General features: G+C 37.3%; 5 protein-coding genes and 1 long non-coding RNA gene across 16 annotated transcripts in view; 5 read left to right on the plus strand and 1 right to left on the minus strand.

The window, feature by feature from the left end:
- The first annotated feature begins 3,163 nt into the window (after positions 1–3,163).
- ttc21b (tetratricopeptide repeat domain 21B) lies at positions 3,164–22,469 on the plus strand. The gene is made up of 29 exons (XM_046844953.1): positions 3,164–3,341; positions 3,683–3,812; positions 5,282–5,392; positions 5,558–5,724; positions 7,258–7,380; positions 7,554–7,711; positions 8,493–8,577; positions 8,687–8,785; positions 10,024–10,216; positions 13,321–13,418; positions 14,146–14,346; positions 15,372–15,501; positions 15,634–15,791; positions 16,202–16,426; positions 16,584–16,822; positions 17,079–17,151; positions 17,419–17,529; positions 18,423–18,561; positions 18,679–18,785; positions 18,883–19,071; positions 19,349–19,459; positions 19,547–19,628; positions 19,759–19,909; positions 20,191–20,352; positions 20,640–20,835; positions 21,166–21,390; positions 21,767–21,887; positions 21,966–22,033; positions 22,113–22,469. The coding sequence occupies exons 1-29, from the start codon at positions 3,309–3,311 to the stop codon at positions 22,188–22,190; spliced, it is 3,963 nt and encodes a 1,320-aa protein (XP_046700909.1). The 5' UTR covers positions 3,164–3,308; the 3' UTR covers positions 22,191–22,469.
- Positions 22,470–22,726: 257 nt separating this feature from the next.
- On the plus strand, positions 22,727–33,699 carry galnt3 (UDP-N-acetyl-alpha-D-galactosamine:polypeptide N-acetylgalactosaminyltransferase 3 (GalNAc-T3)). 5 transcript variants are annotated; one of them, XM_046844955.1, is made up of 12 exons: positions 22,727–23,180; positions 23,299–23,376; positions 24,969–25,572; positions 26,171–26,343; positions 27,706–27,855; positions 28,226–28,460; positions 28,588–28,705; positions 29,555–29,755; positions 31,131–31,262; positions 31,772–31,873; positions 32,091–32,243; positions 32,656–33,699. In XM_046844955.1, exons 3-12 carry the CDS (start codon positions 25,019–25,021, stop codon positions 32,767–32,769), a joined length of 1,932 nt encoding a protein of 643 aa, XP_046700911.1. In that variant the 5' UTR covers positions 22,727–23,180; positions 23,299–23,376; positions 24,969–25,018; the 3' UTR covers positions 32,770–33,699. The 5 variants fall into 5 exon arrangements, with proteins under 5 accessions (XP_046700911.1, XP_046700912.1, XP_046700913.1 ...); XM_046844957.1 differs by lacking the exons at positions 22,727–23,180; positions 23,299–23,376 and adding exons at positions 23,951–24,348; positions 24,527–24,620; XM_046844956.1 differs by having other exon boundaries at positions 22,727–23,376.
- A 4,728-nt stretch (positions 33,700–38,427) lies between these two features.
- On the minus strand, positions 38,428–68,015 carry csrnp3 (cysteine-serine-rich nuclear protein 3). 3 transcript variants are annotated; one of them, XM_046845924.1, is made up of 6 exons: positions 67,796–68,015; positions 66,630–66,661; positions 47,450–47,620; positions 42,516–42,775; positions 42,102–42,398; positions 38,428–41,630 (listed from the first exon to the last, which is right to left on the minus strand). In XM_046845924.1, exons 3-6 carry the CDS (start codon positions 47,595–47,597, stop codon positions 40,470–40,472), a joined length of 1,866 nt encoding a protein of 621 aa, XP_046701880.1. In that variant the 5' UTR covers positions 47,598–47,620; positions 66,630–66,661; positions 67,796–68,015; the 3' UTR covers positions 38,428–40,469. The 3 variants fall into 3 exon arrangements, with proteins under 3 accessions (XP_046701880.1, XP_046701882.1, XP_046701881.1); XM_046845926.1 differs by lacking the exons at positions 66,630–66,661; positions 67,796–68,015 and adding an exon at positions 51,285–51,522; XM_046845925.1 differs by lacking the exons at positions 66,630–66,661; positions 67,796–68,015 and adding an exon at positions 51,190–51,522.
- Positions 68,016–95,920: 27,905 nt separating this feature from the next.
- xirp2b (xin actin binding repeat containing 2b) lies at positions 95,921–117,252 on the plus strand (the record flags this gene model as incomplete). Its single annotated transcript, XM_046844925.1, has 7 exons — positions 95,921–95,984; positions 102,573–102,727; positions 104,077–104,205; positions 106,591–106,654; positions 107,841–107,935; positions 108,199–109,668; positions 109,777–117,252. Coding segments are annotated over exons 1-7 (9,453 nt in total), but the record flags the coding sequence as incomplete, so codon positions are not given.
- Position 117,253: 1 nt separating this feature from the next.
- Positions 117,254–121,571, plus strand: LOC124380484. Its single transcript, XR_006924682.1, has 3 exons — positions 117,254–117,586; positions 119,935–120,065; positions 120,229–121,571. It is a non-coding gene; the product is annotated as an uncharacterized LOC124380484 (long non-coding RNA).
- Positions 121,572–124,095: 2,524 nt separating this feature from the next.
- The window catches only part of b3galt1b (UDP-Gal:betaGlcNAc beta 1,3-galactosyltransferase, polypeptide 1b), a 122,837-nt gene continuing 102,753 nt past the window's right edge, over positions 124,096–144,179 (plus strand). For 4 of the 5 annotated variants that reach the window (XM_046844804.1, XM_046844805.1, XM_046844802.1 and 1 more), the window contains exon 1: positions 124,096–124,320. The gene's annotated coding sequence lies outside the window, so the exon portion shown is untranslated. The remainder of the gene's footprint in view (positions 124,321–144,179) is intronic. The other variant, XM_046844806.1, reaches the window with a different exon arrangement.

Below are 144,179 nucleotides of genomic sequence, written 5' to 3' on the forward strand. Positions count from 1 at the left end.
ATTAATATAAGATGCCTGGAAAGCTCTGGTAACGCCAATAACTCAAACATTACGGTGAATGTGCTACAACACCAGAAATCCAACATAAATTTATAGACCCATTACCACTAATTTTGACAAAAAAACTGTAGAATGTGGTAAAAACTCATAGTGTAACAAATTCTGCATATTGGGGGAGTAAATAAAAGTCATTTGTAGAACAGTTAAGTAGATCATATCTTTAATAAACATTTTATTAAATGTAACACACACACACACACACACACACACACACACAAACACTTATTTACACATCTGTCTTACCCAAATTTAAACAATTTAATTAGTTTTTTTTATTTATAAAATTGATTTAATCGATTTAATTTGCCAAGTAAATCAGTTTAATTAACATAATAAAAAAGAGTATTGCATTGTATATATTTTATTTTTTATAAATATTATAAAATATTATTTTGTATATTATTTAACTAAGCAGGCATTATATTTAAAATTGTTTTCAAAATGTAAACTGTTATTGTTCAAAAATGTTAATAATAACAACCTGCGTTATTAAAAAAGTACAAGCAATTTTATGTTTTGTATTTCTGCCCCTAAATGTACCAAAATTAAACTGAACCGTGACAAAAAAAAAGAGGTACAGGAATTTTGTGTACCATTACACCCTTAGATCATTATGTCAGCCTGAATCTTACTGAAATATTTATCAAATTTTGTGGAGTTTTTTTCATGTAGGATCATGGGTGTTTTGAGCGCACACTGGAATCCTATCCAGTATGCTGTTCCTAATATTTACCATTGAGTAGTTTTGTATCTGTATGACATACATCCCTAAGCCACAGTTCTGCTTCAGTTACTTGACATTAGTCAATTAGTCCCACACCAGGCTCCATTTGCAAGCCTTACAAACATCCTGTTTAGCCATTGTGATTCTGACCACTAATGCACAAAAGTTTATCTTTTGTTAATGGTTTTAGTAAGAGTGAATGTCATACATACGGAAATGATTTAAATACACTTTCCAGTAACTCTTCAAATAACTCTTTTTTTATATTGCATCTTAAAAGTTGCAGGTTTCTGTGTGCATTAGCTTTGACAGTCATTCTTTAAAGTTTACCAGAATGTATTTCCTAGTAACACTTGGGCAAGGGGCAGGGCAATTGTTCTACACATTATAGTATGTAAACCACCCTCTTCGAATGCTCTAAGGAAAAGCCACAATGGAGCAAGCCACATACAGGAAGAGAGCCATTTGGTAGAGGCCTCTGACCACCAGATATGTGCTTAGTGTTTTACAGATCTTTTAGGGGATATAATATGTAATGCTTTTAATCTCAATCCAAACAGATATTGATCAGCTCCTTTACTGTTAGTTGATCTGGTAGATTTAATCATGCTCATGATCTGGCATAAAGGCCAGATAGCTGACATAAAACTGCTCATTCGTAAAATGGTATCATATATACATATATACTAATGGTTTATATATACTAGTATATGTCCACTATTTTACGCATGTATATATTGGCAATTATGGTCAGTATATACATGCATAAATAAGACGTGCAACTCATTAACTGGAACACAGTACCATGTTTTGTCCCACAATCCGAGGTCAATAACAATGTGATTATTTGCACAATTGATTAATTGTGCCCAGGTTAATGATTATATGCCAGTGCAAGTATGGAATGATATCTGACAGGGTAGGGATTCCATTTGAACAGCATGCAGGCAAACCTCTTTTTTTTGGACTGAGCTCATAATTTCCAGCCCCTCTGTTGTTCTGTCATTCTAGGCAACCAGTGCTCAGATTTCATTATCAGTATTGCCAAAATGTTGTGTAATGCTCATTGTCTTAATGGGAAAAAGGAACATTTCCGTTCCACATACTGCAGGGTTAGTTAGAAGTGATTGACATACTGTAAAAGTCAAACAAGTCAGTCAGTCACAGCTAAACATTTCACCTTTAAACAGTAAAAAGTTGATGTTTGATTGATGTTTGCCATCTCACTGCTGCGGCATACCTGCCCTAATCCCAAACTCAGGTCACAGCCTGTTTGAATCTCTGTGATCATGTGGATTTCCCCTAGAATCTCCAGTTTTTGCACACTGTTCAAATATATGCCGATGAGAAGTTAGGCATTTCGTGCTCACTGAATTTTCACAGTGCTCCCAGAATAGAATAATGACCAAGATAAAGGAGTTACTAAAAATAAATGAATGAAATAGTTGTGGAATAAATTAATTTGGCCCCAAGCCCTTGTCCAATCTGTTTTATTTTTAATGCACACTATAACAAATGGGTTTCTTTTATTAGTACAGATCTCCGGTATGATTATCATTACAGTCAAATGGGAGCCCCAGGCATTTGTGCAGCATTTGACTTCCTTTCAGAGCTGTGTCATGTGATCTCGCTTACTCCAGTGTAGTGAGTTGAAGACAGTCCTTGGCCGTGGTCACAGCCCTACACAAAGTTTGCATTCATTCAAAATATTGTTCTTGTGTTTGGATTTAGAAAGAATAGAAGAAAGAATGGGTGAGAAAAATGAAGTATTAAGTCTTGAATGCATTAATGCACACATTGCATGAATGTTGCTCTGGGTAGTGTACTACAGTGTACATATATTTTGCTTTAGATATTTGCTTTGGATGGACATGGTTTTGCAAAAACGTAGTTGTAGTATGTTATAGCAAGTTAGACTTACTATCATTAGTGGTAAAATTTTATATATATATATATATATATATATATATATATATATATATATATATATATATATATATTTATTTATTTTTTTTTATGTATTTGTGTGTGTGTGTGTGTGTGTGTGTGTACGATGGTGCAGTTATAGGAAGACTTACTACTAGTGAAATATAATATAATTATATATATATATATATATATATATATATATATATATATATATATATATATATATATATATATATATATATATATTATATTATATTATATTATATTATACTATATAGAGCAGGAGTACTAAAACTACATACTACAACACGTGTGTGTGTGTGTGTGTGTGTGTGTGTGTGTGTGTGTGTGTGTGTGTGTACGCAAAGTTCACAGCAGGAGTTTGGCGCCATCGTGTGGATCATAATGAACGGACAGGAGGTTTTTTTTATTCACTTCCTTGTTACCAGATACAAATGGCGGCGGTTGTTTGGTTACTAAGACGCTTTGCTTGAACTCCAAGATGGCGAAAATCTAGTCAGAACGCAGTTCCCGTTGTGCTACATTGAATATCTATTTGCTGTTTCATTTTTCTGTGTTGAAAACAGGAACAAAAATGACTGAGGTCGAGGACGAGGAAATAACGCAGGTCAGAATCTACTGCATCCTAACGGTTCTGCCTTTTGCCTCCAACACATGCTAATGTTTATGTCTTGGTTTTTCAAATGTAAAATGTTTTATGCAGTAGAAACGATTTTTTATTTTTTTGTGACTTACAGATGTTGATTAAGCAGCTGGTTATTTATTTTATGTTGTTAAAATCATACAGTCATTCATACATACATGCATAGAGTGTCTGTATATATAAAAACTTACAATCTAATTTTGTACCTGATTCTGTTTATATAGTACTATGTATGAAAAGCCCAGTCTGCATAATCATGTGTGACTCAAATAGTGTAAACAAGCCCAAACTTTCAATCTTTTCAGGCCCTGATTATTTACTACTGCCAGGAGAAATATTCCAATCATGTGTTGAAAGTTTCCAGTGAAGCCCAGGGACAGTTCAGCAGTAACTCCATCTACACGTTCTTCCACGCTTATGGACTTCTCATGCAAGGTAAACTGAATAGAGTAAAGAGATTGCTGTCTCTGACTACCCCTCCGCACTTGAGGTCTCGCTATAAAAAAAACACACTATATAGATATACCCTTATTCAGTTATACGTACATATTACTACACCTTCTGTATAACCTCATACCCTTATTTATTACACTGCCACTTGTAAATAAGCTATCTATGCACTTCTGGTTAGATGCTAACTGCATTTTATTGGCTCTGTACATGTACCTTGCACAATGACAGTAAAGTTGAATCTAATCTAATCTAATCTAATCTAATCTGATATAAAGGCATCTTGAGCAGAGCACACTGTTTCTTCAAACAGGTCGAACTGTACAAAGAAGGCATCAGCTATTCAGAGAAGCTGAAAACATTTTCGTATGGTGTTACCTCAGACCAGTGGTAAAACATATGATCATGTTGACAATATACAAATAATACAAGGCAGGATTATATATTTTTTTAAATAAATTAAGTTTAAAAGATGATGGGTGACAAATTATAAACGAAAAACCAAAAAGAAACTGTGTCTTACTACGTTATCGTGTTACTGCAGGCTTTCAGATCAGATTTAGTGCACTTTGGAACTGATGAAGACCTTTTTTTCCAAGTTTCCAATTGATATTCCATCAGTTTTGTTTTGGATGATAATGGTGGAGAGCACTATCTAACTACAAAATCCCTGATAGACTTTGGGTCTGGTTGCTTTTCCGTACAGTTGTTATTGAATTATTGTTTCTAAGGGTCTAATCATGAACTGCACTGGCCTTCTTACTCGACTTGCTTTTTTCCTCTTAGATATCAAAGTTTCCAAACCTATTTACTGATGTCTTATCTATAGATTTAAATATTACAGTAACTTACAGTCAGCATTGCCAAACACTTGTCACTATCACCAATGTTTGTAACTGAAACTCCTGCGATCTATGAACTATATAATGGTTATGTAGATGATTAGTGTATTTCTACATGACACAGATCATGCACATTATATTTATGCATTGTTTCTAGAAGCATCTGCAGGTGTGATTATATTTTTTTTAATCAGCACTTGATCTTGTTCAGGAGTTGGTGAATCTGAAACTTACCCATAGATGCCAGTTCATCATGAGGCACACACATATACACACTCATTTATATCCAGAAACTATTTAGCAAAGCCAGTCTACCTAGATGCATGTTTTTGGGACATTGGAGGAAACCTGAGAACCCAGGGGAATTCTACATGGTCTCAAGGCAGAGACTGTAACCTTAGCTTACGATTGAACTGGGGCTGTTTGATGGCCTTGTTATATTATTCCACTTTATCCACTTTAATATGTCACCGTATATAAGTAAATATATAGGGAATGTAAAATTAGTTTAAAGTAAAGTTTAACACATTCCAGTTTTGAGTAATTCGCACTGTATGATGAATTAAATGTTGTGCATGTTCATGTTTAAATTCCTCCTGTTTTATTTGGTAGATCAAGTGCAAGAGGCCATTCAAGAGCTGGAACAGCTGAAGGATAAGAGAGATGTATCATTGTGTGCACTGATGGCTCTTGTCTATGCCCAGAAAAAAAGACCTAACCCAGGTAAATACTGGTGCCAAAACCTGCTCACATTATCACACGTTTTTTAATCCGTTAAAAACGTGTATTTACCTGGAACAAGTAATAAATATGTATTGCTTCAAATCAGGTACATAAAGACATTTTTTTTGTTGAGTAATGTAATTCAATGGGATGCAAATGTTTCAGACAAAGACACCATCCAAGAGCTTGATGTGAAGGTTAAGGAGAATCGTAAGAGTGCCGGGCCCAAAGCGCTGTACCATGCTGGGATGTTTCTCTGGCTCCTGGGCCGGAACGACAAGGCCAGAGAATATGTGGATAGGATGATCAAAATCTCCAATGGCTCCACAGAGGTTAGATCTATATTTTGATCTGTATTGAGAATTACAATAATTCAATTAGGTCACTGTAATTAGTTTCTCACAAATAACTAATAAATCACGCAGCACAAATTAAATTTTCTCGGTCGCAATTCACTCTTAATGTAATAATTCAATTCCCATATTGACATATTGTTTGTTAGGTTTTGTTGCTGATTAAATTTAGGAACATTCTAGTATCATTTGGTCTGTTCACAGAACGATCCTATAATGATTCCTTTCCAATGATGGATAGGGCAGAAAGAGCAGAATGGCAAACAATGTCATTGTTGTATATAAAAGTACAACTGTACGGTGGGCCGGCGGGAAAGCACTGAATATTAGAAGACTTTATTGTCTTATGTATCTTTTTTAAAATAAAACAAGATATTATAATATTTTATTACTAATAAACAAAGGGTATGTGAGGGTGGTGCAGGACATGTATGAGGACAGAGTGACAGCAGTGAAGTGTGCAGTAGGAACGAAAGACTGGTTCAAGGTGAATGTTGGACTGCATCAAGGATTGGCTCTGAGCCCTTTCCTGTTTGCAGTAGTGATGGACAGGTTGACGGACGAGGTCAGACAGGAGTCTCCGTGGACTATGATGTTTGCGGATGATATTGTTATTTGTGGTGAGAGTAGGGAGCAGGTTGAGAAGAGTCTGGAGAGGTGGAGGTACACGCTGGAGAGATGAGGAATAAAAGTCAGTGGGAGCAAGACAGAGTACATGTATGTGAATGCGAGGGAGGGCAGTGGAGTGGTGCGGTTGCAGGGAGAAGAGGCGGAGAAGGTGGAGAAGTTCAGGTACCTGGGGTAAACAGTGCAAAGTAATAGAGAGTGTGTTAGAGAAGTGAATAAAAGAGTGCAGACAGGGTGGAGTGGGTGGAGAAGAGTGATAGCAGGAGTGATTTGTGATAGAAGGGTATCTGCAAGAGTGTAAGGGAAAGTTTAAAGGACTGTGGTGAGACCTGTGATGTATGGATTAGAGACAGTGGCATTCACTAAAAGACAGGAGGTGGAGCTGAAGATGTTAAGGTTTTCAATGGGAGTGATGAAGATTGACAGCGCATGTAGGACGTTTTGGAGACAAGGTGATGAGGAGAGATTGAGATGGTTTGGACATGTTCAGAGAAGGGACATGGGGTATATCGTAGGAGAATGCTGAGGATGGAGCCACCAGGAGGGAGGAAAAGAGGAAGGCCAAGGAGGAGGTTCATGGATGTGGTGAGGTAAGACTATACAGGTAGGTGGTGTGAAAGAAGCAGATGTAGAGGACATGATAGTATGGAGACATATGATCCGCTGTGGCGACCCCTAATGGGAGAAGCCGAAAGAAGAAGAATTACTATTAAACAAGGGCTTCATAATGACTGACCACCTAATTGTAGTCACATTAAATTAAGCTTTAATCTAATATAATGTTTTTACATGTGATCACTGTTGACTTTAACACATCATTTGAAAAGCACATTTCCTAAATTGTTGGGCTTCATGGTCAAAATTTGACTATTGTGTGGGTTTCAGGGGTTGATACTTAAAGGCTGGGTAGACCTGACATCTGGTAAAGACGGCTACACCAAGAAATCTGGGAAATACTTTGATGAAGCGCTGAAAGAGAAAATCAATATTTTTGCTCTGATGGGAAAGGTAATTATGAAAAGCAAAATATGATCTGTAGTGTTTTCTCTTGTATTTCTTACTATTAATTAATACTCAAAGAAGGAAGGAGGCATTTGTCAGATTCTCACAATTATGTTTGACATGATCTCATTTTAGAGACTTTAGAGAGGATTTCTATTATACCTCTTGTTTCCTTTCAGGTGCAGTATAATGAGGTACGCCAGAATTACTCTGGTGCCTTAGAGACGGTTAACCAGGTCATTGTCAGCTACCCATCATTCACACCTGCTCTAGTGAAGAAGATGAAGCTTCTGTTGAACCTGCAGGACTGGGAACAGACTTTGGATGCTGCTCAGAGGTATCACCTCTTTCACTGCTTTGTTTGGTTTTGGCATCAGCGCAACAGGTTATTTCTACTGGATTAAATGTACATTTATATGCTGGTTTGAATAAACTGAGTCTGTTGTATGTTTCTGATTTCGAAACAGACAAACACAAAAACACTGAAAAGTCATTAGGCCAAGGCAGGGCCGTGGGAGTCAGTCTGTGTTTGAGTCTAAATGAAAATCAAATGTGATGCCACAGATTCAGGCTGAAAGACTGGGCCATTGTTCTGTTCTCTGCTCCCTGTTGGATGAGGGCCAGTGGGAGGTAGAATCAAAGGCGCCTTTGAGGCTGAGCCCAAAAGCCACACATTTCTAAGAGTGAACTGCTATGTGGGGGGGCACAACCATTCACTCTGTGGTTTAGGATTTGGTAGTGCCAATCTACTAGAAAGAAAAAAACTACTCATTCTTCCCCATTTTGAAATGATCTTGCCATGAGGATGATTAGCAGAATGAAAAACCCTTGGCCAGGTCTGTTATTGTATTGTAGTGCATGTTGCATCAATTTAGAAAAAAAAATTTAAGGAAGCCCCAAAACAAACAATCTATTCAGTTCAAGAATGCCTTTAAGATGAAAGGATCAAATCTTAACAAGTAATGTCTTGATTTTTTTTTTTTTATTGACCTTAAATATACAATATATTTGGTTACATTAGCATAGTTTCAAAGGTTTTAGCCTTTTTTTTGTGGGGACAGAAACTTTTCTATATAAAGAGTACTCCACGCTAACGATTTGCAAATGTTTATCTTTAGACTTCTTCAGAAAGACAGAAGCAACCTGGAGGGATTGCGAATGCTTGCACTGTACTCGCTCTGCAGAGAAGGAGACATCGAGGAGGTCTGACAGCAACTCATAGATAAAATCTATAAAAATCTATCTATAAAAAAGAATTTTTTTTATTTAAATGAGACAAAAGATTATTAAAATCTGTATTCTGTGTTTACAGTCAGTGAAGCAGTTGTTGACCCTTATCAGCAACCTGGACTCTCAAGAGCCTAATAACCCAGAGCTTCTTTACCGAATGTCTTTAGCTTTCACTCGAGGGGTAAGGTCTCTTAGTAATTCATAGTCATGGTTAAGCATATTCTTACATATTTTAAAAATAGTACATTAGAAAAAGGGCTGTCAAAATGAACACGCTAATAAAACGGCAACGCAAATTCATTTTAATGCCACAAATTTTATCAACGCGCGATTAATGCAAAGTGCATTTCTGTTTGACCATTTTTAGAAAAAAATAATAAAAGAGCCGAAAGTAAAACCTTCAGCGACACACATTCACTCGCGACGTCCTTTCTTTACTCAGATATATTTAAAAAAAAAAAAAAAAAAAACGTAAAAGAAAAATAATTTTTAATCTCATTTGTTTTACTGATGCCCCAAGTTTCAAATCAAGCACCAAAATCCGCCATGAGGCACACATCCCGCAATTAAAACCGTCCGTGTGGAAACATAGCAAAAGCTCAGTTTGGTGTCCTGGAAATGTCTGTAATTTAAAAACACCATAATTACTTTCAAACATTTAAAAGAATATTTTTACCATCTGCCTTGTCATCTGAAAACATAAACAGGCTTTACTGTATGAGCAACTGTCTCAGTGCAAAACAAGAGAAGTGATGGGAACCTGTGGATTTTCTAAGGTCTTTTTCCCATTTGACTAATAGGCATGAACAAGTTATTTGAAAAACATAAATATATGACCTTTGAAACTAGTCTTCATGCTCTACGTATGTTGACAATGAATTCACCAGTGATAAACATACATTAGCATGAAGCATCCATATTTGTCCATGCCTGTGTTAGTGTATTAAAAACTTAAAACGTATTAATTTAAGGTGCATTAAATTATAACAATTCAATATTTTAATCGACTGACAGCCCTAATTATAAATGAAAAAATATAAAACAAAATATAAAGGGTGTCATGGGAGACTGCTTCCAAAAATGGGAAATAACCATATCGCGGTCTGCTAGTGTCTGCTATACAAAAAGTAATCTGATCATGTATAAATGATAACATATAAGAACACATTACTTTAAACCTTACAGTTGGACCGTCTGTTAGAGCTGCAGGTTAATCAAAAGTCAAGAAGATTCAGCAAATCTTCAGAATAAAAAAGTAATTAGTGGCTGAATATAATTAATACTGTATATTTTTATATTTTAATTGCCGTTTTTCTAGTACACCTATACTTTGTGAACATTGTAATATACATTTTGAGATTATTACAGTCACTATAGTGCACGGTATTCTCCTCATTGATACTGTAATCCTGTCTACAGTGTGGAAGAGCAGAGAAGGTTCTACAGCACACACATGCTCTAGTTGAGAGAGCATTCTCCCTGGTGTCGGGTGATGCAGAACTGGCCACTGAACTAGGTTACCTGTTGGTCCTTCAGGGCAGAGTCAGGGAAGCCATAAAGTGGTACAAAACTGCCATGAAGTTGGATGAGAGCAGTGTCTCTGCTCTGATAGGTAAGAATTAATTTATTTCAGTGAATCAATTTCTCCTTAACTGTAAAGACAAGTCACAAGAAAGTTTAAAAAACCCAATAAACACTGCATCAAAGGTTTGTGCTTTTTTGAGCATCGCATTATACATTTGCACTTATAATTCAGTCCACTTTTCTGTGAAGATGTTCTACTAGACTTTGGAGTGTGCTTTTGGACATTTGTGTTCAAATCAGCCACAAGGGTGTTAGTAAAGGCAGGTACTGATGCAGGGTGAGGAGACCTGGGGTGCAGTCAGTGTTCCAATTAATCCCAAAGGTGTTCAATAGGGTTGAGATCAGAGCTCTATAGCAGACCACTCAAGATCTTCCTCTCCAAACCATGTTAACCATATCTTCATGGTGCTTGCTTTGTGCACAGGGACATTGGCATGCAGAAACAGATTTAAATGCAAGTGAACGCAAAGTTTTATTATACCGCATTTAAAGACGTTTTGTGTGCCTTCAGGTTTGTGGTAACAGTTTGGAGAAGATCCACATATGGCAGGGAAGGTCAGATGTCCCAATACTTTTGTCCATATAGTGTACTTTTACTTCAACTTTAGCAGAATCAAATTTTATCTCTCTAATAGTCAGATAAAAGTGAGAGATGGTCAGAGATTTGGAACCTAAGATGGGATAAATGATATGTTGTAAACAATGTAATGCATAATAAAATATTAAACTATGTTTGCCTGGTAAATAATCAACACTTACCCAATGAATCTTTGAGATTTTTAAGTAAATAAAGTGACTGGGACTTGCAGCCTGATTTGGTTTTAATATTGTAGGACTAGTCAATATGACATTACATTGATATAATCATACGTTAATCATCTTCTTCTTCTTTCAGCTGCTCCCATTAGGGGTCGCCACAGCGGATCATCCGTCTCCATACTACTCTGTCCTCTACATCCGCTTTTTTCAAACCAACTGCATGTCTTCCCTCACCACATCCATAAACCTCCTCCTTGGCCTTCCTCTTTTCCTCCATCTTCAGCATTCTTCTACCGATATACCCCATGTCCCTCCTCTGCACATGTCCAAACCATCACAATCGGGCCTCTCTCATTTTGTCCCCAAAGCGTCCTACATGCGCTGTCGTTTCTAATCCTGTCCATCCTCGTCACTCCCAATTAAAACCTCAACATCTTTAGCTCTGCTACCTCCAGCTCCGCCTCCTGTCTTTTACTCAATGCAACTGTCTCTAAACCATACAACATCACAGGTATCCCCACTGTTCTATAAACTTTCCCTTTCATTCTTGCAGATACTCTTCTATCACAAATTACTCCTGCCACTCTTCTCCACCCACTTTACCCTGCTTGCACTCTTTTCTTCACTTCTTTAACACTTCTCCCTGCAACCGCACCACTCCATCCAACCTTCTCTCGCTCTTTAATTTCCCCGTTCATCAGCTGCTCAAAATATTCCCTCCATCCCTAACACACTCTCCTCACTAGTCAACACACTTCCATCTCAGACCTTTATTGCTCTAACTTGCAGCACATCCTTCCCAGCTTGGTCCCTCATCAGTATAAATCCTTTTTTCCTTCCTCAGTGTCCAACTTCACATACATCTCCTAATATGCCTTTTCCTTGGCTTTTGCCACCTCCTTATCACCTTTGTTCCCTTCACCTACATGCCCATTAAAGTCTGCCCCAATCACCAATAGTTCTTTCCTAGGTACCCCATCTACCACTTTATCTAACTCACTCCAGAATTTTTCCTTCTCCTCCATCTCACAGCCCACTTGTGGAGCATAAGCACTGATGACAGTTATCATCAACCCTTCAACTTCCAGCTTCACGTTCATCACCCTATCAGAAACTCTCTTCACCTCGACTACACTCTTACTGTACTCTTCCTTCAGAATCACCCCTACACCATTTCTCTTTCCATCCACACCATGATGGAACAGTTTAAACCACCTCCAATGTTCCTGGCCTCACTCCCTTTCGCTTTGGTCTCCCAAACACACAACATATCTACCTTTCTCTGCTCCATTATATCAGCTAATTCTCTCCCTTTACCCGTCATAGTACCAACATTTAATGTACCAACCCGAACCTCCACTCCCCTCCACTTCTCCTTTCCCTGCCGTCTCTGTAGACGTCTTCCTCCTCTCCTTTTCATCCAACAGTAGCTTAATTTCCACCGCTACCCTGTTGGCTAACAATTCCTGTGGTGGTCGTAACACGGACCTTGACCGATCCCCGTATGAAATTCTGATTTGTGATCCGCATATTTGATTTGGCACATGTTTTACGCTGGATGCCCTTCCTAACGCAACCCTCCCCGTTTACCTGGCCTTGGGACCAACACTAAGAGTGCACTGGCTTATGCAACCCTAATAGCTGGGTTGATATCATCATACGTTAATATTAATTTTTAATTGGGCATTTGAAGAGGTCCCCTGGTGGTCTAGTGGTTAGGATGCGGCGCTCTCACCGCTGCGGCCTGGGTTTGATCCCCGTTCAGGAAACCAACCCCAGCCACTCTTAGTGCCGGTCCCAAGCCCGGATAAATGGGGAGGGTTGTGTTAGGAAGGGCATCCAGTGTAAAAACGTGCCAAATCAAACATGCGGATGATCCGCTGTGGCGACCCCTGATGGGAGAAGCCGAAAGAAAGTTTAATTGGGCATTTAAAGGTATACACAAACACCCTTGAAATGGTCTCAGAAAAGTGGAAACTATTATAACAGCAGATGGGGACTAAATCTGGGCACAAGCTCATATGAATATAATGGTCACCTTTGGCCTCATCGAATACCAGCCAATGGCATCATGAAAGCTTCTGCATGCTTCATATGAGGCACATGAAGACAGCCAAACTGCTCAATAGCTGCTGGTATTATTTAATACAGTGTAATATCCTTGATAGAGAACACTATCTGCCCTCTTACTCATACATGCAGATATCTACAATTACTGGTAACAGGTATCACTATAATTATGAGAGGAAAGAGTACATGTCAGTCTCTTTTCTATATGTCCATGATATTGTCAGGATCTAAACTTGCAATCTCCTGAAGTTCAGATGAATGATGTTGTGTTAGTCGGAGTGATCCAACCTTTATGTTCTGCAGGTATTATTCACTGCCAATTGAAGGAGGGTCACCTGCAGGATGCTGAGCAGCAGCTCGAGTTTCTTACTGAAATTCAGCAGTCCATTGGCAAATCAGCGGTAAGTCACCAAAAACGGCTCAACAGTCCAAAGCACCAAATTTTCCTTATTATCATCCTATATTATTATTATTATTATTTTTTTTTTTATCCTTAATTCATTTTATAAGTAATTAGACATTTCCATACATCAACTTTGTTGTGCACACTTTAAAAGTGTAATGCTGAATCATACACTTTTTGCAATGGTCTGTTGGTTTGCTCAATGCTTTAGGCAGTCCTCATTAAATCCTCTTTAAATCATTCATACGCAGCTATAATTCACTGATGCAGCCGCTTGTGTTTTATGTAAAGGAGTTATCTCTGGTGTATAACGTCTCCCATTCAGACATGTGAGGCTGTTTTGTTGATGACATCAGTCAGACACAGTATGTGTTCAGCATAGCTGCAGAAGTGAGAACACTTTACAGTTAAGTCCCCAGTTACTATTTAACTTAAAGAAATGCCGTTACTACTGATCCAGGTGCAAAGAGAGCGGAACAGCAAGTGTAATGTTAAACATAAAAATAAAAAGTAGACATCAGACATAGCAGAGTTACGGTGTGATACATATGAGGTAGATGTGATGGATATGAGATTGGGATGTACATTATGTAAGAACAGAGTTAATTAAAGTGCGAGTGCACTTAAGCAAGCAAACCCATGCTAGTGATATTAGTAGATATTATCTGGACTTTCAACAAAGTTTTGACAAACGTTCTTAGGTGTTTTGTTCGTAACTGCATTAGGAGCTGCAGTATTTGCGGGTGGTCCTGGCCATTGGGAAACGGAAGTCTCAGGATGAGGTGACCAACCTGCTGAATGCCACTGTGGACATGCACTTCTCCACTCTCCAGGGCCTGCCACTCAGTGTCGAATACTATGAGAAACTAAACCCAGACTTCCTGCTAGAGATCGCAAAGGAGTACCTGGTGCTCTGTCCTGCCAAGGTCCGTCTCACACAGTGCGCAAACTGAAACATGACTACAATCAATGTTTTAGTTGGGTAACCTGTTTTGTGGTTAAAAATTTATTTTCCAAACTATATGTAAAACAATTGTGTGTGTTTTTCATGGGATTCCAAAGACTAAACATTGTTTTCTTACTAAAATTCCCTTTGATTAGCAAGCTCAAAGGTTAACATGCTTATTGAGCAGAAGTAACCCAGGGTCCTTAAGTAAGTCAACTTCCAGATATACAGTAGTCACACACAATGCCTCCTACTGTGTGGGTCAACCTGGAAGAGACCAGTGCAGCTTCAATTTGGCAGCATCTTATTTGTATTGTTAAGCACAGGTCACTGACTACAAAAGGCTTAAGAACCCTGCTAGACAAAGTATTTACCTTATAAAGGTAATTATTATTATTATTTTTTTTTTTAATATATATACAGTACAGACCAAAAGTTTGGACACACCTGCTCATTCAAAGAGTTCTCTTAATTTTTATGAATATGAAAATTGTAGAGTCACACTGAAGGCATCAAAACTATGAATTAACACATGTGGAATTATATACATAACAAAAAAGTGTGAAACAACTGAAAATATGTCATATTGTAGGTTCTTCAAAGTAGCCACCTTTTGCTTAGATTACTGCTTTGCACACTCTTGGCATTCTCTTGATGCCTACTTTGAAGAACCTACAATATGACATTTTTTCAGTTCACTTTTTTGTTATGTATATAATTCCACATGTGTTAATTCATAGTTTTGATGCCTTCAGTGTGAATCTACAATTTTCATAGTCATGAAAATAAAGAAAACTCTTTGAATGAGCAGGTGTGTCCAAACCTTTGGTCTGTACTGTATATATAATATATATACACTTTTGGTCTGTACTGTATATATAATATATATACACTTTTGGTCTGTACTGTTTATATAATATATATACAGTACAGACCAAAAGTTTGGACACACAAGGTGTGTCCAAACTTTTGGTCTGTACTGTATATATTTTGCTTGTGTTATAGCCTCCAGCCCAGGGCCAGGCTCCTGCTCCTCAGCTACAGCATTGTGCAGCTGTGTTGGACACAGTGATCAAGATTGTCCCTGGACTCCTCCATGCAGTGTTCCTGATGGCAAAAGTCAGGTTTCTGTCAGGTGAATGTTTAAATTCAAGATCAGAGTTCAATTCAATAGTTTTCGTAGTTTTTCTTTCTCTGAAAAAAAACAACATTAGGTCATATAACCCTTGCTGGTGTTTTTGTTGACTCTGATCTTTGTCTTGTTTAGGGAACATAGAGGCAGCACAGAGCAGTCTGCAACATTGTTTGGAACAGAAGCCCTCTTTTGCAGATGCCCACCTTCTCATGGCACAAATCCATCTCCTCCAGGGCAACTTCAAACTTTCTTCTCAGTCGTTAGAGCTCTGTCTCAGCCATAACTTTGAGGTGACAGTGGATTCCCCCCCAGGAAAACAATGATTGCATATACAAATATACAAGTTATATATATACAAGTTACAAACACTGATTAAAATGATCTCAACTATTGGGTAAAAATACTAATGAACACCCTCACAGGCATTTGTAAATAGTTTAAAATAGTAAGAAAAGCAGTAAGTAGTAGTGAATACATGTCTACTTCTGTATGTAACTTTTTTTAAGGAACCCCAGTCAGATAACTATTTGCTGTAAATAGCTGTTCCTCTTATTTAATTCCTCTTTATACTATGAATTCCTAAAAAAAAAAAAAAAAACCACAATCCCCTACTGCTCTAAGTGTGTGTGTCTGTGTGTGTCTGTGTGTGTCTGTGTGTGTCTGTGTGTGTCTGTGTGTGTCTGTGTGTGTGTGTTTGCAGGTAAGGGAGCACCCTCTGTATCATCTGATAAAAGCTCAAACACAAAGAAAAATGGGTGAGCTGCAGGAGGCCATTCAGACACTTCAATTGGCAATGAGTTTGCCAGGAGTGAAAAGACTAGGCTCCTCTGCCAAAACCAAAGCCAGGAGAGTTGAACTCAGCACAGCAGACTGTGTTTCTGTGTATCTGGAGTTGGCAGAAGCACTCTGGCTCAATGGAGAACAGGTAACACTTGGGGTAATGAGGGGTTAAAGTGATTTGGCTACCGATGTAACAGTATGAAGCTTTTTTTCTTTTGCTTAAGTTCATAATCTAATCCATTCCAAAGGATTTTTTATAATGCAGCCAAAAATCTGGTGTCTTTTTGTTGCATTCATCACAGCACGAGGCAGCTAAAGTGATGCAAGATGCCATAAATGATTTTACGGGAACTCTCGAGGAACTGCGCGTCTCCATAGCTAACGCCGACCTAGCCTTGCTGCGGGGGGACACGGAGCTCGCACTGAGCATGCTTAGAAACATTACACAAGAGCAGCCCTACTTTGTGCAGGCCACAGAGAAAATGGCTGACATCTACCTGAACCACAGGAAAGAGAAAAGGCAGTATGTTAGCTGCTATAGGTACGGGGCATTAGTATAATACAACTAAATATTTACTTGTAGAGGCAGATATCAATAAAATATAAGATTACTAAATGCTGTTATATTAATGCTTTGCAATGGATAGGGGTCCTAACCATGGTGAATTCACTATTAATGCACACAGTTAATATAATCTCAACCTCACATGCTCAGATGCATATAATGGAAACAAAGACATGCCTCCTGACTCTTTGACTTTTCAGTCTCAATTTTGTTTTCTTTAATATATTAACAGGGATTTGGTGGAAAAGATGCCCAGCTCTCATACATACTTGCTATTAGGTGATGCCTATATGAACATCCAAGAGGTTAGTATTAAATTATCTTATGTATTATATATACCCTTTATCTTTTTTATGTTCTTTGAAATGGGTAGAAACCGATAATTTGCAATGAATGCGACGTGTGCCATCAGGAAAAAAATGTGAGTCAATATTTGCAAAAAATCTGCTGTACAAATATTTACAATTAAGGTGTTTAAGTTTATTTAGTGGAGTGGCTCAATCAGGAATATCAGGTTTGCAAGCTCTCATGTTTACTATTGCTTAATGAACATTTGACTTGTGATCTCTCAGCCTGAGCTGGCTATTGAGGTTTATGAACAGGCTTTAAAGAGAAGCCCTAAAGATGGTGCTGTGGCTACCAAGATTGGGAAAGCACTTGTCAAGACCCATAACTATGTTAAGGTAAGATCAGGATGAGACTCCATTTTTATTATACGTTCACCAAAAAACATCCTCTCCTGCGATGTATACATCTCAGCCTTAAAATTTTGCATACCATATCATTTATAAAACAGAAATAAAACATGCTTACCTTGAATTAGTTACCAGAGTCATACATTTTATATTGAACATGATATTAAATGACCTTCATGTGCAAGCAGCTCAGCCTACAATCATCTATAAAACACTGTATCAGCATGTTTAGTCTATTCGACCATTTGAATAATTAAAAATGAGTGAATAATGCACAAAGACAACAAATCTGCCTCTGTTAGACACCAAGATATTAAACCAAACAATAAAAATTAGTTATATTCAGATTTCAGCAACACATCTTTTACATTTCTGTACATTTTAAACACCAAACATTTAGCAGTTTGCCCATGTTTATAGGAATTATTCATATCTACAAAATACCTAATAGCCTTGCTACTACTTACTCTTCTAGCTTGCCCTTTTATATCTTTTAATGTCTTAGCAGCCTTCTCACTTCTCCGTATACTCATCTATCGTTCATGTCTGGTAGATTTAGTACACTTGCTTCTAAATATTGGAAGATTCTTCCACAACACTAAATTATTACCTGTTGCTACACTGCAATCTTCGTTTTCTGCTGATTTTTTTCCCCTCAATAGGTCTAATATGTATTTGAGTTCTTTGCTAATTTCTTACTTTTAAAGTTTACTTATGTCTTAACATGTACCTCTATATATAATTCTATGTCCTTAAAACTAAAGTGATCTTGGTTGTGATAGAATATTGTATAAATAATATAGTTTTTGTTTTGACAATCTTTGGTGTCTGTCACCTTCTAACCCGCTTTGCCATCAGTATAAATCTGAGATTTTTTGCAGGCCATAAACTATTACGAGGCTGCTCTTAAGAATGGTCAGCAACGCTTCTTGCGCTATGATCTGGCTGAACTGCTCATGAAGCTAAGACAGTATGAACGCTGTGAGAACGTTCTTTACGAGGCTCTCTCGCACGACCCTGGTGAGACCTTGCGCAAACACAAAAACACAATAGCTTTGCATGCAGCCAAACGTTTACAGCAGATGTTTAAACATCTTTTAACTAGTTTCCTTCTAATTTTTTTTTTTTTTTTTTTAGTGAATGAACTGCCTTTGCTGGCAGCGGACTGCCGTTACCTCGTACTGCTGGCCAAGATTCAGAGCAAAGTCAATAAAAATGACGAGGCTTTGCTTTCGCTACATCGTGTAAGTCTGCTGTCATTTTTTACTGATCGGTTGTTTGTGTGATCCAGCTGATTTCTGAAAGTATGGGTATTATTATTGACTGCTGTGTTTGTGTCAGGCGAGAGATGTGCAGGCGAAGGTGCTAAAGCGTGTTCAATTAGAGCAGCCCGACGCAGTGCCCATGCAGAAGCAGCTCGCCTCTGAGATCTGTGCCGAAATTGCCAAGCACTGCAGCCACCAGCGTGGCTATGAGAGAGCCGTCAAGTTCTACAAAGAAGCGCTTGTGTACTGTGAGAGTGACAGCAAGGTCAGCACGGTTAAATCAGTGTGCGCAGTGTGCTCCTCTCGCTGCAGCTGTGTCTCACGAGTTTTTCAATTCTCGTTGTGGGTGTGATGGGGTTTCTTGTGGGTTGTTTAATAGGAAGTGTTTTAAATGATCTGATGATTATTACAATTTAAAAAGTGTGCTTTTGTGTTCTGTATATATATATATATATATTATCATAATATGTGGCAGTGTTAATTATGTGCTATCAGTTGTTCTTTTGTTTTTTTTACTTTGAGTTGTCTTTTTGTTAAAACAGGTGATGTTGGAGCTAGCCCAGTTGTATTTAACTCTAGATGATGTCGAGGCTTGCCAACAGCAGTGTGGTGTCATCCTGAAGAATGACCCAGTCAACGAAGCAGCAACGCTTGTCAGTCTTTTAATACCTCTCTACTTGCTTGATATCATTTTGTCTACAAGCCAAAATTCATCTGTGTTCTCTGTTTTGTGTCTATAGATGATGGCTGATCTGATGTTCAGGAAACAGGACTACGAGCAGGCAGTTTTCCACTTCCAGCAGCTGCTGGAGAGGAAACCAGGTGTGACAGTTTTATCTCCATCACAGTGAGATGGGATGAGTGATGAGAGAAACCTGAGTATAGAGTTATGTGCTGGCCTGCTGTGTGTGGTCTTTGTTTTCATGACTTACCCATGCCTAATCTCCTTCAGATAACTATCCAACACTGTCCCGGCTGATTGACCTGCTGCGCAGAGCTGGCAAACTGGAAGAGATTCCCAGGTTTCTGGACATGGCTGAAAAACATTCGCCGAGGGCCAAGTTTGATCCTGGGTACAACTACTGCAGAGGCCTTTACTTGTGGTAAGGATAAAGAGTGAAGAAAACAGTACTAGATCTATATAGATCCCTATAACTGGTTTAAAAAAAAAAAAAAAAAAAAAAACCTGGAACATTTTATTTGGTCAGTTCAGTACTTATTAGAACATTATATACATGGTGTACTTAGAAATTATGACAAAAAAATGACAAACAGAAATTTATTTATTTATTTATTTATTTTATTTTTTGTGCACCCTGGATCAAATCTGGCATATTAGACAAATTATTATAGCTATCCTGTAATACTATACTGTATGTCTCAGGTACACTGGGGAACCCAACGAGGGTTTGCGTCACTTCAATAAGGCTCGTAAAGACAACGACTGGGGTCAGAATGCAGTGTACAACATGATTGAGATTTGCTTAAACCCGGATAATGAGACAATGGGCGGTGAGGTGTTTGAGAATCTGGATGGAGACATGGGGTGAGTAAATACAGAGGCACCAAATAACTGTATTTTATTATTGGCCAAAGCATAATATAAAATTTCGATGTAAATATTTTCAAACAATTTGAAGAAAACTTGGTGAAACCAAAGCCATTGTAAATGTGTGTAAATACTGCGTCATTTGAAAGTTATTAGTGGTAGCAACCTTCACACATGCAAACAGTCAGTGTGTCACACTCCACTCCATTTGTTTGGTTAAGGGGTTTGAAGCAAATTAAGTAAACTTGGTGCTTTGTGTACTGATTAATTATTTGCCATATCAGGAACTCTACAGAGAAGCAGGAGTCAGAGCAGCTGGCAGTCCGAACAGCAGAGAAGCTGTTGAAGGAGTTAAAGCCTCAGACTTCTCAAGGCCACACACAGCTGCGTATCCTTGAGCATTACTGTTACCTGGCTACCAAGCAGAAAACCAACGTGGAGAAAGCACTCGGAGTGTTCATTGAGATCGCAAACACCGAGGTGTGCAAAAACCTGACGGACCGGATTAATTGTACACAAGAGTCCATATCAATCCACACACATGTGCACTCATGTCCACATGGGCACACACCTTGGTACACATAACTGTGAAAACATCCAAACGTCTACACTTGTTTACACTGCTAAAATTGACCTTTATAACATATACACATTGTATTACTTATTGTGTTTTTACAGACAAGTCACAACACACTAAAATGATTTTCATTCATACATTTTTAGCTCTGTATGCTGGTCAGGGTTGTGGTAGACCCTGTGATGTTTACACAATTGTAATACTGACTCTTTCCTCATTTTCTCACACCGCAGAAAGACCACGTCCCTGCATTATTGGCGATGGCTACGGCTTACATGATCCTCAAACAGACCCCTCGAGCTCGGAACCAGCTGAAACGCATTGCCAAGATGAACTGGAACATTGTTGATGCCGATGAGTTTGAGAAGAGTTGGTTGCTTTTGGCAGACATATACATTCAGTCCGGCAAATATGACATGGCAGTAGAGCTGTTAAAGCGCTGCCTGCGCCACAACAAGGTTAGCACTGTCGTTAAAAAAAAATGTGGTTATGATACTGTGATCTTGATTTTTAGCTTTTACCTGGAGGGAACACTTTTGTCAGGTTTAATTGAGTCTTTATAAAAAGAAGGAAAAATGTGTTTTCTTCAAAATACGGAGACATGAAGCTCAAAAAAATGTGTACTTCAGATATCTGAAGTAGGTCTCTGAAATCTTTTTTCTTAATACCATAAAGAGAACCTTTGATTAAAGAGATAAGGTTGGTTGCTACATTCCTCCTTGTAGTTTAATATACTTGTTTTGCTCTGCAAGTGTAATTCATTCAGTTGTTGTAACAGTATTCTACAAAATAATGTTGTTGCAAAACTCATTACTATCTATTTATTTTCCATAGTCATGCTGCAAAGCTTATGAATACATGGGTTACATCATGGAGAAGGAGCAATCTTTCAGGGATGCAGCCATGAACTATGAACTGGCTTGGAAATATGGCAATCAGACCAATCCAACAATTGGTATGTGCTTCAGTTCTTTTTGCTGACTTTCCTTGATTCTTAAATGTGTTGAAATTGAAATTTGAGTATTTGTTACAGGGTACAAACTTGCTTTCAACTATTTGAAAGCAAAGCGACATGTTGATGCCATAGATGTTTGCCATAAAGTGAGTGAATTCTTCATGAGGTCTTCTGAATTAAAAAGTGACATCAAAAGCTGAATAACCGAGAATCTTTTTCTTTCAGGTCTTGGATGCACACCCAAACTATCCAAGGATAAGAAAGGACATCTTGGACAAAGCCAGAGCTGCTTTGCGTTCTTAATATGGTGTGTGTGTGTGTGTGTGTGTGTGTGTGTGTGTGTGTGTGTGTGTGTGTGTGTCTATGTGTCTATATGTGTGTTATTTTTCTATAAAACCAAAAATGTGTTAGCATAACCTAACAACAGTGGTGTTTATAAATGATGATATACTTTAGTATTACATTTTGTAACTGTTATTTGATATTTTGGTGTGACTGCTATTTTTCAATATGTAGTATATTTTCTTGATGACTGTATTAAACTGTCCAAAAAATTGTTACATTAAAGAAAACGATTCATAATGGTGTGTCTGTACTTGCTAATATGATCAATAATATTAGTAATTATAATATACTATAATTATGAAATAATATGAATTAAATATGTATTTCTGTACTATATAAATTGCATCACTAAACACAATGCTTATTTAATTAGTAATATTTAACCTGCAGAACAGAGGGATTGAATTGGGCTATAGGAAGCTCAGTGAACTTCCAGTCCGCCTGCCTTTTCACTGTCAGGGAGACTGAGCCCTTTTGTTTTCTTTCTCAAGACATCCTCTCTTCTCTGTCCTATTGAAGGGTTTGCTCTTCGATGTGGAAAAAAAGAACATCCTTTGTTGCATTTGAGAATGGCCTATGTGGGGATTTCAGAGTTGAGTAATGAGTAATGTTAGTTCTGGTGGTATTCCAGTAAATAAAATCCTCAATAAATATCACACCAAAGCAGATGTGCTTCCAAATGCAGAATCGTGGTGATCTTGCTCTTTTAGTTGTGCACAGATGAAACAGCTTCACTTTGCTTGCTCAGTGAGGTGCCAATAAGGAAGAACAGAGGGGGAAGTCTCGTGGAGCTGAAGCTGGTGCTCCTTTTTGGCATGTCCGTGTATTCACAGCTCCAAGACACACCGCTCTTTCTGTCTCGTATGATGGCCATCATGTCTCCTGCTCGATCTCCTTTTCACGCGCGCGGACACAACACCGATTAAACAACTTTCTTTGTGTGCCATGGTAAGGATTTTGACTTCAGAATTAAAATGTAGGTGTGCAAGGATATAGAACATTTTTTTTGTTTGCTGTCCCTGTCAAAACGTCGGGGGTTCACATTGATCTTCATAATCTCTACAAGAATCCGGATGAGCGTCCGCGAGACCGCCGGCGATCAGACTCGTGCAGTTAAGACACAACCCGGACTTTCTCACGTGCGGTAAGTTTACAGTTGATTTTGTCACATGGTATTATTCTGGTGAAAACCAAAAAAAACCCCCCCAAAGTGCTTCCGGTTGGATCGTAACTTTCTTAAGTGTGATAAAGTTTCTGTGCTGTAAGTCTTTGCTTGCGCGCTGATGCGGTGCGCGCGCGTTCCTGTGCTCGCTGTATCCTGGCAACCGTTTGAGCGGCCGCTTAATTTCTCCAGAAACCTCACCGTACAAACTTCCTCATTCACAATACGATATTACCAAACAATTTAATAATTACCAATAAAACAGTTGTTGACTCTAATATCCGGTTTTGACTTAATATCAGACACTGTACTTTAAAAGCTGTATTTCATGCATCACTAATCCTCTCCTCCCAAATGTATAAATGAATGAAGGAATGAATAAGTAAATGATGAATAATTATTAAAGAAAAGCCCCACCCTGGGCTTGTCCATGTCTCCGGGGTGGGTACCTGTGACAGATCACGCTTTGTACCTGTACCTGTTATGTAGGCTTGGCGTGGAGCGGTAGTATAGGAGGCCTTTGCGCATGCGTGCTCGAGCCTCGCCTCCGCGCTTCTTACCTGACAAGCACACCTGGATTCCACACACGGAAGTGGAGTGTCGTAATTCATGAATCAGACGCGCGGTGTGTCGTTACGTGGCGGTTTCCTCCGCGGTCTGTTTGGAATAAAACCTGACCTCTTTTTTTTTTGGTGTGTGTGAAGATTCCGGATGAAACCTCCGTGAGAAAGACGCTGATCAAACACAGAGCCATACAAACCAGACATGCACACGTAGAGGTTTTTTGGTTAGACACTATTGACGAACATATGCTGAGATGATTTTAGTTGGATTGTGACTTTATTAGAAATTTCCCATGTTGGAATTCTGCTTGGAAGGAAAGCTCCTACCTGTCCTGATGAGACTTGGATCATAGGTTTATACTGGCAAGATTATGGCATTATAGCAGTGTGGGTAAGACTGATTTTCAATAGAAGCCATCACACTGTGTATATTGTGTGTGTGTGTGTGTGTGTGTGTGTGTGTGTGAGAGAGAGAGAGAGAGAGAGAGTGAGAGAGAGACTTTTTATATAGGCAGCACTTTGACATAGTAATATGTTGGTCTTCTTCACTTCAAGAAATTCTACTCCAGGTTTTCAGTGTTTTTAGAAAGCATTACAGACTGAAAAATATGGTGACTGCTGGGCTCCAAACTGCTTAAACCTAATGGGGAAAAAATGCTATAGGTAAATTCTATAACATTATATATTTTAGAGTTATCATGTTTCAGTTTTTTAGGAACAGAACCTCAGCAGTAATTTCCTGGAGCATGTATAAAAAGACTTTGAAATCATGTTTCTCTCATTGAGAACAATTTCCCAGTCATCTTAAAAGATCTAAAATGTCAATGAAAATGTTTATTTTGGATACCTTACATGATGAAACTGAGTAAACCTCAATATTTTCCTTTTCCAATCCTTCACTCGTGAGTTTCAAACCGGGCTGAACTGTTTTCGAACCATAACTAAATATTAGCCTTAACATAGCACATCCACGTTAATGTTTGTCACTGACATTTTTTTCTTCTTTTACAGGTTTAGGAGTCAGTGATGTTACTCACATCGTGTGTCAGGTGAATCATTATATGCAACACTCTAGAAGTACACACACACACACCACTATTCATTTCCACCACAGAAGAATGACTTTGATCCGCAGACTGCTACGCAGGCGTTTGCATCCATGGAAGGTTGCCATTGTGGCGCTAGTGTTCGTCACATTTTTGTTTCTGATGCAAAGAGAGGTGGTCAGTCAGAGCCCGCAGGAGGAGCCCTGGCTAAAAGGGATTGTAGAGAAACGGGACACCATGCTGGGCATGGTAATGGGGGCCATGAATAACTTTAGAGACTCCATGCCAAAGATGCAGATCCGAGCCCCAGTGAGGCAGCAGGAAAGCAGGAGCAGCCAGCCCTGTCTTCCTGGTTACTACACAGCTGCAGAGCTGAGGCCTGTCCTGGAAAGGCCGCCACAGAATCCCAGTGCCCCGGGCGCCTCAGGGAAACCCTTCCATACGGAGAACCTTGGGCCAGCTGAGCAGAAGGAGAAGGAGAAAGGCGAGGAGAAACACTGCTTCAACCTGTACGCTAGTGATCGTATCTCCCTCAGCCGAGACCTCGGTCCTGATACAAGGCCACCAGAGTACGTAGGCACATTTATTATCTTTTATTGTGTAAAAACATTCTAATATTGTGCAAGAATTTTGGCTAATTTATAAATATAGTGCCATCTACTGATTGTTGAATAATATATATGTTTGTCTTTAAACACAAATTAGCAAATTTCAAGAAACTTCAAGAAACAGACAAAAAAAGACACACCATTAAGCCGAAATAACATGCATATTTCAATTTCTACATCTAAATCGGCTAAAACCCGAAGACTCTATTTATATTTGGCTGCTGCCCCGAAAAACCACAGACTTTTTCCTGAGACATTGCTTTAGCATGCCTTGTTGAGGCGGCTGATTGAAAAGAAAAGAGGAAAGAAGGAAGATGTTGAGCTATGTCTGGCCAATTACACAAGTCTGTTCTTGTTCTTATTAGTTTGACTAGGCAATTTAGGCTGTACCAAGCCCTATTTTATTGTTTCTTTCTGTTGTAAAAGGTTTCTTCTAGTGAGCCACAGATATTTCTTGGATGTATTCAACTTATGGTTATACACCCTCTCTTTATGGCACTGAGGGAATGGCATGCATCATTCCAACCATTTCTCTATTTTTCTTTCTTTTTCCTATTAGATGCATAGAGCAGACATTTAGGCGCTGCCCACACTTGCCGACCACGAGCGTGATCATTGTGTTCCATAACGAGGCGTGGAGCACATTGCTGCGGACTGTCTACAGTGTGCTCCACACCTCTCCTGTCCTTCTTCTCAAAGAGATCATCCTTGTTGATGACGCCAGCGCAGACGGTAACGACTTCTCAGCTTTTAGTATTGCAGGACCACCCATCTGCTTAACTAAAATAAAGTCAGACAGGTGGCCCACTTTATTGCTCTCTAGCCAAACTGCTAGGGCAGTACAGGAGTTGATTTTTGTACCAGTGCTAAGAAAGCAACAGCTTTGCTTCCTGTGATGTCTTGTAACATCTATTGGATGTGTTTGGGGGATGCAGTTACAATGGAGTTGTTTAACAATCTTAAAACTAAAACAAAATAGTTCCACTGTTAGGCCTTGGTTTTAAACTTCTGCCTTGATTAAATCAGGGCAAGCAGTTTTCCACTCAGATCTTTTACCTCATGCAATTTTCTCTTTTTTTTTGCCTGTCAATCCATGTCAATCATGCTCCTTTATTTCCCTTTCCTGACAGATTTAGTTAATTCTGTCTGCATTGCTCTCTCTGTAATACCCTGCCACAGTATAATGCCTACTATTGCAGGCAATCTGCATGTGTGCAGGCCAGTCTCTGTGGTTTCAGTGGATACTCTCCTTCCATCTTACAAATATACAAATCACTGTTAATGATATTAGATTGTTTTGTTAACAATAAATCACACTGTGCTTGCGAAATCCAACGACTTTCTGTAGATTGCTTTAAAATGGTAGGCTGTAACACTTTTTATGGGGGACATGACAGTGTAGTTTATAAATATTTAATTGAAATAAGGGTTGGAGGGGTTCAGACTCCTGAATGTTCCTCTATAAACCCTAAACAGAGATTATTTTTGATAATGAGGTCATTCTACTACTAAGTGAAGTGTTATTTCCACAGTATTGACTAAACAAAAGCATGTTTTTGCACTGAATTCCTTATCAGTAAAGTAACTCGATTCTGCTAGCAGCCATGCATGTCATTTTCTCTAAATTATCTTTAGCTTCATTTTCTACACACTTTTTTGTTCAATCTCTCTGAGACAGGTTAATTTTTATCATAATATTTTTGTCCTAGGACCCTACAGGCCTAGGGTAATTGAGGCCATTCTGGCATAGGCTTCTATTTATGGTCGTCTCTGACACATATACCCCTTCATACTATGTGGTGTTCTTACGAAGATGAGTAATTTAGCTTTGATTGTTTTCTCCATGTATTAATTACTCGAGCTTCATCAATCTTTTTGGGGTTTTTTTTCTGATGTGTTGCAATTTTTCACCTCATTTTGTAATATTATTTTTATTATTTATAATCTTGTAATATTTTCAGCACAATATTCATGTCCACATGCAATAACTTTGACTCTGTTTCCCAAAAAAAGAATGAAAATTGTGTTTGAATGAACAAGTGCATTGACTGTTCTCACCAGTGAACAAATGTGTTTTGGTTTTCTTCTGTACAGAGCGGCTGAAGGAAGAGTTGGATGAGTATCTGAAACAACTGCACATTGTTCGTGTGGTGCGACAGCTTGAGAGGAAAGGACTCATCACTGCACGACTGCTGGGAGCCTCAGTAGCCACTGGAGACACCCTCACATTCTTGGATGCACACTGTATGTAAAAAATACTTAGTCATTATGAGTTTGGGTTTTTTGCACTTATACAAACCCCCACTGTACATTGCAGCTTAGTCATTGTTTCTCTAGCAAAACAAGCCTGATGGTAGTAATGATGGCCCTCACTCAAAAGTGTATGCTTCTGTGTCATGATGGTTAAGCTCATAAAAATTGTTGTTATTCTGTGTGGTTACACACACTATTTACCCAGAGACTTTCCAATGCACCAGTTCCTTACAAGCGGCTTGACACTGTTAGTCTTGGCATGTTTGTTTGGTCCATACCCACACATGGAGCTTAAACAATTAGTTTCCAACTTCTACCACAGTGGTTAAGGACTATTTTGTTAAATGGTCTTCTTGTGCAGGTGAATGTTTTAATGGCTGGCTCGAGCCTCTGCTAGCCCGGATAGCAGAGAACTACACTGCAGTGGTGAGTCCGGACATCACCACTATCGACCTGAACACTTTTGAGTTCATGAAGCCTTCTCCATATGGGCAGAACCACAATCGGGGAAACTTTGACTGGGCCCTGTCCTTCGGCTGGGAGACTTTGCCTGATCACGAAAAAAAACGGCGCAAAGATGAGACCTACCCCATAAAGTAAGAAACAGCACCTGGAAAGATTCTTTGTAAAGAACTGCCCTTCAGGTGGATCTTAGCTTAGATCTACTTAAAAATCTACTGATGTAAAGGGATGTATTATTTATTTATTTATTTTACTGTATAGAACACCAGCATTTGCCGGAGGACTTTTTTCCATCTCCAAAGATTATTTCTATCACATTGGGAGCTATGATGAGGAGATGGAGATCTGGGGAGGAGAGAATATAGAAATGTCGTTCAGGGTAAGCAATACATTTACCTCGGATGTAAAGACGTGTGTATGTATGTGTACATGATGCACCATGATGGACTGGGACCCCATTCCTGCTTTACACCCAGTGTTCTTAGCAAAAGGTCTGGGTCTACTAACAAAAAATAAATATATGAATTTTGTATCATGTGCAAAAAGAAAAATTAAGACATGGCCATAGTGAGTCATTGCCCTTTTGTCCTCATTAAGTAATGACTCAAAGGATAACAATTTAAAGGTCTGGCCAAAGTTACCAGCTTGAAGCAGAATCTCCAGCCACATTTAAAAAAAAAACACACACACAACAAGACCTTAAGCTAGCCCAAAAAATTCAGTGAATAGAAAAGGGAGCCACATATTTTCACCTTGGTGAAAAAGCATTTCTGAATTGCAGAAAGCTTATCTGCTATGTGTTTATCCTTGCCTGACCATCAGCCTCTGCATACTCCTTAAAAATGACACTCCCTTTTGTTTACCATACCAACTGTTTATTTATCTGATCTTTGGCAGCAGCAGAGCATTTTTAAATTAGCCAAAAAGGCACATGTGGACTTGGTGTTTCCACCCACAACCTTGTTCCAAACCTATCTCAATTTGGCATTAAAAACCATGACCCTGGAAATCCTGGTTCTAGAGCCTTTTTTTTTTTTTTCTTCTTTCGAATTTAAGAGAAATTCATTCAAAATATTGTTAATGTACAAAATAATTTTGTATTTCTTATTTACAAATATTCATTAGTAGTTTAAAATCTTCACACAACTAAAATCCTTTACACCTAGTTGCACAGAAATCCACAGCAGTAGTATTTGTATATGTTTCCTTCTTGTTTTCATACCTGCAGGTGTGGCAGTGTGGAGGTCAGTTGGAGATCATCCCCTGTTCTATTGTGGGCCACGTTTTCCGCACCAAAAGCCCTCATACCTTTCCCAAAGGCACGCAAGTTATCGCCCGTAATCAAGTGAGGCTGGCTGAGGTCTGGATGGACGACTACAAGGAGATCTTCTACCGCAGGAACCAGCAGGCGGCACAGATGTCTAAAGAGGTAAAGTAAGGTTTTTAGGGATTAAGTTTCTAGCTGTGTGGCACAGTGGTCCAGAGTTAACTTTTACTTCGAGACGCAGCCTCTCGTTCTTTTCTTTTGCACCAAGTTGCACATGATGGAGGGACAACTTACTTTTAGTCCTTTGCTCTGTGTTCTGTTTTTTCTGTGGAACCAGGGTCCTGGAGAAATTGCATTTCACTGTGTACTGCATCAGCTATATATGATTGAAATGACAATAAAAGCATCTTGACTTGAATTTTGCTTTGTAACAGTGGGATACTATTGTTGGTAGCTTTAACATTCCACAGACATAAGCTGTATTCATGGGCAGTCGAGCATTAATATGCTTCATTATACAGTATAAGTTTCATGTATCGAAATTACATAGCCTCTCTGGTTGAGACAGTCAAGAACTGGTTTGTGTAACCTGACACCTAAATCATGCCGGCCAAGTGAAGCATGTGTGGATTTAATATTTTCCAGACATAGATTAGGATAAATATGAGATTCAACATGACTTTCAAAGAAGCACCATGAACATAATTAAATTAAATAAAATCTAGGTTTAATCATGTGCCGAAAAGATGGTCAGAACTGATCGGTGCTGGATAAAGTGAACAAAGGAGGAACAAAGAAAGTCATTCTTAGACTTCCATGCTCTTGCTAGCCTTTATTTTTCCATGGGTCAATTTCTCATGTTCACATTACACCAAGTTTTAAATGGAAAGACTGTAACGTCTGTCTGTGCTAGTCTTAATGGAAATCTTACACTTAAAGATCTATGCCTAGACTGCCTATAAACAGATGTAGGGTCTCCTGTAAAATATATATATGATTACACTTAACACCATTCTGTTGTGGTAACACAGCAAGACTTCTTTGGAATGATCAATGTTCTCAACATATCCAAGAAATTTCCACTGAGAGTTTACTCAATTTTTAAGTAGTCATGGCTTAGATGGGCACAGCATGAAGACAATACTAGATATACTGTGGACATTCATCATTTCCTATGCCTAGATGTTTGTCCTGTCATATTATAATGATTTGTGGCCATATATTTTATCTGGGGAAAAAAAATGCTTGGTCATTTTGCAGTGTTGAGTTGATTTTAAAGGTGTCCTGCCAGACTCTCAACATGAATCCAAGACTTGCTCCTCTTTCATGGCTCAAACCACTAAAAAAAACCCATCACCAGACTTTCAACATGTAGCCAAGATCTGCTGATAGTCTAAACCAGAGGGGAAAGGACTGCCAAAAACGGTTCCTACACAGCCTGGGGGCAACAGAATGGATGGATGGCTGGATGGATGAAAACCCCTCACTTAACGTTTATTAATGGCAGATTAATGGCAGTCTGGGTCTGTTTCCACAGAGGTCCTTTGGAGATGTCTCCAAACGCTTGGAGCTCCGTGAGAGACTACAGTGTAAGAGCTTTTCCTGGTATTTAAAGAACGTGTACCCAGAGGTCTTTATGCCTGATCTCAACCCACTGCAGTTTGGTGCGGTAAGTGTGTGTGTGTGTGTGTGTGTGTGTGTGTGTGTGTGTGTGCGCTTATGTACACAGTGGTGGGTCTCTTTTTACTCATTATTTCCATTTATTACATACTTCTGCCCATACGTGCACGCTCTCTCTCTCTCTCTCTCTCTCTCTCTCTCTCTCTCTCTCTCTCTCTCTCTCTTTCTGTCTCTTACTTTTTCTTTATCACCCTCTCATTTGGTTCTTTTAATTCTTTCTTCTTTCTTTTTCCTCTCTCTCTGTCTTACTCCTTGTTCCAATACTCCAGACCACAGAATGTTGTGTCTGGCCACTGTGGTTTCCCACAATGTTTCTCTCCCTGCAGAGGGTCTTTGAGAAAGCTGAGTTCCATGTTTTAACAGCTTGGATCTTTCTGTCCTGATGGCCCTCTCTTTCTTCCATTTTTTATTTTTTATTTTTTTTTATCCAACTCTTGCCTCTATCTACCCGATCTCAGTGTGTTTTAGTTTCTGACTGTCTGCTCACTCTCACTGCAGATAAAAAATATAGGGAAAGACATGTGTCTGGATGCAGGCGAGAACAATGAGGGAGGCAAGGCACTCATTATGTACCCATGCCATGGCCTGGGAGGCAACCAGGTATCACCATTAAAATATTACCATTTATCTGTTCTCTAAATATGTTTTTTCTTTATTTGATTTTTAAAGTTAATTTACTATAGTTAATATATTAACAAATGCTTAATTGAATTTAATCGGAATGAGTTTATCCTTATTTTACAATATCCATATTATATTAAAAAGCTTTTGTATTAAATAGTGTTGCTTTTCTTTTTCTCTCAAAACATTAATATAGTACTTTGAATTTTCAACGCACCATGAAATACGACATAACATTCAGAAGGAGCTTTGCCTACATGCCACAGATGGGCTGGTGAAACTTCAGGATTGTCAGTATAAAGGCCACAACACCTTGACTGGACATGAACAGAAATGGGAGCTGCAGGAGGTAATGAATCTTTAAAAGCTGCCACATTATTTTTACACTATTTACTAATCCGTCTCCCCTGTGGCTAGTCATACTGTTTGATCTGTGGTTAAGCAGCAGCCTAATGAGTTCTGAATGGCCTAAAGCACTGCAGCATTGTAGTGTTCACTGTACAGCATCGTTATAATTTAATAACATGTCAGAGCATGGTTGTCTGAGGTAGGAGTGTTATGAATGACAGAGATGAGTAGCTGAACTTACTAATGTACTCAAATTACACATGAACCGATCAGTGTTCTTTTGGATCTTTACTTTGTATTTTAGAAATAGAGAAGTTTTTTTAACTTGTATTTCTCGCTATAAATTTTGAAGTATTTGCTTTTATTGGATAGCAGTGATATGTTGCCAATCGCTTCTCTCTTTGGTTCTGTAGAATCAGCTGTTTTATAACCGCGGGCGGAAGCTGTGCCTGAGCGCTCGCTTTGAAAACCCCTCTATGGTCCCCTGCAACCCAGCGGACAGATTCCAGCTTTGGACTTTCACCTGAGAGGACAAGCCAATTACAATACCCACTATTGTTGCTGAAGTTCTAAACAAGAGAATTTTAATTTATTTTTATATGTGAAAATTACTGCTGCTGGAAAGATTTGAATATCATAATTAGTATGCATATACATGCACAAAACGGAAAAAAAAGCAACAAGGCACCTTTTAGGAAGTATTCCGGAGTTGTAAAGAACCACTTGAAGACTTGAACTATTATTATTTTCCTCGAAAATTTTTTCTCTCAAATATAAGGGCTGTTACCACTGTCTCAATGTAAGAATCTAAGAAAAACAGAGACCTTAGAAATGTTGGTCTTACCTGCACATTGTTTATGCACCAAAGAATATTTGTAAGCACAGTTTCACCAAGTGCAATTCCCCAATATGCACCATAAATTGTCTAATTCCTAAATAGTCCTATATAAGATCCTGAATTAAATAGGATGTTCTAGGTTAGTGCCATGCACTGACTCTTTCCTTTACCTCAGTGACAGGATTTCTTCAGACCCAGACCTGATTGGAAAAAGAGCTACCATTAAAACGTGGTCTGTATTTATTGAAGGAGTCTGCCAATGGTTTGAAATTGTTGACAAAATCTCTTACAAACTATCAAATCCATGGGTAGTGAACAAACCTAATGTTATTGTGTGTGATCTTTAATTCCTTTTCAGTATATATAAACTACTACTTCTGACTTTGATCCCTTGAATCAGTAGCAGCTGTTGTGATTTCTTTCCCCCCATTCCTTCATTACTTCAGTGTTTAAAGGCTTTTGTTCACAAATGACACCTTGTTTTTATAATAATACGTTGTAAGGGAATATTGTGTACAAGGAGATGGTAGTTAAAAGTACTATAAACTAACGAAAGAAAGTTTGAATGAACAAGGGCAAATTGTGCTTTTAAAATAAACATTTCAAAAGCTTTTTATGATCTGGGACATGCTGGATGGTTTTGTCTGTGTTTGGTTGGATTAATTTTTTTTTTGTTTAAACATGGAAATATTACCAAATCAACATTCAAATGAGACAAATATTTGTAATGCATCGTATATGAGCTATTCTCACATTTTCCTGGAAATTTATGAATGAATCAGTATATCTTGAGCAAGGAGCATAATCTACATGCACATGAATTTGTGAGTGAGTCGGTGGAGTATATGAACAAAACTTAAACTTGAAACAATTTTATGTTTTATGCATTTATATTCTCAACCCAGCCATTAGGGTTGCACAAGCCAGTGCACTCTTAGTGCCGGTCCCAAGCCCGGATAAATGGGGAGGGTCGCATAAGGAAGGGCATCAAGCGTAAAAAAACGTGTGCCAAATCAAATATGCAGATCACGAACCAGAATTTCATAGCGGATCGGTCATGGGCCGGGTTACCAACGACTGCCACAGGTATTGGTATAAGGAGAAGTGTAGGAGAGTGGAGATTCGGGTTGGTACTTTATACTATGTTGGTACTATGACTGGTAAAGGAAGAGAGTTAGCTGATATGATTGAGAGGAGAAAGGTAGATATGTTGTGGAAAGGGAGTGAGGCCAGGAACATTGGAGGTGGTTTAAACTGTTCTATAATGGTGTGGATGGAAAGAGAAATGGTGTAGGGGTGATCCTAGAGGGAAGAGTACAGTAAGAGTCTAGTGGAGGTGAAGAGAGTTTCTGATAGGGTGATAAACATGAACCTGGAAGTTGAGGGGGTGATTTGTGATAGAAGGGTATATGCGAGTGTGAAAGGGAAAGTTTATAAGACTGTGGCGAGGGAAAGACATGTTGGTAGTTGGTGTGAAAGAGGCAGATGTAGAGGACAGGGGGTCATGGAGACGGATGATCCGCTGTGGCGACCCCTAACGGCCGAAAGAAGAAGAAGAAGGTATTTATATTCTTGAACAGAGATACATTTTCAGGATATGTTTTACAATCTGCTGATTTAATTCAGGTCCCTCGATCTAAGGCTTTTGAGTAATCAGTTTAATTATTACTTATGCAAAGATACTTCTGTTCTTGAAAATATTTTTCCTAAATTTCTTACCTTTAGAAGTTCTAAGTAAGTGTTATCTCTGAAATGTAGTGTATAGTCCATAAAAAAGAAAATGGATTTAAAAAGTATTTCATATTGTTTAAATATATTATTCAGTATCTGTTATCTTTTTAAACTCAAACCGGCATGCACAGCTGAGCAAGAGAGAAGAGGGGAAAAAAAAAAAAAAAAACATTTTTCTCTCTCTCTTATATTTATATTTATATTTATATTTATATATATATATATATATATATATATATATATATATATATATATATATATATATATATATATATATACACACACAGTACAGACCAAAAGTTTGGACACACCTTCTCATTCAAAGAGTTTTCTTTATTTTCATGACTGAAAATTGTAGATTCACACTGAAGGCAACAAAACTATGAATTAACAGGTGGAATTATATACATAACAAAAAAGTGTGAAACAACTGAAAAATGTCATATTCTAGCTTCTTCAAAGTAGCCACCTTTTGCTTTGATTAGCTTCAAGAGGTAGTCACCTGAAATGGTCTTCCAACAGTCTTGAAGGAGTTCCCTGAGAGATGCTTGGCACTTGTTGGCCCTTTTGCCTTCACTCTGCGGTCCAGCTCACCCCTAAACCATCTCGATTGGGTTCAGGTCCGGTGACTGTGGAGGCCAGGTCATCTGGCGCAGCACCCCATCACTCTTCTTCTTGGTCAAATAGCCCTTGATGCCTTTAGTGTGACTCTACAGTTTTCATAGTCATGAAAATAAAGAAAACTCTTTATATGAGAAGGTTTGTCCAAACTTTTGGTCTGTACTGTATATATATATATATATATATATATATATATATATATATATATATATAAATATACAAATATATAATTTTTGGCACTGTGACTCGGTCGCATTGCTGAATTGAATACAAGCCTTTTACAGTACATTTAACCAGTAAAGACTGGGATGGGGCAGAATGAAATGGATGCATTGTGGTGTTTCTAATTGGGTTTGTCGACCACATGATACACTTTGAACCATTTTAAAATCATATTCAACAAATTGTATATAATATTATTTCAATTCACTACGGGCATCTGTCACTGTATTCCTCTAATTATCTTACCTGCTAAATGCATAACTATTACTAAATTTATCTGCATAAAATAAAGATAATTTTTTATATTTGACATAGACCATAAAGAGATTATGATACTTCTAACTATTGCTTGTTCTGCTCAGCCCTTTGATGGGTGGAAGGCCCACATTGCAGGCTTTATTTATGAGCAGCAGAGGGCGTAGTCTGAATTCCTATTGAAATTTCAGTTCATGGCAAGTCTAGCAGTGGTGCAAGACATCCAATCTATTTGTGAGTTTGGATCTGCTGCCAAATAAAAACAAATTTGCATAATGGCATGATGAGACTGTTAAAAAATGTAAGACAGCTTTCTGAATCCTCTTAGTGATTTCCAGGCTGAGACCAAAGCCAATACTGCAAGTACAGGAACATTTACTACATCAAATATGAAACGCTGCCCTGGTTTATAAAGCAATCCATCATTTTGTATAGATTATTTCATTTTTAGGAATGTGGAAAAATATAACAAACTTTGTGAAGAAGAAAAGAGGCACTAAAATCAGTGATTTAAAAATATTTTCTAGCTTATAACTACCTAATAGTTATTTTATTCAGGTATACAATTAATGAGAGTAATCTGTTCATTTCTGTGTCAGACTTTTCTATTCCATTCCTTACCGCAGTACTAGCATCGATCACATATAACTTTGCTGATGGGCTGCATAGGTAGACATAAAATCAAGCCCACTTTAGAAAATGCTTCTATTTTTAATTCTTTTGTAATTTTATCCAACCATTTTCATTACAGCTGATACTACTCTACAACAACCTGAGTAAAAATAATTTTAAATATTTACATGAATTTTAGAGTTTCTTATTTGCTTTGTCCCCTTTCTGATTTAATGATAGTGTGTGCTTGAGCTAGCATAAATTCACACATTTTTGCAAAACCTTCAGATCCATTTCAGAAAAAATGGCTTGAATGGTCATTTAAACGCATGCATCAGTATAAGAAATTTGACATGATATCATTTTAATACATCCTATTTACCATTATACAACCTTGTATTCCCAATTTTAAATATTTTTTAAAAAGAAAGTGCAAAAATCAGGTTTTCAGAGTGACTTTTGAACCTCACTGCAGAAATAGTGAATCTATCCAAAAAAAACTAGTGTGTGTATGTTGCCTATGTTAAACTATAAACCACAATCAATAAAAACATGCAACACATTAACTAGCATGGAACTTATAGTGGAAAGGTAGCTGAGGAAATAGTGAGGAGGAAATAGAAGAGGAGAACTGCCACCTCCATGAATCACACACTTCAATATACACTAAAGAAAGAAGTGTATGTATATATATATATATATATATATATATATATATATATATATATATATATATATATATATTAGTATTAGTTTACCGTTATATCCTCTGACTAAGATTCGGACTGGCCAATGTACCTCTGTGAGCAGGTATCGTTAGCCAAGCACAAGGTTCTAGGCGACTCCAGCACCATAATGAATGACTAATTGAAAAACGGAATGCTTAGAATAATCTAATAAAAGTAAAGAAGAACAACCAAAAAGGTGATCAGTTTGAATTAGAGATATTCAAGTTGAATCTTTACTATTAATTGGAGTCAGATTAGAGGTTAAAATTGGATTCATGTAACAAAGTGCAATCCATTTGAGTAATCTTTTACAGCCGCGCAAGAAGGACTAACACGCAGCATACCTTCACCCACACCAGTGGATTCCGTGGTTGGACCATTGGGTGGGCACCTACAATATATAAAAACAATTTTATATATATATATATATATATATATATATATATATATATATATATATATAAAAACAATTTTATATATATATATATATATATATATATATATATATATATATATATATATATATATATATATATATATATATATATATACACACACACACATTTTTCAGTATTATTCAGTCCTTAAGGATAATAAATTTTAGGAAATAAATTGCTGTAAATATAAAAAAGATGCCACTAGTGGGTTTTTTCCCATTTAGCATTGAACACATTGCAGCATATTTAACAATAAAGGGAGAAGGAGGTGGGTGTATAGAGTTGGGTGTTTCTTTTTTGTATATTCATGGAGTCAAACATTTAAAAAACTGAGACTAGCCACTTCCATTCAGTGTTCATTGTAAAAAAAAAAAAAATCCTTAACATAATTATGAATGAATGATAAAGCTTCTTAGCTTGTACAATCATTTGGCAGCTTAATTCTTAATATAGAACCAATTAGCTATTGTTGCTATGGATTACTGTATTTAAATTCCAATTTCAACTCCTCTTCACAGTCCTGGTGAATACGCTCTAAAATGAAATGCTGCAAAGTCATTCAGAAGTAGCTGTGCTCATTAATGATTTCAGCTGCCATTCACACAATTCAACCAAAAGGATCATTGTTTGATGCTACTACAAGAAATAATATATATTATACACTATATTCTGTGTATTATTCTATACTATATATTACATATATAACATTTCAAACAGCGTCAAGGAACACGAAGGACACCATTAGCAAAGAAATGTTTTATTCAGCACATACCATTTCAGGAAATCACAATAAATACACATTTCAATAGATCATTCAGAATAAATACTGCAAACAGAGTGTGGTGGCGATGCTGGATATGCTGCTTCCCGTTATAGCACGACCAAGACATCGCTTCGTATGATGGACTCCAACAGAGAATGAGGTCAAATACAAGCTCTGTCCATTTAGATAACAAAAAAAGAAATTTAAAATACTAAAAACACAAACTGTGGAAACAATGGGACATGAAGGTCAAAGGCAAACCCAAAACGATCAAGACTTAGTCTGTCTCCTGATAAGATATCCCATTTTACTTTCAAGAAGAAATGAATAAAAAATCAAAAAAATAGAAAGGCATTTACTTTGGGTTTAGTCACACCAAAGGCAGACCTTTCAAACTATGTTTCCTTTATATCTAAAACAAAACAAAAAAACACTTCAGCAAATGAACAATTTCGCATGAAATTTTGTTCCAGAAATGAGTGTATGGCATATAGATCTGTTAAAAGGCTGGCTGTATTGAGCTCTGTAGTTCTTCTATACACTGGCAAAACCACTGCAGGAATATGATTGTCCTCTTTCTGCTTCTTGAAAAACAACTATCTGCTTTAAAAAATAGCTTAAATTTCATCGAAACACTATTGAGGAATTCGTAACACTATTGTAATTGTGCGTGAAATACGATTTCTTTTCAAGATCAGTCAGCAGATTAGATGAAAGAGATGTCTGGCAATGAAGGGCTGACCTCCAGAAAGTTGTGATCCTGTTACACTATTGCACTCGACTGACAAATCAGTCTTAAAAAAACATTTGTTCATATAATTTAAATGAATCATTTGTCCGCTTTACAATTCAATTCATTTGAAGTCAACTAAGAGAAGTCAATTCAATTTGCCAAATTTGTAATGCCTCTTTAGCAATATGATTTTTAAATACAGTACTCAGTAACTAGTGCTGTATAGTACTAAATATGCTGAAATACAAACCAATCAGAACTCAGACCTGTTTTATCACTAGGTTTCTGATTTTCCACATTATGATCCATTTAGCTTAATAAACTTTCTACAATTTCATAAATATTCTGTCTTTTTTTACTTTTTTTTCTTGCTTCATCGATTATTATTTCATTTGAACACATAACTTCATTTTAAAAGATATTCAATGCCTCAGAACAAATTAATTTGATGCTTTTCAAAGTGCATTTGATTAGATGTCCCTGTAAAATCCCAAAGATATTAGTTGGAAACGCTAAAAATGAAGTACTCTTTTATCCGTCTCTCCACCGGCATGGCGGAATGAGGATTAAATAACGGTCCAGTAAAAGATAGTTCACCCTATCAGTGCTCTGCTAAAGACTATATGCCGTTTGCATGGCATCAGCCTCTGGAAAAGTGCATTGTCTTCAAGAAGTGTATTATATTCACAACTTAAGTCATCTGATTTGGTATTGCAAAAACAGCAAACATTTCAAGATCAGGCTTCATGCTTTTACAAATGCTTTAAAAGCATGATTATACATATGTAACAACGAGAACTTAACTTTTTTTTTTTTTTTTTAAACAATACATCAATGCAATCAATACAAAAACCATATATTGGCAACAAAAGCTACAAAAGAACATGCGCTTTTATCAAAATGATTAAGTATACACATTTTTTCTTTTATATATTAATGAACGGCAACGATTATTTTTTTTTTTTATGCACCACTGACACATAGACATAGAAAAGTTCTATCCACAATAATGGCTCAAAACTAGAGCTTTGACTTTTGAAATACCAGATAACATTGCACAGGCCTAAAGCTTACAGTTTATATGATCTCAGTTTGCACTTAGATTAATGGATTTTTTTTTCAGGCTCATTGAAAAATACATGACTATGAATATCATACACGTTGACATCTTCAAACTAAACTATGTCGAGTGTCGAAACAAAGACCATTAATTGACTCTGTGTGGTATTTGAATCAAACACCTAGCTTACCATTTGTGTTTTCTCCTCATGGATCTAATATATGTATCTAAACAGGGGTGGGCTCAGGGAAAGACTCCAGTATCGGTCCTTTGGTGGTGTCTGCTAAAGAGGGAACCTCAGAAAGGGTGCGAGATACCTCCTTCGTCTGCTCTACAACAAAACAGTTCCCGTTAGTCGTGTATCCCTCATCTGTGTTATTGTTCAGATAGTTCTGGTACTCCATCTGACTCAGCTCTCCTGATTGGCTGTGGTGGTAGGTCCCTTTCGACTGCATGCTTTTGTCCTGTTCTGGTTCACAGCAGCCAATCGTGGCTGAAGATCCATTAGTGAGAGTGAAATGATGATTGGTGTATTGTTCCTCAGGTGGCTGTGTATAGTCAGTGTAATGCTCAGTGGTCATGTTAAAGGCTCCTGGTGCCATCACTCCATTAGTGTTGCTCAACCTTTCTTGATATGAGGCTGAATCTCCTCCGTAGCTCTCGCTGGCCTGATTAGCAGCTGCTAAAAGAGACGCTGAGCTGGCATTCTCCATCTGATAATATTCGGTCGAGGAGTTGATAAAATAATTGTTGCCGTTGGTTTGGTTCTCCTGTGTGACTGTGTTCTCCGAGTAGCACATCACAGAGGATGGAGAAACCACCTCACTGTGTGATAAAGGAGCGATGGTCAGGCCGTCCTCAAACTCCTCTGCCTTGTCTCCTTCGTCATCGACATCATCGTCCTCCTCCTCCTCCGAGTCACTGTTCGCCAGGCTCTGTGTACTCGAGTCTGACAGGCTACACAAACTGCTGCTCTCCTCTTCATCATCCTCATTTTCATCCTCATCTTCATCCTCATCTTCCTCATCCTCCTCCTCTTCATCCTCTTCCTCTTCCAAAACCTCATCCATATCATCCACAGCTTGCAGGTGCATGATGGCATTTTGCTGGACGGGATCAGGGACAGTATATTCTAAAGCATGTTGGCCTGATGTCAATGGGCTACAGTGGCCATTGGTGTCGCTGTGGTAACCGTTGCCATTGGGGGCGAGGACAGAGGTGGGACCAGGAGCTGAGCTCTGCTGCTGCTCCCTACTCTTCTCAAGCTCCAGTTTCATGATGGTGTGCAGGAAATGTGTGCGCACACGGATGGGATTAAACTCAATCCGGCCGGCCGCATTACTGCAGCCCTCTTTAGTGCAGCCGCATGGGAATGACATGCGGTCCACCTGCATGAAAACAACACAACCGACACTTAAGCTTTAAACAGAACTAAACATGAAACCTCATTAAATTGGCTGAAGTACAAGCATGAGACGTCTTAACATAAATTAACTCAATGTATCAACTTAATCTCATGCTTATCATCAATTTTATGCTTAAAGGCTTAATTTGATATGATTATATCTCAAACAAAGAGAATCTTGTTCAAATCAGTTTTAACTTGTCAGTCTGCCATTTAGTTCTGTGTTTGACTTGTCTTTGTGTGTAAAGTGACAATAATAATAATAAAAAATAAAAACAATAAAAATAAAGAACTGTGTGCACACTTTCATTAACAATAATATATATATCTTTTATAATGATCATTTATATATAAATATTTATATTAAATATTTATTTTTATATAGTAAAGTGTGTGTGTGTCTGTGTGTGTGAGAGTATCTTTGCTGACTAATCAAATGCTAGGTCATATTTACCTGGCACTTGATGCCTGCCAGGCTGCAGGTGCAAGTCTCTGGGTCGCAGAAGAGTCTGCAGTCACAGCCGCAGTCCTCGCGTGACACTCGGATGGCCCTCAGCTCATGCTTCTCCTCCACGTCAATCTTTTTTACACCAGATGAGCGTAGCAAGGCCCGGCGCTTCTTAGTGGTCAGCGGCTGAAGAAAGAAGTATTCATCTACCTCTGTGTTGTCCAGGTCCAGGTCATCATCTGAGATATCATCCACCGTGAGAGCATTGGCCTCTTCCGACTCGACAGAATTGTTTTTAGTCAGCTAGGAACAGAAAAGCAGTTCACAGAGTTAAGTTACTGCCTATACCTGTTGTAGCTCACTGGCCCCCTCTAACAGTCATTCAGCAGAACATTTTTACTAATGGAATCTGTTCAGTACCCTGAGTTTGATAGAGTTGAGTTTTTCCTCCTTCAGGTGGTCTCTCAGCATGTCCCTGTGTATGCGTTCTTGTTCCTTGGCAAACTCGCCGAGTGTGTACTGCCGTACAGAGCTGTGTCGACTCGACATGCCCAAGGTGCTGCCTCCCTGACTAGGCACGCTGGTAAAGCCTTGCCGCCGGCTGAAATAATACACCGTCACCTTTTCGAAATGCACTCTCTGAGTTCTCATCCGCTTCTCTCGCTTTAGGATGGAAGAGGCTGGAGGAGGAAGAACAAATCAAGTCACAGTCATTAAAAAAAGAAAAGATTTTAAGTCAGAAATGTCTTTCAAAACAGGACGGCATGAAATTTTGTATGTTTTCAGAATATGCCACAGAAATGATGAAGTGATATTTTGGAAACACAGGATTCTGGGTTCTGGGCTTCATTTCCTTCTTAATAGTTTTCCCTGTGAATGATGTATGCTATAATGTTTATGCTCAAAAAAATGTTACTGCATATTGTTAATAACATCCTTTAGACTTCAAAAAACACAAACAGTCCATGACCCATGTTTATCTATGTCTATCTAATACGAACAACAAGCAATGACGTTTAAAATTACAATATATTTTAACTTTTTGAACCGTACAGGAGCCTCACATGGGCTCTATAAAACAAACCATGTAAATTATAACAGTCATCTCGACCTGGGAATCAACACAGCTTGTTTAAGTGCAGCCCTGTGGTGAACTCCGTGCAGTCCTTTAAGAACGTGCATGTGGCCTGTGCTATCCCACAGAGTTGCACTGTAAAAAAGGTGAAGGAATTACCATTATTAGGCTACAATTAGGCTACAAACAGCATTAAAGTCTCTCATATTGGCTTTAATGTCCATGGAGTTCCCTACAGCCTCTCCTTGAGTCCCCTTCATGTCAGACACACACAGGACAAATAAAAACCATCTGTTCCTGCAGCACCACCACCCACAATCATGAGCACAATATAATTCTTTACAGACATGAGCACGCTACACTCGGACTTGCTAATGGCGTGGAAAAACAGACACTTTCGCATTAGCGTATTGCAGAAGCACACTGTAGACACGATTAGATATAATAATTTATGTTTCCACAAATATATAAACTATTGCTGCAACTAATCGATCAGATCAACAATAATCGATAATGAAATTTGTCGCCAACGAATGCTGTTATTGATTAGTTGGGCTGCTCAAGTTACAGGTTAGCGTGACTGAAAGATAGCACAGCCGTTTGTAAAATGGTGAAGAGCACAGGGTCAACGGGCAGCAGAAAAAAGAAGCAAATAAAAGCAGCAGTAAACTTTTAAATTTTTTAGTCACTGTTTTGGTTTTAGGCGGATGCTTATGCATTTGTACAACCATGTACATTTTTCCCCTAACCCTCTTTTTTAAGCCTGTTAGCTTGCTGCGTTTCTCCGTTCCATTCGCTTTTTATTGCATTTGTCTACTAAAACAGTAACTTGTCGGTTTTTAAACGTGATTTACTGCGGCTTTACTGCGCTCAAATTCTCGTTTTTCAATGTTTGTACACAAAAGTGAATAAATGATATTCTAGATGTTTATATCTTCACAACTGAACAAAATGTCTGTGTATTTTGTAAACAAAAATTGTCAAAACAATGTATCATATTTTATATTGCCATCTGCAATTATCATTAAAAACAATACAAATGTTGATTTTTACAAATTGCATCACCTTGCATACACAAATGCTTGTTTTAAATGGATTTATTTTGTGGGGGTTTTTTATTTACAGAAAAAACCCCAGCATGAGTGAATTTGTTAAAGGAGAAATCCCCCATGCACTCCTCAACAAGCAGCTACTTTACACAAAGAAGCTTTAAAATATCTACATTAAAGGTAGTTAATCTTAATATCTGGCTTTTGCATTTTTTAGTACACTTTTATACATAAATACCCTGAATTAGGGTTCTATATAGTTATAATAAGCAAAACCATCTAATTAAAATTTTTAGATTTTTTTATCGGATTAATCAGCCAATAACAATAGTAATTATTATAATAATAATAGTTATCATCCGATTATCAATTGTCAAAATAATCGTTAGCTGTAGCCCTATTATAAACATAATAAATGTGAAAAACAGAGCCTGTGACAGTAAGCTTGGTAAATAGATGAGTTACCTTCTATTCCTTTAAAGATGTCAATGTAAAACACGTCTACGTCTTTTAATGCAATTAGCATGACTATATATCTTATAGAGTAAATCTGTAAACAAGCTACTCAGAATTATGTTTTCTGCTCAATCCTAAAATGGAGGGTGTTTTAAAAATGACGGACCGATATTCTCCCAGTATTTGGAATCATACATTTCTGTTGATTTAAACCTGCTAGTAAATGTAATCTTGTGTTCTCAGGGTAGCTGACAGCAGGATAAAGCAGTAAACAGCACTGAGGTGTGATGGAGCTCTTAAAATTAAATGCCTCTCCAGATGGTGGGAAGAAGAGCCCACGATGTGAGAGGCATGAATGATTGACAAACCACAAGCAAAGGTCTACCACTTTTTTTTTTTTTAAACATGCTTTTACATGTGCTGTACTCACAAGCAAATATTTGAATTGTGATTATACATTTAAGTATTATATATTAGATCATTTTATGGTCTCTTATGATAAAGATTTCCGGAAGAATTCTTGGCATGTTTAAGACTGTTCACTTCCATGAAGCTGCTCTATAAAGAACATTTAAGCGTTCTCCAGATGAATATTTATTAAAGCTTTTTAAAACAGCTTAATGTCCTACTCAGTTTCTTATATTGCCCTATAAATGAATAAATGAATGCTCCCTGATTCTTCAGTTTTTTAGTTTTTGATACAAATAATAAATAAAATCTATAGTTTATTATGGATATATATCCATTTTAATTTGTGCATGGACTCATTAATTAAAAAAATAAATCACAGCAATTTACATTGTTCTATTTAAATATTCAATTTAAATATCTACATTTGTATCAATTTATTGATACATTTGAAGTGTTAGTTCTTGTTATTACTACTGACAATGTTGTCATCCTCTCAGGAGTCTTTTTTCTTTCTTTCTCAGAGGCAGAGAATCTAGATTGCCATGTTACTGAGAAACTAGAAAAAACACACAAAGCTCTCTTCTAAACACTTAGCTGACTCTGAGTGACCCTGGAGACTTCTTCCATAAACATAACATTTCCCTTTATTAAATACTAACACATTTGTACTTATTTGTCATTAGGTGTTTTTGAATGAGCCTGTGTGGAACATCTGCTATTCAGTCCCTGTGAATGAAAGAAACGAAATTCTAATATATGAAGTGAAAATTCAATTTACCACCTGGGATTAAAAAAGTGTATTTTCATTTTCTTAACATCTTCTGACCAGTTAGATTTAAGAATTCAACAGCTACAATACTGTTCAAATGTGTTAAATAACTGATTTGACAACCTATTATTCACAATATAAGATAGACATGTTATAGATAGACATATTTTACAAAAATACTACAAAATAATCTAATTAAAGTGTGTATTTGGTAAAGCCTTTTGTGTTCTCTTAATTTCTCAAATTTAGTTAGTTTAATGTTGATTGTAAAACAGCCAGTCAAATAAAGTGTTTAAAAAAAAACCCAGTAAATCAAAAGTATGTCATTCTGGAGTAGACTACACTCTTGAACAGAAAAGTAAAATCGTGTTATATGTATGCGCTGAATGTAAATCACTCTGAACTCCCCACACACCTTGCTATCTGTGCTAGCCACTGAGTTAAGACCTCTGGGATGTGTTCCTTCCCTCGGAAAGATCTCATCTCCCCTCTAGGAGGCAGAACAGAACAAAAGCCCTGCTCTTCTATTAGCAGTGAGGTAGGCACCTTTGGTGTTATTAATCATTAATAAAGAACCAGAATCAAGCACTTAGCTGGCATAAGTCATGAAAAGGGAGCTGTTTCCTACAGGCTCAGTGAGCAGATCATGTACAAGCCCATGTGATGAGCAATAGGGGGTAGATTTACTCAGCTGTGGCTTTTTTCTTAGAAACCCACACACACACTCTCACTGAACTCTGTCTGGGGTGAAGATCACAGATTCATCGGTGTGGCTTCGCCTGCAGCAGCTTTAAATCACAGATTCATTGGCCTGAGCTTTTCCTGCCGTAGTTCTAAATAAGAGACAGCTCGAGGTTTTATTGCAGAAGCAAGTGCAGCTGAAAAACAAATCTGTAAAACGACTCGTTGCAACCCAAATACCTTTTGCGAAATTAAATGAAGTAATGTAATAAAGTGGCTCTTTTAAAAAATTTCAAGAGAGATTATAGTCATTGTGTTTTTAGGACAGTGTGCTCTTAAAAACTTAGTAGCTCTCTCTCATGTTTAATGAAGTCACACGCCGGAAAACACAAAGCACACATGGAGTGTTGCCACTTGATGCTGAAAACTGTGAGGTGTGGCCGTTTCAGGTTTATTGTGATAATTAATATTTTATTATGGACCCAATACAGACTCAGATGAAAATCAATATTAAATAGCAGTGCTAAATTCAGCTGTCAGACGAGACCCTAAACACGGTTTCTCATGCCAAGAGTACGAATGCAGAAACGTTTCTCATTGCTTTATGTGTTACAAACCAATCAAGAACTGAAGACCAACTGAAAAAAAAATATATATCTGGCTTTTGGCTTATAAGTAACTGCCTTTATAAGGGATATTAAATATGATTCATCAGGTAGGACTTTTATTTTATTTAATTTTTTTTCTTCTAACAGTAATGTCTAAGATGGTTTTAAGTCTAAGAGGAAATGTCAAAGCTGAATCACTAGTACAAAGTCTAGCTTGGTGAGCTATTTCCCTGTAATATACAAAAACAGACACTGGTGTATATTGATGACGATGATGATAATAAAAGGAAGCAGTGATGACTCACGTGTAAAGAGAGAGGCTGAGGGGTTCACGCTGTCGCTGCTGTCTCCACTCTCGCTGCTCGATATCTCCTCCTCTTCTGACTCCCTCAGCGAGGAGCACGGTGATGCTCCCTCCACCTCCTCAAACTTCCTCTTCAGTATTCCACTCATGACTGCTGCTGAGCCACACCTGCCTGTGTGTTAGGAAGACAGGCAAAGAGGACAGTTCTTTAATATCTTTGCTTACGTCTGCTACAATACTCAAAGCACTTAATTAGCAACAAGCGCTCTCTCTCTCTCTCTCTCTCTCTCTCTCTCACACACACACATTCTGCCTTTCTTCCTTCCTTTTCAAGGGAGAATGATCACCTTATACAAATGGCCTTAGATGGAAGATAGAGGAGGAAAATTGACGGCATTTAAATTTCAGGATGTGTGCTTTAAATGCGTGGCTGCAGAAAAATAGGGGTTTTCATGAAAATCTCCTGATGTAGTTATAACAGTACAACAGTGTGGCTAAATAATGAGGTGAAATATGGTTAAAGCTTAAGCTTTGGGATGCAAATCATCATCTAGACATACAATGGGAAGTTTAAATAAATGTTGGTAAATAATGGCATCTAAAAAAAACACAACAAAAGCTGTAGTTTAATTAGCATTGCTCTTAATATTGACAAATGAAGAGCAGGCAAATAATCACAGTGAAAGTATTTGTGAAGGAAATAAAGAAATATATGAAGCAAAGGTCTCTTTTTTGAGGAATAATAAAGTGTGTAAAGAATTTTTAAAAAAGAACAATTTATAAAATAATGTATGATCACATAACTAATCCAACACAGACTGTGTGGTGAAATTCTGCGTCTGTACAATAATGAGTATGACTGGTTGTAATAGCAACTGATTTTTTTTCTGTTATCTGGGATTTGATAAACATTTCCAAGTCAACTTTTTCACTTTGCAGTATGCAGTACTTGGAGAGATTCTTTCTGTTACACTGTATGTATCATAATATTCAGGTTTATTAGCAATAAACAAAACAGTAAAACCTTGAAAACAGTATAAAGTTAAATAAATCAAATGGTTACAAAAAAAATATAGAAAGAAAAGGCAATTTAAACACCAGTTAGCTACTTGTTTCTAGGAGTAAGTCATTGTAATAAACATGTAACGAGATAAAAAAAATTACAATCAAGCAAACACGGCATACTATAGGTTTTGACAAACCTGTAATATCAATTAAAAGCTGTAGACTTTTAAATATGTTTATAAATTCACTTTATTTTAATTACATTTGTTTTGAATTGTGTAGCATGGCAATGTCCCTGTGCCTCAAGCAAAGTCCAGGAAAATATGGAAGACCTCTTTTCCTGAGATCAGTGTGTGACCTAACTGATGCTCATTTGGCTGATAGAGCGTGCAAAGTTGTGCACTAATATCTGGTGGAAAGCCTTACCTGAGGACTAGCAGTTATTCTAAGAGCAAAAAGGGAACTAAATCTAAAACGGGCTGACATCACATATGAGTGTGATGGTCAGGTGTCCACAAACTTTTGGCCATAGAGTTGATATTTTCTTAACTAAGATTTGTACAATTGGCTTCAATGTGTTTTCCCCAAAAGAATCAAAATCAGTGAGCGTGAATAAAAAAAAGCTTATCGAATAAGCATTCTATTTGTGTAAAATGAGTTCTAGATAACTATGATGCATCACCAATGTGGTATTTTGGGTTTTATATTTGTATAAAAAGCATCAATGAATAGATGTGGTTAAATTACCCTGTGTTAAAACTCAACAGGAGTATCTAGCATTAATCAGGTAATAATTATGCTCACAGTACGGCTTTAATAATCAAGGCGGAAATCTCAGTGTTTTTCCAAACCTTTTTTTTTCGGTCATGTAGATAAGTGCAGTCCTATACTGATTAAAAAAACTTGCATCATAGCTTTGAGAACATCCCAACAGTTACCTCTCACACACTCACTCGCTCTTGCTTTCCAAAACTAAAATAGCCACTATGATGAAAAAGCTGCAGGAGGAAACACAGATTAGTGGTGTGCCAGGAGAGAAGGAGAGAAGGAGAGAGAGAGAGAGAGAGAGAGAGAGAGAGAGAGAGAGAGAGAGAGAGAGAGAGAACGAGAGAGAGAGAACAAGGCAGACTGGGACATGCTGATGTATTGTTTCATGTGGTTAGGCTCAGAACCTCTCGGCGCTATCGGCTGATTACAGAAGCCCAGACGGTGCAGGGGGCGCTCGGCTAGGCTCTCAGCACAAGCCTATTGTTCTGTGTGTGCTGATGGAGTGAGGGAGGGATTGAGAGAGTAAGAGTGAGAGAGAGAGAGTAGCTGGAGAAGCTCCAAACCACAGCATACAGTGCTTCTATGGAATGTCTGGCATTTTCCCTACAGTAAAAAGCACACTTTTATTATAGTCCGTGTTGTACAGTCAGGCTGAACTAATCTAACTTCTTCCTCAATCAGGAAGAGCATACGGTATCTACTCAGGACCCTACTGATAATAATCTGCTTTTTTTTCTGCATCACTGTATCATTATTAATATAAATCAAAACCACAGCGAGACATCTTCCAATAAAAAAAATCATTCAATTATGTCCATTTTGTGTAAAGCCTGCTGTTCTCTCTCGGATTTACAGACGGGGTGAACGAGATAACTGAAAATGGCTCGTCCAGGTTTTTTCAGATACAATGTAGCCCTATTTCCTTGTAATCATCATAATTAGTTCCCCCTTGTTGAAAATCCATTCGCATTCTTAGCCTTCAGCGCATGCCGCACTGCTCTTTCATACCAAAAGTGGTTGCTATGGAGATACTAATATACTTGCACAAATAGTGATTTCATGTCAGAGACATTTTGATATTTTTTTTATGTTTCTGGCATCTAATACACACCCCCAAGTTCCAAAAATAAATACAAGCATCACGCTGCATCACACATACATAATCAAGTGGCATTTATGAAATCATTGATGGAGAAAAGAGGATTTCTGATCAGTCTCTTTATGTAAGATCTTACTTAGGCTGTTTGCACATATTGTGATTTACACCAGCAAAGCAAAATGTTTATTTCTTCTAGAGTTTATATACAAATTCTTTATGGCTGCTCGGACTTAACTACACCAAGGAATAACTGTAGCCCTATTACACAGAAACATGCAATGCAAATAGGAAGTGGCTCATGTCAAAGTGGTCACCTCTCCTTGTTGAAGCAGAGATGCTTAACTGGATCGGGTTCCATCCATGATCACAGCAAGAGAAGCAACTATTCATTTTTTGACACAATGAATTGGTATGACATCATGGGTAGCCCAAAGGTAACAAGAGCTGACTGCTGTAGTGTGCAGTGGGAAAGACACAGAGACAAGGAGAGCAGTAACTCTCTAGTATATCTAGTATATTTCTTCTCTCCCTCTGTCTCTCGCTCTCTCTCTCTCCCTTTGTCTCTTCTCTCTCCCGGCTAGGCTGCTGTACTTTTCCACAGCACATATACTCCATGTTGCAACTAAAGCATTCTGCAGCAAAACCCATCATAGAAAATTTGGCCACCCCTGACCATTTCGCATGCATATGTACACACACACACACACACACACACACACACACACACACACACACACACACACATATATATATATATATATATGAGCACAGTCACTAATGCATCACCGCCACAGGTACAGTATCACAAACTGAGAAACGAAAGCAACATTAGCAGCTACTGTATGTCATTTAAAGAGAAGCCTTTTCACCTGAGTCAGTTAAACCCTGCTGAAGCCTGGCATTGCCACATGAGCTCAGCAGCAAGCAATGGGTTGCACGCCGGGCTTTAAAGGAGCCAACTGACCTGCGTCCACCACTGATGTGCTCCACCCGCTACTCCCTCCAATCACACTCAAAGTGAATGGAACGATTCAAGCCTGGATGAGTCGTGATGAATGAAGGCCTCCCATTTTACTCTCCCTGAACTGGGCAGCATATGTGTGTGTGTGTGTGTGTGTGTGTGTGTGTGTGTGTGTGTGTGTGTGAGAAAGAGAGAAGGAGAGAAAGAAAGAGAAAGTGTGAAGGGGAGAAAACCAGGAAAGTGGCAGAAGAAGGAGAGAGAGAGAAAATGAAGAATGTACGTATGTATGTATATGAGACACGGAGAGAAACCTGTGCATTCAGCAGCAGCTAGGTCTTTACTGTTGTTTCCAGTAAAGAACTCTCCTCTTTCCTCTCCCTGCTTCTCTCTCTCCCTCTCTGCTACTCTCTCTTATTCATTCCAGCCACACAAAGACTCATTAGGTGCAGCCAGCTGAGGGCTGGAGACTGAGCACAGCCTGCCTGTGAGATCACATGGGTGGGTTGTCTGAGAGAGCAAAAGAGAGAGAGCAAAAGAGAGAGAGAGAGAGAGAGAGAGAGAGAGAGAGAGAGAGAGAGAGAGAGAGAGAGAGGCACCCTGTTCTGTGCTCCTGCTGTCTGCAGATATTTTTACCAGTGTTAGAAAGGAAAGGAGGGGGTAAGAGAGAAGGTAAGAGAGGGAAAGAGAGAGAGAGAGAGAGAGAGAGAAGAGAAAGTCAGAGAAAGAGAGGTGCAGAGATTGCATGAAGAGGGATGTAGGAAAGAGAGGAAGCTACAAGTCAATACCATGAGATTAATGGATACACTAACAAATTAGCCGCACACACAAACACACACACACACAGTCAAACACTCACACACGCGCACACACACACAGTCAAACACACACAGGCACAATTGTGTGGCAATTAGGAGTGTCTAAGAGGATATGAGATCTCTAAATCTCTACTATTAAAATCACACTGAAAATGAGGGGGGAAGCATGGGTGGTGTCCTCTTTGACCACAGTTAGCTAATGATGCAGTAATCATTTAGTAAGATTGCAGCACAAATTAAAACACCAGGTCACTGCCGAAATAACTGTTCAAACCTAAACTGAGCAAAAGCTCCTCAATAACTCATTGTACATTTAGGGCAGGATGGGTAGTAGACTACTGTTGCTAAGCAACCTACCTGCCAATCAGTGATCTGCAGGGTCATGTGGCAAAGCCCTCGGGATCGGCCTCAGAAGTACAGGATAAATGAAGGTGCATATATATTTACAATCTAAATCCCAATGTGTTAACACTTTAGATTGCAGCATGTACAATTGCCATGAAACTGTTTCCTTAATTTAATACAAATACATACACAGTAGATTAAAAGATTGCCAGACACTTGGTAGATATGTGCTCAGTAAGGCACATAACAATGATTTAAAGTTTCAGTCGATTTTTTTGAGGGAATAACAAGAATGAATGAAATGAAGTCGATTCAATTAAGTAATGTCTACTTTGTTTAAATCACCTCAAGCTACAATAGGAATACATGTGTAGGCATATTCAGAACCACAGCGTAGGTTTCATTCAAGTCTCTAATCTTATTAAAGAGTTTGGTCCATTTGTAATAAATAAACCAATAAACGTTCTTTTTAATGTATGTTGCTTCACAGACACTTCACAGAGCCATCTAAATGTGTTTGTGAATTCAAATTGTGTTTTGCATATAAAAGACATGCAGGCAAACATTGCATATATTCAGATGGCAATAAAAACCTTTTTTTTCGGATAGTATATGGTTTTTAAAGCATGAGAGAATTATATAGAATATAGAAGAGGCTTTAGGGATGCTCTGTGAATGGTCACCAGCCTCATCAGGATAAAGCTAATGTGTGTTATGGGTTTAATTGACTGACTGTACTGGAGTTTTATTTTTCCCAGAACCCACTCCTCAGAAATATAGCAGCGTTTCCTAGTGTTTGTGGTGATGGGTAACCCTTTTGCACTTACAACGTAGAAATGTATATTTTGCACATTAAATGGTGCACAAATTACTAGGGCTGCACGATTCTTGCTAAAATGTGAATCACAATTTTTCTCCTTGGGAATTGAGATCACGATTCTCTCACACGATTCTCATGTTTTCAACCAAAAAGTAAAGCACTCAAGTAAAAACAGTGCTACACAGGATTTTCAGTTATAATAAAAGTAGTAGTAATTTGCATTTTGCAGTTCTTTCTCGACTGTCATGCGACACTGAGTATATAGACCTGGCAACGCAACGGATGAAAAATAGTTGCGAGAGGGCAGACAGTAGCGCTTGTCTAAAGTCTTTATCATTGCCTTAAATCCCTCGTTTTCAACAGTGTTTATAGGAGCCATGTCTTTAGCTAGGTGATAAGCGATGGCGTTTATGTCTTTGTGCCGCTGGGAACTTGAGGGGTATGGGGATGCACCGTGTAATGTCGGAGTTATTGAAGTTTGTGTGGTCTGGCGGCTGGTATTTTTTGGTGTGGCTCCCTTGTCTTTCATGGCTAACTCGTACTGTATTTTGTGGCGACGTCTGAGGTGGTTGTAGAGATTGGTGGTGTTACCTTGCGGGGCTGCCACAATGCCAAAGCACTGCTTACAGATTACGACTCGTTGCGCATCATCGTCAGGTTTAAACCCGAAAAAATTCCACACGGTGCAATGTGCTCCTTTTTTCGTTACCAATGTTGCTGCATCGTCGCCACCAGGAATTTCCGAACTGGCGCTCATTTTTTCCTCTCTTTTGAATGAAACCAATGTTACCGCTCTAAATCCACCAATGTATTCGGGTCTGCCGCTTTGATACACGTCACGTGAGTAACAGCAGAACGCCGCAAATAAGGACGAGGGAGGAGAGAAACGATCGGGTCTGATTGGTGAATAAATAGGGTTTGGTTTTACACAGTGTGAGTAAGTTTGACTGATATAGCATCTTAGAATGTTGTAAGTAAATACGTGAACACGTGAATGCAGCATCTGAATACAGGGAAATACTATATATGCACGTGAATCGCCGTCATTTAAAAAGAAGATCGAATGTATGTATGAATCGAGAACGTGATTTATTTTTCGATTAATCGTGCAGCCCTACAAATTACCTGCCATCCTTTCTTTCTTTTTTTTTTTTTTTTTTTAAGAGTTAAAGTACATTACATGCATCGTTCTAGGAAATGGTTAAATACTATAAAAGGTTGTACCCTTGAGGTGCCACTCTAGCAACAAAGAAATGGCACAGTTTAGTACCCCATTTTTTTCTGATAGCGCATAGCCCATGGGTATAAAATATTGATCGCTGAATGGATGAACACTAAAAGAGACTAAATGGAAAATCATTCCGAATGAAAGCAGCATGCAATTTCCTCATAATACTTGTGTTGCCTAATATTGTTCCATAGAAAATGCTTCTGTTTTCATCCAGTGACCAGTCATTAGGAAGAAAAGCTCAAGACCCTTCCCATAAGTGCACAGGATAAATGCTCATATGAGGAAATAAGCATTGTGGAACCTGATTTTCCCACAAGATTTAATTATTCTCCTCATTTCCTCTCCATCTTGGGAACATATTTACTGTGTAACAGCAAAATATCTAATTTCCATTTTTTGCCTTTCCTCACCTTATGGGGTATCATACACACTGCTCCATTTCATAAACAGAGCATAGGTCCAGCGGAAACAGTTTTGTTACACTGATTTGAGGAGCCACTGCATCAGAATGAATGACCCATTTTTGGTAATGTGTGTGTGTGTGTGTGTGTGTGTGTGTGTGTGTGTGTGTGTGTGTGTGTGTGTGTGTGTGTGTGTGAGAATTTAATGACATTTAGTGTGCAGCTGAATTTACAACATGTTAAAATGTGATGTCCAATGCTTCAATAGATTCAGTGAAGAAAAAAAAAAACAGTCTGATTATGACATCAGCAAGAGTATTGAATGAACAACATTTTTTAGTTTCCAAGCAGCAATAAAATCAAGGCCAATACGCATCAAAGCAATCCCTAAACAGATGTGAAATTCTACATGAACAAATCATATTTAATGTTCTGTGTTCTGTCAATTTTTATTAACCCACAGCTACTTCACTGACTCTCGAACCAGCAAGAAGTTCTTACACAGTACACTACATAAACAGGGCCTTCAGATAAGATGCTGAACTCTCCCTTCAACACAGGAACGGTAGTAAATAGTGGAGAAACCCTCCTGCTGCTGTGATGCAAACCCTGCTCAGCACGCAGCATGCTTCTTTTGTCACCTCTATTTAACTCCCTTTGCTTTCTGCTGTCTCCCCATCTGTTCAGCCTCTATCCCCAGCCTGTGCTTCCTCCTAAATGTTTCATACTACGTCACTGCGGCTTTTCCATAACCTTTAATTAGCAACATGCTAACCCTTGAATGGCCTCGGCCTGGAGAATAGCTGAGCCCAGACACTCCATGAATCACACGGGTCAGTCCAATAGCGCACTTCCTGGCCCTGAGGCTCACACTCCTGAAAACAAATAAGTGCATGACCACTGTTGCAAACAATACTGGGAATTAAAAGCAGACTCGGGAAGCTACTTCTACTATTATTGTATTTGCACACTAAAAGGGGTCTGCATCGTCTTCCTGTACACAGCCATGTAACAATTATGAAATCCAGTGATGAGTAATAGTCGTACACAAAACTGAAATTAATATTTTATTTTTCTGCTGACTATACTTTTTTTTGTTATTTATACTAGAAAGCTGTTACACATGCACAATCTATTATAATTTAACAACAATCTATATAAATAGATTTGTCTTTGAAACAAATATGGGAATTCTTCGGGGATATAATGAATAAAATATATAAAACATTAATGAAGCACACAAAGAGACTACTGGGGAAAAATTAGAATGTCTGTAATATCAGACTAAACAATTACACTGTTAATCATGTACCTAATCCTGCCATTAATAAAATATTTTAAGAAGAATTGGCAAGTTAAAATTTTTTACAAAATGTTATACAACAAATTCATTAATCAATATTCTAATATTTACCCCAAGAAATGGACAATTGGACAATTAATGCAGTGTTAATAAAATACATACAAATACATGAAAACTTATTGCAGGATCTAATAATTAATTAAAATCACCTACAATTAGTCCCATATCATTACAATTAACTGATTATGGGCTAACTGTGAAAGACCAACACTGAGTGCAACATTCCACTTGTTTAGAGATGAACATTAAAATAATTTTTTTTTAACGTTTTAAACTGGAACATCATTATATGGCGTATCGGAGAGAGCTAGACTAACTTTTAAACTACTGCACACATGTCATGTAGCTGGAACATACAGTATGTTTACACGGTGTCTTTATACCATATCAAAATGACAATTATTTTTCCAGAACAACATTTTTGACTCATTTCTGATTCCAAGCACAGGTTCATACTAATGTGCTTGATTTCATACAATATAATCTTAGACCAACAATTAATGAATTATGTAATATATATATATATATATATATATATATATATATATATATGTTATATCCTTATGAAGGTGCTTTCTGTGAAGTGGTGATTTTTATAAGCACTCGAGTGTTAGTTCAATGTAACAGTTTTTATAGGAATTAAAAATGGCTGTGACTGCAATAAATAGCCAACATCTTGTGGTCCATGTTTAAATAATACTACATTTAATAGTAGAATCGTTTATTTGTGTTTAAATAGAATCAATCAAATTGATTTTACAATTAAAAGGGTGGTGGAAAGAATTATGCGCAACCCTGCCTCAGACGGCAGAAGAGAAGATTAAACCAGTGTTTGAGGATGACTTCCTCACCCCTTCTTCTCTGCAGTCTAACAAACTAGTGAAGCCAAGGCAACTGCACAGTACAGCATGCACAGTCTCACTGCTCCCAGACAGAGAGAGAGAAAAACCGAGAGAAAGACTGAGTGAGAGAGAGGCAAAAGAGACAGCAAGCAAGAAAAACACAGTAGAAGAACATTTGGCCTGCCAGCTTTAGCTAAAGCTCAATATGGCCCACCTCATCTCTACAACGCTAGTGTTTTTACTGTTGTATGGCACAGCACAAACATTATTCTTCCCATATGGCTGTGCAAGTTTTTTTTAAGCTTCATACGCCAAAGGAGCGGCTGTCTTGGCCCACTGTAGATGTAGCAAAGACTGACAGTGAAAGTGGAGCTTAAAAAAAGAGAAGAGTAAAATGCCACCTCAGGAGAAGTGTGGTAGAAGTCCAGACTGTGTTTAACCTCACATATCACACACACACACACACACACACACGCGCAACGCGCACACACACACACACACACACACACACACACACACACACACACACACACACACACACACACACACACCAGAAGCAGCCCTGAACAGGAAACTTTAAGAGCCAGGTCTCCTTTTTTCTTCAAGTGAAGAGATTTCTTCATTAGATACATGAAACCTACAAAACTGTACCCAGTAATGATTATGTATCAAAAAATCTCCCTCTGCTGATATACACTGTATGCTAAAAGGTGCCAAAAGGCCATAAATGCAGTGCTGATACATGACATGTTTGACATTAGACTTGAGAAGTGTTGACTACTGTACACAGGGTTTGTTTCATAAAAAATACCAAGGCAGGAAGTTTTTAAAGGTCATTGCTTACTCTTTCAGGACTATGTTCTAAAGCCACTGCATTCTGTAAGGTAAAGTAGTATGGGTAATCCTGTAAAAAAAATAAAAAATAAACTCTTTATTTCTATAATGTCCAGCAATATATTTAAATCTGCACATGAACATATAAGAATTCTATGTATAAAGGCAGCAAAACCTATGAATGTATATGCAAATATACACTGTGTATATATATATATATATATATATATATATATATATATATATATATATATATATATATACACACATATATTATATGTATATATTATATATATATTATATTATATATATATATATATATATATATATATATATATATATATATATATATATATATATATAAAATAATAGAACTAAGCAAGCATAAGCCTGAAAGTTTCACTTTCTCAGTAATGCTATTCACACAAAAATATACCATTAAAATCTGAACGGCTAACTACATTTACACTAACTATTTTTTTTCCTTATTAGCGTAATGTACTAACTTAATAAGTTAACTAGCTTATTGATCTGATCCATTAATGGAATTAATACATAAAGCTCCTTAAATCAGAATTTGTGCTAACTGAAGTCTCAGTGTTCAGCTGATCCTAAATCCTAAACACTAACCTATCAAAAGCCACCCCTTACTAAAAATCATGTTATACACTAAGGACTAATTTGTAAATGTTCTGTTAATAATAAACATGGCTACAAAGAGATGTAAAAAAATATTGCATATTATAAAACAAACTCTCAAATTTACAAAATAAATATTACAGAATACAGGATAAAAAGCAAGGGATATAATCGGACACCTTTAAAAATCTAAATTTCAATGAATGCTTAATCAATCTGGAAATGATGGACCTGTATATCAATCCCAATCTTAATTTATACAAAAGTACAGGCTTCTGCTTATTGTTTAAAAGGATCAACAGCCCACACAACCTGCTGAATCGACATTTTCCAATCACAACCTTCAGTAAAGCAAAATGTCTCTTGCACAAAAGAAAAACAACAACAAAAAAACGAAGACTCCACAGAACTTGTCTTTTTTTGGGAGCAACAAGCACAAAAAAGAAAAAAAAGAAAATATACGAGCCAATTAAAGACAAAGAAGCCCATTTAAGCAAATGTACTACATTCACTGTTTTATGGAAATGAGGCTTCATTCCAGCTCTGTACATTTGTTAACTTGCTGTTGCCCAAGGCAAAGCATTAGTCATCAACACAGACACATGCACTCACACACACACACACACACATGAAAGGAGCGAGACAGAGCTGGCTGCTGTTCAGTATCCTGCACACGGAGCAGACTGCTGCAGCTAGTGCCCAGCATTGATCTCCTCATCCTCCACCCAGAACAATGAGGGGGGAAAAAAGAAGTACCATTTCTCCACCAGTCTTGTGCATGTGCACAGGTTCAGCTCTAGAGTGACACAGAATCTAAACTCTGATTGTGTTTACTGAAATGGACTGCATTCCCTCGTGTTACACAGAGCCTTGAACTTTCGATAGAAATAAATGCCATGCACAGAGGTTGCTCCTCTCATCATAGCTTGTGTTAGAGCATAAATTAAGAAGGACATTAAAATATGCACTGCGCGAGAAACACAAACACTGAGTGGTATCGGGTCCTAGTATGGTAATGACAGTACTGGAGCATTAAGAAAATTGCAATTTGATAAATGAAAGCTTTTTTTTTTTTTTTTTGAGAGCTGCTTCTTTAGTAAGCCTCATGTAATATCGATTCAAATTGGCTCGAATTTTCTAGACACAGAATATTAACTGGACAATTAAACATAATAATCGAGTTTAGAATTTTCTCAATTTACGGAAACGTTTATTTTTGTGTACAGCACTGACAAAGTCAATAGACACTAAATAAACAGCACGTAAAAAAAAAATCAAATTCTTGTACTGAAGAATTTTTTTAATTCCTCTCCAAATGTCATTCCTCTCACGTTCTTCGGTGGCATAATCAGGGACTTTCACCCTTATGTCAATCATAAGACTCTTCTAAATAATTCATAACAATATTTTTTATTTATGTCTGCATTTTTCCAATGCCAAAAAAAAAACTTAGGAGAGGCATGAAGCTCTGAGTAGACCGAGACGTGCAACACCTCAGATAGTGAACAATGCTTTCATCTTTAATGCAAGCGCTGGGAGGCTGGGGTTGTCTGGGTCTACACAAACCCACACATTATTAATTCACTTTCACACCGAGATCTGATAACATTTTCATATTTAAATCGCGAAGGGCTGTTGTCACAAAAGATGTACGACACTAATCTTGTTTGTGTTAATTGTGAAAAATAATTACAAATAATTTTTTTTTTTTTAAATCTCCTTTGAAATGGATTCAATAACAAATTGCTTAAAGCTGGATCAAATATTTAGGGCGAAGAGAAAAAAAAAAAAAAAAAAAAGCGTACATACTTTCTTTTTGAAAGGATTCGTTTCAGACATGCCTCAAAATTTAAAACTTCTTTGTCTGATCCTGAAAGGGACAATTATCCTTAAATTCCTAACATCACATCTAAATCGACTGCTGCAGTCAAGTGAGTCTAATGATGTGGTTATAATTTGAAGCTGAGTAAGCCTGTAAATGACTGAAACAGTGCCAGGTGTGGTACTCGTTACTGACTGGCAGCTACCTGACAGCCAGTGTGTGTGTGTATGTGCAGTCTAAAATTAGATGAGTGCATGTGTAGGCTGAGACACTGAGTGTGTCACCAAAAGATGACTAAACTGCCATTCATGCCAAACAATCACTGTGGGACAGAAGAATTATACAAGTATGTGCCTACAGTGAAGAAAATTTCAGCAGAATAATTCAGTCTTTTATTTTATCCTGATGTGAACCACCTAATGTTAATCTAATTAAGTATTAAACAGTGATGCAAGAGTCTGAATGCCACTCTACTAGCGCTGTTCCTATCGAGATATCTCTGTGTAAAGCTGTATGACGACAGAATCAATTACTACTGCACTGTATTGTTTGCTGGCACAATAGTAGGATCTGACATATATTTACTACTGATATGATGGTGAAGTAATTACCCCGTGTCCCAACTGTGAAGACAAATTTACAGCTGTGCGCAGAATGGCTTTTTTAAATTAATTAATTTTTTTTTTTTTTAATCGCTCTTTAAATTCAGTCTTTCTCCATATTCTCAAGCTCAGTAATTGGTAGCCTGGTCTGGTACTGTTCAGTATTCAGCACTCCAGTGTCAAAAATATATGCTGGAACAATGCCTTGGCATTGCAGCACTTATCTGTTACAGACATGTAGACATTCAAAAAAATATATTCATACTCCAGTGTTCCCTGGGTGGCTGAGTTAACCTTAGTTAACCTCAGTCCAAAACATTTAAGAGCTGCAGCCATGCAGAGAAAGACCCACACAATTATTGACACTGCACACACTCACACATGCAAAACACCTACACTTCTCCATAAAACACACACAAAAAAACTCAGCATAAACGAGTGCTTTAATGTAATTCGAAGATTTACAGATTTGATTGTTAATACCGAATGTGGCAGAACATCCAATTAGAAAAAAAGGTCTGTCCGATTAATATTAGTGACACATCTAAAGAGTTACGGTAGACTGCACCAATTAGTCACGTCGTCATTCACGTCTGACAAACAAGCACATTATTCCAAGTTGTCTGTCTTGATATGGTCTGGAATATATAAACATACGGCAACTGTCTCTCCATGCAGTTATTTTAACCACATTAAAATTGGTTGCCATAGCAATGTGTGAGAGAAGAGATAGAGAGGGGGGAGAGAGAGAGAGAGAGAGAGAGAGAGAGAGAGAGAGAGAGAGAGAGAAAGCAGGCTGTGAATAATATGAAAAGAACAATACAGAACAACATTATTTTTTAGAAAATAGGCCCCAATTTGTGTAATGACTTTGTATAAAGTCCCTCGTTAGAAAACATTAAAATCCAAAGAGCATATATGCGTACAAATGCAGCCTGATCAAAAATGCCAAACCCTCAGTCACGTTGCCTTTTGTTCACTCGTGTCCTGCTCATGTTCATGTTTTAGTCTGATATTAAAAGGCAACACTAAATAGACTGTCCTTTCCCTGGTTCTCTTTCTGTTCCTTTTGTGTAAAAAAAGATGTCTATATAATTGTACCTCCTCCAGAAATATGACCAAAAATGAGTTTTTACGCATTATATCACTTATATGAAGCATTTATGTTTTCACAACATTCTTTCAAACCTTCATGACTGAGAAAGTAAAGTACTCGATAGCTCCATTTTCATGCATTACATATATTTAACTTTAATAAAAATAAAAAATAAACACTTCAATAAGTCAATGTTACCAAAAATGTTTTAAAATGTTCTCATAAGATCTGAAGAGACTCTAACCCTGGTCTTTAAAATGTCGTCTATGTTAATCTAAAGGGAGAAATTCCAAATATTAATGAATAAAAAGGATTTACATGTCAGATGCAAATACAAGTGATACATAACTAGTCCAATGCTAATTTTGTCAACACCTTGAATATTCCTTAAACCATATCTAAATGATTTTGTGCAGTGTGGCAGGATGCATTATTCTGCCATTAGGGAATACTGTTGCTGTGAAGAGGTGTGCTTGTTCTGCAGCAATGCTTAGGTACGTGGTATGTATCAATACAACAGCTACATGAATGCCAGGACCCAGATTTTGCAAGCAGAACACTGCCCAGAGCATCACACTGTTTCTAGTGGCTTGCCTTCTTCCCATAGATCACCCTTGTGCCATCTCTTCTCCAGTTAAGCAACACAGCCATCCACATGATGTAAAAGAAAGGGTGATATTTGACACCAGAGCACCTTCTTCCATTGCTCTATAGTCCAGCTCTAATGCTCAGATGCAACTTGTAGGCCCTTTTGGCACTTTTTATGCAGCACTGTGTTCTGCTACTTTCAATCTGAGCTACAGTAGCTGTTCTGTTGGGCTGGACCAGGCAGTGTTGATTTTGCTTGCTGTGCTTTGGAAGCCCAATACCCTGTCACCTGTTTACCGGCTGTCCTTCCTTGGACCAGTTTTTAAGGGTACCACTGCATACCAGGAAACAACCCAGAGTAAGTACAAGATAATGCAACACCAAGCCACCACTGCCCCATAACCCTTAATTACTAAGTCGTAGTGTACTACAGCACTTGTTATTGATTTTAATGTTTGATTGGTTGATCGGCTGATCGTATAGTGTACATCACTTATCGCCAGTTGGCTGAATTTATTCCAGGGCTGCCAGGTTTGATATCCAGTGAGTGAAAAAGGACTCTATATATATATATATATATATATATATATATATATATATATATATATATATATATATATATATATATATATATATATATATATATAATATATATAATATATAATATCTTGAAACTATCCTGACTGTGTTATAATGTGATGACACCTTCTGTGATGTCATTCCATTAGCCTGCTTCCTAAAGACACTTTCTCACACCTTTAACGATGATAGCCTTCTGCAAAGTGCAATTGTATTTCAATGCATTGATTTAGAGCAGGATAATTAACTGCAGACAGGGTGAGAGGTGAAGAGGCATCGTGAAGTTTTCTGTTTATGAAAACATCTGTTCAGTAGTAAATCTACTGCCATTCTCATTTCAGTGAAAATTTAAAAAGAGGATTTCTTGTTCTAAATGCAAGAATATCACTGGGCTTGAACACTGGAAGCAGCATGCAGGAGTGATGTGTTGACAGCTACGCTGAACTGCAAAATGCCTGACAAGTTACACGAATGAAACACTGCTAAAGCAATTAAATGCAACAACCAGACAATGAAACTTCTGAAGCTTCAACCAACTACAATTCCATAAGAGCAGCATCATGTAAATCCCATTAAGATGATCTGAGAGAGAGTGGATTAAAGACAGGGACTTTTGAATACTATGTGCACTACTTGCTGCACATATACACATGCTGAACATGCATTATGGCAACCACTTCTACCAGCAAGATCCTACAAATCACTGAGATATGGAGCCGACACAGAGACAGTAAAAGGAAGACAACAGGGAGCATCATACCCCCCACCCCCTTGCTCTAATTGGATGCCAAAATGGGATGGATGAATGCCTGTGTTTCTTCATCATGACTAAATTTACTGCAGTATCATATTAGCAAAAATCACAGATTATTCACTGTACTATTACATATTTCATTTTTATTTATGGAATTTGGCAAATGCCCTTTTCCTGAGCGACTATCACATTCCTACAACTGAGCAGATATGGGGTTAAGGGCCTTGTTTAGGGGCCCAGAAGTGGCAACTTAGTGTAGCTGGGATTTGAACTAACGACCTTCAGAGCCAAAGTCGAAAGACATAAACCACTAAGCTACCATCTCCCTCATATACATATCACATATGCATATGTAAGCGGGTTTCAGTATTTATATGTACAAGTCACACAAAAGGCCCACGTATCTGAAATAAAATGTTGAATCACCAGTGTGCAAAAAAAAAATCTAATCAGTAGTCTATAAACAACTGCAATATGCATATATATTTCTTTAACAATGAATGTCTTGGCCTATATGTATCACAACCATATAAAACATTGTAGAACTTTGTGTGGTTAGAAAAAAACAAGATATTTTTTGTATTTAAAAAGCCCTTAGGAGTCTATTGCTCCTCAAATTAAAAACAGATTATTGCATCCTTTGTTTTTTCCAATCCCCATCCTCCCCACCCCCCTTCCCCCTGAAGACATCTACGCATGGCATGGCACAGGGCATTTTTCCAAAGCAAGCTGTCTGTTTCTGTCAACGTAGCAGCCACTGATCTCTTTCACTAACGTCCCTTGCCTAAAACAAATCGCAAATTCTGACCTTTTACAGCACATCTTACCTTAAATCAAAGGAACTATATAGACATATGTAACTACTGTGGACCATTTCTGGTCATTCTGGCATTAAAAGGTCCTCTATGTATAATTAATATATATTGCACTCTTTCTTCAATAGCCACACTATAAATTAATTAATATATTTGTACAACCATTTTAATTTACACAAAACAGTGAATATAAAAAATTACATTGGTTACAATGTCACTGAACATGTACTTTAATAGACTTTTAGTAATAACATGATATTTCCATTAAAGGTGGCAATCATAATTGAACAGATATATGTCACAAAAAAAAGAGAGAAAGATATATTGTTTAGACTGCATTTAGGTATGAAGTATAGAAAATAAAACTATTCATGATTGAGTGTGTCTTTCTGCAGATACATTTGCGTGTACGTCCCTGCCTTTTTCCTGAACAGTGTGTGTGTGTGTGTGTGTGTGTGTGTGTGTGTGAATATGTGTGTCCATGCTGGGAAGCATTACCGCACTCAGCTGATTCCTTGCAGAAGGGAAAAAAGGGATTGGTGGAAGAGTAACAATAGAAGCAGATAATGAGGCACAATGCCACATTCAGACCTGCTGCCTACCTTATGTTTCACCTCGCTCCTACAGACCACTGGCACCATGTTAAACCGTTTACATTGAATTTGATTTGATTATGGTTGCAGTAAGCAGGATTTCACATTCTTTACAGTCAGTTATATAATAAAAATGGTCTGTCCTGGCTGACCGCAAAACATATTATAACATTCGATAATACAAAATAGCCTCTACTGACATGACCACTTTAAAAATAAATAAATAAATAAAAGTCTATAGACTACAACAAGATCCCACATGACTGTATGACCCAGTAATATATGGGAATGATCATATTGTCAGTTTCACCCCCAACAGTAATTAAACCACCAAACAGTTGACATTTATGTCATTGTTTTACATGCAATTTTTAAAAACGTCAATTTCTTAAAGAAATATTCACCATGTACATACATCATTTCCAAAATAATCACAGCAATCTTTATAGATTTTTACACTAAATCATACTTGCTTCCCAAATTAAAGGGTAACAGCATATATTATAGGAGCAGATAAGAGCAGAAACCATGCAATATCCTAAGCACAAAGAATGACACAATTGTAATATATATATATATATATATATTTATATATATTTGGTTGTTGTCGAACTAAAGGTTAGTCAAATAATGCCTGAAGCATCTTTGTCACATACTTCTAACCAAAGCAGGGTCAATCAGGCTAATGAGAGAAGTATTATACTCAGGACTACCCTTTAAACCTATTAATTGCAATCCATCATTGAGGAAAGCCACTAAGGATCTAAGCCAATCTGCTAAAGAGAAAGCACTAATACCCATTAGATTAGCGTTCCAATTAATGACAAACAGATTCTCAGGCTAAACGAATGGTAAAAGAATGATCAGCTCTGAGACCCCGGCTTCAGATGCTGAGCAATTATCTGTATTGACAGATGAGAAGCAACTCAGCCTTGTGAGTGATGAACATGAGCCAAAGTGATATTATTTCTGAAACAACAGAAACTCAAATGCAAAAGTCTTTGAAAGACTGCACACCATTGAGAAATTCGCAGGGGGCCTTTAATTGCAGTCATAACAGTTGCGAATAATTGGATCATAAATTCAAGGCAAGAATCAGTCTCTACTAAAAGAATACAATAAAAATTGACAAAATGATTTCTTACACAAACAATATAATATATATTATATAACATAATATATAAAATATATAATGAGACAGGTTCTTACCTTAAATGAAGAATATGTGTGACTTTAAATTTCTGTTTGGAAAAAAAAAGAAGAAATTCCTTATTAGACATAAATCATCAAGTGGGGCAGAGGGTGGAACAGTATGACTCATGGTGTGATAAATGCACATCCAGTGCAACATCACAGTTTTTTTGACACATTGTGCTGTCTATCTACCCATTCTGCAGTTTAACAATGAACACCACTGCAGCAATGCAAATATTAACTACTACAATACTTTGTCTAGATTTTCTCTCGAATCAAGAGAACATTGTCTTGAAATCCCTCTATCCTCTCTTTGTTATACTGTACTTTGTTATATCCACGGTATAACAGCTTAATTGTACGGCTCATTATTACTTTGCTATACCACATACCGTTCTTACAGGCATATTGTCATAGACATATAGTCAGCACATACCATCTAACGTGGTCCACTTTTTTGTTTTATCATCTCGGCCGAACGTGTTTATGATTCAAGGCTGTTATGATGGGTAAAATCAATGTGTAGAGTGAGCCTGAGCCCCTGCGTGGGCCTTGTGAATGCTCCCTCATTACAGGAGAGAGCTATTCCTATGGGATTTGCAAAGAGGCAGAGCTCTGCCTGACACAGCTGCCTGTTCTCACAATGAGATTCGCTCACTATTATGTCCAGCAGCCTACATGTGATTAGAGGTTGTTTTTAAGCGAAATAAAAAGCATCAACCTTTTTTCTTTTTTTTTCCTTTCTTTATTAATTCTCAGCATGGTGTTCCTTACATATAAAAAGACACACATACACATGCAGGCTACTCATTAACATAATATACATTAGTATAATATATATATTCCCAATGCAATTCTTGAAAAAAAACATGCAAAATACTGTAATTATTTGCATGCATATAGTTCGAACAAATGATAGATTGCTGTACTCGTATGATCTAATTAGTACCCTCTATGGGCTATTAAACCTCCTGCTAATGGCTTGCTGCATTGGGGTTTAAGAGTTGATCATATCAGTTATACCTAACAGCTGACTGCAGGGACAGCGAGCACACCTTAGGACAATTTTACAATCTGAAGAAAAAAATGCCTTATGGAATAAATGAGGTCTGGTGTCCACCTGAGAAACATCTATTATCCCCTGATGCTGACAATGAAGAATAGCGCGTGCAAATACTCACCATTCATTTTGAGATCCTAAAGAAAGCTTGGAGAAGTGACGCTTGATCATGTAGGGCGGTTGGTGGAATAATGCTTGAGGATCGCATGGCATAAAGGCAGTGACAGTGTTACAGACCGGTGAGGGGTTTTTTTTCTTCACTCAGCCGGCATTCGGCGCCTCCTCACAGACGCATTGAGGAGCATCAGCGCTGCTCTGGCAGACGAGCAAACAATGGTGCAGGCAGGGCCGCTCTGACAGCTTCGCCGGCCACGTGATCAAACTCAGCCAATCATCGCACGACTTGGAGGGGGGGGTTCTGGGTCGCCAGTTTGGAACGGCGAAGCGCCCGTGTTGCCAGATTGGGAGAGTTCCCTTCCCACATGAATAAACTGGCAACTCAGCTGGGGTGGAAATGTATAGCCTGAGGGGGGTGTATTTATTACTTACAGGTTCGGATTGTTCTGCAGTGAAATATGCATGTTAAACGAAAAGGATCTTCTTTTTCAGAAACTATTGTAAACTGGTCAGGGTCGTGATGGATTTTGAAAGAATGTCCTGGGAATAGTGGATAGAGGTAGGGTAAAAATACAAACTGGGAGGGACACTAGACACCACAGGAGTCCTTTCACACACATTCACACACATTCACACACACATTCACACCTAGGGGCAATTTAGATCATTCATCTTGTGCCATGTTTCTGGATGGTGGGAGGAAACAGGAGAACCAGAAGGAGATTGATGTGGACATGAGAAGGATATTCATACTCCACAAAGACATTAACATGGATGGACTTGATCAAATTGATGGCCCTTTGCTGTGCCACTGTGCCACTTTACAAAGTTTCTGAATATCATATTCTGTTCTGAGGTTCTGTGTGTCAATTGGCTGGTTGTCAAAATGTATTTATATATATATATATATATATATATATATATATATATATATATATATATATATATATATATATATATATATATATATATATATATATATATATATATATATATATATATATATATATGAAGTTATCATCATCTACAGTGCATAATATCATCCAAAGATTCAGAGAATCTGGAACAATCTCTGTGCGTAAGGGTCAAGGACGGAAAACCATACTAGATGCCCGTGATCTTCGGGTCCTTAGACGGCACTGCATCACATACAGGAATGCTACTGTAATGGAAATCACAACATGGGCTCAGGAATACTTCCAGAAAACATTGTCGGTAACCACAATCTACCGTGCCATTCACCATTGCCGGGTTAGGGTTACGGTTAGGGTTCGGGCTCTATAGGTCAAAAAAGATCTAAACATGATCCAGAAGTGCAGGCGTTTTCTCTGGGCCAAGGCTCATTTAAAATGGACCATGGCAAAGTGGAAAACTGTTCTGTGGTCAGACGAATCAAAATTTGAAGTTCTTTTTGGAAAAATTGGGACGCCATGTCATCTTTTTGGAAAAATGGGACTCCATGTCATCCGGACTAAAGAGGATAAGGACAACCCAAGTTGTTATCAGCGCTCAGTTCAGAAGGCTGCATCTCTGATGGTATGGGGTTGCATGAGTGCGTGTGACATGGGCAGCTTACACATCTGGAAAGGCATCATCAATGCTGAAAGGTATATCCAAGTTCTAGAACAACATATGCTCCCATCCAGACGTTGTCTTGTTCAGGGAAGACCTTGCATTTTCCAACATGACAATGCCAGACCACATACTGGTGTAGAAGGGAGTATTTTCAGCAGCTGATGAATAAAGAAAATGAGAGAGCGAGAAGGTTGGATGGTGTGGAGTTGGTGAAGCAGGAAGTGGATAGGATTAGTAAGGAGGAAGTGAGAGCAGCGATTAAGAGGTTGAAGAGTGGAAAGTCATTAGGACCAGATGACATACCGGTAGATGCATGGAGATGTTTAGGAGAGATGGCAGTGGAGTTTTGAACAAGATTTTTCAACAAGATTCTGGAAGGTGAGAGGGTGCCTGAGGAATGGAGAAGGAGTGTGCTGGTAACGATCTTTAAGAATAAGGGAGATGTGCAGACCTGCAGTAACTACAGGGGAATTAAGTTGATCAGTCACACCATGAAGTTATGGGAAAGAGTAGTGGAAGCCAGGCTGAGAGAAGAGGTCACCATCTGTGAGCTACAGTATGGTTTATTGCTGAGGAAGAGCACCACAGACGCATTCTTTGCTTTGAGATGTTGAGATGTTGATGGAGAAGTATATTGAAGTTTAGAAGGGTTGCATTGTGTGTTTGTGGATTTAGAGAAAGCGTACGACAGGGTTCCTTAAGAGGAGTTGTGGTTTTGTATGAGAAAGTCAGGTGTGTCAGAGAAGTATGTGAGGGTGGTGCAGGACATGTATGAGGACAGTGTGACAGCAGTGAAGTGTGCAGTAGGGACAACAGACTGGTTCAAGGTGAAGGTTGGACTGCATTAAGGATCGACTCTGAGCCCTTTCCTGTTTGCAGTGGTGATGGACAGGTTGACAGACGAGATCAGGCAGGAGTCTCCCTGGACTATGATCTTTGCAGATGATATTGTGATTTGTGGTAAGAGTAGGGAGCAGGTTGAGAAAAGCCTGGAAAGGTGAAGGTACGCGCTGGAGAGAAGGGGAATGAAAGTCAGTAGGAGTAAGACAATGTATGTGTATGAGAGGGAGGGCAGTGGAGTGGTTCGGTTGCAGGGAGAAGAAGTAGAGAAGGTGGAGGAGTTCAGGTACCTGGGGTCAACAGTGCAAAGTAATGGAGAGTGTGTTAGAGAAGTGAAGAAAAGGGTGCAGACAGGGTGAAGTGGGTGGAGAAGAGTGACAGGAGTGATTTGTGATAGAAGGGTATTTGCAAGAATGAAAGGGAAAGTTTATAGGACTGTGGTGAGACCTGCGATGTTGTATGGATTAGAGACAGTGGCATTGAGTAAAAGACAGGAGGTGGAGCTGGAGGTAGCAGAGCTGAAGATGTTAATGAAATTAGATTATTAGAGGGACAGTGCATGTAGGACGTTTTGGAGACAAGGTGAGAGAGGCAACATTGAGATGGTTTGGACATGTTCAGAGGAGGGACATGGGGTATATTGGTAGGAGAATGCTGAGGATGGAGCCACCAAGAAGGTGGTTTTCCTGGCACATGTAGACAGATATCTGTTCAACTGCATACTATACACGAGGTGATGAATATTAAAATGAAAAAGATAGGAATATAAAAAATAATGTTTAACCCAATTTGAAACATAACATAAAACATTTAAAACGTGTTAGGAATTAAACCCAGGAGCACAGAAAAACTAATCACGAGCACACAAAATACATGGTCTAAACTTCACCGATAGGCATTAAGTGCTGTGGTCAATCAAGCTCATAATCATATATTTTTTTAATACCAGCATGTTAAGTAAAAAAAACACTGAATATAAGGAAAAACATCTAATACCAACTATGACCATAACCCTGAGGCTGTTTTGTAGCAGGTAAATTAGTGGCTTTTGGGGGGAAAAATTGTATCCTGAATTATGCAGGATATTTCAGCCCAAATTATAGTTGCATCTGCTTGGAATTGTAACATAGAAATGTTTTATATGAAATTTTTTCGCAATGACCATCTCACTGTCCGGACTTGAACTCTACTGAGAACATGATCGCAACAGATGAGGGAAGTCTCTATGTACATGCCAAAGAATTTAAAAGAATTTGTGTGTTCTGCATGGAAGATGCCCAAATAACAGCAATAAACATTCATTATAAAGGTGTTAAAAATACTCATTGTAAAGGTACTTCTTCTTCTTCTTCTTCTTCTTCTTCTACTTCTTCTTTCGGCTTTTTCCATTAGGGGTAGCCACAGCGGATGATCCGTTTCCATATCCCCCTGTCCTCCACATCTGCCTCTTTAAACCCAGCATGTCTTCCCTCAACCCACATCCATAAACCGCCTTGTTGGTCTTCCTCTATTCCTCCTTCCTGGCGGCTCAATCCTCAGCAATCTCCTACCGACATTAAATCATCTTAATCTCACCTCCCTCACCTTGTCTCCAAAACGTCCTACGTCCACTGTCCCTCATAATAAACTAATTGCTAATCTTTTCCATCCTCATCACTCCCAACGAAAACCTCACCATTTTGCTAATTGTAAAGGGACACTATTATAAAAACTATTAAAAATATGAAAATAACCCAGCCATTAGGGTTGCATAAGCCAGTGCACTCTTAGTGCGGGTCCCAAGCCTGGATAAACGGGGAGGGTTGAGTTAGGAAGGGCCTCCAGTGTAAAATATGTGCTATATATATATATATATATATATATATATATATATATATATATATATATATATATATATATATATATATATATATATATATTGTGTGTGTGTGTGTGTGTGTGTGTGTGTGTGTGTGTGTGTGAGAGAGAGAGTGAGAGAGCGAGAGAGAGAGAGAGAGAGAGAGAGAGAAGGGGTGGAGAAATTTAGCCTTTTTCTAACAACTATCAAATACTGCCCTCTACTGGCTAACACTACGAGTTACACTGCCAGTGTTCCCAATAGCACCGGATGTTTTCATTTGCTTTTTAAATATTTTGTAGTAGAGTAAGATTTCAAGCTACAGTATTTATTAACATTTTATGTATCATGTCTAAATTACATCTAAAAATATTTCTTTCTGTAAATTAATCTAGCTAATCTTTCACTATTTCTTAGATGTAACACAAGACTGCACCATATATGATATATGTAAAAAAAAAAGCCAGAGAAAGAACTAAAATTCTTAAACTAAATTGAACAACATTTATCTATCAAATTAAAGTGAAGTTTGAATTGTTTAGATTGTTGGCTGCTTAAATTTTATTCGATGTGGAATAATCCTATGTGAAAAATATCACTTACTTATAAAATGTAAGACATGTTTAACTGAATGCAATTTTTATATTCAATCTTAAATAAATCAAAGGTCTAAGCAAAAAATAAAGTTACCCCATGGTCTTAGGTAAAGTTGAAGACCAAATTTGATTATTTTCACACAGTATGATATTTTGCATGTGTGTGTGTGTGTGTGTGTGTGTGTGTGTGTGTTTGAGAGAGAGAGAGAGAGAGAGAGAGAGAGAGATGATGTTGCTATCCCCCCCTAACCAGTTTATTAAGATTTTAAATTGTGGAACATTTTAAATAAATCCCATTAAGTAAAATATCTGACAGTGAACACTGGATGTCAGTAACAACACTGTTTTGATGTACAGTACATACAAACTCTGATTTTATTTTTAGAACCCATACACTAACTGTACTCCTGTATAACTAAAAATATTGTAATAGTAAATGATGGCACTGATACATTGTTCATCATGCAAAGATGATCAATTTGTGCCTGAATCTGTGGGATGTTTTAAGATTAGAAAGATGTACCATTTCAGGCTGCTTGTATAAAGAAAAAGTGACTGTCGGCTCATTTTCTAGTAGTCACCTCTAATTACTGTGATGCTACGAAAGATTAATTATGTCATCAGTGAATTCTGACATTTTTAACCCTTTAATGAACTCTCATTTTATTGTACATGATCAAAATTAATTAGTGTTATAAAGAATGTTAGCATTTTTCATGTATATGGAACTATATATTTCTAAATAAAATAAAATAAAATTAATGAAAACCCTGAGAGTAATTTATTAATACACTTTATTTAAATTCCATTTCTTTGAAAACCATTGTGTGGATATAAAAATCCTTCTGAGGATTTAATACAATATTCTCTAATGTACATTTGCATTTTTACACAACTTTTATTAGTAAGCTACATCTGTAGTTCCATAAGCAAAGCACTGATATCATTTGATTGTGCTTTGCACTGTATATTTTAATTATATTTATGTTTGCATTGTGTCTCATAAACCCATAATGACTACAGGATTGTTTTTTTTTTGTTTTTTTATATTTTTTATTGAGATTCAGATGGCATACTTCATCTAAAACGGCACTCCAGCATTAGGGAACTCATTTTCCTCTGATACCAGGGGAGCTAAAAAGAATTCTTATTAAACATAACTGCACCTGTGTCCATTTCATATAATCGTTATAATGCCTGGCAACAATGCCTAGATACAGGTTAATACAGGCATTAATAGCAAGCGTCTACAAACGCTACAGCAGTATGTGATAATTGGTCAGGCGATAATTGGTCACCATCACCATTGGCTCTCTTTAGGTGTCAGTAAAAGTGAGATATAAAGTGTAGCTTAAAAATTTGAATAAAGCCTATTGTCTGAGTCATTGTCTGTTGAAGACAATTGAAACAAAAGTGAAAAAAGTCCTTAAGGATTTTTTAGTTGTCCCTCTGCAGGAAGCAATAAAGATTCTGTGTAGAAGAATATTTTTTTAGGAGACTAAGAACTGTTACTCTTCAAAGAACCTTTTAAAAGAACCCAATTTTTGATACTGGGTAATTAGTAGAAATAGTATGTATTAAATACATTGTATGCATGTTTGTGGAATAATTTTATCCTTCAGACTTTTATTTCTTAGTAATTACTTTATCCCGTTTGGGAAATCAAATCATATCCCTAGAACCCTAGTTTAATAGTAATGTTAGTGGGTAACATGTTGGACTTCAGAAGCTCTAATAACAGCACTGTTACTGATGGGCCCTTGAACAAGGCCCTTATGAATAAGGTAAATGTAAGTTGTTCTAGATAAGGGCATCAGTCAAATGCCATAAGTGATAAATAAACATTAGATGGGGTACTCAAATACTTACATGGACATGGGGAGAAGATGTACAGAAACTCCACACAGAGTAACCTGGAACTACAAGGTGGCATACCTATCCACTGTGCCACCCTCCCTGATATTGTGTTGTGTTTTGTAAATAAATAAATAAATAAATAAATAAATTACCCATTTTTGTATCTACAGATACCGACCCCAACCTCATTAAACTGTCTGCACTAATCACACACAGATGTATCTCATTTTGTTGAAATGAGCAGTGTGAACTCTGAAATAGCAGCTCTCCAGGGTGGGTCTTGCAGCTTTCATACTCCTTATTCCTGTTTGGAGCTGGAACTGGTTTTAGGATGACTCATTTGCACACAGAGCATGACATGGAAATGGAAATGTGTATCACTGGAGCTCGAAGCTCATTAAAACTTTAAATCATTAAACGAAATTGGTGTCTCGCAGGACAGCCGCTTGGTTCTCAGAGCCACATGGGTGCAATAATTTGAAGTAATGTGTTAAAATGGCATGCATTAAATATGTTTACCTGTGTGGCCTTTTATTTAGTGAGACAGATTTGTGTACAGTATGTGAAATGGTTTGTGTTTGTATTTGCCAGAAAGATATTCGTGTCGTTTTTAATTTAACTTGAATTTCACAAATATAAAAAAAAAGAAATGTTTTCATTACTTAATGAAATGAATAATCATATGCATCATTATTACTCTTTTCATCATCATTAGGTAAGCCATTCCATCATTGCAGCCACTCAGCGTGCCTTGTTTGTTGATGGTAATTGGGTGCGAGCGCTAGTTATGGTTTGATACAAGTGACCTTGTGTGTGCTTGCTCTGTCAGGTGTAGCTTGTAGAATTCTGCATGGAATAATGCAAATGATTATGTCAGGCTCTGTCTCGAAGCAACAGAACAGACCTCTATTTGCATTTTGTAAATCCTGACATGTCAAATGTATTATATATGACATGCCTGTTCATAACAAAACCAAATCGGAGGTCCTCTCACTTTTACCTTCAGTGCCTGACCATGAATAAAGCTGCTTCATTCAGTTCTTTCAGTAGTCGGTTGGCTGTAAAACCTACAGCTTTCCTGAATATGAGACAGCCAGGTGATCCTCACATTTCACAGGTGATGTTGAATTATGCATAGATGTCAGGTAGACTAATGCTATCCTATGGCTCTCATTTGGTGCTGCACAAGAGGTAGTTGTATTAAAATTTATCAATAAGGTTTTTTTAATCTCTGTCTTAATAACTCATGATCAGTTTGCTTTAGTTTGATGCATTTTGGAGATATCTTTCATCTCTAAATCTAACTTTCTCATTTTATCTGCCACTTTGTCTCCACAGTACATGCCCATTCTCCTGTGGGACAGCGATTCAGTGTCCCTAACAATGGAAATTCAATCAGGAAATGGAGGAGCTGCGATAGCTGCTCATTTTCTCTCTCTCTCTCTCTCTCTCTCTCTCTCTCTCTCTCAGGGCCACAATTTGAAATACTGGTTGCAGGAAAGCTGAAAGGTCTGCGAAGAAACTGGAGGGATCATTTAATCCCTGAAAACACATGAACGGTGAGTATGTGTGCTGATAACATTAAAATCTATAGTTTCAGTTATCACTGTGTGAATCTTGAAAAAAGACGAGGACTAGTTTTGATTTGACTTAATTACTGTGGATTGTTGTGGTATTATATATGTTGCTTACTGTCCTTTGTTTTGCACAAATGAAGCAGGATCTTGAATAACACCATGTGGCACTGAAGTGATGTTTATTCAATGTCATTGTTATTGATAGTTTTATTTATTTATTTATTTATTTTCCCTCAGTGAATTTATTTTTTATGTAGCAGATTTTGCCAATGTTGAGCACGTTGGTACACAAGGAGCACAAGGAGCACATTTCTGTAATAAGCTCATACCCAATAAATTTGGTATGAGTTTAGCGAGAATCCTATTATCATTTCCTGGCACGTTAGGACTATCTTTGGAGTGACATGGCACAGCTGAGATTTGAGTTTGATACAGAAAAGGAAAAGAAAAGCCTCACTGGTTAAATTGCTGAAAATTGCAAGCGGTTGTTTTTTTTTTATACAAAAGCATCATGTAAATACGGAGAAGAGTGTGCAGAACCCATGTCCTCTCCTGCCAGGTTTAATTGAAATGCATTGGTGAGGCACTGAGTAACAGAGGGTGCAGAGATATTGTTTTAAAATCAGTGCAGCTTAGCGAAACACTATAAACGTTTATGGAAATGCAGAGCTTATATGTAGTGTGCTGCTTTCTGCACCGCTGACAGAAAAGAAGCACATCTCTGCTTTCTGCACAAACAACACATAACTAAACTGTTTTATCCCAGGATTTTTTTTGAATAAGAAACAACCAGGTCACTTACTATCATTACTCATGTGGTGTACATTTACATTTCACTTGATACCATTTGGCAGACACATTTATCTAGAGTGCTTTAAAGTCTCCATCAAAAATAATCCATGATAGTACGAATCCATCAGCATCTAAAAATACTCTTCAGCTAAAAGCATGCTAGAGAGGAAATCTCTAACCAAATGGTCCAAGGCTAAGGTTTTTTTTTAAATTAATGATCACCAAGTAATTGGTAAAGCTGTAGCTGGGATATAAATATTATTGTTTTATTTTTAGCATCTTGTTCCTTGAGAAGAGAGAAAGTCTTAATTAAAGATACAGTCAACATGCATTAATTATGCATTGATGTTTAACAGTGTCACAAGAGCTGCTCGGGTATTGCATTGCCATTGTGACGGTAAAAAAGTTTCATTTATTTATGTTGTTCTCTCAAATAAGAATGTCAGAAAGAGTGTGATAAATATGGAAAGATGAAAAAGACAAAAGTCCTTTGTTTTCCGGGGAATGATGCAGCTACAAAAGTGCTGCCTATTTTTTTTTATGTATATTTGAAACCTACTCAGATCTGAAAGTCATTTTTGTCATGGGTTTTTTGTTAAAAAAATAAATAAAATATTTAAATGCTACAGCTGACAACTTATTTCTTTTTGCTGTTAGGGAAAAGTAAGTGAATAGTAAGTGACATTATTCCTGATTTATTTAATGTGCATAGAAGATGGATTTTGTGTCTGTTAAGGCTTTTTTCTCTTTTTTGGAAGCCAACTGTGATCTGAATCCAAGAGCTTCATTTTGTAAAGTGTAACAGTAACAGTGAGACGAAATGCTGTTAGAAGAGGGATGAAATTAGCCATATCTATGCGAAAGTCACAAATAAGCACAGTGAGTCTTTCACTGTGGGATATCACGGCATCTTCATGCCTTTGTTTTTTGATAGGCGCAATCAAAGGTTCTTACAGAGGCAATAAAAGAGCCGTTCTATATGACTTTAAAAGGGTTATACAGTATATTCCATTACCTTAATGATAAAGTTAAATTGTGTGTCGGATTGAATCTAGTAGATTTTACAAACAATTGCAGCAAGTTTAGACTTCAGAATATTTTGCCTTTTTATCAGAAAGAGATTGAATGCTCAGGATCCCACAGGCATTCTTGGCCAGGGGTAAAACAAACAAAGCTGGTCATGATTTCTTGGTGAGTGCAAATTTTCTGCTCAGTTTTGTTCAGGACTTCTATTCATCTTTCTTGTAAATACTGTTAATGCAGTACTAAAGAACTCTGGTCTACTAATTGACTTTTGTCAAGGCTTTTTTAATAAAATGCCACAATGTGTGACTGCACACTAACTCATTGTACATGTGCAGTACAGTAGTCTTCACTAATTATTTAGGCACAACTTCAGCGAGGGCAGACTGCTAATGAAGCATTACAGTGCGGCCGTACTGTTGATCCACTAAATACACTAGGATATAAAACATTCTTAGTAGCAAACCTAATTAGATGAAAACTGTTTTTCAAGCCCCTGAATCTATATCCATCACCTCTAAGATCGTTGATGCATCAAAAGAAGCAGTCGTGCAGACTAAAATGTACCAGAACTGATTATATTCCACAACATAACATTTCCTGTTGGACATTTGGATGTATCACTTGCCTAAACAATTTCAGAGATAAGCAGTTTGACCATGGGCAATGCAAAGTGAGATCCTATGCTCAGTTAACTGTTTCTATGGAGTTTTGCATGCATTTCTCATGTTTGTATGAGTTTCCTGAGGCAGTTCACTTGACTTCCAAAGAGTAGATGGATGTTGTTCATTAAATGTCAATGTGCATAATATCATGTGATGGACTGGAATTACATCTAGGGTGTATTCACACCTCACAGCATGTGTTCCTGAGATAGGCTCCAGAGCCACTATAACCCTGATCAAGATAAGGCAAATACTACAATAAATTAATGAATGAATACATTTGTTAGATTCATTAGGATTCCTGCATAATTATGATTTGATATTTAATATTTTCAAGAGTCTTTATAATAAATACCGCATTATATTACATGGAAAGAAAAAATTGCATAGTTCCCACCCACTCACTGAATTAATTGGAAAAAGTGATTTAAGTCACCATGCGGTAATTTTGTTACATTTAGTGATGGCTCATGTCTAATTTGCTTAACTTTCAGATTACATTCTTTGACCCAAAGCCCAGTCATTTGCTTATTAATGAATCTTAATGGAGCTGATCCTTCACACGTTTCTCTGTCTCTGTTTCTCTCTCTCTCTCTCTCTCTCTCTCTCTCTCTCTCTCTCTTTGCTGTTTGTGAAGCACACTCCATCTACCCCTCTGTTTCTCTAAAGATTGATTTTTGTTCCCTGTGTTGTGGCAAGGTGACCATAGAAAAATTAATGGATAGACAAGCCTTGATGGTAATTACACAGGAGAAAATGTTGCTGTGCCAAACAAATGTATGACATTGCCTTAGCGGTGCTTTTGCTGTCAATCAAAAATGCTCAGTAGACTCAATAACTGTAATTTTTTTTCCATTGATTTGTGTGTCAACATGGCTTTCTGAAGCCTGAACAGAATTTAACATGAATTGAGGACAATGTGCTACAGGGTCACAACGCAAAATTCATCAGTCTTTATTATCTGCCTTCTTGTCTTGTCCTGTTATTATTTGAGATTAATTACAAATTTGCGAGACTAAGCATAAAGATAGGTTAAAGCCGTGCCTCAAATTGATGGACTCCATAGAAAGAAGAAGAAATGTGCACTCATATGCAGTGTGTTTTAATGAAGACAAATGCTGAGTATGAGTTAATATGTGAAAGAGAAGATTGATGAGAGGGATGCTGTGTTTGTAAGGGATTGAGAGAAAAAAGCACGAACAGTGACGCCATTTTCAGCTGTGGCTTGCTGAGGAACAAATCATCTCATTAAATCATCTCATCTCATTACTTGCAAATGAAAAGGAAGTATTATGATTCTGGAATGATTTGAAGCCTAATGAAGAGTTAGTAAGTTTACAGTTTCAGACAGAGTTTGTATAATGTGACAGCAATGTAGACAAGTGTAGCTTGGGTATGGCTGACACTTCGGTTTCCCGGGCATGAGGAAATATATTGACACGCAACCCCTTCACCACAGGGGAGCAGGGGAAACAAACTGTTCTGTACTATTTTATCATTTCTATACCTATACAAAATATCATTAATTTCATTTATTCATCAGTTAGCTTCAGTAATCATTTTATGTGTGTCTGGCCATAGTAACATACAGTATGTTAACTACACTGTATGTATTAACATATATACAAGGTGTTATAAAGTATGCAAATGATTAACTGGGAACAGAAATCTTTTCATTTCAAATATATTTCTGTTATAAGTTGAATTTGAATTTGAATTAGAATTAGACCTCAGATTTCGGTGCATCATATCATGTCAAAAACAAGAAAAATCAATTACATGAAGCAATATGGATGTTGCTGGCTATATTTCCAGCATGCTTGGGATAATTAGTATTTTATAAAATATGGATAGATGTAAAACAACAATTATGAAAATCTTCAAGAAACCACTCCATATCAGATAAATCTATGTGTAAACAGGGCTCAGTTATTTGATTTGATTTTGTCTTCATTTCCCCAGAGAAAAAAAAAAATACAAAAACAAACATAAAGGATGAATCACATATATTAAAAACGATTATTTTTGATAAATCTTAGTCACATGTAGGTGAACATTCTCAGTGTGATATCAAAGGTCTTATTTCTGCATCTGGCTGTCATCACAGGCCTTTGATATACAATGAATTGCTGGAGCTTCTAGATTCTCCCATGTGTGGTCGGTTTGTGATGGCTTTGCTTGTATAGATGCAGAGATGCTTTGATCTGAATATTTTCATGCCATCTCACATCATCAGCATTCCCCCAACACTTTTTGCAAATTTTGCAAGCTAGCAACCATATGGCCTTGTGTTGAAATGTAGGTCATCCTGGTCCTTGTCCTGCTCTTTTGTCACTTGAGACAGTTATATTTAGCTTCTCTTTTGGAGATTTTGAGTGCTGCGATTGGGTGTCAGGACTGACTGTCTCATAGGGTGAGCAGGGGCTAAATATACATCCTGTTACCATGAATGTCATGTTATGCGCATCTTAACATACCCAGAGTCTCCCAGGCCTCATCTGCAGTAAATGTGTGAAATGCTGTCACTCTACTCTTTCACCTGCTTTTCCATTTTTTAAGTGATTTCTGCAAAGCCAGCAGCAGTCCAGATTTATGCAATGTTAAGCCCTGTGAAAAAATGATTCTGACGCCAATTTGTTTTGGATATTTGCAGTGACTGTGTTGTTTTGTTTCTTATCTTCACACCTTCATATGAGAGTTTCTCCGTTTCTCCATTTTCAAAGTATCTAGAGCAGCACCTAACAGAAAAGTGATTTCTCCAGAGAATTTTCTGGGCTCAACAGGGGATGAGGGGAAGATCATTATTTTTCTTGAGTGCCGAGTGCACGAGAAAGACAGCTGTGTTTGTGTGTCTATGTGTGTGAGAGAGAATGAGAGAGTTATTCGTTGTGGGGGCAGTCTTCTCAGGATGTTGGCATGCTTGACTGTGGGTTTTTAGTCAGTGCCTGCTGATGTAACCCCTCTAAACTCAGCTCAGAGTGAATATTTTTCTAAACAAATGTTTCCAGCATACTTTTGCTAATTCGCATCCTCAACGCTCGTTAAGTCCTGCTGAGATTTAACAGATAATGTTCTACTTCAGCAGGGATCTCTATTTCTATATTTAAAATGAGAAATGCAGAAAAGTTTAGGCCTCCAAACTGCATGTGCTTTGGTTAAATATAAATGTGAAAATCTATATTTAATTTTTATTGATGGTATCCTTCATGCTAAGAGATAAATATGGGCAGATCAGCACTGTATGCCCAAATCAAATCTCTATCCATGAGCTTTATTTAATGTTTACTCCTATATTGTAGCTGAAAGCCCAAAAAAATTAGAGAAGGGAGAGAAAAACCGATTAACTTGTACTGCCTTTCATCTTGAGCCCCGTCCACACATGTGGTCTTGCACTTTAAATTAATTATCATTTTTCTACCTTATTCCCATTGCTCCTATTCAGAATGTCTCTACCAACTCACAAGGCAGTCTTCACATAGCAATAACATGGCCTTAGTAAATCCACAGAGAATTTTCATGTACCTTTTCATTGGGTTTGCAAAGAATCCTGTGTGATTCTTTCGGCACTTGTGTTTGAGTGTGTGTGTGTGTGTGTGTGTGTGTGTGTGTGTGTGTGTGTGTGTGTGTGTGTTTGGGTGTGTGAAGACAGAGGGAGGAAGTGGAGGTGGATGGAGGGCACAAGATGCCACTACATCAATTATGTAGCAAAAAAGACTGCATCTTCTGGCAGAAGTCCAGAACAGTCTGCCAAAACAATACTCTGGAAGTAATAAACAGTAAAAAGTGTGAATATTTTGGAGGAAAACTATACTATACTCCTTTTTAAAGTCAATTAAGCAGCTCCTCATAGAGCTATGAACAGCCAGATATTGTCCATTGTCAAATGTCTACACTGCACCATCATTTGGTACAAATTGTTGATAAAGCCTCAATTAGCACAAGGTTCTTGTTGCTTAAAGCCTGTAAAATTAATCAGTACCCTTTACTTGGGCAAATGTGTAGACGTTATAGTGCCTGACAAAGAGCACATATAAAAGCAAGGACTTTTCATAAATTAGGTCTGGTTGCCATAGCAAAGAGAAATGAGAGAGAGAGGTTGTGCATGGGAGAAGGAGAGAGAGAGAGAGAGAATGTGTGAGAGAATGAGCATGAGCATGTTTTTGAGTGACTGAGTGAAAGTGGCTGTAATGGGAATTGTGAAGGTCATTTCTGCAGCTTGCATCAGACTAAAGCATTAACAGTAATTATGCCCCCTCACATGCTCTCTATTTCTCCCTTTTTTCTTTCTTCTCTCTCTCAGCCATTCTCTTTGACTTTCAAACATTGCTACATAGTAACCACTTAGTATGTCTCTCTCTCTCACACACTTTGCTTCAAGAAACGAACTGAACCAGCACTGACCTCCAGCGTAAGTGTGTGGGTGTTCAGAAATGATGCCTTCACCCACACCAGATTTAACACCAAATGGTTGATCGGACATGCGCACACACACGCACACACACACACACACACACACACACACACACACACACACACACACAGCTGAAGATGATTGGCTCTGACTTTGTAAAGGGAGGATGCATGATGATGATGGCAGCAGAGAGGAGATTTGCATTGATTAGGTCTCAGCACAGATAGAAAGAGAAAAGAGTGTTGAGCAGTAAAAATAGGCTTTAGAGATTCTGCAGTGGCTGCAAGTGTTTGTGCGCATTTGCATATCTGTACGCAGGATTTTCACTTCAGACATAATACACCACTGTGTCCTGCCAGTGTTTGCCCTTCATGTTTGGATGCTTGGCACTTGGCTACTGAGGTTCCAAAAGGGGCTGGCTTGCACTTTTATGTACATCCTTTTTTGGAAAATCACAAGGATATGAATATGATATGGTATTTCTTAAGCTAGAGTTCTACTTGTAGTCCTGAGATTTACATTTTCATCTGTGTGTGGCCAGAATTTTATTGTGCCATTATTAAAGTCCAACAGTTCATTCACACAGAGCATCTGGAAATCAGGCTTCTTAACCCAGTTCTCCTTCTCAGTGCTAACACTCTTTCATTCCTGGATTACCATGTACTTAATATTTTCTCTATATATTTTCAGGTCTCTATTCATTTATCCACAAGCTTGTTAAGCTGTCTAATATGTGTGTGATCCTAACCAGCTGAGATGTCTGTGCATGTTCTCTTCATGACCACTTTGTGGTTTCCTCCATGTCTTCACTGTTCTATAAATTCCCAGTATATTGCAAGTGGGTGATCTGCGTGTAGATGAAGACTCGCTGCAACCTTGAACAGGATAAAGAGATTACTAAATATGATAGGATGTGAGATTTTCCACTTTTATATGTTAAACAAAATAAAATTATTGTTATAATATACTCTGACCCCAAGATTTTATTCTGAACACAGCAACCAGAAAAGAAACAGTAAAAAAAAAAAATGGTGAAATTTGTCTGTGGCCTACTGTCACTTCTCTTACCTCCTTTTCAGTTTAACTGAAAACAAAGCTGTGTCTCCTCTAAACAGACTGAGGAGCCTGGACCAGCCTGTGCTGTTTAGTCAGCCTACAGCTATAGAGCTGCGTGGGCTGCACGTGATTGGCTTCTCAGTGTTCCCAGGATACTGCAAGCATCAAAGGTGCCAAAGAATTCCAGATGAAGCCCTGCAGCCAGCAAATCATATCATCTCATAATGAATAGAAAGAGAAAAAAGCTTTATGTCTGACAAATATAACCAGCTTGTCTCAAGACTGACTAAGAGAGCAAGTGTTTCTGTAGCATGAGCACAGTGTAGAGAGCCATGGATAGAAACAATAATGGATGAAAGACAGTGAAAAAAAGAACTTGCATTTCAGATTGGTCTTGACCACTTGACACTTAATAGGTACAGAAATAGAAAATAAAGTGTACGTGAATACACCCAAATGCTTGTCCACATGATGAAGATTGATATAAACATCTTGTCTCTCCACTATAATTTTTTTTGTGGGCTTTGATGTTGAGCCTGTGATTCATGCTGAATACAGAGTAAGAGCTTTGGCTGTTCTTTAACAACACATTTACTTCTCTCTCAATAAACAAGAGTAATAAAAAAGAGGGCTCCAGTTCTACAGTCAATCATCATGTGCCAGGAAGCTTTTTTACAACAAAAGACCTACAAAGGAAAATTTAGACCTCCTCTATGTGATTTTTCACAGAGTTGACTCAGCAATTTTACATCCTTGAAATTGTATTTAGTTTATCTAATGCAGTTCTGCTTGAATAATCCAAAAATGCTTTAGTGTTCCAGATTAACTTCAAAATGCCAGGAGCATGTCTGACTTCCTTGGACCCTCTAAGCAAAGCTGAGAGGAAGAGATCTTCAGAGCATCAGACCTAAATCTCCCCGGTATTTAGCGGCATTACAGTCCAACACTTTTCACAAAGTGAAAATCTCAATCTCAATCTCTCCTGCTGATCCATCTGCTCTAAGCTGAGCAACAACTGTTTACAACAATAATCACTAACACCAAGAAGCTTACAGCCTCATAGTCCTCATAGTCCAAACATTCAATGTTTTTTTGGGGGGGAATTGGTGCATTAGAGTTTCATTAAAAGTGTAAAAGAGTTCCAGAGTGGTACATCAGAAAAGCATTTAAAGCATTTAGATAATCAACAGGAGATAGCAAATACAAATTCCAAAGATACTGCAGCCATTCATGCTGGAATTCAGCTGTTCTTTCTGGGTGAGAAGGATGGTATTGTTTGTTCCCCTAATAATCAGAGGAGCAGTAACCAATCTGTGAGATCATTTATGCCATTTATTATGAGTAGTTGGTCAAAAGTCTAGGAAGAAGTACGCAGTTTGCTAGCTGTCATATGATGGGGAGTGCAAGATATGACGAGAATTAGTAAATTACTAAACTAGAAGAAAATCAGTGCAAAATAAATGTTAAATATTTTTTTATATTTAGTCAGCTTTAGAAATACTGGTACCCATTAATTGGTAAAAAATCTAGTCACAAAAGAAGTTACACACCGTTATTCACATTTTCTTTGAAACTTTCTTTTTAAGAGTATTTTTTTATGTCCTCCCTGAAAAAAATCTATTCACAAGGTGAACGCTTGCAAAATTTCTTTGTAGTCCATCAGCATGAGGCACAAAAATTCACTTTCAACACTAAAGTCATGCAAAAAACACATAGGCACAAATAATCAGGTTCTGACCCCAGAAAATTGGCCACATCCAAAAAGTCAAATATAAAACTTGTAATAATTTTAACAGCAAAAAATCGTTTAATTGTATTGCAAAAAAATTGCAAGGAAAAAAAAAAACACTTTAAAATCATTTGCTTATGTAGTTTTGTGAACAGTTTGGGGAAAAGCCAGAAACAGAGAAATTCCCATATACAGTTTTCTTGTATGAATTATTTACGTTTTTATAAAACGTAATTATGAATTACGTTATTATAAAATCATAATAATTATTCAAATGTTTGGTATGAAATTAACATAAAAAAACACATCTGCATATACACAATTTTCCAAAATACATATATTGAAAAAAGAAAAATTGTCATTGTTTTATTATCTGCCACATTGTCAAATGCCTGATAACAAGCTCAATACATGGATTAACATAGCAGGGAGGGATCTATATTATTTGTTACATTCTTGCTAATTTCCTGCCCAATCATTTAACTTAACTTCACCCTTGAAATCTTTTTTGTTGAAAAATATTTTGCCATTTAGGGCAAGATTTGCCTGGCAAATTTTTTTGTGTATAACAGAGGTTTCTGCAGGAAATAAAATTTACATTAAACATTTGGCAGAAAGAAGATGACAAGTTCCCTGCTGTCAGTGTATTGAGTCGGAGACAGATGCAAGTGGAGATTAACATTTAATAGGTGAAGCTTATAAAAGCAAAATATAGAACATACATGAAAAATGAAACACAAAACAAAGCTGACAAAAGCTAGACAACGGGGTGCTGCTAAAGAAAGAACTTAAAAATGTGATTATTAGACTAGGCCTGATTGGATACATATTTTTATATGTTCAATGTTCAAACAGACAAAGAAAGCCCCATAGTTAATCAATAAACTATTAGATGTCACCCCCTTTATAAACTTCATTAGCTGTTTGGAAGAATTGCACAAAAATCGGCAAAGGAACTTTATGGTCAAATATATCACTGGCAGCTTAACCAAGAAAAAGATCTGCATCGAAGAAAATGCACCTGATACCAGTGCAAATATAGTGCTTTGGATTTTTTTGCATGGCTTTTCATCCAGGAGCTTTTGTGAAGATTTGTATACTCATGAATTGTGCAAAAGCCCACAGTTTTCAGTATAAAGGTTAAGATGAGCATAGACTGATTTCATTAAAATTCCAGCATGAACACAATGTCAATGTTTTACATTGCCAAATTGTGATTTTAAGGTTGCTCCAGCTGTTACATTTCAAAATAGTAATAATTATGAGCTCATTATATCACTCATGGCTTGTGGAATGTATGCTATGTACCTGTATTCATTTTCATTAAGGTTGGCAATAATTTTGAATTTGCTATAAATTTCATCACACATCACACTGATGTTCATATTCAGTGTGGCTCTATATAGGAAAACAAAAAAACCCAGCGAAATTCTTTTCTTCTTTTCTCTTTTTTTCTAGCTTGTTAGGAAGCTGGGATCAGAGTACAGGGTCAGACATAAAACAGCCCCTGGAGCAGAGACAGTTGCTCAAGGGCAAAACCATGGCAGCTTTTAAGTGCTAGGGCTCAAAATCTCGACCTTATGATTAGCAGCATATGATCATATCAAAATATCACGCAGTATTAATTTGTATTTAGACTATACTGAATATGTCCATAGTATAAAATGACCAGTGTCTGATTTATTTTTCAGCACTGGAAAAAATCCTTTGCTAAATATATCACACACACTAAGAAACACACCTTGATCCCAGCACAAAATCCCAGCTCCATAGCCCTGCTGGTTTAAAAAGAAAGATCAGAGCCTCAGCCTGAAGGACCACTACTGTTCAATGAGAGGCTGAGAGGACTTTAGGCTAGCATGTGCTTTTCCGTTTGTTGTACTGGAAAAGGTTGTGCACTTCACAGTGATTTTCAGAACTGTTGTTAACACATAAGTAGAATTTTCCACAAGGGGAGATGAAGAGAGTGGGAGGGGGAGATCAGATATAATGACAGATTATCATTAGAGCCAGGGGGAGATCATTCCTGAAAGATCCACTGTAAATTATCTGTTGTTCTCACTTTTGTCATGGCAATTTTTTTTTGGTCATGATTTTTCAGAAAACAAAGCCAACCCAAATGAGACTTGACTGCACTGGTGATTAGGAAGGGTTTTACTCTTCCCACCACTGTCTACACACAATTCCTCTAGTGCCAGCATCAGGGGAGTATTTGATTTGCAAATAGATTTTAGAGACAAAAGTGAAGTTTGTTTTTGAAGACTGGAGGCCTGATCAGTCAGTGTGCTCAAGATGACTTTTTAGCATTTTAGCTTACTGGCTTCCTGAGGATAGAGATGGCTTTTAAAAACACGGTCATGCTGGTTTTCAAGGTTGCTATAGCAGCAGCCTAGCAAAAATGACAGTGGTTTGATGATTTCAGATGAAAGACACAATTTAGTGCTATTACAGTACATTAAACCTGGGGCCATCTTGGTGAATCCAAAAAGGGCTGTTTTTCCAGATAATTTCATTTTCTGTTCATCCCACCTTACAAGATAGGCTTTTAAAGGGAATGTGTGAGAAGGGGGGTAGGTGGGGCGAAAGGGAGAATCACAGATAGTCTTTGAGATAAGACAGGAGAATGAAATCTATATACAATAACAGCATACAATAGATCATCTCTTTTTTTCAAAAGTTAACATTAAAACAAACAAAACAACTATGCAGACTCGATACGTACTTACTTTTCTTATTTCTTCAGTTGATACTTCTGGTATACCTCCTCATCTGGAGTGTCAATGGAGATAAAATCAAAGATAAATATTGCACATTTTGGTTACTGACAAAATCCAAAGATGCCACTAGCTATGCTTGTATTTTTGTACCTTTCTGTGGCATTTTCTGTGGTTCTAATCCTTAGAATATAAACAAACACCAGCCTATTTTAATCCATTATGACTATGACCAAACAGTTATACGAATAATGCCATCGCTACGACCCTCCATCTCACCCTCATCCATTTGGACAAAAAAGTTCCCATACTTCAGCACCTGATTGAGAAGCTGAGCCTACTGGGCCTGAACATCACCCTCTGCAACTGGATCCTGGACTTTTTAAATGAGAAACCTCAGTCAGTCCAGATCGGGAACAGCAAAATGTTCTACAGAGGGACCAACGAGAGCATCCTGAGCAGCTGCTTAACTGTGTGTTTCTGAAGTGCTACAAACCTGAACTCATACACACACGCAATACTCATTTCAATTCATAAACTTTCATGTCTTCAGCACCACCCATATTATATAATAATTATACTATACCTGTTTATATGCTGCTTTAGCACTACTTAATTGCTGCTGTTCCTGTTTTGCACAAATTTTAGTGTCTATGTTTACAAGTACACGCTTGTTTACAGGTCACAATGTAATGTATAACACATTTTACAGAAGGTATACTGGTCAGGGATATTTTGTGTTTTGTGTATCTGTCCTACACTGTTTTTAGCACTTCATGTGATTAAGACAACTTATTTTAGTCCTTAGCTCTGTGTTCTGTATGCAGCTTTATGTTGTGTGATGTAACTCTATGTTGTTTTATGTAGAACCAGGATTCTGGAGAAACGTCTCGTTTCACTGTGTACTGAATCTACCACAGTATATATGGTTGAAATGACAATAAAAGCTTCTTGACTTGACTTAAAGCATTCAAGAAGACCTGCTAAAGTATCTTTAATTTTTTTGCTTATTAACAGTGTCTTGGCAAAGTCTTTGCTTTATTAATGGCCACTTTACTGCCATTGATACTTTTTAAGTTGAAGATCAAATTTAGACTTTGATGAGCTCTTTAGGGTTAGGAAACCACTAATGTAATAACATGCTAAAACAACCTGAGCAGCCAATCAGCTAATATTTAAAGCACACTGAAATAGAGTGTATATATGAACGGGCTGTGATTCCTGGGCTGCAGTTTCTATATTCAATCTTTTTAGGATGTTCAAAATAGAATACTACAAAAATAATTGTATGTTAATTCCTAATAATGAGAATACTTTTAACACAGTTTCACAGATTTTTTTAGGAGGTTAGGGGGTGCAGACATCTACTAGATGAATAACTTGTCCGTTTGAATTAAATGGTAAATGCATATATTGAGCACAGTAGATCAGTGGAATGGTTTTACTACTACAAATGTATTTGTCCAAGTATTTAAATAAGGAACTACAATAAAATTGATAGGACAAGACATGACATGATTTTCATTATATATAAAACAAACAAATCACAGAACTCTATTGAAATATAATTGAAGAGATTTGCTTGTGAGATTTGGGAATGTTTTAAACATTGGCATCACTTTACCCATGTAGTAAACGTTTTCTTAAAAGTCGTAAAAAGAAAAGGTAAAAAACAAAAAAGTAAAAATCATTCCACTTTAATCATGACAGCTATTTGATTAAAAATTTCATAAAATATTGTATAAATGACCATACAGACCTTGAATGTGTTTACTATATATTTTATTTTGGGCTGCTGCCATGATTTCAGTGTGGTCTGTCAGCAGGGTACGAGGGGAAAGGTGGGTGTCTCGTCAGTGCAGAGCACAGGAATGCTAAATGCAGATATCTTCTGGTGTGTAGGTGACATGTACACCCTCGCTTCCATTCAGACCAGATACCTTAGGTTCTGCATTTACAGATTCACTACAACGTTAACGCCTACAAATAGCACAGAGTCCCATCTAAACTATGCCCTTAAAACAGGAAAATTGTTTTTATTGAGTAATCTGGTCATTACAAGCAAGCCTCGCTCTTTATATTTTTTTATGACTCTAATGTTCACTGTATTGTACTGAATTTTAAGTAGAGTTGTAAACTTATTGCCAGCCATAAACCAACACTGATCTCTACTTCAATCTAAACTTCTGGAATCTTCCCACGATTCATGCCCCAAGGCTTGACACTTAATATACAGATTTAATAAAGTCAGTTGTATTATAAGAAATTGTTGCTGCACCCGTAATTGATGGGTGGAAATGCATAAGCGTATGTTTTCAGTAATGGCTTTCTGATTTCAGTGGGCTGATGTAGAAGGCGGATTTTGACAACATTACAGATAGAGAATAGAGTGCATTCCATGCTTTACAGTGTGCCACTCTTCCATTATAGACTACTGTGTATCTGCTGTAGGACACTCACTTAATGCTGTGTATTGGTTTGGTCCATGTTAAAAGTAACTATTTACAGCCTCTTTGGCACTGCAGTACTGACGCTTAATAGCCTTTTACTAATACTGCTTTAAACGACCCAGCCAAGCACATGGGGGCTGAGAATAAAAAAGGCAACCTTTAAAGTGCAATTAGATGTGCCTGGTTTAATGGTTTTGAAGCGTTTCTTGTGTCTCTGGTTTTCCAGTAGGAACCAGTGAGTTGATCTCTTATTAGCAATGCTGGCCTTCTTTTTTATTGTGGCTTTATAGGAACGAGCTGTTGCTAAGTGTAACCATGACTTCAGTAAAAGATCTGATAAGTGTACTATTCTCTGTGAGGGATAAGGCCAGTATGGAACACATAAATGCTAAACAATGGTGGCATGGAAACAATGACCTCGTTTCACCACTTTCTCACTCCTGATATACAAAATCGCTAATTTATACATGACTGGTGAAATGAACTAATGCTGTAAAATAGTACCAGATATGGATTCAGCAATAAACATGACATAATTTAATTGACATTATTTAATATTAAAATATCAAATTTAGTTGATTGATCAATAATTGTTTTGATAAAATCTGTTACTGTTCATTATAATGTTAATATCAGGATTATGATGATGATGATGATGATGATGATGATGATACTAATAATACTAATAATAATATTAGTGTTGTTATTGTCATCAATAGTATTAATATCGATGACAATAACAATACTAATATTATTCTTAGTTGTAGTAGGTGGGTCCTAATGCAATTAAGTACTTTATATAAAACAGATTAAACACAAGTTAGCAATGACAGCAAAATTAAGGTAAATTAATATCACAGGATGCACATACAAAAACAAAAATAGGATTAACTGATAACTTACTTACATTGATGAGGTTTAGGCCAGTCTAAAAGGTTGGTTTTTAAAAGCTTGTGTTCTTACTATTCTCTGTAGGATAATCAGAACGGTATCTGTAAATGCAGAATTAAATCATCGTGCCACACATATGGCATATACATATACCTAACACCTTTGCTGAGCAGACTGGCCAAGCACAAAGGCTAATAACTTGAACTAGTGCCAAAAGCGCCTGCGGAGAGGACATGAGAAGAGAGGAGAGGTGACTTTTTTGCCTTTTCAAAGTTATGTATTTTTATATTAGATCAAGGATAGACAGAGCATAAAAGCATTGAGAGAAGAGAAGAGAAGAGAAGAGAAGAGAAGAGAAGAGAAGAGAAGAGAAGAGAAGAGAAGAAGAGAGAATGGGAGAGGAGAGGAGAGGAGAGGAGAGGAGAGGAGAGGAGAGGAGAGAAGAGGAGAGGAGAGAAGCGGAGAGGAGAGGAGAGGGAGGAGAGAAGACTGAGGGGCTTGTTTACTCTCCCCACACCAACATATTCCACTGTTTTTTTAAACTACAACAAATAAAGCAAAAGCTATTTATAAGAAATTAACAGTCCAAATTGGTGGTTTACAATGAACATTGTAAGGGTGGAGCTAGTTATGATCATTATTCACAGCCTCCATTTTAAACAAGTATTGGGCTAAGATAAGAGTTTCATTATTTTTAGCAACCACATCCATCTAGTACCCTACAACACCTTATAGAAATAATGTATATACTGAATAGAATAGATAAGATTATTTCTTGACACAGCAGATTTCTGCTCAAAACACATCTAACCACCTAACAGTGATGGAATCACAAAATAATCGGATTTAGGTGCTCAGGAATCGTATACTGTGATTTCAATTCCCCCCAAATCTCCTTCACTTCTGCTTCCATCCGCTTGCAGCAGGTTGCATAATGCCTGACATGCAGGAGGAAAAAAGTGTCCAAGAAGGCACATAGCAAGGTCAAGAATATAGTAAGATGCTGTAACAAGACAGTAATACAAATAGAATCCTATTTCCATAACATGTTCCATACACAAAAAAATTATGATAATTTAAAATACTGAAAAATTGAATAAATGCAGTAAATATGCAAATGAAATATCATCAGTAAAATGTTAATAATATGAAAGCAAACATCCAAACATAAACAGAAAAAGTTTTTTTAAGGGAAAAAAAAGTCTAATTCTCCATTTAAGAGTGTTTACTGATTCAAATAGAAGACTACAACCCTTCATGTTAATATTTAACACGTGGTTTTAATGCGCTTCTTGTTCAGGCAGCAGCTCTGCAGTGCACCCACCATTCAGAGCATCATATTCTGTCATGGAAAAGGTCAAGCCCGCATTCAAATAACCCACAGAACACTGTAAGACTAATGACAGCACACACCATTGCACACTATTGCTGCAGTTGTCAAGAGGTGACACAACCTCCGCTCTAACAATAACCCAAATACATTTGTATTCTTCTAAAGAGCAAGCCTTGTCCTTATCTCTGTACAGTTGCAAGGACCTTTTGTAAAACCTCAAAAATTGTTCTGGGAATCGATGTTGCATCATGTTCTTTCTTCCCACCCCCCCCCTTTTCATTTTTTTTAGACAGTCAAAGCTTTTTTTTATATGATAGAAGCTGGACATTTAGGCTTCTATTTTTTTTTTCCACAAAATAATTGTCTGTCCATGCTGTAACACTGTACCTTAATACAGCAGCTGCATCTGTCAAAGTCCAAGCAATAATTATGTGATCACTACAATTTTACAATGATAAATTGAGCCAATTTAATATATCAGGACACATCATCAATGTTGAATGTAAAATGCTAGAAATTTACATGCCTTTATCAATTGTAGAATTGTGATTATTATTATTATAATTATTATAATTATTATTATTATTATTATTATTATTATTATTGCAGATCTGATTATAGTATTATATTATAGTATAGTATAATAGCATTAATTCCCCCCCTTTTTTTTTGGAAAATATAGGATTAGCATTCAAAATAATATAATTGCTTGCTCACCTGATTGAAAACAAATAGATAACAGCATTTTACCAACATTCATTTTGGATATTTTAAATAAAACAATTGAATAAAATAAAGGCAACTTTATTTTACTTAAGGTTACTACTTATATTTGACTGTGTTTTTAACACATACGATGTTTAAAAGAATGTGTTTTTTGAGATAAGGAAAAAAACAAAATTTTTTAGTTAGATGTTTAGTTTACTATGTAGTTAATTTATCACTATTGATCAACAACATTAACAACTGTTTAAGGAGGGCATTTGAAACATATCCTGATACACATCTTATTAGTATTTTGTTTTATTTCCTGTATGATTAATTGCTCCATGTTTTACAGTAACATAACCACAGTTTAATCTTTACACATTGCTGTAAAAACGAAACCCATCACTTCATTGTGTGTTGTGCTCCATTGGAAATATCTGTCTCCATTTGGTTCCCCGGCCTTCTCTGATTATGGCAGCACCCACACATCATGTAAAATCTCCTTGGTCAATAAATACTCTTTGGTTCCTGCATTACCTTTTTATATCTTTTTCCATGTATTGTTGTGCCATGTTATTGGCTGTGGTTTTGTATTCCTAGCTCTGATTTTGTATTGTATTTTGCATTTTGGTTTTGCATTTGGCTGCCTCCATGGAGACTGCAGATTTACTGATGCCAAACATGAAGCCAGTTTTGCGCTCATTCTATTATTGGTTTTCTTTGTTTTTTGTGAATAGGATAATTATATTTTTTTGCATGGTAATGGACATGGCTAACTCACTGAAATACAACTATCTGTGATGGTGACTAGGGCATATTTATATATATGATAAAGGACTCAAGTCAAATTCAGAATATCAACCATAATAAAAGGCTGTGGATTGTCATTGGTAGAAAACAGAAATTAAATCTTGCTAAAGACTGAAGCGTGTCATCGATATTTAAGGTATTAAGGTTATTAACTCTTAGAATCTTGAAGAATTAGGTTTTGTGTAATAGACTGAAGCAGTCTGTACTACGAGTTGACCCTGGGAATGTTTGTGTTTTCAATTAAAGCTGGTCAAGAAATTATTCAAGGTAAAGAATGCATTTTGAGACTAGTTAGTGTATTTCTACTACTATTATTTTAACTATAGAAGGAAACAGCTTACTATTATTCTTTAAAGCTTTTTTCTTAATTTTAGTTAGCATTATAGACATACTTTAGATGAATGCACATTAAAACAATTATTTGGATAGGGAAATAACCTTATAGAGGCCTTATAAAGTAAATAATTATCCATGAGATTGACAAGCACTGACTGTATCTCTATATGACAAAATCGCATAGGAGTTTTCTTACTGTGTTGGGTGAGTGAGTGGGTGGAGAAATATGTGACTAAGATTTGATCTATAATCATTTTCACATGCTCCTAGTTATCTTTATGTTCAACCTTTTGTCAAAGTATAAAAAAGACTTATTCAGGATACAATAAAACTCGAAACAGACCTAATCTGACCCAATGCTTTCAGATAAATGAATTTCTTCAGCTTCTAACTCACAAACTATATTCCTTTGAAAATGAGCTGTTAGTTAATGTTTGTAATCTTGCTGTGTATGTCAATCACTAAGTGTGACGCCTTTGGTGCTGCTGGTGAGAAATACTAAACACAGGCATGTACAGTATGCAGCCCACACGACTACAGGCACTTTAAGGCTGTAAATTAGGAGCTGGATAATGCTACACTGACAGGATTCAATAAAAAAGCCCAACCGTGTCACTACCGATTCACTACCGATCTGCTGTAAAAGTTGTGTCAATCTTGACCTCGGAAAGTCCTGTGTGTTACAGAGTCTGTGACAGAGTCAAAAGAGGTGTAAAACATTGCCCATGATGACTGCAATGGAGTTGAAAGCAGGTCGTTCATTATTTTCTGCCATGATGACTGGGTTCCTTCTCATTTTCTCTCTCACTGTCAGTCTCTCTCGCTTTCCATATCACCAGTCATATGTACCAGCTCAGAGAGGGTGTAATGGAAGTCACCACTGAGCACCTGTGAAGGATACTGAGAGTGATGAGAAAAGAGAGGGGTCCATGAGGGAGGAAGACATCATGTATGTTAAAGACAAACAGCTGTTTGGGGGAAAAGAAAGGGATGGTAAACTAATATGCATCGTGGGATTCTTTGCATGACTTGAACTGTTAACCATTAAAGGATGCTGACAGGAACAAAAAGCTATAAGCGATGACTTCACGAACTGTGTAAAAAAAAAAATGCTACCTTAACTCAATAAATACAGATTAGGTTTTAAATGTCTGAAGGTGGAATGATGAATGATGATCCTGTTGTTAGATAATTAAATTGAAATGTGCCCCAAATGAACCTCTAATGTGTGGAATTTCATTCTATTTTATGAAGATAAAGGAGCAATTGTGCTATATTGTTTTTTTAATCAAAGAAATTAAATTGCATATAAAACAGTGACAAGAAAAATGTGCAGATACAAAAGCAAAAAACACAATGAGAAGTTCAAAAAAGACTACATCAAAGAACCGAAAATTACTTTTTAATAATTAAAACAGCTGTTGAAAATCATGAATATTGTAAACTAAAATGTGCTCCACTTTATTTTGGAGGGGTAATGAAAATCCAAGGAATTAGATTAGAATGTTAGAATGAAGTGAAGGTATGGCTGTGGAAAAAAAAACAGTCAAAACAAGTACTTTAAATATAAAATATTAATAATTATAAATAATAATTGATAAAACGCATTACAAGGGGTCTCAAGTGGCTCGAGAACACAATGAAAAATGTTCTATCATTTTTAATTGTAAGTTTCAATCCCACAGCCACAGCCATTTATGGCTGGTAGCCAAAGAAGCAAAAAATCGCCATGATGTCTGGGTGGGAGGGATGACATACTATCTCCCTTGTCACTTACAGCAACACTAGCCAATCGTGGGTGTCTGTGAGCTCATGAAGGTGGTTAAGGGCAGATTGTGCTGTTACGCTGCCCTGTGATGTAGCAGTTAAAAAAAGGTGTGGTTGGCTGGCTTCACAAATCTCAGTGGAGCCACATTCACTTTCTTCCTTTCCAGCTGCTAGCTGTCGTATGCTGTGAGTGAACTGGATGTTGGGTGGGATTTGACAGGTGATTAAATTGTGGGGAAAATATAGGGGGGGTGGAAGATATCTTGTTAGATAGAACATGAAGAATACAACCATTGAGAATGACCAAGACTTTTTCAGATGATTTATCACAATGTAACTTTTAAATACAGATTTTTACTTAGTAATAATAACCATAATAACAGCGTTTCTTTTACTGAAGGCAGAAACCCCCAGGTCAAGTACAATTAACTGTATAATAACTGTATTACAGGCACTTCTAATTGTAGAATGTAACCAAACATGACCTTTTTATTTTTAAAAGTATCTAATTTCTTAATGTCTTCTAACATGGAACTATATAAATATATAAATAGAAATCTATTTATTTGTATTATTTTAAATGAATAAAATTAGAGACTTTGGCCTGGAATACACCCTGGATGGAATGGCAGTTTATCACAGGGTGTAATAGCGTAATAGCAATGTCAGATGTGTACATATTTATGACAATTAAACAGCAGCTGTACATTCTGCAGCCGTTCTTACAGGTGCTCTGGCATGTCTATTAAAGGAGCTCTCACAGATTTGTGGAGCTGGATGAACCCCTCTCACAAGCCTTTAGACTCAGTTTCTCCCAGAGCAGAAGATATTGGAACAAGTGGGTTATGGTCATGTGACTAAACAGACCATTCTGCTGCAGTCAGTAATAAACTGTAAAATTGGAAAGTCCTCACACTTTTAGCAGTATATGTGTGTGTATTTATTATATTTTATTCTTAGTTTTGCATATCCATTATGTCCACTTTGTAATGCTTTTCATACTTTCTTTATTTGAATGCTAGGAGATATTTTTCGTTTTGTTATGAGGCTATTTTCGTACATAGGTCCAGCTTTGTTTATAGGACCAAGGGAAGAAGTGCATATTATAAACTCTATTGTAAAGAGTCAGATCATATGGCATTACTAACTAATTTCTTTCCTTTTACAGCCTAAAGAAGATAGTCTAGGCCACCGAACATCCAGCTGAGACTGAAAGGACAACCTATTTCCTCTCTATGGGCCTCAGGGGTCTCAGCTGCACAGTTTGAACCCACTCAGAGCCTTTATTATAGAAGTGGCCCAATTTAAAAACCTGAAACACCTTCTTCTTTCAGGCTTGCTCCACCGGGATCTGTGTGAGCTTTGAGATATTGTTTGAACAGTGCAGCATTTTTTCTATTTTAAATGCAGTCAATTGGACATAGGCATTTTTAAGAGCAGATAGAAAAAACGTTTCACGTAGCGTTTGACACTCCGCTGTGTTAAAATAATAAGCAAAACAATAACCAGACTACAATAAACCACAAAGCACTGTTTGATCAAGCATAGGTTAATAAGTTGTTGCAGGTGCGTCTAGTCTCATCTGTGTAAGGCCAATGTGTGTGCAGATTTGATAACCAGAAGTCACAATTGATTCAACCTGTTTTTAGTCTGTGTAGCTAGGCCTTCAATTAACTATAGGGTGATGGCTCCTGCTTGGTTGGAATGGAAAACCTGCAGCCACTCATGCCCCTTGCAAATATGTTTGAACACCCCTTTAATCGAGGGACGTGATTTGAGCAGAGACATCAGTAGAGCAACATTATTGTGGTTCCTTTCATAGCATTATGTCATCTCTATTGTCAAAATGCTTGTGGTGATTTATTAGAGAACAGGAGAGGGCAGGAAGTCCAGGGAAGTAAATATTAGGGACAGAACATGGAAGGCATTGGGAAAAAAAAAAGCTCTAAAAAAAGCCTTAGTGGTAGTACGTGGGATTGCGCAGTCAGGGGAGAAGAAGGCTCAGAAATAAAATCAGCTGTCCCACAGTGCTTGTTGGGCAGAGTTAATGTAGTGAGACTGCTGGAGGAGCTGGGCTCCACCACCACGGCAGGATTGGCAAGTCTGCTGGTACATTAGGTGACCTGCAGGCCAGGCTGAGCACAACTGACCCAATCTGTGGATTTCAGTCACACCTCACACTTGCTTATTAAAGCTAGAGCTACACGCAATCGGTGAGTCAATATCAACAAACCATCTGTTTATGTTTGATGTTGAATTCCGCAATAGGAAATTGTGAAGACATTACTCTGATTTTAGCGTGACAATGACAGGCAGCCCTTTTGTAACAGACATGGTGTGACTACGTCATACGTTTATTGATTGAAGTGCAGGTCTTTTTGCTCTAAAAGACCCAGAGGTGGCTGATGCATTAATCGATTCCCTGGTACACTGGGAGAGTGAAAAACTATGCAGGTGTTTTCACTAGATAAGGTACAACATACCTCGTACAACATGTCAAGATTATGCATATTCCATTGCATTGTGGTTTGTGTCGCACAGGTATTATATAATATTATATAATATATATTATATAAACAACCAGTCTGATTGGAGGCCGACTGTCTTGACTATCTGAGGTGTCTAATTCTGAGCTGCTAGATCTTGTAGTTTGAAAGGGATTTGAGATGAACAATACAAAGGGCTTTGACATAATATTGATATCAACATTAGGTTGTTGTTTCATTTTATTTACACTCGCAAGGTATCTATTTTCTACTTTTCATTTTTAGTAATACTGTAGTTTTAAATTGGTCAATATGCAACATGGTCACTCTAAATCATATGAATTGCATAGTGTCCCTGTTATAACCACTGTAATATGATCTTGTATCAAGGTTTCGATCCTAACACTGCAAGCATTGCTATTTTCTCGATGATGTTTATTGCTTTCTCTTTTCACTTAATGCAGTATCTAACCATTTAAAGAAACCAAAATCACCCACAGCTCATTTATTCAGGTTGTAGCCTCTCACAAGCATGCTCATGTCTGCTCCGCTACAGGAAATCTGAGCTCCCTTGTTGCACTGGTTTAAAATAAGATAGATTTATTTTTGCAGCTACTTGGCGCCTAGATTACTTCACATTTCTGTTATGTGAGCTCTCAACTAAGCATTACTTGTCATAAGATAGCCAAGAACTGTTGACAAATTTTGACACAACAAACCATTTCAGGTCACATGTTGACAACTCAGGACCACCAGCTTCCATGTATATTGCAAAGTGCTTCACAGAGTAGCATTTGAAGTGTTTTTTTAATTTAAGTAACAGCATTCAGACTTATTTTTCACCATGCAATGTACTTGTTTCATTTCTCTTGACAGTTTGATTGCTTTTCTCTAACATGCCTCCAATGCCAGTGGGTCTAATTTAGGGTCAGAGACTGGTCTAGACCTGGGGAGAAGTGAGCCAACAAGAGTAGCAAAGCGAATGTCGTGTTTTAAACACTGTGAAAGCTGAAAAATCGGGTGCAAAGGGTTAAGAGTTTTTCAAGTTCTTTTTTTTCGCTCTTCACTCCAGGCCCTGTGTAGAGTCCAGTAAAATATAGCATATTGACTTTTATAATTTCTGGAGAGTTATGAGTACATTTACGTTTACAGTATTTGGCAGAAAAAGGATAGACTGGATCTGACTGAGCCAGACAAGTAAATCCTGCTGGGTAACTGCCTGTCTGAGAGATATAAAGCTTCTGTATTCTCCTGAATTATACTGACAAGACAAATAATGTTAATGTGTGCCAGACATTTTGTCAACAATTTTTTATTTATATCTTTTTCTATTTATTGCCTGTGTGTGCTACTGTGGCTAATGCACAAGAATACTGTAAAAGCAATTTATACTAGACAACATACTAACAATATATTATTATTATCTTTTTTCTCTGAAATTGTCTTCCTAAAGCTGATCTATTTATGATTTCTGATACAGAATGGTAGGAATGTAGGGATCTACAAGGAAAGCTGTATGGATTCCATCAGTACTGTGTGTATATATATATATATATATATATATATATATATATATATATATATATATATATATATATATATATATATATATACAGATAGATAGATAGATAGATAGATAGATAGATAGATAGATAGATAGATAGATAGATAGATAGATAGATAGATAGATAGATAGATAGATAGATAGATATATATATGTATAGTTAGAATGTAACTTAATGTAATAGAGAACAGATTGTTGGCATTTAGGGAGGTTCTCATAATTTGCTTGTTATACTTGAGCAAAGAAAATATGTGTATAAACCAAAGCTTAAAGAAATGAAGAAACAAGGGTAGTGCCAAATGTATTTCTGTTAGAGCAGTCAACATGCCACTATTAAATCTGGATCTTTTCCACTGCATGCAGTGTCAGAATGAATCAAAATTGTATGAAGGGAACAGTCTTTATACAAATCATATTTATAAAATATAAATTACATGTTTGTGTTGGATGAGGGGCAAAAAACAAATCCTCCAGACGCTATTACTAAAAGGAATCTGGACCACTCTCCTAATAAATTTAATATTTATGGCATATATTTCTGGTCTACTCACCTTTTGAAATTATACCCCAGCTATTGAATTTTTTATTTGAGAATGACTGAAATATCAAAGAGATTTTTTTTATTCAAATCATGTTGGCACAACTGCATTCCTCTTCTTCACCCTGCGTTTATTCTTGTTTTTGATGTTTAGCAACGTATTTGAATGTTGATCAGGCTGTTTTTTGAAGAGGAAAATGTCAAAGGATTGGAATCTGATCGCAAAGAATTGTGTTTCACAGTTTCTGTAGTACACAATGCTTTCAACTATTATGACTGCACAAGGTGTAGAATTGCACTTTTTTATGGAACCATGTCAGATCAGAAACAATGCCACAGCGTAATTATTGAGTACATCAGGGCAGTTAGCTTGCTTTAGCACAAAGTAGACATTTTTCACTCATGCTGTGCAACTGTGAGAGAGGTATGCATAAACAGGTTGTCTCTCTGTGTGTGTGTGTGTGTGTGTGTGTGTGTGTGTGTGTGTGTGTGTGTGTGTGTGTGGCCCAAAGGTATGGGAATATTTTGGCTGCCAGCAGCTCATTATAGTAATGATGTTTTACAACAGGCAGTGAGACATAAATCTATAATCTCGCATGTTTAATTGGACTGTCAGTGGGACATTGTGCGATTGATTTCACTGTATTTAAATTAAATTACAACACAATAATACATTAAGAACGAAAACATTCTTGATCCTTTCAGAGTCACATTTCAACCTGGCAACATCCGGCATGACGCAAGTAAACGCTGCATATAGTAACAAAGTGACATCATGTGCCAACAACATAGAGTTAAATGCTTTAAGAAGTGGCTGACAGACAGTCTGTCTTTTTGTCTAGTTTTATCTTCTGCACACTGTTCTGTTGTGCGATATCAATATGAGATATTGCTCAGGTAAACATCCACATTCCTCACACCCTCAACAACCTCAGATAATATAAGGATCCTCTGCCCTTAGAATACAAACTCCTTGTATGGTGTGAGGCTATATTTAATTTTCAGCTTGCACAGAGCATGATGTAACATAGTGTTATATGTTATAGAATTAAGCTTCCATTTATTTTACATGCTTTATTTTTTGTATTGCTAATTTTACCTTTTTATTTGTCATGGGGGTTACCACTAAATATGTCACATTGCAGAAAGCCATATATAGTTGTGTATTGAGTGTCTCTATAAAGTGGTCTCTGTCATTTAAGGTTGTGTTTTATGTGTCTGTGTAGCTGTAAGCAGTGTGGTAGTACCCAGGACTGGTCATCCTGAGGGGGCAAAGCAGCAGAGGAGCAGGACTCACTCTGAACCCATCCCTCTACAGAACCGCATGGCCATGTACCAAGCTGCAGTCTCAAAGCAGGACATACTAGGCTCCTCCAACGGGGTACAAAAGCTCGCGCATATGCATACACAATACAGTTCAACAGGTTGAACGCAGTGTTTATCAGTGTGATTCAAATCATGCAAAAACAGCTGGAAATTGCATTAAATCTGTTTTGCACAAATCCTTTTTTTAATATATTAATAATAATAATAATGATTATTATTATTATTATTAATATTGTTAGTGGCTGTAGTAGTAGTAGTATTTATTTATTAAATATGTATTATTAAATATAATATGATGATTATTACCATCATGTTAGCAGTTGCAGTTAAATTAATCTTTCTGCGTCCTTGGAAGGAATGCATTAAAAATAGTTGCTTTGCATATGAATATACTGTCTTTAGTTTGTAAAAGTCGTTTAATACCATGCAGTTAAACAGCTGTGAAATCAGAACATGCAAGAGAGAAACAGAGAACACGAATTTAGATGAGTAATTCATTCATTATTATCATTATATATCTCTTTCCTATACTGTGCCATAAGACTGCTATTTGAATCTTTGCTATTATCCCCAAATCCTTGCCATCTTTTTTCTAAGGAATATTTCCCAGACCTGCTGTTATTGCTCTCGAATATTTTGCCCTTTTCTCTGCTACCATTTGCTAAACATGTGACATGGCAAACACAGATGGCCTTAAAATAATGACCTTAGTCCTAATACATAACATTTAAATGTGTTTTGAGGTTAAAGCTGATATCTTTGTTTTGTGAGTGAAATCCGATGACAATTGATCACTGTGGTTATTGCATATCTCTATAAAAACCTACTTCATACATTGTACCTCTGCCCCTAGAAGCTTTAATTTCACTATAGACCATCTCTGCCCCATATAGAGCATCGCTGCTCCAAATGGTCACGTCTAATCCTTATAGATCACCTCTAGACACATACAGGTTCCATATACCGAGTATAGACCATCACTTCCACTATAAGCCATCTCTGCACCCTACACATCAACTCTTTCCACTATTGGCCATCTCTGCCCCTATATAACACCTCTACCCCCTACAGTCCACCACTGCTACTACAGGTTACTTCTGCCCTCTATAGGCCACCTCTGCCATCTAAAAGGTATTTCTGCCACAAACAGGCCATCTCTGTCCCTACCGATCACCTCTGCCCTCTATGGGCCACCTCTCCCCTATGGGCTCACTCTGCCCTCTACATACCACCTTTGCACAATAAATGTTTTATTCTGATCAACTCTTAACTTTTGAACTGATCAGTTTATTGAAATTAAAATAAGATTGGTTTTTAAGTCTGTTAGCAGATGGTGACAAAGAAAAAAAATTAATTGATTTTCTTTTTGTATTAATCTTTTTCTGTTTATGTCCACTTCACTAGGTCATGAAGGAAACTGATGTCTGCTCTGTGCCTGGGGGACTGGCCAGCATTCGCAGACAGTTTGAGAGTGAAGAAAAGTCATCCACTCGCACAGTTACACAGTTTCAGTACACACAGAGATCTATGCAGGTGATTGAGGATAATTTCCTAACAGATTGTACACAGCCACAGTATGGGATAAAGAGGATATTAGCAATGGCTAAAAAAAATATTGAATTTATTTCAGAATTCTAATGATAAATGTCTATAAAAAATGTATCGGGATAAAGTACTGAAGATTCGTTCCACACAAAGCTTTTTAGTATTCACAAATGCTAATTGCATGCAGGCAGCACCTGTGTGAATGACTAGCAGTTAGAGCTAGAAAATGTAAAAGCAGGCTCAAGAGACTTAAATCCTGTAAAATCCTAGCCTGCCTATCCAAATTCAAGCCAGCCATCCACACCAGTGCTTTCTTCCTGCATGCCCCACACCCTGCAGCGTTCGACATGCCGCTCTAAAGAAAAGATAAGGCTGAATACAGAACGAGAGTGGAGTCTTTAAAAGCTGCTTTCACTTCTATTATTTTCACAAATGCAACAACAGGAGCTAAAGTGCTCTGGGAATTGAAATATGCATTTCTGCCAGTTTGTCCTGTTTTGTCTCACTCTGTGTGAATTAATGTGAGCCTGAAAACAAATTATACTGTTTATTTATTCACAAGCCAGATCTGTAGGCTGATGGTGACACTCTTAGAATGGAGATTTCATTCAGATTTGCACAATGTCACTGCAGCATGCCTCTCATTAATGAAGGACCATCTCTATTGTTCTTGTTGATGCACACTATTAGAACATTAATTAGTCTTGCTTGAATTGATCGTTGACGGAATAGGAGTTACTCCTAATTATCTGTGGATTAGTGTAGGATATTTTTGCTGTGAGCTGTTTAAAAGAAAAGAGAGAGAGAGAGAGAGAGAGAGAGAGAGAGAGAGAGAGAGAGAGTTCGGACTCATGGGAGAGAAAAAATAATGTGTTTTGAGATAAGCAGATTCTATGCATCGATCAAAATTAAGACTTCCTATAAAATATAGAGATTTGCTTTTTATGTGAGAACCAGAAGGGTGCTGTGTGTGTGTGTGTGTGTGTGTGTGTGTGTGTGTGTGTGTGTGTGTGTGTGTGTGTGTGTGTGTTCAAGTACAATTTTATATTGTATCTATTTATTTAAAAGTACCATTTACCAGCTCCAACTCATTGATCTTGTGTTTGAGAGTTTAAGGCACATCCCTAAGCTGGTGCTGTATGGATTCTGGCAGGGTTAAACAGACCAAATGCAAAATAACTGACTAAATATTGTCTAATTTGTGCTATTATAGGCACACTCCCTGTTTGGCAAAGCCTTTGTGTACTCATTATAGCTATTTGTAAATTGTCAATTAAACACAATTTCTCTTCTTTGTATAATACTATTTCTATTTCTATTTCTATTTCTCTCTCTCTCTCTCTCTCTCTCTCTCTCTCTCTCTCTCTCTCTCTCCGTGTGTGTGTGTGTGTGTTTATTGGCAAAAGTTTGTGGACACAGTAAGTGTGGTATGCTTTTTGAGCATAACATTCCAAGTTTAGTGCCAACTTGATCTTGTAATTTCCTCCACTCTTTTAGACTTTGAAGTATGATTATGGACATTTGTGTTCATCAGCCACAAGGGTGTAAGTAAAGTCAGGTAGTGATGTAGGGTGAGGAGACCTGAGGTGCAGTCAGTGTTCCAATTCATCCCATAGGTGTTTAGTAGGGTTGAGATCAGAGCGCTATAGCAGGCCACTCAAGATCTTCCTCTTCAAAACATATCTTCAAAGAACTCACTTTGTGCACAGGGGGCATTTCCATGCTGGAACAATTTTGGGTTTTTGAGTTGAAATGAACACAAAATGTAATTATACCGTATCCAAAGACGTCCTAAACAATTGTGTGCCTGCAGCTTTGTGTTAACAGTTTGGAGAAGAACCACATATGGCAGGAAAGGTCAGGTGCCCCAATACTTTTGTCCATATAGTGTATGTCTTTGCATACATGTTGACATCATTAGAGATACTGCTTATTGAGCATATGTACCCTCTCATCCTACATATGCTCCATAAGCAGTATCTCTAATGATAACTGTACAGAACTGTTTGGCGTGTTTGCCACTCAATCAACCATGAAAAGACAGATTAAATATATTACATCTCATTTTGGAGATGGTTTTCTTCTGACAGTCCTAAGCAACCTTGAAAGTTGCGTTAACTTAAACAACTCAAATTTATTGCCCTCCCTTTAAATAAAACATACGTCTTTTCCCTCTACTACTCCAAGACATAATATATATTGTGATTTTCTAGTAAAAAAGGTGTAATTTGTAATGGCAGTGATACAACCAATACTTTAATAGTTACATAAATTGCAGTAGAACCGTTCAACACTGATTGTGGGTTTTGGGACTAAATGTACTTTATGTTTTAGAGCTTTAGCTAAATTATAATTATTACACATTTTGAACAGGTTTCACACCAGACTATTCAGCAAGAAGTGGCCTCTAGTGTTGAAAACCATCATGAAGGAAATGGTGAGAATTTATTACATTGATTCTTAGTGTTACATTGTTTATACAGTTTTCAAGTTTTGTTATATAAAGCATGGATTTTCTTTTTGAAGATTTTATTACACACACACACACACACACACACACACACACACACACACACACACACACACACACACACACATTTGATTATTTGATCATCAGCAAGTGTGACCACCTCTATAAAACTGAAGATTTTGCAATTTCCTAACATATACTATTTATGTCCATCTTACTGACCTGCTGCAATTGAACATAATTTAGCTTCAAAATGTTCTTTTATCTGTTTTTTTTAAGTAACACTTACTTTTCAAGCCGTTTCTTTGCCCCAGTTTTAACTTTCTTTGAGATGTATTACGCCCATTAAATTTAAAACTGCCTTCTTTTTTCCTCAAAATAGTACATTTCCTCAGTTTATCTTCATGAGGATTATGGTGGATGTGGCACCTAGCCCGGAAACACTGGGCATGATGTACCTTCAGTGGGACCCCAGTCCATTTTACGTTTACATTTATGGCATTTGGCAGACACCCTTATCCAGAGTGACTTACAAAATCCATCTTGTGGCATCACACATACACAATCACTCCTGCCTGGGGCAAATTTTTAACATCCAATCCACCTAACAGCATGTTTTGAACTGGTGCAAAGAACGCAGAGCACATGAAGGAGAGCCACAAAGGCAAAGGGAGGACATGCAAAGTGCAACACTGACAGTAACCTGAGATCAGGATTGACTTCAGGGATCTGTGTCACCAACCCATGCTAGAATCACAATTATCTATTTAGAACAGAGCGTCCTCAAAAATAAAAGTATTCCCCCCAAAAAAATCATTTGGGAACCAAAATGCTTGAACTCTATTTTGGATCCCATGTAATATGCTAAACTGCTTCAATGTAAACAACGTATCCCATTGTGGCTACTTGTCTTTTTGTAATACTGCAGTATGCTATAACAATTAGCACTGTGTAAACTAGGATCATTTGAAACTGTATGAATGGAACATTTCCATATTCATGCATATTCATGGATACTTTGAATTCCTTTTATAAGCGTGAAGGTGAAGAGCTGCTAGTAGCTTCTGACAGAATAGTCATTTATTTATCAATGCTTTTTCATTTATTTCTGCAATCAGTATTAATTTAAAGTATATGATGTATATGATTGCAGAAGAAGAGGAGTATTATCCAAAACTCTCAGCCAAAGAACTGGCACGGCAATTTGAGAAAACCATTGAGGAAGCTGCTCCAAGTAAAAAACATAAGGTAATTACCCATTATTATATATATTTTCCTCAATTCACGCTGGGGATATCACATGCACTATGTACACAATAATAACCAACCATCATAGTACTGATAACATTACTTTTTTTTTTTTTTTTTTTTACTTTTTTTACTTTTACAAAATTATTATTTTTTTTTTTTTACTTGATTGCTCAATCATATCAGATATTTCAAGTATGATGAAAATGGGCTCTAGTACCTCTGCTGAATAACACAATCAAATTTTCTTTCCCTGAAAAAAGATTGAACATAAAGTCAACCATTCCCAGCAGGCCTTGGATGTAAACATATCCCATCAGGTCTTTATGGGGGACATGTCTCTCCAATCAAACACAGTAGGAGCTTCAGGAACAGATTCAGGGCATTTAGAACTTGAACCATTTGATAATGATGAAGACCTGGATTACTTACCACCTCCACCACCAGACTTACTGGAGGATTTCTTTGAAGACACAAGTTTTCCAGAGCCCCCTGAAACACCACCCCCAAAGAAGCACATAATTCACAAAGATCAATATAATAAACAGCGAGAACTACTTGAAGTAAAGCGTCTGTGCAAGCACATTCACCCTGATTTTAGGAAAGAGCTTGTGCAAGATTTACATAACGAGGTAAATGAGATGGACACGGATGAAGAGTTGGTAGGTGAAGTTCAGGATGCCATTCACCAGTTTGAACACACTAGTAGCAGCCCTACCAGGAGCCTAGAGAGAGAATATCTGGAATGGGATGAAATCCTAAGAGGAGAGGTACAGTCTATGCGCTGGATGTTTGAGAATAAACCTCTTGACTGCATTAAAAAATTTTCAGATGATGATGAGGAGGAAAGCAAAAATGTAGTTCAACAAGAAATTATAGCTGGAGGTGATGTTAAAAACACTGCTCTTTTGTTTGAGCCCATGTTAGAGCTAGACCCTATTTCCCCTACAAAGAAAGCTTCTTACAGTGAAATAGGTAAAAAAGATGTTCGGACAGCAGCCTGGTTATTTGAAACGAAGCCGATGGACTCATTAAATAAGATGCATGATGATGGTGAGCAAACCAAAGAGGTTGTCTTCACACAAGAAGCAATGCATGGTAATGTGAAATCTATGCAGTACATGTTCGAAAATCAGGGAATAAATTCTGATACTGAAACCATGGATGAAAATCACCTCCTAAGTCTGAAATCTGTCATGGAAGAGATTAAAGGTAATGTGAAGATAACTGTCTGGCACTTTGAGACACAGTGCATGTGTGTTTTACGGGAGCACTCAGGTCAAATAGTGGAAATTACCTGTGTTCGGCGTGAAGAGACAGAGAAAGGTGATATCAAAACATCACGATGGCTTTTTGAGACACAGCCTTTTGACAAAATCAGCAAAGACCTTTCCGAAGTTCGGCTCATCTCCAGTATTTCGTTGGAAGACAGCATTAAAGGTGATGTAAAAAGAGGAAGATGGTTATTTGAAACAGAAAAGCTAAGCTCTTCAAATGAAGAGTGGGAAAAGGTGCTTAGACAACAGAAAGAGGAGATTCTTGGGGCTGACGTTCGCAAACAATGTATGGTATTTGAGACTCAGCCCATGGATACTCTAAAAGATGACTCTAACTCTAGACCCATCATGACTGAAATCCTTGGTGGTGATGTACAAACAGTAAAACATTTATTTGAAACAGCACCATTAGAAGAATTAAAAGAACTGCCAGAGGTGGGGAAGCTGAAGAAAAGAGTGGCAGCTGATGAAGACAAAGGGGACCTACGACATCAGAGATGGATGCTGAAGAATCCGATTCTAGAGGACATACAAAATGAGAATGATGGGCTTGGCAAACTAAAGAAAATAGTGGCTTTAGAAGAAGAGAAAGGTGATGTAAAACATCAAAAATGGCTTTTTGAAAACCAGAAACTCGAAGATATCCAAGAGGAAAAGAAGGAAGTAAAGAAAATTATTAACATTGAACAGTCAGATGAAGAAAGCTACAAAGGTGATGTGAGGGGGAATTGCTGGGTATTTGAGACCCAGCCTATGGACACATTAAAAGACTTTTCAAATGCCAGATCTTTGAACACTGAAGAAATTGTTGGAGGGGATGTTCAAAGTGCCAGACATTTTTTTGAAACTGTTCCACAAGATGAGTTGAAGGAACTTGCTGAAGTAGGGAAACTAAAAAAATGGATGACAACTGAAGAGGAGAGGGGTGATGTTCAGCACAAGAAACTGGTTTTCGAAAGTCAGCCACTAGAACAAATTAGGGATGAGAAAAGAGAAATAACTAAAACAGTGAATGTAGAGGATATTGAAAAAGTGGATGTAACAAATTACATGCAAATCTTTGAAACATATGATATGAGCAGATATGATGAAAGTCAAAAGATTCAAGTTGAAGGTGTGACTAAAGGCTCTGTACAATCCAACAAAGAGCGTTTTGAATCTTCACCAGTTTATGCCATGCAGGATAGCTCAGGCCACTTTCATGAAGTGAAAACTGTGTGCCGTGAAGAGATTGTGAAAGGAGATGTGAAAACCTGTAAGTGGATGTTTGAAACCTGCCCTATTGACCAGTTTGATGAAAGTATAAGCAAGTACCAAGTCATTAAAGGGATTACTCAGCAAGAGGTCGAAACAGGTACAGTCAAAACAGCTAAATGGCTTTTTGAAACACAGCCTCTTGATGCCATCAAGTACTTCAGCAACATTGAAGATGAAGAGTGTGTTATTAAAGAGACAAGTGATATAGTGAAAGGTGATGTAAAGACCTGTAAATGGCTATTCGAGACCAAACCGATGGATGCGCTGTATGAAAAGACTGAGCTCAATAGTGAAAATGGAAATGCAGAGGTTCATAAAGGTGACGTTAAAACCTGCACCTGGCTTTTTGAAACTCAAGCGCTTGATACCATCCGAGATGAGTCTGAGAATGTATTGCAGGCATGCACTGTAAAACAAGAAGACATTCATGGAAAAGATGTGCGCACAGCTTGCTTCCTCTTCGAAACCGAGAATATTGAAAACATCACTGGAGAGGACTTATGCACTTTAAAGCAGGTAACTGGGATTGATATTCAGTCTGGAGACGTATCACGAATGAAATACATATTTGAGAACCAGTCTTCTGATGTCATGACCTCCACCTCGGAGGAATTCATGCAGCAGCTGAGGTCAGACCAGGCTGAGGACATTAAAAAAGGAAATGTAGGAGACTGCAAATGGCTATTTGAAAACCATCCAATAGATACAATCAATGAGAAGCCAAATGAAGTACAGGAGATGCGCACTGTAACTGACATCCAGGGAGGTAATGTGGATAAGGGCCGATTCGTTTTCGAGACCTGCTCCTTGGATAAAATCCAAGAGATCTCTTCTGAGTCAGAGGTGAAAAAACTACAGAGAATAACCTGTGAGGATGAAGAGAAAGGAGATGTTAAAAATTACACAATGATGTTTGAAACTCAGCCACTTTATGCCATCCAGGACAAAGACGGATATTACCATGAAGTGACCACACTTACCAAAGAAGAGATACTGAAAGGGGATGTAGTAGGAGCACAGTGGTTATTTGAAACGAAGCCGCTTGATTCCTTTAGAGATACTGATGAAGTCTACCTAATCAAAGCAGTTACTGAAGAAGATGTTATAAAAGGTGATGTCAATTCTGCTAGATGGAAATTTGAAACCCAACCTCTTGACAAAATTACTGATCACAGTCAAATCATTGCCAAAACTGTGAAAGACATTGAAGGGGGTGATGTCAAGGCAAACAGAGAGCGCTTTGAATCTGACTTGATGTCACAGAAGTTAGTCCGTACTGTTAGCATGAGTGAGATTTATAAGGGCGATGTTAGGGCAGCTAAGTGGATGTTTGAGACTCGCACCATTGATCAGATCCATGGGGAAAACTTAGAAAACCAGATGGAGACAGTTGTTGTGGAAGAACAGGTCAAAGGAGATGTAAAACAATCTGTGTGGTTGTTTGAGAAAAATCCACTCAATAGCATCAACGAAAATGGGGAGCCTAAGCAGCTCATCCGTGAAGAGATACCCAAGGGAGATGTGAAAACAACAACTTGGCTTTTTGAAACTACTCCATTTTCTGACTTCAGTGCAAACAGTGAAGTGAAAACTGATATCACTGGTAAAAGTATAAAAGAAACTCTTAATGAGCTATACAGTCACAGAATGGTAGAATCCAAAGGGATTATAATAGAGACTGATGAGATCGGGGATGTGCGCATGGCTAAGTATAATCTAATGAATAAAGAGCCCCCTGAGATTCAGAAGGAAGAAATCATCAAAGGAGACTTGCAGAACATCATGATGAATCTCCTCAGCAGGCAAGAGACAAAAGAAAAAGGAATTGTTATCAGTGCACAGGAAAGAGGAAATATCGGTAGCACTGTAGAACAGCTGTTCAACCAGGAGTCTAGCATTAATGTAGAAAAAGAGGAAATTATTCAAGGTGACATTCAAGAAGCCATAAACAACCTACTAAAGGAAGAGAGCATGGGCAAGCATGGCATTCTTGTTCAGGAGGATGAAAAAGGAGATGTTTGCCTGACTATCTATTCTCTTTTAAATAAACAAGAGAACGCCAGTATTGAAAAAGAGGATGTGATCAAAGGGAATGTGAAAGGCTGTCTAGAAAAACTTTATAATCCTGACGCAGAAGAAGTTGTTAAAATTAAGATAGATGACACAGAAAAGGGAAATGTAAACTTTTATTCAACTTGCATTGAGTCAGGGGCTCTGGATTATCTGAAACAGCTACAAACAGAACCTGATGAGATAGAAATAAATAAGCAAGAAAAGGAGGACATTTTGGTTGGTGATATTAGAGGAACAAAACAAAGCCTTATGCACAATCAGGCTCAAATCTGTCGTCTTGTAGATAAGGAACATATTGTGCCAGGGGATGTCTTCAATGCAGTCAAAGTTTTCATGACAGAGCCTTCAAATGAACATTTCCATAAAGAGGAAATAGTAGGAGGTGATTTAAAAGCCACTCTGAACTCACTGACACAGTCTATAAATCAGTCTGTTGTTCTGGAGAAAGAGGAGATTGTAAAAGGTGACATATCCACTGCCCTCAAGTCTCTTCAAGATGCCCAAGTGCATCCTAAAGAGGTAGAAAAGTCTGAAATCATCCCTGGCAACATTAAAGGTGCATTGAAATCACTGAAAGACTTGGCTACTGCTAAAGTTGAAATTGTTATTGAAGATTTAGTTCCAGGTGATATTAAAGGCACATTAAAATCTCTGGAGGATGCCAAACATGCAGTGAAGGAGATAGAGAAAGCTGAAATTTTAAAGGGTGACGTTAATTCAGCCTTGCAAAGTCTAAAAGAGGCTTCTAATGAGCGAAAGCTTTACCAGCAAGAGGTAGAAGTCCAGGGAAATGTAAAAGGGGCAATTCAGCTGCTACTAGAACCTCCTTCAACTCCCAAAATGCAACGCAGGGCCAGCACAGAGGGTGACGTGAAGCTGTCAATTAAATCACTGTATGAGACAGAAGAGCAATCGCAGTCTGAGAAAGAAGAGGTGATAAAAGGGGATGTTAAAGGTACAATAAAATGCTTGCTAGAGACAGCACAACGAGCAAGCCCAACGATTCCCAGAAAAGAACCTATAAGAAAAATGAAGGTTTCCAAAGCAAAAATACAGTCTTCTTCACATAAAGATGATCAGACACCTACCACACCAGTGAGGAATTTAAACAAAACAAGTAAGGCCAAATCAATGCAAAGTAAATCTCAAAAGAAAAATACACTCATCAATCAAAACACACCTAATACGCAGGATTTAAATACCACTGTGCTGGAACACAAAACAATATTACAGACTCATGAGGTTAAAACTTTAAAGACTGAATTTCGCAACCTCAAGACAAACCTTAAAGGTATGATAAAATCAGATAAAACCAAAGAGGTTCCTGCACTATCTCTCCAAGCTCCTGTGCCTGAGCCTGACTTTCCTGCTCCTCCAACTCCTCCTCCAGATTATGATAGCTTTTTCTTTCCTACCCCTCCTCCCATTATCCATGGTGATAATGACCTTCCTCCACCACCTAGTCCTCTTCTTTGTGACTCGATAAAATCAGATCCTGAACATTTACCTCCCCCTCCTACTCCACCACCTCCTCCTGCAACTGAACAAGAGTTCCTTCCCCCTCCTCCAACTCAGATGGAGCTAGACCTCATTCCCAATATAACACCAACAAAGCCTAGCAAAATGACAGTAAAACCAGTCAAAGCTCCGGTTCTATGTAAAGTGCCAAAGCTGGAACCGGTCATATATCTTGATAATATGGAAATGCATTCCAAATCAGCTCCGCAAGAACCTACAAAAAATGAAACTGTGAAAAAAATCAGTGTAGAACAGACAGAATGTATAGTTTCATTGGTCCCATCTACTCTGGTTTCATCTGAGATCCAATCATCTATTTCAGTGAAGCCACCTGAGTCCCCACATCCTGCCTTAGGTCTCATTCCTCCGGATTCATCACCGACACCATCTCTGATAAGTAAGTTCAAAACTCCATTAATTAAAGCTGAGCAAAAATACAGACATCAACAAAAGGAGAGCCACACTTCATCCAGCTCACCAGCTTTTGAAATTGACATGCATGAGTCTGTCAGTACAGCCCTTGAAATGCTTTCCTCAGGAGGCAAGAGCACTGTACATTCTGAAAAGGGCATACCATTTGATTTCCCTCAAGAGAAAACAGAAAATAATGTGACTAAATTAACATCAGACTCAGAGGTATATGATTCATCCAAGAATGCAACACATTTAGAAGCTCCACCAAGCAACCCTTTAATCTCTACCACAAATAAAAAATCTCCTTCTGAATCTGTGCTTATTTCCTCAGATAAACAACCCATAATCTCTAATCAGACATCTCAAAGCTCTTTGGTTCAACATCAGACCACATCTACCACATCTAAAAAGAGGAAAAAATATCGATCCTTGACGACTAGTATTCAGCAAGTGACCTCTACTTCTGTTAAACAGACAGAGATGGTTATCAGCAACTCTGCTCAGGTAACTGCAAATGTGCTTGCACAAGGTGCAACTGTCTCTACAGATGATTCTGTGAGCAGTGCAATTGGGATAGAAAGTGTCCAGAAACAGATTGTAAATAATAGTTTGGCTCAAAAATCTGCAGTCCAAGAAAGTAAGAAAATTCCTGCAAAATCAGGGCAGAAAAAGACATCTCTTGATCAGGGCAGCTCCGCACAGTTAACAATGGACACTGATATTAAAGAAGCTGAGCAAAAGGTTCAGAAAGCAAAAAAAGTCCGAAAGAAAGATGAGGGCACTGAAAAAAAGCCAGCAGCTCAAAATCAAGTGGTAAAGGTGGCACCAGAAAATGTTCAGGTGACAGAGAACAGAGAGAGGAAAGTTACAGAGACAGAGATTAAAGTAGAAAAACAAAACACACAAAAGCAGGCTGAGGATGGTCTTGCCTCTCCAAAGAAAAAGAAGAGAGCTAAATCCAAGAAAGATAAGGACACAGCTCAACAAGCCCAGGGGCAAACACAATGCAATAGCACTCTTCCCCTGCCTGCCCTCTCCTCAGAGGTAAAATCTCCAGTTTTGACATCTAATCAGAAACAAGAGCAATCTGCAGTGGTGCAGGCCCACAAAACCATTCAAGGAGAACACATTGTGGTCCACAAAGAGAGCACCATTACAGAGAGTAAAGTTCAGCAAAGTTTGCTGCAACAGGGCACTATGGTAAAGACTCAGAAACAGGCCAAGATCTCTCTGAAAAAAAACCAAGCTGACAGCCAACAGAAATCTAAAGATGAAAGCATAAATGTGACAGGGAAGCTGACACAAAAGACTTCTACGACTTTGACAGAGAGCACAGAGGCATTACAAAGATGGGCAGAAGCTCAGAAGTTGCTGTCTTATATCTCAGAGTTACAGGAAGTCACAGAAAATATGGACTCTAAGAGTGTGAAGACATTACTCAATGAAATCCCAGAGTGGTTTATTGAACCAGAGGAAAAGAATAGCTTGGTAAAAGCTGTAGAGGAAAATAATTTGGAGAAGCTAAAAACAATTGTAGCTCATGTACAAAATCTCGTTCAAGAAAAGGTAATGGATGTTGAAAATATTGTCACAACTACTGAAAAACATGAATGTGAACCTACATCTGAAAAAATGCATTCAGGCAAGATTTCAAAAATCACTATAGACTCCAAAAAAGTTGAAAAGAAAGCAGAGGGGAAAAAAAATACTCGTGAAAGTCGTAAGCAACAAGGCAAAAATCCTCTTGATCCCAGATCACCATCACCTTCATTAAAAATGCGCTCACCTTCACCCACATTTATTACCATTGAATCGAAAAGAAGAAGTGAATCACCACAGAAAATAGTGCCATCACCTTCACCAAATCCACCTACTCCTCCGCCACGCCGGTCCGAAACACCTACGTCACGTTTAATAAGAGCTTCTCCATCACCAACTCTAGATAGAGCCAGCAGTCTAACAAGGCTCAGAGAAGCAACAGCTAAACTTTCTCGTGGACCTTCACCTGATCCTGCACATCATCCTGCGCCAGTCACTGAGAAAAAGTTTGAGAGTGTGGAAATTCCATCCACATTTTATTGTCATATTATTGCTGACTCTAAGCCTGCTGAGGATGGAAGGATTTTAAAACAGCGCAAAGACTCTGAATGTTCAGAAGAAGTGGTTAAACTTTCTCGCGGACCTTCTCCTAATCTTGCACATCATCCTGTGTCAGTCACTATGAAGAAGTCTGAGATTGTGGAAATTCCATCCATATTTCATTCTCAAGTCAAAAGTGATTCTAAGTCTGCTGAGGACAGAAGGACCCTAAAAGAGCATAAAGACTCTAAATGTTCAGAGGAAGCTGTGTCCAAAAAGGAGACATCAATTCGGCAGCGGGTTCAGGAAGTACAGAAAGACACCATTTACATCCCTGAGAAGTTAGGGCTGAATATGGAGGAAAGTGAAAGTCAAGTACCAGAGAACAAAGAAGACTTACTAGAGGTTGACTTTTCTGCATTGGTCAAAAAATTTGAGAGCCCAGATGCAAAGATAGACATTAGGAAAGAACCTACTGATGCCCTAGCACAATTTCGCATTGAAAGCAAAGCCCTGGCTAGACAAGACCAGGCAAAGAATAACAACAAGTTTGTAAAAGACAATTTTGAAATGACTGAGCAAAGCTCCTCTGTAAAAGTAGAGAGAAACAAACAGAAAGTGCAGATGTCAAGAGTAAGCAAAGTCACACCTCAAGATTCAAAGCTTGAACCTGAACAGACAGACGGGGAGATCTCTGAACAGACCTCAGCTCTGGCTCTGCTCAAAGATGTAATGCTGAAACAGTCAGTCGATCCATATGGAATTTCAGAGACAGAAAACATTACAGAGCATTACTCCACTGTCGATGAATCTGGCATGAAGATAACGGGGACAAGAAGCACCACCACCACATCTAAACAATCTGATAGGGTCTCAGAACATGTTCCATTCTCGTATGCCGATGCTGTAAAGAAAAAGGCCCCAGAGGTGACGGTATCCCCTGAGGCCTCTGCAGAAGAATTATTGAAAAAATTCCATGAGATGTGGACTGAGAGTGAGAGTGTGTTTAAAAGTCTAGGCTACAGTGTCTCAGGTGAGGGAACCTCTTAGATTAAACAAAGCGTGCCATTACTGACAAACATGCTAATATTGCATGAAAGGATTGGAAATTAACTGCAAGAATTGGAATCAATGCCTGCAAAACACATGCATGCTGTAAGTGTGTATCTAATGTATTGTACTTCTAGCATGAATATTCTCTTTAAATATACACACAGAATGTCACATACAGATTTATATGAATAAAAATGTAGATAATCAAAGGTTTAAACAAAGATATTAACTTAGCAACATTAGCATACACATTTTTACAGTGCTGTTGTTCCTATTTAAATCTTCAACATATCTATGTTCAGCTTTTTTGCCACATTGTAGTTCAATTATAGCACAATCCTCTTGGCAAATTGTCCTCACTTCCTCAAGGTAATTGGTAAGGGTCTCAAAAAGAAGCTCAGAATTTCAAAATTCATACATTTTAAATGAGATTAAGGCAGGTGTCTTATGGGAGTTTTGGAGTGTTTAGGACATTGTCATTTTGAAACATCGATCTTTTCGGCAAAGTCTGTTACTTGGCCAGTGAGATAAAGTTTTCCTCTAATATGTCCTGCAAAACAGCTCCATATTACGATGTTTCAGTATGTGTATAATGTTCTTGGGATCATACACACAACACTTTCATCAAATATGATGACCTAATAGTTTTTTTTCCCTTACCAGAGTATGTTTTGTACAGAACAATTTAATTAAAGCAAGATGTGTGTAAGGCACGATATTTGTAGAGGAATATGGGATACACAATATGAGATATGTAAATATGTAGATTGTCTCTGTTTAAAGTTATTCACAGTGTATATACAGATGATATAGAACTATGTAGAAGATAATCGAGGATACTCTGTGAACTACAATTATATACAGTTAAAATTTTCAAGACATGATTCAGAATGTACAGGTTGTTGCTTATTGTTTTCTGTGTAACTGCTGCTTTCAGGTTTCTGCAACTCTTTTCCAGTGGTTGCTGGCTTTTCTTATCATCCTTATGAAGAGTGAAAGATCATTCTGTTAAATTGTGAACACATGTCCAGAGAAAAATAGTTGTGGTTTCATGAACTTTCCACCTGCATATTATCAAACAGGTTGAACTGTCAAGGAGACAGTTGAAGATCTTTTGTTGTTTTGGCTTTGTGGCCTTTTCCTTTTAAGTCTTGTTTAATAATGTTGTCCCTGAAATCCTACTAACCATGTGAACGTATTTAATGACACTATGTGCAATTTCGCTTAGAATTATTTTCTACAGTATTTATGTTTAAAACCTGTTTATAGTTTATATTTATATGATTTATTTATGTAACATATACATACTATATACAGAGTACCTGAATAATTATTCTTCTGGCAATTTAGTTTTTTTTTTGGTTTAGTTTAGTTTAGTTTTTTTACATATTTTATCTTTGCTTATGCTTATAAATACATATTTTTTGTTAAAATTCACACGACAATTTTTTAAAAGTAGATATGGAATAGAGGGATACAGATTAAATAATAAAAATACAGAATACTTCCTCTCACTGTATTAATGGTTGACAACTAATTGGGCTGCTGCATGTAATGCATCTGTTTTCAAACTTTATCTCGCATAGCGTTGCTGTTTCAACATGCTCTCAGAGGTGACATTCAATATATAAATTGCATTATGACTGCATTAAAGACTGCAGCAAAAGAGCACACTTATTAGTTTAGCATTTTGTTTGCCGGTTAGTTGGAAGTGCCATTTTTAACGGCCTCCTTTATCTCCACCTCACTTTAATGGGACAAAGGGATATGATCAGTTTGGCAAAGAAACGCACAAAAAAAATCCGTTTTTTAATAATTACTTTCAGCAAACCTCAAAGAAAGACAACCAGAGAAGAGATAAAAGAGAGGAGGAAGAGCAAACAGAACCTCATTGAATCACACTATGATTGTGTAATATAAGCTTTTTTAAAAGCTCATTTTAAATGTAATTTTAAAACCTGGTTCTAATTTATGTATCAGGTCAGACCTGTAGCAAAACCATGGACGACAACAACAATTTAGAACTTAAATGTTTTTCTTTAGTAATTTTAAAGTACTTAAATTAATTTATGCCTTAAGTAATCATTGTAAATGTGTTTAAATGTGTAATTATTCTAATATCAAATAATACAATTTATAACACAAAAGATACATATGTATATTAACATCTATTTTTAAAAAAATTTATGTTTATGATTAGAAAGTTCTAGCTATAGGATATTTTACTCAATGAAGTCAGGTCATCTAGCACTGTGGATACCAAAGGCATAGAAAGCAAAATAACTTGTTTAAGGTTTAACTCAATTTGTATTGTTTATTTCTTTTTAGACGCGAGTTCCGAAGTCAGAGCTTTGCACGGTGTGTCGGAAGAGAGTGTATCCCATGGAGGGTCTGATAGCAGACAAAAAGAAGTTCCATAAATCCTGTTTCCTCTGTGAACATTGCAAAAATAAATTAAGGTATGCCATATTCCTGTTTAATGAATATATTTACTGAATATTTATTCTGTGAACTACAGAAATGCATCTAATTGCTATGATAACTGCAGCAAATACACAGAATGACTGAAGGTGATATAAGATGACATGATATGTGGACTTTTCCCCCTATAATAATAAACAGCCTTGGAAACTATGTCTCTCTTCATGGACATCTATACTGCCTGCCGCATTATAAGCAGCTCTTCAAATCTAAAGGACATTTTGATGAAGGATTTGGACAAATGTCTCAGAAAGAATTGCTGAGTGGAGTACATTTAACGAATGCCATTTCTGAAGATCACGACTGGAGATATTCCCTTTCACAAAGCAGCTTTGGTTCTGTGTCAGACATCTATGAAAAAGAATCTAAGGTACAAGCAAAATCTGATCAAATCCCCCCAATATTCAATAAAAGTTGTTTTTTGTGGCCCCCTCATTTTGACCCGCCAAAGAAGACCTTTACCATGGACCAAGACATACAGTTAGTAAAACCAGTGTGGCCTCCCAAGAGTGAGTCTCCAAAGTCTCCAAAACTCCAACGACGGAAAACATCACAGATAAATATGCTTTGTTCATAAGACAATAAGGCTGGGTGCAGCTCATATATGTTTAAATCTGCACAAAAGAAGAAGTAAATGATTAAAGGAATTACAGAAAGTCGAAAAACAGAGTATTGAACAATGTGAAGAAGTGAGAATTGAGAACAAGAGAACAATCTCTGATGACACTGAAATAGTAATGAAAGAAAAGTGGATGATGTGGATGTAGAAAGATTGGTGAATAATGGGGATGTAATGATTAAGAGTGACGTCAATGCAAGTTCTGTGAGTTGAAAGAATGAAATTGAATGTTAAAGGATATGAAATAGCATAAATTGACTATTTGAATGTAAAAAACAAGAAAGTAATAGCGTACAAATTCATAATACAAACTGCAGTTAAACATCATAGAAATTAAAAGATGATTTGATCAGATATAGAATGAGATGAAAATTTAATAAATAACGAGGTGCCATATGTAAAGGTCTCTGTATGTGCTGCTAATGCATGAATCCTTAATTCTTATATGAGAATTATAGCACATTGTCACGGTACTTAGCAAAATATTCTGTAAAGCTTTTTCCCTTTCACACTGTCCATGGAGAGAGTACAAATATAATTTTATCTTTTACAATTTGACCCAACAATTTTTGTATTCTGTCTAGATTTTATCATGACTGTTTCTCCCTATGATCATGCATTTGGAAGCACCTGGGGTGCATTCTAACTGAGTACATACTTTTTCTTATGTAAATGTCATATCTAATTGGTATTTGTTTATTTTGTTCACTGGTGTCCTACTCTAAAGAGAAAATATTTTTAAATGGACATTTTAGAATAGTCTTTGTACAAGAGCATTCCTGATCGTTTATTCAGGTCAGGCTGGTTCATTGGTGCATCTTGCAAATTTATTGATCTAAGAAAATTAAACAGCTCTAATAGTCAATGCCTATGTTGTTTATTAATTTATTTGTATTGTTTTTATTAATAAGATATTTTCATCTGTTCATTCATCTTTAAAAAGAACTTTATCCTAAGAACACTATTGTGTAGATGCCATGATGAAGCTCACTCACACGCTTCCTAGGCACACACTTTTTACCAACTAATTCAGACATATGGGAAATTTGGCATTGCCAGTCCACTTAGGAAGAAAACCAGAAACCTTAGAAACCCATGAAGACACAGGAAGAACATTTTAAACTCTGCACACATAGTAATCCAAGCTCAGAATTGGACCCAAGAACTTGGAACCGGGAGGGAGCAGCAACACTCACTGTACCAAAATAGCATCTCCCAGATTTTAAATGTACATATAATACATATAACATAAATGTACATAATATTTTACTAAGAATTTCAGCTTATTTGTAGTCTTTTGTAGAAACCTCTTTTAATTGTTCACATTTCATATTGTGTTCAATTGAAATTGATGATGTCTCCATAGAGGCTAAGTTCATTCGGATTTTAGGAATAATCAGCCGGTGTAATAGAACCCTATCCATTTTGATTTCAACTTTTTGTTGCATTTGCTTACAATTCAATCGTTTCTTTCTGAGTACAGTTCATGTTCAATAATCTTCCATTTCGAGACCATATGAACTGTCTTTATTCTTTCATAAGCCCTCCAAGAGCACAGTCTGAGCCAAAACCCATCTTTCATTAAGTGGCTGTCAGGTTGGAGTACACAGAGTTGGTTATCACATAGACCCAAGATTGTATGAAAACATGTCTTTGTTAGATTGCTTGGTGACAACAGTTCTAGCTGTCGCCTTTTGGGGAAAATTTTTAATTTTGCTTAATTAGTTCTATTCAAAGCTCCAATTAAACCACAGGAATTAATTGTAGGAAATGATTAGAAAATCAGGATAAAGTTTCCTAAATCATATTTTTTTATGATAGTAGGTAGAATACAATGCAGTTTCCACTCAAGACTTACAATCGTGTGCAACATTATTACAGATAATTATTCACCAAAAACAGTCATGTAATATACTTGTTTCTTATACTTTAAATAAAAAAGAAACAGGACTAACTACTATGTTAATTCCAGTCACAGCTAATTGGACTGAAGTTATTAAAGACACAATCAGGCAGCTTATGTTATTATAGAATTCTCCTCAAAATGTATTCTGTTTCACTTTATATTAAGCGTGACTGTGAACAGTTAACAGCACATTCGCAAGGATTGAATCCACATAGACATGGGAGAACATCTAAAGACAATAAAAACAGACAGTAGCCTGAGTTTAGGATCAAAACCAAGGACAGTGAAGCTGTAAGGGTGCAGAACTATTATGGTTTGCTTGACTTAATCCACTACATCTCACAGGGATATACACAAAGCATACTTCCATCTCTCTGTTTTTGGTGATTTTGAGATAAATACAGTTACTTTTATTGTGTTTCTGTAGCTAAGGTAAATCCACTGATGGGTGGTTTCGCCCTTTAGCTTCACTATTTCTCTGACAAAAAGTCATTACCAGTCTTCTTGATGAGGATGTGGGGTTTTGGACTTCGAGCACTGGGAACTCCAACGCTGTGCCTTTTACTAACATCTGATATGTTTTGTCCTTGTGGTGGTCTGAGGCTAAACAAGTCAAGCAGGATGAAGTACAACATTTGTGTACTTGAAAAAAAGTCAGTCAAAATCTTAAAAATATAATTCAAAATATTATTGGAGTAAAATACTCATTTTATATTTCAACTTGAGTAAAAAAAAAAAATAAAAAAAAGAAGCAATTGCTAGTATCAAAAGTAAAATTAGTGATCTATGAGAACTTTATTTTAATAATTTATTCAACTGCAAATGTCCCCTTCTCCTTCACACCATTTTCTTTTTTCAAAAATGTCATGATCACCTGCGGCCTCATGACAGGTGATCCACTCCTGCAGTTTACTGTATGTATTCATTAAAACGAATTGGAAATGTTTTCCTGAATTGAAGTTTAGTAACACGCAAGATATTATGCATTAAAATGCAGTAAAGTAAAGATTTCAGAAAACAAAGATATATGTTACAGATATATTTGCAATATATACTTTAAGTACAGTAAAGCAGTAAAAAATACTAAGTTAGTGCCTACCACATCACTAGACACAAGTAATAAGTAGTGTGAAACTGTTAACTTGTGGCTCAACTATTCCTTTAAGGTGGTGACCTTGCTGACGTCACAGATGTCCTCACTGTTAGGTTTGCCTGTGTCTCCTAATTAGATTAGTGCAGGTTAAGCTGAAGCCCTCTTCTGAACTCTTCACCTCACCTGCATAGAAGCAAACATTGGTACAATTAGGCGCGATCCCTTCATGAATTAATAGCACAATGACAAAAGTAATTACTTCTGTAGTACAATAAACTTTAATTACATATAAAATCAATTCTTTAGTTATAAACTCATTCCCTTTTTTTGGTATAATGTCACACTTTGGTAATGAAGCTAGTTCTTTTCTAAAATACTTCTTTGAATTACTTCACATCGCCAATCAACCTTGCTATGCAAAACAGCTAAGGTTTCCGAGCAGCGGATTGGCCGCGAAATCTTGAAAGGCGACTCCGATTGGTTCAGGTTCTTGTGAAGGGCGAGGCGCGCGCGCCGCGCTATCAGCATTCCTCGCGCGCAGCGGTCTGTCGTTTCGAGATGCCGAACGGAGCGCAGGGCGCCATAGAGAGCGGCTTCGCTTGCCTGATCTCTCCGGTAAATGGGGTTTCTGATTTTTTTTTTTTTAAACCGCTGTAATGACTTGAACGCACTTTCCTGCAGGTGAAGGTATGCTGTGCAGTTGAGCTTTTTCAAATATGGTAATGACCCGCTGTAATTTGAGCTTAGACTTAAAGATGAATACCTGTGGAGAGGAGGACGAATCGGTGACTCGGTCGGGTCATGATCATATCTTTTTCCTTGCTTTGCTTTGTTCAGCTTGGTTCTTCTGCGGTTTGTTTATGACCCTGGTTTGTCCAAATGTTTGTGTTTTTCTTGCTTAATGCACGCGCTCCATGCTGTAGGCTGTAGTTTGCTTTGTAGGGACTTTGACTGATGTGGTTAAAAAAAAAACCCAGAGTTGCTCAGGACACTGGACACATTGTAGCTCGGACGTTATTTCTCTCGTATTAACTTTGGGATAATGGAGTGACATGTGCTCGATTTCGTGGCTCGTGCATAAATTGCATGCGTGCATGCATGCGTCTGAGCGTCACTCGTGTAGCCACAGGCACGGCGTTAAGGAACTGCAAGAATGAGGTAAGAAAAGGTGCTGCGTTAGAAACCGTGGCGAACGAATTGCTCACTCACGCATGATCTCGTGCAAATCAGACTTTTCACATTCGTCTTGTCTTCCTCGCGAGTCACCTTGAGCCAGACTGGAATAGGAAGAACCTCATTCATAAAAATCGCACGCAAATGCACGTCTTTATTTCTCAGCATGGAAAATAGTTGCCTCGATAATATCCACATGCATCTGCATCGACTACTTCATTGCATTTGTTTTTGGGGAATTTGGAGACTATCCTGGCAGGTTGCTGAAGAGTGACTTGAACCCATCCAGTGAGTTTTCACTTCAGTCAGTTTAATCACGTCTATATCATGCCATCACACAATGCCATTTCACCGCAGACTGCATGACTTTGATCGATCTGTCTCTAGCTTTTTATATTTTATTTGAAGAAATTCCACCAGACTTGTTTGTACTAAAGCTTCCTGACTGTTATTGCATAGCTTGTTCTACATTCTCAAATTGATAAATCTGCTGTCAATGTGTAGTCTATTTGCCTGGCTGTTTCAGTAGCTTTGTTTGCAAGCAGTCTAATTGTCTGATCTCTTCATCAGAATGAAAAACCTTGGTGTTGATTTGGAATGGAGTAACCAGAAAGGGAATATAATACAATGACACTGCTATCAGATGGAGCAAGGTGGATACTTCGTAAATAGGAGAATAATTACTGCATTAATATTTTAATACAACATTAAAGCATTTGAACTGCCATTAACTCTGGTCCTTAAAAACAACCCCCATCTCTCCATGTGAGGTCCTGTTTCAAGTTGGGATTTTATTTCTTGGTCGGGTATGTAAGACTAATGTAAAACAAATTCTTCTCATTGTTTGTACTTTTGATGGATGCTTTTTTGGCTTCTGGCAGGATACAAAGCTTGCTGGAAATACAACGAAGGTGATTGCAAACTCTGTGGAAACGCTGACCCAGTGTTGGCGGCATGTGAGATTTTGACAGGAGTAGGATGGCACCAAGTGTTGCTCTTTTACATGCACTTACATTGCAGATTTCATGCATCGTGCACATTTTTGGTTGTATTAACATTTACAGTTCTTTCTGTTCAGATTAGTAGTTACATTTTGAAAATGTTCCCGGTAGCTTTCAAACCTACTGGAAAGTTTATTTTGCATACCAGTTCTCAGGATATTTTAGATGAGTAAATGTATATAAAATAATGCAATTTTATTTATAAGATAAATCATTAATTGTGATAATGTTGGACAAACAAACAAGCAAACGGAGATAGTCCTTCTGTTTAACAACTCCATTCAGCAGCACAGAGACAAATGTGTCCTGGAACACCTGGCATGAAATCTCTAATTATTTTAAGGCTCAACATGGAAATATGCCAGACAGATGTTTGGTCTCTAGTTTTCCCAGCTAGTCAGTCACTTGTAAATATGTGAACATGGCTTGCAATGCCACATGCATGTCAGGTATAATCTCTGGCTACAAAGGGCACAAATTACAGTGGTAAACGAAACCTGAAACTTTGGTATGGGGAGCTCTTTAATTCCCTTCATAGGTACATAGCACCTTGTTTACAGCAGTGTTTCTCTAGTCATATCAAGAAGTCTGTTCTGCTGGTTGTTATTTGAACAGCAAAGTAAACTCCAGGATTAGCAGCCACAGAAAAAGAACATCCGGATAACTGTGAAAATTATGCAACAAGACAATAAAAAGCACACGCTGACAGCTGTCTTTTCATTAACAATATAAAAAACTAGTTTACATTGGAAAACCATTGTATTTTTTAAAAACAAATTAAAGTTGATTCTTATAATTATGAAACGTGACTGAAGAGCTTAAAAATGATCAAATATTTTAGCTGTCAGTTGGTAATGAGAATTTTTGCCTTCATTTCCATCTAGCTGTTTTGAACAACTTGGAACAACGACCCTTTCAAAGAGCAAAAATATTGAAATAGATAGACCTGAAATTAATAACACTTAATATACTTGAGTGCCTTAACTGATATCAACCCACTGATCTCAAACCAGTGTGGGTTTTTTTTTTTTTTGTTATTGTTTTCTAGGCTTGTACTGTAGCTTCTTTCAATTGCTGTTTTTGTGGAGTTTCTCTTGCCTGTCTCCTTTTCATGAGGTAAAATTCTGTTCATTTGGTTCTGCTCAAAAGGTCTAGTGAGCCAGTCTACAGTCTTCTATTTTGTTTTTTTACTGATTAAGACCATTGTTGAGTTGTCAGCATGTTTTGGGTCATTGTCTTGCTGCTGGATGTTTCTCCTTATTACATTGGACGTATTTCTCTGCAAATTGGCAATGTTTATGTATATTTCTAAATTTCTGTTGCTACCATCATGAGTTACATCATCAGTAAATATTAATGAACCTGATCCAAATTCATAAAACTACATCCACCATACTTTCCTGATGCTTGTATGTTTTAAATCACAAGCAGATCCTTAATTTCCCAATCCTTTTCTAGTCCTTGTGTTTTATTTATTAAAAAAACAATCTAACAGTACATTTGGGCAACAGGAAAAAATGCTGGTCACATGTCTCAATGTTGGTTTAATCAAACGGAGCCAAGTTCTGTTTTCCTAACACATCTGAAATGAATATAATGAAATGAAATGAAGTAATGATTTATAGTCTCGTATTCATCTTTTGCGCTCCAACTTAAATTTGTTTTTACAATAAAAACAAAACAAAAGGCATTGCCATTCCAATATATTTGGAGAGGACTATATACTTAAAATATTTGCATTTATGGGTTTTTGTAGCCACTAGGTTTGGATATTTGAAGTTTTTTACAGTATATTTGTACATTAAGATTATATATTTATAAAATGTGTTTTATACGCTTTGTTCACTGGTTCATTTCACACTGACACTTTTTTCTTTTCTTCCCTAACTTGTCTTGCAAACACTCTGTTGCTGTTGACATTGGGTTTTATATGGAAGTGGATTTAAAATAATAAAAAAACAGCCTATTTGGGTTATTCTAAATATTTATAAGGCTTAACTCATAATATATTTTATTTGCATTAACTTATTTTACTATCATTTTAAAATGCATGCAACAAAGTAAATGACTAGTTTTGATATACATTATTTATGTAATGGATTATTAAGTATTACATTTTCAGGCCTGTTGATTAATGTATAAATTCTTAGTGTTCTTGCTTTAGAATAACAGAGAATGTTTGGGAGATTATGTAGTCCTACAGTATGTGATAAAATGTGCTGCTCTAGATATGTTTACAGGCTTCATAGTTATTTATGCTGTATTTTTTTATTTTCTTTAGTAACAAATGTTACTACTTGTGTTGATTTGGTTTGTCCCGAAAATATTCTTCCATGTCTCCCAGATACATTTCGGTTCGTTATCCATCAGGGTAAAAGCCAAAAAAAAATCTGTAATCCATCTCTCTCTCTGATCCTGCCACATGTTGGTTTCAATTACACTTTCAGCTGGGCGCTCATCTACCAGCTGCTGTCACAGTGCCAGTCTCTTAACGGGTCTGTTTGGCTCAAAATGACCTAGCTTAGATTTTTGCGAATGTTAAACTTTAAATCACTTGAACTTTCAGCATAAACCGTCTCAGATTAAATTAATGTTGTGATGTTTACGTTGTAAGCATATTTACGTTATACAGATTATGTTTGGGCTTTTAATCTTATATTTGAAAATGGTTTTGCAACATAATTTATCACAAAATTGATAGATCATACCACTCCGTAAAAACTATATTGATGTGGTTCTGGACACATTGGAGTATAAAAGGGAAAAACAGCCTTTAAGCACTGGTTAAAAGGTGACCACTGTCTGAATGAGAACTGGACAGTGACTTAAACTTTTCTTTGCAAGTTACATTTCAGCCACGTTTAAGCTGTGCTAAACGTGTGTGTGTGTGTGTGTGTGTGTGTGTGTGTGTGTGTGTGTGTGTGTGTGTGTGTGTGTGTGTGTGTGTGTGTGTGAGTGAGATATACACTAAACAAATTCTAAACTCAAAACTTGTTTTTGCCTCCAATTTTATGTGCTGAATTTAAAGATCTTAGACTTTTTCTATGTACACAAAAGGCATATTTCTCTTAAATATTGTTCACAAATCTGAAAACCAGTCAGTATCTGGTTTGCCTCATGCAGTGCAACAGAGTTGATCAGGTTGTTGATTGTGGCCTGCAGGATGTTGGTCCACTTCTCTTCAATGGCTGTGCGAAGTTGCTCGATATTGGCAGGAACTGGAACACGCAGTCGTATGAGGAAGACGAGAATGCAGATGAGCTTCCCAGAGACGGTTTCTGACAGTTTGAGCAGAAATTCTTTGGTTATGCAAATCGATTGTTGCAGTCCGGGTGGCTGGTCTCAGACACTCTTGGAGGTGAAGATGCTGGATGTGGAGGTCCTGGGCTGGTGTGGTTACATGTGGTCTGCGGTTGTGAGGCCGTTTGGATGTACTGCCAAATTCTCTGAAATGCCTTTGGAGACGGCTGATGGGAGAGAAATAAACATTCAATTTGCAGGCAACAGCTCTGGTGGACATTCCTGCAGTCATCATGCCAATTGCACGCTGCCTCTAAACTTGCGACATCTGTGGCATTGTGCTGTGATAAAACTGCACATTTTACGGTGGTCTTTTATTGTAGCCAGCCTAAGACACATGTGCAATAATCATGCTGTCTAATCAGCATCTTGATATGCCACACCTGTGAGGTGGATGGATGATCTTGGCAAAGAAGTGCTCACTAACACAGATTTAGACAGATTTGTGAACAATATTTGAGAGAAATAGGCCTTTTGTGTACACAAATCTTAGATCTTTAAGTTCAGCTCATGGAAAATGGGGCAAAAACAAGTGTTTTGTTTATAATTTTTTTCACTGTGTTTTTTCACTGTGTGACAGCAGTGAAGTTTGCAGTAGGAACGACAGACTGGTTCAAGGTGGAGGTTGGACTGCATCAAGGATTGGCTCTGAGCCATTTCCTGTTTGCAGTGGTGATGGACAGGTTGATGGACAAGGTCAGACAGGAGTCTCTCTGGACTAAGATGTTTGCAGATGATATTGTGATTTGTGGTAAGATTAGGGAGCAGGTTGAGAAGAGCCTGGAGAGGTGGAGGTACATGCTGGAGAGAAGGGGAATGAAAGTAGGAGTAAGAATAAGTGTGTGTGAATAAGAGGGAAGGTAGTGGAGTGGTGCGGTTGCAGGGAGAAGAGGTGGAGGAGTTTAGGTATCTGGGGTCAACAGCGAAAAGTAATGGAGAGTGTGTTAGAGAAGCGAAAAAAAGAGTGCAGGCAGGGTGGAGTGGGTGGAGAAGAGTGGCAATAGTAATTTTTGATAGAAGGGTATCTGTGAGAGTGAAATGGAAAGTTTATAGGACTGTGGTGAGACCTGCGATGTTGTATGTTTAGAGACAGTGGCATTGAGTAAGACAGGAGGTGGAGCTGGAGGTAGCAGAGCTGAAGATGTTGAGGTTTTCGTTGGGAGTGACGACGATGGACAGGATAAGAAATTAGTTTATTAGAGGGACAGCGCATGTTAGACACAAGGTGAGGGAGGTGAGATTGAGATGGTTTGGACATGTGCAGAGAAGGATCATGGGGTATATCGGTAGGAGAATGCTGAGGATGGAGCCGCCCGGAAGGAGGAAAAGAGGAAGACCAAAGAGGAGGTTTATGGATGTGGTGAGGGAAGACATGCAGGTAGTTGGGTTGAAAGAGGCAGATGTAGAGGACGGGGGGTATAGAGACGAATTATCCGCTGTGGCGACTTCTAATGGGAGAAGCCGAAAGATATAATCATCTTTTCTTTTTACATTGAATTACACTTTGTGTAACTGTAAAAAAAAAAAAAGTAATGGTAATACTTGCACTCCCTTTTCCACAAGCATTGTTGAAACCAAATTTTCGCTGAAGCTTTTGTAACTTAGGCAGTTGAAGTTTTTTTTATTTTTTTATTTTTATTTTTTTTATTATTATTTTATTTTTTTCCCCTTGGTAAAGGTTGTATTCTTTTCTTTAATTTTTTCCCTAGGAAATTCAGTAAGTTTGCTCCTCAGAGTAGAGCCCTTGAGTTATCTTTGCAGGTGGTTCTATCTCGAGTGATTTATATAATTTTGCTGTTCAGCTCTACACTTTTTATGGCCATGAGGAAGTAATGTCATTTCTGTATGGATTATTATTACTATTTTTACTTATTTACTTTTTTTTTACTTATTTTTTTTTTTTTTATAAATGGTGTATTTACTTTTAGACATGTTTTGTTAGTCACACAGATATGTGAACTTATGCACATATATACAGGTTTGGGGTGGGGAGGGGCTTTTCACTGTTTTTAATTATACTTTTGAGCCTTTTAGAGTCTGGTTTTGACTTCTTTATTTAGAAAAGCTTAATCTTGGTGGGGGCTTTCATAAAAGCCAGCATTAATTGATTTTTCAGTGACATTCTGACACACCATGAAGTCACTAAGAGCATGCTGGTAATATCGACATGTGAAATTAATTCCAGCATCAAGCAAGGAATGGTTTTAAAAATTAAATCTCACCGTGCCAAAGATCAAGTGGGCACTTCCTGTGCTAATGTTTTACATTTCCTGTTTGCGGATTCATTTTAAACAATCACACGGGAGGACTTGCATCTATTGTTAAGAGAGAGAGAGAGAGAGAGAGAGAGAGAGAGAGAGAGAGAGAGAGAGAGAGAGAGAGAGAGAGAGAGAGAGAGAGAGAGAGAGAGAGAGAGAGAGAGAGAGAGAGAGAGAGAGAGAGAGAGAGAGAGAGAGAGAGAATTAATTCTCCTACTTTTAGGATATTTGTCATTTCATAGCCCAATAATCAGGGTACTTTGTTTGACTCTTGGGTTTTGAAATCTTTGTTCTGGATAAATGTGCTCATTAAGGTTCCGGCATTCATTATGTGTTTAGCGTGTTGTCTCTGGTAAAAGGTATTCATGTGGGAGAACTTCTGGCGGGTGTTAAACAAAGGGCAGTAGATAATGATCATCGTTCAGGTATTTAAAATCTGGTCCTAATTATGTGTAAATAGATGAGAAGCTACATCAAATGTGTGTGCCCTGGCTCAATCCTTTACCTGTTAAGATGTTTTGAGCGGTTAGCTATAGAACTAATATGAAGAATGTTGTACATTTTATTAAAAAAAATTTAATGATTAAATGTTTTTCCTCTTTGGGGAGTGCAGGTTATGCTCCTAAGCTTAAGGGGCTCTTTATGCATCACTCTGAGCATACAGGTACTTTTCTGGATTGAGGGTAATAATTGTGTTTTATTGAAAGGCTACATTTTATTCACTGAGCTCACTAGCATGGCCATTGTAGAATTCTGCACCTCTTGGTGAAGTGATTCAGAGACTGGTGGCTAGTGTAAATTGCATCTGAGCAATTCAGATGCCCTTAACTATCACTAACTCGCACTAAAATCCACAGTGGATATCAATGTGTGAAAGCCTTTTCTATTGCAGTATCACACTCAATTTGTTATTGATTTATTTATTGATAAATCATAAATAAAATAAAAAACCCCACTTTTTTCTGTTTAATCTCACTGCAAAGGATTACATGGCTATTTATGTAAATTGATATTCAGTCGAGCAATTCAGCTTAGGTGCCTACATTGCTGAAAGCCATGTCAATAACATTACATGGCTGGGACAACCGCCATGTGTGGAATGTTAGTTCGAGTGCAGGATGCCTTAGATCCAGCCCGGAGGTTTGCCTAATATTGAAGCTTTACTTATGTGGTTTTCAGTCTGATGTTCTCTGGACTGTAACATGAAAAACAAGCAGCCAAGAGTGTCGAGACAGTTTATATTGTACAGAGTGGATAAAGTATACAGTCTGCATGACTTATCTGAGCTGCTGTGTATGGAAAGGTAGGCTCAGACTGTATTCCATAGCTGCCATCACTCACCTTTCTGGTAATAAAATCTTTCTTTATTAAATTTGTTGTAGAAGAAACCAAAAGTTGGATACAGATGCCTTTTATGTGCATGGTTGCAGCTTTCATCTTCACTCCTGGTGCCATCAACTCTGTGATAGTATGGCTTCTGGCTGCCTGTCATAAAAAATGCCTGTCATGCTGCTGGAATTGTATGTGTGCATGCAGGTTTGGGGGCAGGTTTTTATACCTTGGTCTAGAAGACATTTCTCAGAAACCAAATGGCTCTACAATGAAAGGAATGCCTGAGAAGTTTAACCTTGTGGGAGTATGTACCAGGTATATGCAAGAAAAAAAATTTTTTCAATAAAAAACTGGTTAAGTTTAGATTTATGGTATAGGCATAGCTTAATTAGCTATATTATAATTTATATAGCAATGTTATGGGTCGTGCAAAGAGTTCAAAGGGGTGTGTGTGTGTGTGTGTGTGTGTGTGTGTGTGTGTGTGTGTGTGTGTGTGTGTGTGTGTGTGTGTGTGTGTGTGTGTGTGGGGGGCACTTGCACCCAGATGGAATCAACCATGCTGTGATTATTCCAAATCCACAGAGAAGGAGCGTACAGAGCTCCAGGCTCAGCAGGGTTGAGAAAAGTTGGGTATGCAGCCTGTTCATGTGTACGTGCTGTTAAATATTACACTGTGTGCCATGGATCTCTTTGAGCTTATGGAGGGGGAGTTTATCTAAAATCATCTTTCAGAGAGCCAAGAACAGAGCTGTGGTTCTGTGTCACTGTAGTGTATCAAGAGGAAAATGGTGCCTGTGATCAAACCCCTAAATACAGCTGCAGGTGAAAGCATCCTGCCAGACCATAGTCTTTCTTCTGTCTGTGATTTAGTAGCATGATACATTAAATGTGAAGAGGGACTTATTTTTCCTTTCTGTGACACGAGTTGAAATCTGGCCAATCGTGTTGCCTTTGAGGCATCAAAAGCATAGTAGAAATGCAATTGTGCTTTAAAAAAAAAAACGTAAATCAGATTAATAACACTGAAGCGCTGATCTCATAATCCTGTCATAATAGTTTGAATAGTTGATGGTTATGTAATAAAGAAAAGATTAAATTATATTAGCCCTGTTCTTACATGGGTACAGAGCTCAGGGTCATCAATCCTAACCTGGTTATACAACTTTTTTCATAACACTTTCTAAATAAATTTTATGTTGCTGATAATGTTGCTTGGCTTGAGGTTTAATTGTGTGTGTGTGTGTGTGTGTGTGTGTGTGTGTGTGCATGTTTGGAAAACATGAGTAATCACTATACAGGGAGTGCAGAATTATTAGGCAAATGAGTATTTTGACCACATCATCCTCGTTATGCATGTTGTCTTACTCCAAGCTGTATAGGCTGGAAAGCCTACTACCAATTAAGCATATTAGGTGATGTGCATCTCTGTAATGAGAAGGGGTGTGGTCTAATGACATCAACACCCTATATCAGGTGTGCATAATTATTAGGCAACTTCCTTTCCTTTGGCAAAATGGGTCAAAAGAAGGACTTGACAGGCTCAGAAAAGTCAAAAATAGTGAGATATATTGCAGAGGGATGCAGCAGTCTTAAAATAGCCAAGCTTCTGAAGCGTGATCATCGAACAATCAAGCGTTTCATTCAAAATAGTCGACAGGGTCGCAAGAAGCGTGTGGAAAAACCAAGGCGCAAAATAACTGCCCGTGAACTGAGAAAAGTCAAGCGTGCAGCTGCCAAGATGCCACTTGCCACCAGTTTGGCCATATTTCAGAGCTGCAACATCACTGAGTGCCCAAAAGCACAAGGTGTGCAATACTCAGAGACATGGCCAAGGTAAGAAAGGCAGAAAGTCGACCACCACTGAACAAGACACACAAGCTGAAACGTCAAGACTGGGCCAAGAAATATCTCAAGACTGATTTTTCTAAGGTTTTATGGACTGATGAAATGAGAGTGAGTCTTGATGGGCCAGATGGATGGGCCCGTGGCTGGATTGGTAAAGGGCAGAGAGCTCCAGTCCGACTCAGACGCCAGCAAGGTGGAGGTGGAGTACTGGTTTGGGCTGGTATCATCAAAGATGAGCTTGTGGGGCCTTTTCGGGTTGAGGATGGAGTCAAGCTGAACTCCCAGTCCTACTGCCAGTTTCTGGAAGACACCTTCTTCAAGCAGTGGTACAGGAAGAAGTCTGCATCCTTCAAGAAAAACATGATTTTCATGCAGGACAATGCTCCATCACACACGTCCAAGTACTCCACAGCGTGGCTGGCAAGAAAGGGTATAAAAGAAGAAAATCTAATGATATGGCCTCCTTGTTCACCTGATCTGAACCCCATTGAGAACCTGTGGTCCATCATCAAATGTGCGATTTACAAGGAGGGAAAACAGTACACCTCTCTGAACAGTGTCTGGGAGGCTGTGGTTGCTGCTGCACGCAATGTTGATGGTGAACAGATCAAAACACTGACAGAATCCATGGATGGCAGGCTTTTGAGTGTCCTTGCAAAGAAAGGTGGCTATATTGGTCACTGATTTGTTTTTGTTTGGTTTTTGAATGTCAGACATGTATATTTGTGAATGTTGAGATGTTATATTGGTTTCACTGGTAAAAATAAATAATTGAAATGGGTATGAATTTGTTTTTTGTTAAGTTGCCTAATAATATAGATATCCCCCTAAAATAGCTAAAACTAAAAACTACTTCCAAAAATATTCAGCTTTGATATTAATGAGTTTTTTGTGTTCATTGAGAACATGGTTGTTGTTCAAATTAAATCCTCAAATAAAATTAATCCTCAAAAATACAACTTGCCTAATAATTCTGCACTCCCTGTATTTGTGATCGCAAGTCCTTCATCCTTTAGTTTGAGCCTAAACCTCAGGTGCGGTGATCAAATGTGTAAATGCATATAAAACCATTTGTAATGCAGCAGTTTATGGTATAAAAGACCTGAGAAATGAACAGTAGGAGAAAAGCAGTTCAGTAAATTATAGTCTTTGTAAATGATTTTTGTTCTGGTTTTGAAAGTTTTAGAATTGTGTGCAATCGGAAGGAAATCTGATATTCAAACAAGCTGTGATCCCACATCATTTACCGCTTGCATACGCCACGCCAAGATTTTTGTTAACGCAGGAAACTGGAGTGACGTGATCTAGAACAGAACCAATGCATCTAGTCTAAACTATGTGCACATATCGAATGTCCAAGCATGTACAGTTTACTTCTTAGCGATGCTCCTGCATCTACTGGCGGTGTGCATTTACTTTTATCAAATTTTTGCGGGGTCACTTCTGGCATGTTGAGCCTTTTCAAGATGTGTGATTCAAACTTCCATACAAAAAAAAGCCATACATTCTGGCTATAATTCTATTAAGCATGCTGACTGGAGAGCAGAGTTTTTCTAGTATAGGAATTCAAACTGAATTCTTAAACGTTTCAGCCGTGATTATTATTTGGTTGAAATTCAAAATAAACTTGTTCTACATTAGTTGAAAAAAAATATATAAATGTATCAGTGGTTCCATCTAGATATGTGGATTAGCGTTAAAGAGTAAAGTGAGCTGTTTATAGCTCTTCACTAATCATTCAAGCGCATGTCTGTCTAAATAGTATAAGACAGTATAAAAACATCCACCATGCTGCCTTGTACGATTGGCATCCAAAAGCTTATATCGATTCAAATATCTATTAGGTGCATTGTGCTGCTTGAAAAATGTCACAAGTGATTTACTGTGAGTCGCTAATTGGAAAATGGGACATGTTATACACTTCGGATATAGGAAATCGTGATTTAACATGTCAGTGATCATTAAATCAGTCCATGTTACTGTTTTGTAAGCAGAATTACTGTATTCTAGTGGACCATAATTTCAGTGGGTGGAGGTCTGTCATTATCATATGCACTGCTGTAGAGATTATGTGCATGGAAAACAAGATGACTCTAATATTAGCACTCTGGTCAGAGAAGTTGCTGTAATGGCAATATCAAAATACAAATGTCAGCTTATTTAGAGCTGGTAGTTTGCTAGCAACCTAACTCTTAAAGTATTATTAAACTCTAATAGAGAAGAGTTTTACCAGCTCTGTTCCCTTTCTCAAGGGAAGCCTGCTGGGTTTTTTGTTTGTTTTTTTATAGAATATAATAAATAAAATGAGTTTAAAGGAAGAAACGTACATGAACATTACACTGTAAGTATACCTGGGCACATCTCCAAATGAATATCTATGTCTATAGGCTTCTGTAGATAAGTAAAACTTAATAGATAAATAAATAAACAAACAAATTTGGTCTTATTGTGTTAGACCTGCAGATAAAATTGTATAACCTGATTATAACCTCATATAATCATGCTGACTTGCTTAAAAGGAAGTGCCTATAAGGCTTTATAGAAATAAATTATAAATATAAAAGTTTCAAATATTTCTCAGTAAACTTTATCCCTAATGAGCAGGCTATTGGCAAGCAAAAACACCCTGGTTCTAGAAAGAACCCTGTCTCCAAAGGGAACCCATCCTCATCTGAGTAACACAATGTCCATTCATTATAGATCAGCGAGTACAAAACTCTGTGGAAAGTGCAGCCCTAAGCCATTGTTGCAAACTAAGTTATAGTCCAGTCCATCTTCATGGTTTTTAAGCCTCTTCAATCAGTGCACTGGTTAGCAGGTTTTAATACCAGAGTCTACCTGTAGCTTAAACTACAGCAGGTTGGAGGCTCGATAATGATAGTTTTAAAACGTTATTCTCATTTTCTCTCCATGTTATTCTTATTCTTTCTCATATTTAACCAATTAAATATAAGGCTAGATTAAAAGCAAAGGATTAGAAAAGTGCTGCAACTAACGATTCTTTTGATAAATGATTAATTGGTCATTTAGTTTCTTCTTTGATTATTCAGATACATAAATTCTTTAGTTTGATGTTTTGCTTATTATAACTATATAAAACCCTAATTCAGTGTTTTTATGTATACAAGTGCCACTTAAAGATTAATTATCTTTAATTTAGACATTTTAAAGCTTATAGTGGCTGCTTGTTGATGAGTGCATTGGGGATTTCTCCTTCAACAAATTCACTCATGCTGGGTTTTTTCTTTCTGTAAAAAAACAAACAGAAAAAGAAAACAGCATTTGAGTATGCAAGGTGAAGCAGTTTGTATAAATCAACATTTATATTGTATTTTGATGGCAAGTTGACAACCATGCTTGAAAATCTATATAAAATATAATACAAAATTGTTTTGACAATTGTTGTTTAAACAAATAGATATTTTGTTCATTTGTGAAGATAGAAGCTTAAAATTAAATAGTTTTCTATAATAAATGATATATACATAAATAAAATACACAAACACTAAAAACAAGCATTTGAATGTAGTAAAGCATGTTTGAAAACCGAAGTTACTGTTGTAGAAGACAAATGCTATAAAAAGAGAATGGAACAGAGAAACACAGGCGATGCTAACAGGCCTGATTGAAAAAAATGGAAAATATATACATTGGAGTATAAATGCATAATCATTCGCTGATAACCACAACAGTGACCTAAAATGTGATCATTTACTGCTGCTGTTATTTGCTGTTTTTAGATTTAGTGTTTGCACAGTTTTAATTGAATCCGTCACTATGTCGTGAGCGAACTGATTGCGCAACCTGATGCTCGCGAGTCACGACAGAACAGATCCACTGCGACTGTCCAGAAGTTACAAACAGTTTACACAATAGCACTTCATTAAACAACACCATTTTTACATGATGAGGATTAAAGTTTTTACTTGGCGTGCTGATGTTTCGCTTTTTCGGTGCTTGTGAATCACTGTGGTACTTCCATGCCACACAAGTTCCACTTTGCATAACTTGCAGGTACAGCTTTCTGTGTTGTGTTTAATATAAAATGTTACTATGCCTTGCGTTTAATGTATGATGCCCCGTTGCCTTGGATGACTTGGGACGCACACTTGTTAATACTGCCGGTTGACCCTGTACTGCCATTTTCGCAAGCGGCTGAGTTATCCTGTCTTTAAACTGAAACTTGATCAGCCCAACTAATCGATAATGGCATTTGTTGACAATGAATTTTATAATCAATTATTTTAGGTTTAATCGATTAGTAGTTGCCACTCTAGATTAGAACTTTAAGCCCTTGGAAACGGCAAGCTAACGGTCGGCCGGCAGGCAGTGTTGGGTGGGCTTTAAACTTTTGGTGTTATTTTATTTATTTATTTATTTATTTATTTATTTATTTTAAAAGAGGGTACACCTTCCTTATGATCTTCCTAATTTACAGCACAATCGGCTGATCCCGAAACAAATTGATAAATTTTAAAAATCGGCCAGATTAATTGGCTGGCAGAACAATCTGTTGACCTAGTTGTGACACATTTGCTTAGGTTTCATAAATAATCACACTTTACATGTGCAGTGTAAAACAAAACAAAATTATTGCTAGTATTAGCATCCCTGACATGTCTAAGTAATATCCAGCATTGCCAATACTGATAACCTGTACAGTTATTATTACTTGTACTACTAATGCTTTTTAAAAGCATTGCTTTATTTGTCAGTTGAACCACATCAATTAATTTTTTTTTGTTTCTAGTCATTCACTATAAATACACTGAGCGAAATAATAAACTGGCATTGATTAAGGTCAAAACAGCATTGTTTCGCTGCACAGCACACCAGCAGGAGGGCTGCAGATGAAATGACCCTAAAGTGATCCGAATTCTGCCTGCCTCTCAAGCGCTGGTTTTATTTTATTCACTTATTGGCTGTTTCCCGTGCTCCAATATCTCATCAGAGGGGAAAGGCACAATCAATGTTCTTGGAGATGCAAGAGGCAGGCTGGTTACGAGATGGAAAACAAATTCCGTGCCAGGTTCGGTCTTCATAACTGACACTTTGCCGCGCTGATATTGAGCACTGTAATTTATTAGTGGCAAGAGCCCGAGCACTCTTAGTATAAATGCAATAACTCACAAAGTCCTGAAACCACCCAGGGAATGTTCTTAAGCAGACATTAGCAATTACACCAAACTCTAGAGAATACACCCTAAGAACCAGTTTTCTTGTCATTTTGTGCTGATAGGCAGCTTCTGTTGGGAAAAGGATTTATTTGCAGTGGAGTCTAAAAGGAGATCAGGCCTTAGTTTTTTAAGACCGGATCATTTACAGGCATCAGGCCAAACACATGGTACTGGACCGGTTTCAAAGAAGGGATTTATTTAAACTTTGATGTTGATTATGCTTGTAGATCATCTTCAGATTGAGCTCTATATTTCTGTACATGATTGAGAGTAAACATTTTTAATAATTGAAGATGCATTTAACATGGACTGCATTTGACACAGATCTATATTGTGATTTAAGTAAAAGAAAATTGTGAGGAACCCAGCCAAATTTAATGTGGTAATTGTACACACAGCATGCCTTTTGGTATACTTTCTCTTTAGCATTATACAGCAGCTAGTTATGGTTCACTAATTAGATTGGCCCAGTAGCGCCTCGATGACTACTTGGATTTACTATATACAGACCTTACGAATGAGTTACGTTCCGAACCACCTTTTGTAGCATGAATTTGTTCGTAAGTTGTTAGTGTTCGTTATTGACTACGAATATCTCCTATAAATAAGAGCTATGAATACGATCAAATAAACAATAAAATACACTAAAACAAATTGAAATACTGTATACAATATTTTGTATTAAGTAATAACATTTTATAAAAAAGTCCAGTGCGCATCATGTAGAGCAGGGGTCACCAACCGTTTTAAAACAGAGAGCTATTTTTTGGGTACCGATTTATTGTGGAGGGCTACCAGTTTGAGACACACTTCTGAAATAACATTTATCAATAATAACATAAAGGTAAATTGAGCAATGATGATGATCTATGTGAAGAACACTGATCATGTTAATGATTTCTCCCAATAATGATCAATGATTTAACAAGGTAGGAAACAGATAAATATCAATATGCAAAGATTTATTTCTATAAATCTCTGCAAATAACATTTACATTTTTAAATAAACATTCTACATTTTCACTAGCCACTAAGAACTTAACAAATCATGCACTACGTTGCATCATGTTTGTACAGATTAGCAATTATGTAACATACAAAAATCAACTTGGAGACCAGCTAGCACTAATCTAATATGGAACATTTGTTTACAATTTTTTTTTCTTATTTTTTATATTGTCATTTTTAGACTAATTGATGTAGACTAATTATGGTTGACGAGTAGCGATCGACGGCTCTCCTTTGTTTAGAATTATTTCGACAAATTTTACTTTGAGGACAGGTTTGTTCGTATCTGCGAAAGTTTATAAAGTGAATGTTCGTAAAGTGGGGAGCGTTTGTACTATCTTTACTTCAGTTTTTAATTCAGAGTAGATTAGAGAAGAGTAGAGATTTGACCATATCGATTCTTCATTAATTTCTCAGTTGTAAAATGCGCTCTTGCTTCTGACTTAATTTGCTTATTCCTAGACTTTAGAAAGATATTTGGAAAATGATTAAGTTGTTGCCATAAACTGAGAGATCAATCGAACATGCTAAATTAGAAGTTAGCCAAAATGTAACAGTCTAATCATGCACTGTGACCAACAATGACACTGTTGTAACCCTAAACACAGCCAGACAAAATAACAAAACCACATGGAAAAACTACCTTGACTTTCAAGTCACTAAACCAGAACTATAAGCAGAGCTGCACATGTACATTAGATAACTTTTTTCCCCCTCTAAATAACAGGATGTGTTAAAAAAAAAAAAAAAAAAAAAGACTGAAAATGAATTTTGAGATTTTAAAGCAGAGTTTCCAAGAGGCCAAATAGTGGGTACATCAGTGACCAAAAACACATTGAAAATTATGTCATGTTTCAAGGTGAACATTCACAAAGTCATGACTTTGTATGTCAAACACGGACAAACGTCAAAAAGGAACAATGGTTGCAAGACGGAGCTCAAAGAGGATGACATCAACCGATCTGCTGCAATCTGATGGATGACTCATAATATGACGAATTGGCAGCCATCTTGTTGAACTCTATTGGCTTTGCAGAATTGTATACCAACAAAAATAGAGGAATTGAGGGGAACAATATGCACCCTATGGTGCATCTTCTTTTCTGACGATGGTCCTATTGTTACAGAATTGTTTCAGAATGACTACCCATATAAACGGAGCTAAAATTATTCAAGAGTGGGTTAATACACACAATAGTGAAGTCAAGAACCTTTCGTAGCTTTGCCAATCCTCACTTTGAGACTGAAGTTTATCTATATAGGATGTTCTGAAGCACAGGCTGCAAAGCAAAAATATATATAAGCACTATATTTAAAAAAAAAAAAAGTACTATATTTATTCCTCTAAGATCTGTAAGGTTTTCTTGCTGACAATTTTTCCAACATCCACCACAAACCGTGTGTGTGTGTGTGTGTGTGTGTGTGTGTGTGTGTGTGTGTGTGTGTGTGTGTGTGTGTGTGTGTGTGTGTGTGTGTGCTTAATTCTAGGAAGGATGATCGAGGTAAAAAAATGTTTGTGTGGTGTGTGTTAATTCCAGGAAGTATGTTGGGGGTATAATGTTTATTTTGGTGGTTTAAATACTCATGGGGCATCACAACTGTAACGATTTAAAGGACAGGAGAAAGCATCACATTTTTAAACTACCTGTGTTTATGTTGTATAGTAAATAAAGATTAGAAATTTTCTGTAAAAAAAAAAACTTATCAAAAATAACAATATAAACCCTGCCTAAACTAGAAGCATTGTGAAGACTGAATTCTCTGTGTCTTCTGTCCTTGGCCATAAAGTCTGTCCTGTACAACTGCATCCACGGTTATTGGATAAGCCAGAAAGCTTTGTATAGGGCTCATTAGATCACTTATTTAATTTTTTATATTGTATATTGGCTGACATTGTGTCTCATGTGTCGGTTATATAGTTAAATCATAGTACAGTCACTAAATTTGTCTAAATTAATTTAAAATTCTCTAAATATATGGCAATTGGTTGTGTCTGATGGCAACTTGTATTCCATTCTTTCCATTTAGTTTTCTTTGCTTTTATGGATATTGTAACAGTAATAGTGTAGTTGTTTTCAATGTATAATTATAACAATGTGAATACAAATGGTTTGATTTGAATTTTTTTTTTTTTTTTGCTCTTACGATGACTAAAGCGATACGACAAAATTATACACTTTTTTTTTTTTATAAAGTTTTAGCACGGGAAATGTTTCCAGTGCTGCATGCATATCTACTGTAGAGTTTATGGAGTATGCTAGTGTAAATTGGGCTTTTTTTTTTTTAATGTTCTAATTTAAATTATTAAATAATTACAGTATACAACCCCATACTGCTCTCTATTCATTCTCAACTTACAATGTGGTCATCGGAACACTTTCCCATTGTAAGTTAGGGACTACCTGTATTGATGAACCTGCATTGATTGATAGTATTATGTTAGTAAAACAAAGAAACAAAGTCTGAAAAACTGTTGTCACTATGCTACAGTATGTGAGAGAGCCTATGCCTATTTATAAGAAGTCACACCATGCCAGGCGTTTCAATCGAAGTCGCAAAGACAAATGAGATATCACTAGTGCATCGATCAACAATGACTGAAGGAGCAAAGCAAAACTATTAAGCTCTATGAAGGACAAAAAATACACGTTCATTTATAGATAATAAATGATATATAAATGTATGCCAGTGGGTGTGCATTTACTTCAGCATGATGCTGCAATTGGAATGCTAATGAATTGTATAAGGAACAAAACATAAAAACAGGAAAATAGCCAGTGAACTGGGTTCTTTTTGAATAACTGCACATCCTGAAGTGTTTTTCTGTTAAATGTCTTGGAGAAATAAATAGCAATAAAAAAAAATCCTTTTAATTTGTTTAGTTTCTGCCATGAAGGTCTTTTATAAAAAGGATTACTGTGGATACAATATTAAAGCACTTCAGTATTAATTTGTGATTTGAATTAGAGATGACATTGCTAGCAGAGCTACTGTTCTAGAAAATAAATTAATGGCTTCTGACCATTTAAAAACACCTGACAATAGTCCTGTGGTCCAAAATGTTAAAAATGTATTAAAGAAATGCACTGCATAGCGATGCAAGCGTTGACCGAGTAAAGTAAAGAAAATACAGAGTACTGGAATAGGAATGAGTGTGGATGAGGTAGAGGTCAGAATAATCTGTCTTTTATTGATCAGGTTAATAGCATGCTGGAAAAAGCTGCTGTTGTGACGTGCCGTCTTGGTGTGAATCATCTGCTTAATGGTCGCTTCCCAAATAGATTAGTGGGGTCCCTAGTAATTTCCAGATCACTTGCTGTGGTTTTTCTTTTAATGAGAAGAGAGGAAACCGTTTGCATTGAAGTATGTGACAACAAAGT

The sequence above is a fragment of the Silurus meridionalis genome, chromosome 3, assembly GCF_014805685.1.
Source record: "Silurus meridionalis isolate SWU-2019-XX chromosome 3, ASM1480568v1, whole genome shotgun sequence".
NCBI classification, from domain to species: Eukaryota; Metazoa; Chordata; class Actinopteri; order Siluriformes; family Siluridae; genus Silurus; species Silurus meridionalis.

Bases quoted from the DNA above. Each gene is read 5' to 3' on its own strand.
- csrnp3 (XM_046845924.1), bottom strand. From the start codon at position 47,597: ATGAGTGGAATACTGAAGAGGAAGTTTGAGGAGGTGGAGGGAGCATCA. The intron at 42,776-47,449 runs GTGAGTCATCAC...TTCCTCCTCCAG, and splicing joins CTCAGCCTCTCTCTTTACAC to CCTCTTCCATCCTAAAGCGA. The intron at 41,631-42,101 runs GTAAATATGACC...GTTTTCATGCAG, and splicing joins TGGCAGGCATCAAGTGCCAG to GTGGACCGCATGTCATTCCC.
- galnt3 (XM_046844956.1), top strand. From the start codon at position 25,019: ATGCAACACTCTAGAAGTACACACACACACACCACTATTCATTTCCAC. The intron at 25,573-26,170 runs GTACGTAGGCAC...TTTTCCTATTAG, and splicing joins CCTGATACAAGGCCACCAGA to ATGCATAGAGCAGACATTTA. The intron at 31,874-32,090 runs GTATCACCATTA...ACATTAATATAG, and splicing joins ATGGCCTGGGAGGCAACCAG to TACTTTGAATTTTCAACGCA.
- ttc21b (XM_046844953.1), top strand. From the start codon at position 3,309: ATGACTGAGGTCGAGGACGAGGAAATAACGCAG. The intron at 13,419-14,145 runs GTAAGTCACCAA...TAACTGCATTAG, and splicing joins AGTCCATTGGCAAATCAGCG to GAGCTGCAGTATTTGCGGGT. The intron at 15,792-16,201 runs GTGACAGTGGAT...GTGTGTTTGCAG, and splicing joins GTCTCAGCCATAACTTTGAG to GTAAGGGAGCACCCTCTGTA.